This window comes from Tubulanus polymorphus, chromosome 10 (genome assembly GCF_964204645.1).
Source record: "Tubulanus polymorphus chromosome 10, tnTubPoly1.2, whole genome shotgun sequence".
Lineage (NCBI taxonomy): Eukaryota > Metazoa > Nemertea > Palaeonemertea > Tubulaniformes > Tubulanidae > Tubulanus > Tubulanus polymorphus.
Genome location: NC_134034.1, coordinates 7,924,741 through 8,068,919, shown reverse-complemented (window position 1 = coordinate 8,068,919; position 144,179 = coordinate 7,924,741). Strand labels below are relative to the sequence as shown.

General features: G+C 35.6%; 3 protein-coding genes across 6 annotated transcripts in view; 2 read left to right on the top strand and 1 right to left on the bottom strand.

Annotated features, from left to right (window-relative positions):
• Positions 1 to 44,502: 44,502 nt before the first annotated feature.
• LOC141911550 (uncharacterized) lies at positions 44,503 to 106,511 on the bottom strand (the record flags this gene model as incomplete). The annotated part of the gene is made up of 11 exons (XM_074802539.1): positions 44,503 to 45,380; positions 71,616 to 71,774; positions 79,961 to 80,041; positions 81,868 to 81,945; positions 82,309 to 82,418; positions 84,568 to 84,597; positions 88,545 to 88,608; positions 88,833 to 88,890; positions 90,057 to 90,148; positions 90,236 to 90,340; positions 106,473 to 106,511. Coding segments are annotated over 11 exons (1,281 nt in total), but the record flags the coding sequence as incomplete, so codon positions are not given.
• A 17,419-nt stretch (positions 106,512 to 123,930) lies between these two features.
• Positions 123,931 to 124,635, top strand: LOC141911549 (uncharacterized). Its single transcript, XM_074802538.1, has 2 exons — positions 123,931 to 124,433; positions 124,518 to 124,635. Exons 1-2 carry the CDS (start codon positions 123,931 to 123,933, stop codon positions 124,624 to 124,626), a joined length of 612 nt encoding a protein of 203 aa, XP_074658639.1. The 3' UTR covers positions 124,627 to 124,635.
• A 4,205-nt stretch (positions 124,636 to 128,840) lies between these two features.
• Positions 128,841 to 144,179, top strand: part of LOC141912271 (growth/differentiation factor 8-like) — a 16,817-nt gene continuing 1,478 nt past the window's right edge. The window contains exons 1-3 of one of the 4 annotated variants that reach the window (XM_074803510.1): positions 129,130 to 129,550; positions 129,651 to 129,806; positions 130,015 to 130,677. In XM_074803510.1, coding sequence (XP_074659611.1) covers positions 129,770 to 129,806; positions 130,015 to 130,677 — 700 coding nt within the window. In that variant the 5' untranslated portion in view covers positions 129,130 to 129,550; positions 129,651 to 129,769. The other 3 variants (XM_074803509.1, XM_074803511.1, XM_074803508.1) reach the window with 3 other exon arrangements.

Below are 144,179 nucleotides of genomic sequence, written 5' to 3'. Positions count from 1 at the left end.
TGAAAAGTTTGTTGTTGATGACATGGTTTTGAATAATCCACTAGATATAGCAAACGGATTTAATACTTTTTTTCACAGAAATTGGACCCAAATTAGCTGCAGATATTCCTCAATCTCAAAACCACTTTACGACTACCTAAAAACCGTACAGAGTATAACCTATTTCTACGGTTCCTGAACTTCGCTGAAACACTGAAAAGCTGAAACGCTGAAATAAAAACGCTGAAATTTCAGGGAATTTCCGAAAAACGCCGAAATTTCAGGGAATACCCGAAAAACGCTGAAATCGTGCTAGGTACCGACAATACACGTTTTGAAAATCATTCTGGGCCGGTGTCCGCTGACGAGTCCTGAACCGTGTTTTATGCTCTACCTTCGATTACAGAGACATGCCTTAAGGTCGTCGTCATGATCGACTTGATCGATTGCGGATTGCGTGGATTGTTAGATGTGTTTTTTGCCATAGTTTTATGTGCATATACCGGTACGATCTAACAATGAAGTTATCACTTCATTTGAATAAATTCTTAATTACAGTAATATTAATTCACAATATTTTTTCTTATGTTTGGTGATTTCTTGCAACTTATCATTGCCAAGTCTCATACAAGTAGTAGCTGAATGAAAGTACAGTTAGGCTGAACCTGATAACCCAAATTAAGTGCTAGCATGGAACTAATGATTATTTTGATTCTATTTTCGGTGTCATTGAAATTCGTTAATAAAGGTTCAACCGTCATAATATAGTGTACTTAGCATTGCTACGATTGGGTGCCATATTTCAACAATTTCTACCAGGAGGAAGGAGTCTTTAAGTGTCTTTGTTCCCCGGTAGGGTACGGGGTAAAACCTGGTTTACTTTCTCTTTCGACTTGCCGGAGACTATTATCCGCAATGTATTGCATGCTTTGATTTGTCTGGCCTATAGGAGTCGAACGATATTTTCCCATACACAGGCTTGGCTTTAGTGTAGATGAAGGCTAGGCACTGCACATTGTGGATTGAGTGGAACTCTTAACTCACAAAATTAAACGAGTCAACAAGAAAGATCCAATAATTGGACGTTTGTCTAACTATATTATTTAACAGCTTGAAATAATACATATTCTGCAAGAGTACACAAAGGAAATCAATTCTTACATTAGGCTATATCAGAATCAATAGTTCGCTTAACTCTGGCTAGAATTCTGTTTCCATTGCTTCATATTCTAATGAAATCCACTAGCATACCAGTAATTGTAAGAGTGGGGTTTCAGATCAGAGGTCGAGAGGTCGAGACACCACTCATCACCACAAATAATTTTTTTCCTTATAAATGGAAGAGAATAAGACAGAACAAATTGATGTTAATGAAAATCAATATCATTATCCATATTGTAAAAAATACATTGATAAATCAAATAAACCTTACATGGAAAATGTTAGAAATTATATTGATTCACTAGAAATAAAAGATACAATTGAAATTTTAGAAATATTACGCAGTAAAATTGTGACACACATAAACAGTGAGTGCGCGTAACAACAGCTGCGCGTGTGTTAACTGTACCTGGATAAATAGATGCTGTGAGGCTTGGGTGAGAACGGTTAATAGCGTGTTTGTTATATACAGGGGAAGTAATCCCCACTCATCACCACAAGTAATTTGTTTTCCTTATAAATGGGAGATAGAAAAGCATTCTTAGCAACAATAAATAACAGAATAAAACCAGCAAAAAAACAATTTGAAATAAAAAAGTTAGTTGATGTTACAAAAGAAATTGAACATAAAATATTGAAATTAGAAAAGATAAAAACTAAATATGGAGAGAAAGTATCAGCTAATTTAAGCTACTGTAATGTTAGTACATCACGAGAATTTAAAGTGTTTTTACCCGATAAATGGGTTTCATTGAGTACAGAGGAATTGAAAGATTTAGTAGGATTTAAAATAATATATCATGGGAAAAATGAAGATGGTCATCATGATTTAGAAATTGTTGATTAAATAAAAAATAAAAATAATGAATATCTAGAATCCAAAATGACCTTCGTCGTTTTATAAACAACTACAATCGTACAGTCAAACATCTGTTACATGTTATTATAAGAGAGTGCTTCATTTAAATATTGATCAATCAAACAGGTGTTGCACAACGTTGTTGTTATATTGGATAGCTAGCAGTTATATATTAAGCACGCAGTACATACAACACACACAAGCCAGTTAGCCGGCATTGAACCACCACGTTTTCATTGGTTGCTGAAAGCGAGGTTTATTTAAATTAGCTCGGCCGTGACGACAGGAGGATAGTCATCATTCTCTCGTGATTAAAAGGAATATTTCAATGTTTTTACGGTAAGTTTTAGCAAAACCACCCGACTTGACTCACAGAGTTTTTAGGGGATAAGCATCCCGTTATTGAGAGGCGCCACGAGATACCTATCCCCAAGCATTTCTAATTACACCCCTGTGACCCACACCTCACCAATTCTCCTTCAATGGTTGACAGGAAACACATTATATTAAAGGCGCCTAATGCATTTCCTATCAACCCCTTACCCCCGAAAGGAGGATCGAAAGTCGAAACTGAAGGAGAACCACGGAGGGTGGACAAAGGTGCATTTTCGAAATGCCCCTGCAAGCCAAGCCCGGCGGCACTCCAGTGGTTGAATGAATTGCCTTATATACTTAGCTAAAACACCTAAGTAAATGTTGCTGGTGTTAAAAAAATATATGAAATTTGAAATTATAAATTATTCCGAATGAAAAGAATATAAGAATGAAAACTGATAAATGAATTATGGATTTTTAACTTAATTATGATATAATTTTTAATCAAATTAGTAATCAATTACTATGTTAATTGATAAACAAATTCAAATTCAAATTCAAATATTCATTTTAGCATCACACCCAGTGCTGCCATCTTTCAATTTAAGAAAAAACTAATAATAAGAAACGACTGTAATACAATATTCAAGTAAAAACAAAATAAATTAATAAAAATAATGAATATCTAGAATCCGAAATGACTTATCTGGACAATTTAATTGCTCCGCATAGATAGACAAAAGTAGTGAGATATTCAATTAATTAAAAAAAATTATTTTTTTTGCTTTTTTTCTAAAATATTAATCCATTTTTTTTATTGTCAATTTTGGAATTTCAGAAGTATTTTCATTTTTGATAGCATTTCAGAATTATTAATATCATGAATTTTATTTGATTTCTTATACCAATTACACCCAATCAAAATGAATACAATTACAAATCCAACTGTAAAATATAAATATTTATCAAATATTCTATTATCAGAAGGAGTAGAAATAACAATATTTTCACTATTTTTATTAACATTTTTATTACTTATTTTTTCTTTTACAGCTTTTTTATATTCTTGTGATTTAATTCCTAATTGCCGAGACCATTCAATTTGTTTCTGAGTTCTCGGTTTTTTCTTCACAGTTAATTCCTTCACTTCTTTCACCTCGCTCATTTATTATAGAAATATTTTTACTTTCAATATTTGAAAATGTTATAACCCCAGTTGATAATAATGTCATAAATCCACCTAATTGAAATGATAAATATCCAATCCATTTATTTAATTCAGTCATAACTAAATAATCATTTTTTGAATCGGAATATAATTACATAATTTACTATAACCTTTTACTACATTTTCTGATATCGCGTCATTAATTCTAGCTGTTCTCGCGGCTTCATAAATCTTAAATAATCTAAAATTTCATCTGATTTCATTGTATCTAATTCATTATAAGTTAAATTTTTACCGACAAAATTTTTACATTTTCCAGATGCTATTAATATTTCTAATTGATGTTTACAGTAAAGATAATATTCATAATTATTATTTGTTGTAACATTATTTAAAGCACCATCATCTGGAATTAATTTGTTTTCTGTTATTCCTAAATCATCTAAAGTTTTTTCAATTGGAACATCACCATTTTTAGATTTTATTTTCTTTTCACCTACCATTTATATAACAAAAAAATTAGTTGTGATGTTGCAACTAGAATTCAACTAGAATGTAACTAGAATTCAACTAGATTAACAAGCTAGTTGAAATATTGTTATTTTTGTTTATTTCTTGTTAAATCTAGTTGATTTTTGTTCCAACTACCAATAACTAGAATTCAACTAGAATGTAACTAGAATTAAACTAGATTAACAAGCTAGTTACAATATTGTTAAAATCTAGTTGATTTTTGTTACAACTACCAATAACTAGAATTCAACTAGATTAACAAACTAATTGAATTTAAATAAATTCATATTTAAATGGGTGTTGTAATCTAAATAGTAATTTTGATCTTTTAATATTTTTCAACTTATCCATATATTCATTATGTAAATCATGTGGAATAATATCATTTTCCTCAAGTGCATTTTTCATTGATTTTCTATCTTTATTGTAGAATAAAACTAGAAATCTTATATTCTCCCTAAAGTCTTTAACAATTGAATTATATTTTTGATTTAAAACCCATGTTGTTATCCCAAAATGTCTCCCAGAGAAAGCTAGATAACATAACTCACTTTCTCTAACTTTTGAATCATGTAAATTTGCGCAATCATCTATGATAAATAATGTATTTGATCCTTTATAAATATCAATTGCTATTTTAATACAATTATTTAAATTTTCTTTTACTGTTTTAGGATCTAATACAATAAATTTATTATTCCTAGTAATATTTCTATCATAAGTTTGATTAAATTCATATGTTGGACAAAATAATACTATATTATCAAAATAGTTTTCATAAACAGTTTCTAATAAATTTAATATAAAATAAGTTTTTCCACAATTTGTTACACCAGACATTAACATATTATGAGGCTCAAATATGAATAATTCCTTATTCATTTATATATTTTTAATTTTACTTGATAATATCCATTCATTGAATTTATCTGGCCATCCAACCCATTTTACTAAAGAATATTTTTTTCTTTTAATAGTTTTTGTTTTTTATACTTTTTCAATTTTATATTCTTGTTCTAGATTTTCAGTAGTTAAACTTAATTCTTCTTCGTAAAAGTAGCCATCAACTTCTTCACCATCTAAATCTTCTAATTTATAGACATATGGTTTTGTTGTTATTACCTTTTTTATTTTATATATTTCTATAGTAAAATTTCGATCGTATCCTTTATCAAATATCTTTTTATACTTAGAAATTCTAACATTTTGACCAACTTTAAATTTAGGTTCACCAAAATCATCTACAAGAAATGCTCCATATAAATTATTCCAAACAATTTCAGCATTTTCAGGTTTTCTAGCATCAATAGGTTTCATTCCAATAGAATAATGATAAGAATTATTATATCCTTCTATCAATTTTGGCAAAACATCAATCCATTTAAAAGTATTATTTGCTGTAAAATATTTCCACATTCTTGTTCTTAATGTTCTATTAAATCGTTCAACAACTGCTGCTTTTTTATCCGATTTTGTTGAAAAATAATTAATATTATGATTATCTAAGAGTTCATGAACAAGTGAATTATCAAACTCTTTTCCATCATCAAATTGTATTTTTTCTGGTTTTAGTTTATCATCCGAAAGAAATTTTCTTAAAACATTTGATGTTTGTACAGCATCTTTTCTATAAAGTGGGAAGCTCCATACATAACGACTAAAAATATCAATTATATTCAATAGCCACCAATAATCATCATTATCTTTCTTAACATTTTTCATATCAATTAAATCTACTTGCCACTGTTGATCTACATAACTTACCATAGTTTTACGAGTTTTATATTTTCTAACAATTTTCTTATGTGTTGTATATGTTGGTTGTTCTAACATAAATTCATTTATATCTTTATATTTAACTAAATTTTGTGGGATTATCTTATCTAATTTATCTTGTTTTACTTGACGCCATATATTTTTGGTAGAAGAATAAGCAACCGAACTCTCAGGGTTGTAATATAAATTTCTTAAATATTGTTCTTTAGTATTAGGAGTTTTTTTACCTCCAATTTATATATTGTTAATTTTAACTTATATTTCTAATATTGAATACTATCTAACTGTGAATTTACAATATTTAATTGTGCGTCAGATATAATATAAATGTGCATTTTGAAATTTTTGTCTCCTTTTTTCTTTTTCATGAATAATTGTATTCCATCTTTAGTGTTTTGTAGTTTTTTTCCAGAACCATGTAATGAATTATCCTCTGTTGTTCTAAAATCTAACCATAATGCATATTTATTACTGGTATAATAATCAATTTGATTAATATTACAATTTTCAAATGATTTTACTTTTTCATTCATAAAATGTTTTCTAATTTCTGGCCACTGATCTATCATTCTCATTCCTTGGCAAAATATTTTATTTGCTATTCCTTCGATAGTTATTTCTACTTTTGTTATTTCAGGATTATAATAATTATCTACCTTTATTGCACCATTAGAATATGTTGCAATGGTAAAAAATATTAATATACCTTTAATAGATCTTCTCGGGAAGTTAATATTCTCATTAATTATTTCATCATTTGCATTAATAGTTACGGTTTTAAATTTATCAATATAATCATATAATAATGAAAATCCTTGATTGTATTGAGTTTGAATTGTGCTAGCAATATTTTCATTAGTTACTGTGTTATATTCTAAACATATATTCGATAATTTATAACCCATATCTTTAACAACGCTAGATAATACAATTTCATTTACAGGAGCAAATGTTATCTCAAATATAATATCTTCTTGAATTGCGTATTTATATAAAGGTGCATTATTATTTATCAATTCAAAATCTAATGGAATTTTATATTTGCTTCCATAAATCTTTTTAATCAAATTATCTGTGACACGAGTTACTATTGCGTCATTAGCTCCTGATCTTAATTTATTATGGTTTTCTGATTGAATACCCTGAAATATAATATTATTTCTATTTTCTTTAGTTAACCATAAATCTTTATAATGCATAAATAAATTATAATCATCTAATGAGAAAACTGTTTCTGGACCAATCTTAATAGTTAATTTTTTAATCAAATATCTTCCAACATTATCAACAACATAATTGTTATCATGGCCAGTTACTTTTATATCGGTTGATAAATAAATACTATTTGGAACATAAAAAGTATTTTGTGTTAATCTAGGAATTCTAACATATAAAGTTTCATCGGGATTAATATTTGAAGGGTTATGAGTAATTATATGATGTGATCTTTCTGCTTTAATAGCATTAGATATTCTAGAAATCTTAGAAGGACTTATATAACTCCCACTCATTTATTAAACAAAAAAATTAATTATTTATTTTTTATTATTTTTTTCTTGATATCTTTTTGATATCATATTTACTAACCCAAAAATAATAGCACTTACAACTGTAATTAAAAATAAAACAATATGTTCAGCAGCAAAGTTAAGAATATTCCCAGCAGATTTCAATATAAAACATACAATTGATGCAATAATTTCTGGTAAAGCTGCAGCAGATTTTTTAGATAGTTCCCATAAATATTTTGCTAATTTCTTTGAACCATCCTTAACTTTATCTTGTATAGAATTATTATCATTCGGGGGTTTATCCGGTTTATTGGGAGTAGGAGTAGATTTCAAAGCATTTGATATTGCTAAACCAATTGTTGTAAATAACATAGTTACAGCTGTTCGAATTGAAAGAATTGTTATTCCTTCTAATTTAAATAATAACTTTATTCTATCTTTTAATGATATTTCAGAATTTGGTTTAATCAACAAATCTTTAAAAATAATTTTTAATCTATTAATATTATAATCATATGATTTTAATAATAATTTAATTTCTTCTTTCTGTACTTCTAAATTATCTTTTAAATTACTAATTTCTTTTTCTAAACGTAATTCTTTTTGCCTATATTCTATTTCATCAATTACTTGATGATCTAAATCAGACTTTATTTGTTCTATTTCTTTATTTGAATTAGTTAAAAATTAGTTAATTCTTTTTCCAAATACATAATTTTTTGATCTCATACTTTTATTATGTGCAATTTTATCAGCTTCATTTCTTATACTAATAATTTCTCTAATTGCTTCATCAGAAAATATATTTAAATCTTCTAATTGTTGATCTGTTGCATCAATTAATCCATTCGGTAAAAGTTTTTCAATTGGAACTTTATTTGATTTAAGTTTACTATTTTTGGAAGTTATATTCTGTTCAGAAGTTGTTTCTGTTTCTGATTGCTTTTTGATTATTTCAAATAATTCATTAATTCTTTGTTTAAATACGTCTATATTATCATCTATTTCTTTTTGTGTAACATCAGTTATTTCATTACTATTACTTATTATTTTAATTCTATCTGGTTTTAATTTTTCTAAAGTTGATTCTGATAATATTTTATTTTTATTATTTTTATAAGTGATATCAATATAATAATCACCTTTCAAACGATAATAACATTTACCATTATCTAAAAATTTTAATTGATCTACTAAAAGTCCAACGTCTTCATCATTTATGTTAAGTTTAGAATTTTCAATTATACGTTCTAATTTAGGTATTTTGTTTAAATTATCTAAATCTTGTTTTACTAAATCTGGGTCTAAATTTTCAGGATTTAATTGTGATTCAGCATTTTTAATATAATCAGGCATATTCAAATTATTATTATATTCTGGCTCATTACCATCATTAAAACTTGTTTCATCAAAATCAGGTGGTTGTTCATCAGTTATGCCAGGTTCATCAAAATTATCCATTCCAATATCTTCTCCACCTTCTACATCCATTTATATAATAAAAAAAATTAAAATTTAAAATATAATATTCCTCCGATTACAATTCCTATACACGTTATAGCTAATTTAGTATTTTCATGGGATTTATTATCATTATCAGTTTTAATTATATCATGTTGAATATTATCAGTTTTAATATTTTCTGTAGTATTATAATCTTTTATTTCAGAATCATTATTTAATTTAATATTCTAAGTTTTAGTTTCTGTTGATTGAATGTGTTTTTTAATTTTTTCACCTTCCATTAATTTTGGAGCAGTGATAATCTTTTTATTTATATCATTCAATCCAAATGAATTATTAATTGTTGCAGTTTTAATTAGATTATTATAACCAATTATATTTCCCATCTTTAATACTAAATCATTAGAAATAATTAATAGATTAGGGCCTATACAATAATTTAATCTAATATGTGATTTATCTAAATAATTTTGATATCTTACAATGTTTTCTGGAATCGATCTATTTTTATCATTATGTATGGAATCTTCAAATAATACTTTGAATTGTTTCTGCGTATCAAATGATGTATTTAAATTTCCAATTATTGGGGATCTTGTTTCAACTTGTGCCCCTAGAATACATATCAAATAAGTTCTAATAGATTGATTTATTCTTTGTATACCTGATTTTGTAAAACCTTCATTATTTTCTAAAATAAATTAAACCCAACTATTATTGTTTTCTTGTTTTAAATTATCATAAAATGTCGGTAATTTATTGAAATTTAATGTTTCTAAATCCTTAGTTTCTATTTTACCATAACCTAATTTATGACTATAGATATTATACAAACTATTAGATGGTATGGGAAGTGCACAATATTCTGCAATCTTTTTAGGGCAAGGAAGTGATCTTATTGTTCCAATTTTTGTTCTAAAATCAGAATTATTTATATCTATATTAAATTCATTACAAATTTTATAAAACTTTGATAAATTAATATTATTATCTAATTCTTTAAAATACCTAGATCCTGGTAAAGCGCACTCTAATTCATTTAATATTATTCTGATTTGAAAGTATGTATGAAATCTAAATAAACTTTGAATTAATTTATATTTACAATTATTCAAATGATCATTCCAACTAATTCCACAACCCGTTGTTGCACAATAAACAGCAAAATTTAATTGGTTCTGCCAATACTTCATATTAGATTTTAATAACCACTGTTTTTCATCTTTCAATTTTTTAAAATCAATTAGATATACATGAAATATATTTTCCATCTTTGCATTAAAATTATTATTTTCAGTAACATAAATTTCTAAATTAGTTAATGAATCTAAAACTTCATTTCTATATGTAATATCTTTATTAAAATCTATTGCTGGAATATTATGTTTAATTGATTTATTATATTGGAAAGCTTTTGGAAAACTATCTACCATTTATTTAATAAAAAAATTAATAATTTATTAATTCTTTTAATAATTTATCTTGTTCTTCAACTGTTATATGACCATTTAAACTTATGATATAATCTAGTGTGTTCTTTAATTTATTAATTTCTTTTATATTAGTTTTAATTTTTTCTTTATTACTTTTTATATTTAATTTTGAACTTATGCCAGTTAAAACACTTGAACTTAATCCTAACACACCAATTGATATAGCTAAAGGTGTTAATGGGCTGAATATTGCTAGAAATGTTATTACAGAACTAATTGTAACCGAACCACTTATAATCAAATAATATATAATTTAACTTTTTAAATATTTTTTCTTTTTTATCTTTAAGTCACTTTCAAATTCTAATATTTGTTTTTCTAAATATATTTTTAATTTAGTTTTATTTATATCATGAGGAATGATATCAATACTATCAACTTTATCTTCATTTTATTTAGCAAAAAAAATTACTAATTATTAAACTTATAAGCAACAAATATAACAATAACTGTTCCACCTAAAATCCAAATTATTTCATATTTCTTCTGTTCATTACTTGGGGTAAAATAATCTGATAATTTAGGTTTGTATAGATGTAATTTTTCTTTATTTGTTACTGCGTTATATAAACTCATTGCATCATCAACTGATTGAAAATCTCTATGTGAAATCTTCTGATCATATAATTCTTTGTTAATATAATCCATATAGTTTTGCCTCTTTTCTCTATATTCTTCTGCTGCTTTATTGTATTTCTCTAATGCTAAGTTATGTCTTCTTTGTTCTCCTAATGAACTATTTTTATCAAAATGTTTAAATAAATATCCACCACCAGTAAATGCCAAAGCGTTAACAATTGCCGATCCTATAATAGTTATAATTGCAGAAGCCATTTATTTAGTAAAAAAATTATGCATTTATATGGGAGGAATATATTTTTGTTTTTCCAAATAATCAATTGTTAAATTAGATAAAGTAACTGCTAATGTTAATTTTAAAATATCATTTATATCAAATCTATCAACATTAACACTTCCCATTTTGAATACTTTTTTTAATACCATTGAATGACCAACAGTTCCAACTGATAGTAATGCTCCATTATATAATCCAGTTATTAACCACTTATTATCACTCATTTATTAATCAAAAAAATTACTATCTTCAAAATATTTAGTTAACTTATTTATGATTAATTCAACATTTATTTCATTACTAGTTTCATTTGTATATATTTCAATTATTATTTTTTAAATATCATCGATGATAAAATCTTCATCTAATTCATAAAATCTTAAAGATTCTCTAATTAATTTAGTAATCTTTTCTACATTTAAAGTTTCTTTATCTATTGTTTTTTCATACTTAAATGTTGTTTCATTAGAAAATACAATATTTTTGATTTGTGTAATTACATCATTAATGTTAAATTTCATTTCTTTCTCACGTTTAAAATCAAACCCAAAACATATACTCGGTCCAACAGTTATATTCATTTATATAGTGAAAAAATTACTCTTTACATCTTATAACTAATTCATATATCACAGGAAAGTTATTCAAATCAATTAAATAACCATTATGATTTCTTATTTCTAATTTAAAATTATTAAATTTAGGAATGCAAGGTTTGAAATCACATTCAGTTAAATTATAATTTATTTGAGTTCCAAATTGTTTGACATTTTTTAATGGTAAAATATTTAATAAACCAGAAATACAAATTGTATCTTTACTTGCTTCAAATGTTTTTGTTGGGTCAATTAAATTACAATAAATATAGAAATGTGTGTAAGGTATTATATTTGAGCTACCTTCTACGTTTCCAGTAACAATACGCGGTTTAATTCCTAACATTTTAGCTATTGGTTTGTTTACCATAAATTTATTTTGTTTATTGGCTAACTTTATTTTAATTTTATCAGAACTATCACTTTTTATAAATCTAATTGAAAATTTATCTTCACTTTCAAGTTTTAATCGTGCTTTCTGATTAATTTCTTGGGCTAATGTTTCTAAATTTTATAATCCTGGTTTTAAAAATAGATGAAACCATTTATTTTTATTTCCAATATGAATTAAAAAGTCTCTATGTTCAAAAGTTTTAGCCGTTATATTATAAAATGAGTTACATAAACTTATATTTATTAATTTTAAATCAACACAATTCTTGAATTCTCTATCTAATTGTACTAGTAAATTATGTGATTTATAATTAGTAAGTCTTCTAGAATCAACAAATATTCTGTATTCTTTTAATTCTACCATTATTTATAACATAAAAAAATTACCATCATCACTAAAAATTAATTTTAATAAAATTTTTCCTAAATAAATGGATGAGAAGATAGCATGCGAAATTTGTGGTGAACTTCTAAGAAAAAGTAATATGGCTCGACATATGAAAAAACATGATGAAAATTATAAACCCCCTAAAATAAACTGCCCAAAATGTAATAAATTATTCTCAAGAAATTATGTTAAAAAACATTCAGAGAAGTGTAGAATTAATGGCGCAACGGCTAATGTTGATAGTAATGAAAGTAATAGTAATTCTGCCGAAGTTGAACCTGAAGTTATTTGGAAAAGACCTTTCTTATTCTATGATAAGGATAATATAAAAGATCATTTCTGTGAGCCTTGTCGAATAAAATATAGCCCTGAAAATATAGAAGATTGGGAGAATCATCAATTTCGTAAAGTACATATAGATAAAATTTCTAATAAATTTGAAACTGAATTTAATGAAAGAAAAAATAATTTATTAGAAAAAATAAAATATGAGAAAACGTTACCAGATAATAATGAAACAGTTGAAAAGTTAGAAAAACAATATAATGAATTAACAAGAAAAACATATTATTGTAAATATTGTAAATTGATTATTACAACAAGTAATTCAAATCTACATAATAGAACAATAAAACATAAAGAAAACGTAAGAAAATACCAAGAGCTTAAAGAAGATCTATTACCAATAAATTATAAACAAAAATGCCCACAATGTATTTATGCGACCTTAAGGCAAGAAGGTACTGTGTTATTTTGTGTTGATTGTGGATGGCAAAAGAATTTATGGGGTGAAGAAAAAACTAGAAATTTTCTCATAGATCCAAAATTAAATTATCTTGATGAAATTTTTAAAATATTTTCTATAGAAGATCATACACCAGAATATATGCAATGGCTTGAAAAAATGAAAATAATAGAAAATAAAAATGGTGAAATAACTAAAAAAGATATTATAAATACAATTATTCCGTCAACATTTAACACAAAACAAAAGAAAATGTATTTATATTCATTATTTAACGATTATTATGAAAAACCTAAATTAACAGAAGAAGATATGGAAAATATAAAAAAAATATTTAAACAAATATTAATGTATCATTTGGAAAATAGAATAACAGATTCAATAAATTATGAATTCTTTTTAAATAAGATTGTAAATTATTTAAACCTAGATATTATAATTCCATTTGACGAATTAACAAACAAAAAGAAACAAAGAGAGCGAGATGAAATGTGGAACAAGATAGAACTTTATTTAAATGAAAAAAAAATGGAATGGAAGAACCTAAACAATTAAATGAAAATGAAGAAGCCAATAGTGATTTCGAGTTTGATGATATAGACCCATTTTAATAACCATAAGGTAATGTTTTTATACCATCATCTAAAATATGCCTTTTATCATCAAATGGATTTAAACTATTTTTTTCAACTTCATTAATATACATCTCATGATCTTCTGATCTTAAACAATTCATTTTGTGTTTCATTACAATTGATTTATATAAACACTTTATATAATCTTGAAATTCTATATGTTTATCAACCACATGTTTTGTTATTCCTTTTAACTTTTTAGCTTCATGATCTTTTGTTCTGTAACTATACATTTTACTTCGTATCCCAACAAATTCAATCATTTCATCACCCCCTAATTCATTTTTAAATTTACCAGGAATCTTTTTATTATCATTGCTAAATAGTTCATGATCTTTGGGATAATTGCTAAAATCAAAATGATGTTTTAATGTTTTTAAGTCTTTTGTTATGTCATTTGTCTTGATTTTTAGTATGTACGCATCAGTATTGACCGCTATTAATGGAAATCCACAGTTAAATGTACCATCCTCAGTTGATAAATCATAAACATAATCTGTTGGGTTATATATTTCAAATAAATCTTTAACTTCTTCTGTTAACTCATTTTCTACATGGCTTAAATTAAAGTAATTTGGTTTAGATTTAATAAATCCAATATTCATATTAAAACCTAATGAATTGCATAATATATTCAATCCTGATATAGCAACTTTTCCTTTTTTGAGCTAAAGATATTGTTTTGCGGTTTTTGAAACTTTTTGAACCATCTGCAGCATAGAACCCAATGAAGAACCATTTTCTTAAATTATTTTTTGCATTTAATACATAATCTGGAACTATCTTTTCTTTTGTTGAAGTATTACTTTTCACTATTGCATGAATATAGAATTCATTATTATATTTTATAGCAAAATCTTTAGGATTATTTACAAGTATTCTATAAACTGCTGATGATTTCATAACATCCATGATTCTAAATGTTTTATGTGAATAAACTTCTTCACAGAATTTCTTAATTCTTTCTAATAATTTTAAGTCTTGATTGCATAAATACCAACAATATTTATTACCCCAAACATAATTATACACACCTGCTGAACCATCGCCCATGAAAAATCCTTTGATAAAATATTCTTTGTCTTCCAATGTTTCGGGTTCTATATTATAAATATTATCAATAATTTCATCAAATGACATATGATTCATTCTTTGGAAAAATCTTTTATGTAATAATTCATCTCCAATTTTTATATCAGTTGGTTTTATTTCATCACCATTTCGTTTAATTAAACTATGATCTTCTGTAACATCTACAAATCCTAATTTAGTTCTAACACTATAGATTTTCTTATTTGTTTTATGCCTAATAATATTCTTTAATTTTTTCCATCCATTTCTTGTCCAAACATCCATTAATCCATTTATTTGTATTAATTCTTTTTCACCATATGAAATATAACATTCATTTTGTTTTGGAATTATTTCTGAAATTCTTCTTACCAATATTTTATTATTACATTTTAATAATATTGGGGTGTCAGCTGTTACAGAATCAAAATATAATATTTCAATATGCTTTTCCCCAAAAAGTGGTTGTAAAACATTATAATAAAAATCATACATTAATAATTTTGATACTTCTAAAACAGTCGAACCAATAAATATAGGTTTATTAAATTTCATTGATGTTCTTTTTAATTTAACTGCTGTTAAATAATCTTCAAATCTTTTATTTCCTAAATGTCTAGGACTTGATTGTAGGTGTCTTAATCTTTCAGAATTATTTACTAATTCAATATCATTTCTATTTCTAATATTTTCACATGTTTTACCATAAAAACTATTGTTCATTAATTTAAAAAAATCTTTTTCGAAATCTGTTTTTGATATGGTTCTCTGTTGAGTATTGAAATCTATATATTTTTCTAACCACTTCGATTGATTATATTCAATATATCTATGTACTTTCTTTAATTTCATTCCTTGTTTTAGATAAAATTTTAACATTCTATAATGAACAATATAATTGTATTTATTATTTTGAGTAAGTATTAATTTTTCTGTAAAAACATGATCTTTCGGTTTTATTTTCTTCTGGTATTCACTTAAATAACTATCATCTACAGTTAAATGTTCTGGGCAATAAGGTAAGTTTCTTGTTTAAAACTTTATATTTTCAGGATATTCTAAATCAACTACAAAGAAATAACCAATTGGTGCTTCATCTTTTAAACTCGCAATTGCGCTTTCCCAATCAGTTTTATCACCATTTTCAACTTCTGTTAATATAAAATTTTTATATGGTTGAGGTTGCATCATTGCCCAACTATATAAATTATTGGCGTCAATATATAATAATTTATATTCATCATTTGCTTTAAAATATCTATCTCCTATAACACCACTAATTCCACCTCTAATTGATTTTTCAAATAATAAAACCATATCTGGTTCTTTTAATAAATCTAATTCTACATTTGTATATTTTAAACCACATTGCCAGGTTAAACCAGGACTAGAGTAGCAATAACAAGGATCAACATTAAAATGATTCAAATTAACTTCTCTAAATTTTTCAAATATGTCAGCCAATATCATAACCTCTGATTTTAAATATAAATCAACTAATTCGCCATGATTTTTCATCTTAAAATGGTTCCAAATATTTAATGTTCTATTAAAAACTTCGTCTTTCACATACTCCTCTTTTAATTGATCATAAAATTGATCTTTTAATAATTCTGTTACATTAAAATCATTGTGTGTTTTATAAAATGAATAAGGAATTGCGCCTTTATATCTCAATAATTTAAAATCTTGGTCATTTGGATAATAATATCGAGTTATTATAAAATCATTATCAACTAAACTTTTTGATAAATTATCTAATGAACTTGCTAGAAATCTATAAGAATCTAAAAATCTAATGCAACCAAATTGAAATGAAATATAATTTTCAGATGTTTTAGCTAATAGTTCAAAATCATATTTTCTTACATTTGCTTCATTCATAGCATTATATTCTTCTATTTCTTGATTAATTGCGCCCAATTTTCCCGATAATTGTTTTATAAATAGATGGGTATCATATCCTGATAAATTATGAAATAATATTGGTACGAAATTTACTTTTTTAGCTTGTAAATTGCAATCTTCATGAGCAGCTCCACGATATTTTGAATTCAAATGATTATGATCTCTAACTTTTTATCAAATGAATAAAAACGTTTTTCACAATAACAACAATGAGTTGCATAATAAAATCAATTTCATCTTCTTTTGACGTAACTATTCTTTTATTTTTGTTTAATAATTTTGCAAAATCACTTTCTAATTCAATCATTTTATCACAAAAATCATTAACTACATTTTCACCTCTAAAAGAAATATATTGACTTTCATATAATTCAGGATAATTTGATTTTATATAAATTCCATAAGCAGCAGCTCTTTGATGAACTTTTTTAATTGTATTTATAATTGGTGGGTCTTGTATTGTGTCTTCATTTAATTCATTTCCTTTATCCATTGATTTTAATAATTGCTTTTTGTTATATATTTCTTTTCTATCTTGATTAGTTAATTCTTTATTCAACGATTCAAAATCCCCATAAATTACAAATGGAACAATATTCTTAAATTTATGATTAGTAAATTTCAATTTATAATCTTTTTCTGTTGGTATTATTAATTTACAAAAATCTTTATTATCACATAATTCTTTATGTTTTAGTAACGCATTCTCAGTCATAAATTTAGATAAACATTTTCTACATAGATAAATTTTACGATGATGATCACTTTCTGTTGTTCTAAAGAATAAATCAATTTGTTTTAACCACATATAATGTTCATTTTCATCTTTTTTATAATATAACAAATCTATAGCATTTTCATCATCATAATATTCTGTTAAATATAAAGCTTCCAGTGTATAATCTTTAATATTTTCACCTTTTGTCTTTGGTAATTGCATTAATTCGAATACATTTATTTTTAAATTATTAACTTTTTCTATTTTAGGAATCATTTTTATAGTTACTGGATATTGATCAATTTTATATAATGTTTCATATTTCCGATAATCTGTTATTCTACAAACATTTTCCTGTGATGGATGTAAGCAACTAATAATTGACCATAGAAAACATTTATTATCTTCATTTTGAATATTTATTACTGCTTTTGTTATAAATGGTAATTTAATATAAGATGATGCTTTAATATCCTTTTCTGTTGTAAAGTTTGAATCATTTTTAAACATTTTATTACTTTTTGATGTTTTATTTCTTTTTGTATTATAAACATTTAAATCTAAATATATTATTTCATTCAATGTTAAGCCAGAACCCTCAAAATATCTTTCTTCAATATGACGTTTAAATTCATTTAATATTTTTTCTAACTTCTCTTTTATTTGTGTTTTTGAAATTATTTCTTCAGAGAGTGTTTGAATATTATAATTCATCTTTTCTTCTGACTTTATAAAACTTACTTTCCCAGAGATACTAATTTTTGGATATTCAACATCTGTTATCAAATCCAGTATTTTTTCTATTATTTCATTAAATTTACTATAATCTTCTATTGTTGTACCTTTAAAAAATCTAAATATAATAGCTGCAGGACCAATTTTACTATGTAATGTTTCTAAAATTTCAATTGTATCTTTTATTTCTAGTGAATCAATATAATTTCTAACATTTTCCATGTAAGGTTTATTTGAAATGGATTTAGTTTTTGAAGTTGATTTTTTTACTTGTTGAGGTTTATTATCAAAATATTCTGATCCTAAAACATTTTTATTTAAATTTTTATAATGTTTTTGTGATTTGAGATGTCTATTATAATTCCTTTTTATTATAAATTCATTACAAACTTCACATTTTATTTCATCCACATTCATATTTTCTAATCGTTCTTTTCTTTCATTGGAATTTTCTGGAGTTTCAAAATCTATTACATTTTTTATATGATTTGCAGATTTTTCATGTCGTGATTTTTGGGATTTATCGATGTATTTTTTACAATATGGACAATGATATTGATTTTCATTAACATTATTATTTTCTGGTTGGTGTTCATTCTCCCCCATTTATAAGGAAAAAAAATTACTTGTGGTGATGAGTGGTGTCTCGACCTCCCGACCTCTGATCTGAAACCCCACTCTTACAATTACTCATACCTTAGAATATCGCTAAGCTTAAGACTAAAAATTAGGTACCAGGAAACAGGGAAGAAAAGTGCGTGTACTGTACATCCACAATTGACTTATTTCTCTCTGGTTGAATCAAGTTATTATTGAAATAGCATTCGAATAGCCATTTTATTTTTAAAAATTGTGTCGTTCAGCTATCCTGCTGCAAATTTCGGAGTTGAAGTTTACTGGTGCCATCTGATTTCTCAGTATCTCAAAGAATTTGCACATTCTAAGCCTGAATCTAAAAATAGAAAAAGGTGCGCTCATTTTAGTAGGATATAAAAGAATAGTGGCTAATACACCCTGGACTACATAGCCTATGGGGTGGGCCTAGTTTGAAAGCACTGCGGTCCGATGGAACAGCACTTAATAAATAAATACTGAAATTAAACTTACAAAACACCCAGTACTTGAGATGATGTACTTGACAAGAAGTGTCTCCAGCTAAGCAAATGAACTTTGTCTATGACTCCTCCTTTTATAGATTCAGTAGTAGTCTAAAAATAAGAATCGGTACATTTTCCTAACAGTTGGTATGTCATTTCTTTAAAAAAAAACTAATTATCATCACGCCACAGCAAATAAATTATTCACAGTTGTTGAATGGTTCGCCCGATTTAGATTAATTGGTTGACGCTAATCAGTATGACCCATACGTAGGGGCCTACTGCATGCCATTGGGGTCAATCCATTCCATTCCACAGTGTCAGTGCATTAAAAAGAAATTTAGTTAGATCCCTTTTGTCCAAAAGCTGCATCATTTATATAACTAGCTGTCAAATTTAATTTACCTCCTTCAGAGAATACCATAGTCCGTCGCCCATCAACGTGTTGACAAAAGAAAAGTTGCTCCATGTTTTATACATGAACGTTCAAATAAGATATTTTGCGTCTTGCAGGGAATATTGAGCATAGTGTTTAAGTTGGCTTGCACGGTTTGTGAATAGGTTTTCCTCATTATGCTGCCTGTATGCATTAAAAATCCGGATTTCAAGCGAATTTATGGAATACCTCAAGGGCCATACGACTTACGAGTTACGTTTTACGAGTTACGTTTTACGAGTTACGATTTACGTTTTACGAGTTACTTATTCATTTCCTACAATACGTTACGATTTACGACTTACGATTTACGACTTACGTTTTACGACTTACGTTTTACGAATTACACGTTTTTCACTAATTGGCTTCGGATATACGAAGCGCGTAATTCAAAGAATGGGTTTCAAAATGAAGTCGAATTGTCATTTCAAACAGCATAATAAGAGTAATTTATTGTACATAGTGAATCAATCTCGACTGCAGTGGTCTATTACAGGGCAGAAAATCTGCGCGTTGGCCATCTGCTGTGCGAACCTTCTCAAAATCTATTAAATGCTGAAAATACATTTCACACTGACTGATGACTGCCCCGTTACGTGCACGATGATTTTAATAAACGATATTTCATTAGATCTTAGCTGGAAATGATTTTAAAAATTAGAACAAGATTCATCAATTTAGAAAAAAAAATTTATTTATTTATTGAAAACACTGGGCTGCATACAGCCATCCATCATCGTTACAGTTATTCATCTAATAATACACCCGCACAGTGAAATGCCTACCACGTGGCCACTGTCCTTGAACTCTTGCGAACCGAAACTCCAACACTTAACTCGTAAATCGTAACTCGTAAAACGTAACTCGTAAGTCGTAAAACGTAACTCGTAAGTCGTATGGCCCTTGAGGTATTCCATACGAATTAATTTGTCCAACAAGTGGCCCTCTAGAAGTATACTCCACACATACTGTCCATGCATGTCTCTGTAACCGAAGGTAGAGACTAAAACACGGTTCAGGACTCAGCAGCGGACACCGGCAGTAATAGGGAATATTTTTCCCTATTACTTATTTTTCAATTTATAGTATAAAACAGTTGTTAGAATTCTATGATTGCTGTAAAATTAGATACACTGAATTAATAGAAAATATAAATTATATTTCAGATAGATTGAATAATATTAAATGCTGTGAAATATGCAATAAAAGATATAAAAATTTAAAGAGTTTAAAAACTCATAAATATATTCATGAACTTGATGAAAAATTATATGATTCAAAATAAGAAATCAACTGTTAGATTAGCTGAAAATATAAAATATATTAGTTGAAATGTATGAAAATAAAAGTTAATAAAAAGGGGGGTTGAGGTATCAATGTATTAGATACCCTATTAGATACCCTAATACCATGTATTAAATACGTATCAAATACGTATTAATGGTATTAAATACGTATTAATGGTATTAAATACATATTATGCTTTATTTCTGAAAATGAAGTAACAGAAGTAATTTATGTTTTAATCCATTCAAGTATGATATTGTAAATTCTTTACATTTGACTAGGATAATACAAGAGTGATATTAGTTAGTTGGCTTATTCAATAAGAGAAACAATGAAATAATACAAGAGTGATACTAACAGTTAAAGTTATTGAATTTCTTGTTAAATCTATTTGAATTCTAGTCAATTCTTGTTAACCAATAGCGCGAATAGAAGTCAAAAAGATTTAAATAAAAAAAACAATAAGTTAAATAAGTTAGGATTAGATAAAGTAACTTATTGTTTTTCTATTTAAATCTTTTTGATTTCTATTCGCGCTATTGGTTATTTGCGCATTTGGAATGTCAGGGATGAATCTCTTTTCTTGTAATCTGAAAAACATAACATAGCATTCTCTGAATGGGCAATAACGTAAGTGTAAAAATAATTTTTTATGATTTAATAATGTACTTTCATCATTAAAAAGTGATTGCATTTCATCTGTAATTATTAGATGTTTATCTATTCCATCAAATGTTGTGAATTTTGGAATTATTGTATTGAATAAGATTTTATCTTTATCATTCGATAACTCTATCATTAGATAATGATTTTTAAACACTAATTCAGTAATATTTTTCACTTGAAAACGAAGACGCGCAGTTTTAATCAAATCTTTAATAGGAATGAAATTTTTAATTGTAAAATATTTTTCTAATTCATTTAAATCAATATCTTTGAAATGTAGTATCTGTTCATTCATATTTATAAGTAATTTTGTTATTAAAATTGATATTTTCATCAACTCGTTAATTACTCGTTACTTTTAAACATAAAATAAGAATTTAACGCATATAAATATAAATATTCACTGTTTTAAATATGAATTATTTCACTCGTTAATTACTCGTTACTTTTTATATTGAAAATAAGAATTTAACGCATATAAATATAAATATTTAATGATTTATATATTAATTATTTTAATCACACTTTACTAACACTTTTAATGTTTAAAAATCTAACTCATACCAAATATAAATATTGAAATATGTTTAAAATATATCTATATATCTATTTATAAGAGCTCGTTAATTACTCGTTACTTTTTTACTAACACTTTGCTCACACTTTTATATTGAATAATCTATCAATTTATATGTTATTCATATATATTTTATCCATATATATGAATGTTTTAAGAGTAATAGGGAATATGTTGTTTCAGGTTAAAGGTTGAATGGTCGAGTTCATTAATAACAAATATTAAAAGTAATTTAAAACTATAATATATTTCCATAACCGTGTGTATTTCAGTTGAATAATAGAATTATTATTATTATTTGAATATATTTGATTATATGAATGTGCGTATTGTAAATAAATCAATTGGTCGCGGAGCGGAGCGGTAGCGAAGTGGAGCGACCAATTGATTTAATACAATATGCTTTTTAAATTATTGATATCTTAGAATAAATATTTAGTTTTAATATAAAATGCACACAGTTATGAAAATATATTATAGTTTTAAATTACTTTTAATGTTTTGTTTTTAATGAACTCGACCGTTCGACCTTTGGCCTGAAACAACATATTCCCTATTACTACCGGCTCGGAAAATATTTCAAAACGTGTATTGTTGGTACCTAGCACGATTTCAGCGTTTTTCGGGAATTCCCTGAAATTTCGGCGTTTTTCAGAAATTCCCTGAAATTTCAGCGTTTTTATTTCAGCGTTTCAGCGTTTCAGTGATTCAGCTTTTTCAGCGAAGTTCAGGAACCGCTATTTCTAGCACCTGTCATTGCAGAAGAAATAGAAAATATTGTAAAAATCTTCAAACCTAAGGGCAGTTGCGCTGTTGATGAAATAAGTTTTAAACTGGTTAAATCTGTAATTGATATTATCTCGAAGCCCTTAGCCTATATATTTAACGTTAGTTTTTCCTCGGGTAAAGTACCAGTTGCTCTTAAAAAAGCGTTGATATCAGCAATATTTAAAAGTGGTGACAATGAAATATTTTCCAATTATCGTTCAATTTCTGTATTACCCTCATTTGCAAAGATTTTAGAAAAATTAGTATATAACCGTACTGTTAGCTTAATGGACCACTACAATGTAATTTCAAATATATTACACGTGGGATACCTCAAGGATCAATTTTGGGTCATCTGCTTTTTATTTTGTACATCAATGACTGTGTAAATGCATTTGAAAATTTTCAGTATTTAATGTTTGCAGATGATACCAATACTTTTTAGCCATATTAATCCAATTCTATTGCAGGTGATTGTTAACAATGAAAGATTACCCAGATTCTCTCAGATTTCTTTGTATGTAATAGATTATCACTAAACCTACCAAAGACGCATTATATAGTCTTTAGTAGGGCTTGAAAAAGACCTAATTTTAGAATATTTATTGATAATAGCGAAATCCTACAAGTAAAATCGTCCAAATTGGGGGTTCAGGTTGATGAGGATCTAAACTGGAAAGCCCATATACAATCAATTGCCAAAAAAATTGCCAAAAGTGTTGGTATCATCCGCAGATTATCATTCTTTTTGCCAAAACATGTATTGATTAAATTGTATTACTCAATGGTTTTTCCTTATTTACAATATTGTAACGTGGATGGGGAATTACCCTACAAATCTTAATAGTCTATCGTTACTGTAGAAAAAGGCCATTAGGGCTCTTACCAAGAGTGATTATCTAGAAAACACTTCTCCCCTTTTTCGAGAAAATAAGATACTAAAGTTAAAAGACATCACCAATTTCCAAATCGGCGAACTCATGTACCTATATAACAAAAAATGCTCTTCCAAAATCTTTTGACAACTTATTTACTAATAATTCGGCTATTCATCAGTATAACACCCGGCAGCGATATGACCTACACACCCCTTACTCTAGACTTGATATTGGAATGTTTTCTCTCAAATCAAAGGGACCCAAGTTGTGGAATAGTTTTAGTAAAAATCTTAAATCCCTTAGCACATTATCTGCATTTAAATTGTCTTACAAAAAACAATTATTGTCCAAATATTGATCTAAAAGTAAGTAATATTGTCAAACACATATATAGATACATTCAGAGTCTTATTTGTCTCTTTTTGTTTTCAACTTGCATGGAAAACCTTAGTACTGTGTTATGCTTGCTATGGTGTGTGTAAGATGGTGATTGTGTGTGAGAGTTATGCATGAATCCGAGGGTGGGTTATACCACAAGCTTTGCCTTTCTAGCCTTTCACTGCTGTATCATTACAACATCTTATGTTAGAAATATCATTATTGTTCCATCTATGTAGCAATACATTATAACTTTTTGCAATTCTATCAGAAAATAGATAATAATAATGATAATTCTACTTTGATCCAGCGGTTAGGCCTATTAGAACCAGTGCAAAAATCGCGTCGAAAGACCATATATCGTCAGTTGTATTTCAATACAACTGCACACCACACGATACTACAGGATTTTCACCTTACCACCTTATGTTCGGTCGAGAACCTATTTTGCCAGTTGACGAGGTATTCCAACTACGCCAACCACAAAAGCAATATACTGCTACCCTCCAAGAGGAGTTTAATCTGCTATGGGCTCAAGCTAAGGTGAAATTACAAAAATCCGTTAAAGCATTCGCACGAAATTACAATTCAAAGGTTCGCAGTGTTTCAATATCAGAAGGGGACATAGTATTAGTGAGATGTGTTAGGGTAGAAACAAATTAGGAGATCGCTGGGGGAGAATCCTCATCTTGTTGTGTCACAAACTAACGCTGGTATTCCCGTATATGTAGTCGAAGATACGGTTACAGGCAAACGGAGAACACTCTATAGAAATCTGCTTTTGAGCTTGTCTGTTCCGTTACGAAAACCGGCTAACGACTCCGCTCGTATAATACTTCCCGAAATAAACCTGTATTTCAAGGGATAAAAACAAAGAATGACCAATAAGGGTCTCACTCTGAGAATGTAGACGAAGACGAAATCGATGGTTTTCTCTTGGTGGAGTCGTTCAAAGAGGCGAGAGCAGATTCTGAGAATAAAGAATTCTCTGTAACGCCTCAAGATTTGTCCGTAGACACACCCCAAGTAACGTCTGTACCTCGTCCGGTGACAGTTCCCAGTGAGGCTGTTGTGAACGGGAAAAATGTTAACACTGTACCGTTGAATAATGGTTCTGACTTAGGAGAAGGTGAGGCTATTGTTAACGAGGAATTGTTCAGGATGAACGTTCTGACTCCGAGGAGCAAGCGCGGTCGGTAATTCGACCTCAGAGAATAAAACGCCTGCCCGTCTATCTAAAGGATTATCAAGTTGGTGCGATATCTGCTGGTCCTTCGTGGCAACAAAAAAAGATACCTTATTACTTGCCAGCAAGGATCCCAGCATATGTGAACATTCCACGCTCCTATCAGCTCTATTGAAATAATGCGAATAACGCGTGAATGCGAATAACTGTTTTTTTACACTTGGTTTTTAGATTGTAGGTATTACTTAATCGTACTGGGTCAGTCCGATTTAGAAAAGGGGAGGAGAGTAATAATTAAAGGTGCAGTATTAAATCCTCGAGTTGCGCTTATGTTTTGAGTTCTGATTTTAGTATTTTAGGTTTCATTATAGTGTATAGTATAAAAAAGGAAAAATGTCTATGAAATGTATGTAATATGTGACCGGCTATATTTCTTCTATCGAATGACAGCGACCGATCGATTTCGGGGTTCTGGAGATCCACTTCCACAGTTGTATTTCGCCGACTCCTCACGGTCCGAGACCAACAACCGCCAAGACAACGATCGACAAACCTGCGGCAACAGGAATAAACAATATATCAGTTTATTACACACATAGGTGTTGTCGGTAAGGACAACAAACAATGAATCATTCCTATACAACATATCTTATATAAACAATTTAACATTACTTCATATTGATCGGAATGAAACTTTTCACAGAACCTTCACCTAACTCACCTATAACTGACACTACATGAATTCGATTACTCCCGGAATTTACAATTTGTATTATATAAGATACTTATAAATTTATGGATTTGAACAATATTTTACCTGCGGCAACAGGAATAAACAATATATCAGTTTATTACACACATAGGTGTTGTCGGTAAGGACAACGAACAATGAATAATTGCCGCGAAAAGCCAGAACGCCACCTACTTAGAAAAAGGATGACAGCACTGTACAGAACAATTTTCCATACAAGTTCACCCGGTTACATCCACCTCTTGGCAGGAAGAATATCGTCCCAGATATCAGGAAGATAGAAAGATAGATATCAAATATATATATTTCGAATAAAATACGCTATCAATTTAAAAGATATCTTTTTTAAGATTTTTTATTTTGATTATGTGCTATCCTTTTAAAAGTTTACTCATACTATAGTTATATTTGTACTTATAATTTATACTATTAAACCAACCAGAGAATAAAAATTTGACGCATAACTTGTATCTATAGACCATATTGCTACGCCAATCTTACTACGTTCGATTTCATTTCACTAGTCAATCACGTCCCATTACAGTTACACAATTTCAAAATAGCCGCCATAATAGCTTCATTAGAACTGATGGCAGGATCTTTTCCTGCAGCAAAGAGAATATCAATTTTCTTTGTACATGATGGGTTTAACTGTGTTTGACCCACCACATAATCATCAAATCTAGTAGGCAATTTGCGTACTCGCTGAGGTCGAGGAGACCTGATTTCATTGTCATTTTCATTGTTCCCCGCCATCCCACTTTCAGAATTATTCCTACGTTCTACTCCATCCTCTGTTTCAGAATGAAACGCTACTGGAGTGTGACTTGCAGACAACTCCGTGACAGGGTTCGACTGCTCAATAGTTAACGGAGGTTGACTAGAAGCGTTACTCACAATTTGAGTAGTAGAATATACCGCACTGTCAGCTCTGGTGTTATCAATCAAATCCCCAGATTGGCGATCCGACTCCACCATCACCCTCTCCGGTGCAGCACCATCTAATTCGTCGACTACATGACCCTTTTCTCTATGATTACAAAATCATCTAACGACTCAGTTTCGTCAACCGACTCGATTCCGACTACCTCAAAATCCAAGCGTGGAATAAGTTTCGCCACAACCGCTTTCTCTTTAAGAGACGCCTTGGGCATTCGCAGAGGTACTGACAAGACCAACAATAGATTCCTATGCAAGGTTTTACGTTTGTTGGTTATAGTATTCTCCACCACGTAAACTGGTATTCCAGGACTAGGCTGACCAACCACAAGATAGGGATTTTCTTCCCACCGGTCGCCTAATTTATTCCTTCCTTTCACCCAAACGTTCCTCATTAAAACCATGTCGCCAACTGCCACTGACACACCACGAACTTTCGAATTGTAATATCGGGCAAATTTCCCCGCTAAAGTAACCAAATTCTCTCTAGCCTGAGCCCACAAGGAATTAAATTTTTCCTGAAGCGTGGCAGAAAATGTTTTTGAGGTTTATCTAGCTGTTAAACTTCATCAACTGGCAACAAAGGCTCCCGTCCGAACAGTAATTGATACGGTGGAAATCCTGTAGTATCGTGGGGAGTACAATTATATTGAAATACAACCGACGAAATGTGGTCTTTCCACGATATTTTTTTGGCGGGTTCTAGTAAACCCAAACGCTGAATCAGAGGGAGGGTGGTACGGAGTGGTGCGTGATTTTTCAATGCCGAATATACTACACAACTCTTTAATTAACTGACTTTCGAGGTTGGCACCTTGATCGAAGTGTATGCGCTTCGGTACACCAAACCTCGTGATTAACTGTTCAAAGAGGACACGGGCGGTTGTTCTGGCCGATTGATTTCTTGTAAGGATAGCTAAAGCATATTTTGTGAAATGATCAGTTATCACCAACACATTTTCGTACCCGCCCTTACTTTTATCTAAAGTGAGGTAATCAATGCAGACTACCTCCAACGGCTCAGACGTAACGATCGGCACTAATTCGGCCTGTTGTTTCGGCGTCGAAGCTTTATGAGTAACGCAACGAGTGCAAGATTTGAGATAGAGATCTATCTCCGAGTGCATCCATGGCCAAAAGAATCGACTTCGTACCAGAGCTAAAGTTTTTTCACGGCTGGGATGACCCATTTGGTCATCTATTAACCACAACACGTGTGATTTTTCTGACTCTGGAATTACCACGCGGATTTTCTCATGACCATTGTCATACATACGATGGCATAAAAGACCGTCTTGTTAACAAAACTTGTCTGCATCTTTCTGCCAATTGCGGTCAGCACGGGATGAGGGTCGGTACCTCTTAAATTGCCGAATTTGCTCAATAATCCGAGAAACACTAGGATCGGATTCCTGTGTGGAAAGCAAACGAAAACCAACGAACAACGAACGATGCCGTCGAACGAACCAAACCCAACGAACGAAAGATGACGTCATCGCAATCATCAGCATGCGACAGCACTGACTCCGACAAGCCAGCACAACACATCGCACTAACTATGCTAGAATCTACATGTACCTGACGACTGAGCGCGTCGGCATCAACATTACTCTTGCCTGATAGATACTCTAACGACAAATAGCAGATGGCTAGACTCTATAGCCAACGATGACCGGCAGCATCCAACTTTGCCGATGAAAGTACATAGGTAAGAGGATTACTGTCCGTTTTTACCGTACAATCATGACCATAAAGATAGTCATAAAAAACTTCCGACACGGCCCATTTCAACGCTAGAAATTCCAACTTGTGTGTTGGGTAATTCCACTCAGATAGTTTCAAACCCCTGCTGGCATAAGCAACTGGTCTGAGTTTCCCCTGCTGCGTCTGATACAAACCAGCACCAAGACCATTTAATGACGCATTGGTGTGCAGTTCAAACGGGAGTTCATAATCTGTATACGCGAGAACTGGGGGTTCTGATAAAGCTTTCTTTAACTCGTCGAACGGCCGCTGTTCTGAGTCTTCCCATTCTACATTTTCGTTCGCTTAACTCAGCTTTCCCTTTTGAATACCCTTCAATAGGTCGTTAAGAGGCTTCGCAATTTTTGCGAAATTTTTAATGAACCGCCTGTAATACGAGACGAATCCCATGAAGCTACGTACTTCACTAACCGTCGACGGTGCCTTCCAACCTAAAATCGCTTCGGTTTTCTTGGGATCTGGCTCGATACCAGCTTCAGAAACGATGTGGACAAGATACAAAATTTTGAGTTGGAAGAAGGCACACTTCGAAGGTTTTAACTTCAATCCGGCCTCTTCCAATTTCTGAAACACATCGGTAAGGCGGAAAATATGTTGGTCAATAGAATCAGAGAAGACAATTATGTCGTCTATATAAACTAAACATTCTTTCAAGTTCAGGTCGCCTAGACAATTCTCCATGAGTCTTTGAAAGGTAGCAGGGGCCCCCGTCAAACCAAACGGCATCACTTCACATTCGTAGAAGCCGAAGCCTGGGCCCACTGTAAAGGCTGAACGGCCCGGGTGTTCGGGTGCCATGGCCACCTGCCAGTAGCCGCTTTTCAAATCCAACTAAGAGAAATACCGCGATCCGGCTAATGCATTTAATTGATCATCGATTCGGGGCAAACAATACTGATCAGGGATTGTACGCTTGTTTATCTCCCGGTATTCTATACAGAAACGTAACTCGCCGGATTTCTTTCTAACAAGAACCACGGGAGAAGCAAATGCACTAGAAGACGGTTTTGCCACCCCTGCTTCAAGCATCATTTTGATGTGTTCCCGAACTTCGTCGACCATCGCAGGGGGAATACGTCTATAACGTTGATGAATCGGCGCGTTTCATCAGTTAAGTTGATATGATGCTGAATTAAATGGGTCCTGCCCATATCCAAATCAGACGTAGCGAATATTGATCGCCAAGACCACAACAGATTTTTCAGTTTATCCATTGCCTCAGAGATTACTTTTTCAAGATTAAACATACCAAGAAACTCTTGATAATTTATTTCCTTATCCTGACTATTTACATTATCTGAAGCCCCATCCTGACTATTTACATCAACCTGATCACGACCCCTAGCATCGGATTCATCGCACGTATCTACGTCGGCTTCATCACTATAATTTTATCACTCTCACTACTTACAACTAATTCATTCTGATCCTTCACATCCGAAAGATCGACGAGCCTCCGTCCAGCTACCAAATCGACAGACGACAATGAACAAATTGCGGCCCTTGCTGGAATTGTCAAATCTTTCCGGGATGTGTTACGAATTCGAACCGATATCCGATCGGTCGAGGCTTGACCTATTTCCTGGGCCGAAGGAATAACTAGAAGGCCTGATGACAATTGATTTCCCGAAGAAGTCGCCATCACCAAACTATTCGGCAACAAACCCTTGCGCCGAACAAGTCCATGGACGGTTGTTTCAGTCCCACCAGGGATCAATGTGGGCCTGGTTGACCTAACCATGTCAAGAGGTTCATCATCTTTGAACTTATGAGCGAGAGTCCATTGATGAGGCAACTTGCTAAAGTCATCCACCCGATTCAAGACATTCGTGCCGATCAGTATCGGGACACGGTTATGGAATTCTGTCGATTCCACAACCAAAATTGGCGCCTCTATTTCAAAATCGTTACACTGAGGGGTCACCATGACATAACCTCCGTAAGGTAATTTTGACCCATCAACTGTCGTAATTTCGACAAAATCGGTAAATGGATACACCCTGTGTTCCGGTAAATAAACGTCTACAAATTTCCGCGAGACCGTCATGACCTGAGAACCACTGTCGATTAGTGCCTGACAGGGAACTTGGTCACACTTAATCTGAACAACTTTCGCTGGGCCAACCACACGACAAGACATCTCGAGATTAGGGCCTGAATTCATTTTGGCAACACATGACTGCCCTATGGCATGTGTGCCTTCACTTTTGGGTCGGTCGAATTAACGGTTTGTCGACCTTTAGGCTGGGCTTCAGACCCGTCTTTGTTATCAGCGGAGGCTTGCACGTTATGCTCGCTAGGGCATACTCGCCTTACGTGCCCGTAGCCACCGCAAGTATGGCATATTCCCTGAAAAGGTCTTACTGGTCGCGGTCTGAAAGAATTTTGTCGGAATAACTGCGTCACTGGGGCCACGGGACGTGGAACCCAGTTCCTATACTGATGATTCTCTCGGCGAACTGATTGAATCTACGACCTAAAGCTGCAACCTCAGCAGCAAGCTTATTCACAGTTTCCTCTAATGGAGGTCTAGACGCCGTGGGATCACCCTGTACCTTAGCACCATACGATTTGTTACTCGTGGCAGCTGGATCCACAGCTACCTGAGATGCAGCAGCTGAAGTTTTTTTTCTACATTCCCCGACCTGCAGCACTCTTGCTCTCTTTCGATCTACCGCGATTCGGTTACTATTTCGAAATAAGAAGCTTGTACCTGGTAAAGGTAATGAGTACCCATCTTGACCATGGGGTCTTTCAGTCCCCTCCAGAATTGGGATCGCAAAGTCTCGTTACTAATACAATTCGCTCCACCAGGTAACCTACGTATTGTGAACATCAAATCGTCTAACCGACAAGACCATTGGCTCACCGATTCGTCTGACCTTTGTTGTGACACATAAAACAGCTGAAGGCTCTCTTCTAATGAGTGAACCTCGCCAAACACCAAGGTCATTTTATCTAAAATGGTATTGATACTGGCTTCTTCTCCAGCATTAAACAATAAACTGACAGCCGATCCTCTTAGAGATCTCCGCATAGACATTAAAATTTGGGGTTCGGAATAAGCGGGATCGCGTTGCAAAGCACGAACTTCGGCTTGCCACTACTGGAAGGCTAACTCATTCTTATTTCCGAACGGATCACCAGAAAAATTTCCTAACGACGGATTGCGCACAGCTACTGTTGTTTTACCACCTATAAGTACTCTGCGTAAATCGTTGAAAGCAGAAATTGATATTCTTTATTCTACAGAACGTGTTGTTAATATTTCTCTTATTAGTTCCAGATCTGTACCCACGGCGTCGGCTTTCATCGCTTCAGCTCAGAACAAAAGGCGTAAGGACAGGTCATGTGTATTCTGTGGAAATACTAGTCACGTGCCGTCAAACTGTTCGATTGTAGTCAACCAAAATGATAGGTTTGAATGTATAAAGAAGAAGGGTTTGTGTTTCAATTGTTTTGGCCGTCATATTTCGAGTAAATATACATCACAGTTTCGTTGTAAGCACTGTCAGAAAAAACATCATTCAAGTTTATGTCTTACCGATACTTCGAAGTCAAATTCTAATGGCAGCTACGCCGACGGTACTAAATTATGCAAACCTACTTCTTCATTAGTTAACAACAACCAAACGCCAGTTTTAGAGTATGGTAAACATGATCAAACTCCATCAGTTTCTATATCTGCAAAGCCTGACATCTGCGGACCTTCTGGAAATTCTGCACATGATTATCATTGTAATTCGTCTTCTATATCTAATGTTCTGTTGCAAACTGCTGTAGCTCCAGTCTCTAGTACCACCAACAGTACTCTACAGGTTGAGGCCAATATACTTTTTGACGAGGGCGCAACTAAATCTTTTGTTACTGAGGAACTTGTAACGACTTTGAATTTGAAGTCTGTCAGGACAGAAGAAATGACAGTGTCAGGTTTTGGAGGTAAGAAAATCTGTAGAAATATGGAAGTGGTTAAATTATTTGTTCAATCGCTAGATGGCGATTAGATCGCTACAGAATCTTTAGTGTGCCCTGAAATTGCATCGCCCTTGGTAAACAATGTCAATCGAAGTGTTTTTTCATATCCATATTTGAAGAAACTAAAATTAGCTGCACCTGTTAATTCAGATTCATTTAATGTATCTCTGCTTATTGGAGCAGATTCCTTTTGCAAGTTTGTTAGTGAACAAGTAATCAAAGGCGATGGGCCAACTGCTGTTAGTTCGAAACTTGGATATTTATTATCGGGGCCGGTTGGCGACAGTACTTCCGGTATATCCAATGTAGATGTTGAAAACTATTGGAAGCTTGAAAAAATAGCTATTTTCCCTAAGGAATGCGATGAGGACAACATGTTCGATTTGTATTGTAAAAATTCCATCTCATATGAGGATGGTAGGTACGTTGCTAAACTGCCTTGGAAACCTTGTCATGAAACATTGGCTGATAACTTTAAATTGTGTTATGCCAGGACTAGGTCTACACTTAGAAGACTCTCACCTGAAATGCTTAAAGTTTATGGTGACATAATGCAGACACAGCTAGAAAAAGGCTATATAGAAAAGGTAATCGATGTGGATTCAAGAAACTGTCATTACATCCCGCACCACTCAGTATTCAGGGATTCTTCTACTACTCCTATACGGATCGTATATAATTGTAGTGCAGGAGAAGTAAGTTTGAATGATTGTTTGTTAAAAGGTCCTATTCTTTTGAATGATTTGGTTGCTATCCTACTACGTTTCAGGTTGCATCGATATGCCTTTTCTTCAGACATCGAGAAGGCGTTCCTTCAGATAGTCAGGTTCCTGTGGCTCAAAGATCCTTCCGATGCAGAGGGTCCGTTGGAAGCCTATCGTTTTAGAGTGGTGTTGTTCGATGCAAAGAGTGCGCCGTTCATGCTCAATGCAACCTTGAAATTTCATTTGAATCAATTTCAGGATAATGTCGCTAAAGATTTATCCGAAAATATTTACGTTGATAATGTGTTCAGTGGGTGTGATGATATTGATGGTTTGCTGAATTACTACATTTGCTCCCGATCATTACTTTCTAGAGCAGGTTTTAACCTGCGGGAGTGGTCATCAAATTCGCCAGAATTAAATCGAAAATGTAAGACCGAAAATGTTTGCAGTGAAAAGCAAGAAGTCAAAGCATTAGGTCTGAAATGGAATTGTTATGACGATTCCCTCAAGTTAGCGGATTTCGTGAGTAGTTCTGATATCTGTTTAATTACTAAACGTGAAGTTGTGAAGGATACCGCTAAAGTATTTGATCCGTTAGGTATCATTTCCCCTGTGTCTATCAAAGCTAAAATACTCATACAAAAACTTTGGATTGGAAAATATGATTGAGATGAACCGTTACCCGCTGATTTGAGAGATGAATGGTTTTCAATCTTATCCAATTTACAAGAATCTGTAAATGAGATTTATTTACACCGCCACTATTTTGATGTCGATTGCATTGTTAATAATGTTAGTCAGCTTTGTGTGTTCGCAAATACGAGCGACAAGGCTTACGGGTCTGTAGCATATCTCCGTTGTGGAGAAAACACGTCCTTTGTAATGGCTAAAAGTCGAGTGAGTCCAATCAAAAAACGGTCTATACTTGAAATGGAATTACATGCAGCATTGTTGGCCTCACGACTTGCTGTTTATGTGAAAAAATTTCTCAATCTAGAGTTAGTTGAAATTTGTCTTTGGTCAGACAGCCAGGTTGTGTTGAATTGGATTAAATCAGCTAAATCATCTCCGATTTTTGTCGGAAATCGCATTTCTGAAATTCTGAAACTGTCTGATGCATCTATGTGGCGTTATGTTAAATCAGAACACAATCCGGCTGACTTACTTACTCGTGGTTTGAGTTCTAGACAATTGGTATTATCTCAACTTTGGTGGTATGGCCCACGGTGGTTGGCCACACCCGCTTGGCCAGAAACCCCTATTTGTAATTTTTCTGTTGCTAGTACTGAGAGTACTGATATGAGCAGTGATTCATCTTCGTCTGTATATACGTTATCTTGTAATTTACCTGGCGTTCATAACATAATTGATGTAAATCATTATAGTTCTCTTACAAAGTTGCTGAGAGTGACAGCACTCGTTAAGCGATGTGTTGACAAGTGTAAAGGCCGTGACGTCGTGAACGACTCTATCACAGTATCTGAGCTGGAGGAAGCTGAGCGCCTATGGGTAAGTTCGATTCAGAAAGAGTATTATCGCGATGTGTTCAGTGCTTTGTTGTTGAAAAAGCGAGAGCCTAGTATAATTCAACATCTCCGTCTATTTGTTGGTTCGGATGGCATGTTACGCTGTCGTGGGAGGCTGGATAATGCAGACATCCCAGAAAGCGCGAAGTTCCCTATCCTTTTGCCGAAGTTTCATCGTTATACTAAGCTTTTCATCCTGTATGTGCACTGTAGCAAAGTCATGCATCAGGGAGTTACTGTTACTGTAACGTACATCAGGCAGAGATACTGGATACCGGCAATATGTCAAAGAGTTCTGTCTGCGTTGCGACCCTGTATTACGTGTAAATTACTGTCGGGTTTACCGTTTAAGTTACCGAGTTCAGCACCATTACAGTCGGTTAGAGTGAAAGAAGCACCGCCCTTTTCTGCCTGTGGTATCGACTATCCCTGTGCTTTATATCTTAAAAGTGGACGCGGTGACTCGAAAGTTTACATTCTATTAATTACGTGTGCGATTACCAGAGCTGTGCATTTAGAACTCGTTAATGATATGAAAACTGATACTTTTCTCCTAGCTTTCAGACGTTTTATTGCTAGACGCTCTATACCGCGAGTGGTTATTTCCGATAATGTGGCAACCTTTGTATGTGCGTCAGAAATGCTGAGAGATTTGTTTGCGTCGGCACAAGTGAGAAATTTCATGACTTCCAAAGGTATAGAATGGAGGTTTATCCCTAAAAAAGCTCCATGGTTTGGAGGGTTTTATGAGCGTTTGGTCGGTGTCGTCAAATCGTGTCTCAAAAAATCTCTCGGCAAATCTAAATTAACATTTGCCACACTCTGCCCAAACCTAGCTATTGGACGGCTCTCGGCTCCTCCAAGTCAAGAGACTCGAAGCAGGTAGCGCTGGCTAGAGATAGGCCTATTAAGCCAAGCGCACATCGACACTGCGCTTGGAGACAACTAGTTGCAAGGCAGTTTTCGGTGCATGAGAGGAACTGGCTGGATACGATCAGTTGCTTGAATGTGTCGATGTGAGCGAGCTTACGATTGGTAAGCGTCGATCTATCTCCAGTTCCAGCCAGTTGCCCATGTTCTACTTTTGAGCAACTGGTTGTACTCAATCGCAGTCATATCCGTCGATGTGCGCGCTCTGAATCTCGACGATCGACACGCGCCATGAAGTTGCTGCAACTGACCGGTTGTAACTAGATTTCGATGTTCGCGGGGTAATCGTTCGGTAGCAACTAGTTGTCTCCAATCGCAGTGTCGACGTGCGCTAGGCTATATACGCCAACTACTGAGGTCAACAGAACGGACACGGCTCTGGCGTTCACAGATGGCTCCTGTCTACCAAATCCCGGCCCTTGCGGGGCTGGAGCAATCATCTATACTGATTGGAAAAAATTGAGCTTAAAAAGTCAGTAGCCGCTAGAGGTTCCATTCTGCTATTCTGCTTGTGGTCAACTGTATGGTAGACCTGGTAAGAGAGTCCTCAGCTCACAGCCTAACAAACTTCTGCAATAGTCAGTCTGCTGTGGGAATCCTCACCCTCAACTAGAACGACCACCGTTACTCTAATACTTTTGGTGAAGTCAAAGCGTGCCTGGACCACCTTGGACTGTTAGGGGTCCATACAGAAATCCTCTGTACCCCAGGCCATGCCGACATCGAAGGAAACGAGATTGCTGACCTAGCTAAAGAAGCAGCAGTTGAAGCTTTGAACGTCCCTGTTGCAAGTGCCATTATCACTCAGTCAGATGTAAATATCGCGTCCAAAAAGCTTCTTGACAAGAAATGGCAGTTATGCTGGGACTATTCAGACCATGGTAGAAGCTTCTACCAATTTAAACCTGATGTATCGCTGAGTTGTTTGATTGACACACCCGCTAGAAAGTCCTATTGAGTCGTAACCCAGCTACGTACATGGTACTGCAACCTAAGGGCCTATAAGTTCAAACTAGGGCAGGCTACGTCTCCTCTGTGTGAATCTTGTGGAGACCCAGAAACAGTTTCCCATTTTCTGTACAGCTGTCCAGCATTTGAAACTGCTTCGCACTTCTTCTCAACAGACTTATAGCTTCAATCCTGCGTTTCGACAAAATAACCGATTCAGTAAATGAAAGACTCCAGCTGGTTTCCAAGCTGGGAACTTTATCAAGCTGAACATCAAGACCCATCGTCTACAAAACTTCCTAAATTGACTAGATTCCGTCCACAGACGAACAGGATGAACGAACAGACGACAGGCGAGAAGTGAATGCGATAGCCCACATGGAAAGTCCCAAGTGGACTAAAAAGCATTTGATTATGCACTTCTTCCATCCTCTTCGCTCTTCGCTCCTCCCATCTTCCCCATCCTGTGTCCAAGTGCCGGACATATCATTCCTTGTCATAGGGTGTAGGTCAGAGACACTAATGGACACCTAAACAACAGAGTGAGTTATCCCATCGTAGCAATCACCTCCCTTCTTTTCTCACTTCCCGTTCCACCACATCCACTCAAAGCTTTACCCATTCCCTCCTTCGCACTTCAAATCACCTCCATTGCCATTCCTGCGCCTTTACTCTCAACTCATCTCCACCATCACTAGCCCTTATTGAACGCGTTCGCGCCTGTGATAAAACTGAAATACGTACAGTCAATCCCCGATCGCCCACATCGGTGCAGAACGAGTTTAGCGGTATAGAGAATTTGGCGGTATGTCGGGAGTGTTTTAATATGTATTTGTATAGAGATGTACATTGAGAATACCTGGCCGTAGATGGCCGGGGTGACGGAATATGGGAGGGCATCGGGTATATCGGGTGACTTAATATGTATTTGTAAGCGGTGGGGGTTGACTGTATGCAAGAAAAAAGGACATTGAATTTTAAAAAAAAGAAAACCAAAGGGCACGGAATGGTGTATAACAAAAAGGTTTATCGAGTAGTATCACATATAAATCGATATCAATATAATTCAAGCAAGAGGCAGCTGTTTGATTCAACTTTAAATAGCTAGAAAATGAGAATGAATAAACATATTCGTTGTTAAAAGTATCGAGCTTTTGCCTCTATAAAAAACTATGCGTTGAAATACAGTAAATCACTACCATCACCGACATATACGTTATGTATTTATCGGGGTTTAGCGTATCAGATTTATGCCATTTTTTCGGCCTTAAACACTCGGCTCCATACGCTTTTATCTCATTTTTTCGGCCTGAAACACTCGGCGCCATAAGCTTCTCTTGGTATGCGTATAATTTTACTTGTCAGACTTGGTCTTACTGGGATTGCGCCCAACATCCCCAGACCTGCCAACATTGAATTTTTCAAGATAGTAACATTTTTCAAATTTGCCAGTATTTTTTAGATTTTGCCAGTGACCCACTAGACTTGATGTGACCTTTGCCAGTAACATTTTCAATATGGCCAGTAACGAATTTTCGGATTAAAATCAGAATATAGAATATTAAAACTACTAAAGAAATTAATTTTAAAAAATGCATTTATTATGAAATTAAACTTGAAACTGCAGTTTCCATAAAATATAAACAATTTTGAGACATCAGACACACCCCATCACCTACTCGCACTATCACAGGTAAACTTAATCTACCATCAATTAAAGATTAATTAAAAGAATTTTCCAGATTTGACAAAACGTCGTGAACTTCGTCCGCCATTTGCAACATTCATGACAATTTGAGCGATGAAAATTACTCGTTGTAACCGAAAATTCGCTAGACTGGTTCCCGGTATTACTCGTTGTAACCGAAAATTCGCTAGACTGGTTCCCGGCTGTATGGAAACTTCGTGACAATTACTCAAATAAAAACCAAATTTCCCCGTAATAAATGTTAATAAACCATTAAAATACCGATTATGTACTGCAAAATTACCTTTATTGACATAATATAAGGAGATTTTTATTGAGGCCGTATTTATTTGCTCATTCGCGTAACATCGGAAAAAAGCGTATTCCATTGCCTGTGCCAGTAACGCCGTATTACCGCGGGTAGCACCGGAACGGAATACGGCAAAAACGTAACGGTTGGCAGGTGTGCATCCCCTCAACGTTATGCCAATATTTCTGGTATTCAGCTTATATCACGAAACTGCGAAACTTCAGAGTCAATTGTTTGATCCAGTAAAACTTAGATTTGCATATCCGGTCAAATAAAAAGTGACTGAAGAATTCTGTGAAAATTTAAATTATTTTATTCATTTTTCTATGAATTGAAGCAATTTTACATTATATTTAGAGCAATGAGTACCGTATGATTGGTTTTCTACATAAACTGGCTCTACAGTATCACTTTCGTAAACATTTCAGGGATCAGTTGCTCAAAGGAGATGATTTAAATCAACAAGCAGCGGATAACTAGATAGTGAACATCAAAACTGCATTGCTACTGCATGCAGTATCGATCCGATGATCAACAAAAAGGCCTGTGTCGAGCTTTTTCGAGGGGCAGTTCTTCGAAAAGGGCACATTTTCACCACATTTCCTGTTGAAAAGGAGACGATTTTAAATACTAAGTGCCCAAGTGCCAGAATGAATCATTTGAGAATGGATTGATTTTTATCATTTAAAAAAAAAACAACACAAAAAAATAATCTTATGAACAATTATGTTTTTGAGTGCATGTTTTAACCAACTAATGAGCAACTGACAACTCCTAGGATTGACAAATAATTACATAAATTTAATTACATGTACACTACAGTGTTAGTCGGATCGGTCCTGTTCTTTTCTTCCAATTATAAATCATTGTGCCAGATTTTTGCAAGTTAGAAACTTGCAGGTATAGTTTTTCGATTGGCCAAATAAGCTGCAAGTTGAATACACCTTAACGGAGCGTTCAAAAAGTAAGTACCTCTGTTGAGGTGAGCCGAGGTGAATTTTGGTACAAACATGGTACACAGGAGGAAGTGGCAGAAAAAAGTAATGAACCAGGTACATGCAGATGTATTGATCTATCTTTCAGAAAATCGGAGATTTTGAGATATACTTTTTGATCACTCCCTGAATAGATGAAAAGAGGTCTGGGGTTCCTTGGGATCGAAGAAAGGATTCTAGGGGCAGAGGCTAATGATATGAAAACGCTATCATTTACAAATCATACACAATATATGGCGTATCAAAGCTTGGTCAAGTCAAAATGGTGGTGAATAATTCAATTTCGTGAATAGATTTTTAATTCATTTTGCAAAGGATTCTAGCTGTCAGAAGTGTGTAAATATCTAGCGCGAACAAAATACATCTTATAGCAGATGGGCGCATAAATCAAACATTACAACAAAGTAGTTCAACTTAATTCAAATTTCTATAGATATTTCATAGATAGCGCGAGCCAATACAATATACTGATGATGGCTAACAGTTGTAAGCCGAAACGTCGCTACTCAAATACATGTATAATCATTCTGATATAGAATTTTTCAATCTTGGCTTCGTTATTGTGGCATTTCTTTCGTCCTGTGCTTTTGTTGCTACATATAAAATGACCCCTGAAACTATGTGCCAATACAGGATTGCGACTCTTCGACCCAAAAAACCCCTTATGAGTATCCATAAGGAGAGTGAACATGTGTGTCTCTAACCCGACATCATAGATACCTCTCACTGATCGAACTTTTATGGCACAGTTTTATGATAGCGTACGATACATGGTTCTAAAACTGAGTTCTTTTTCTTTACTAACCTCCCCAGCTTTTGAATTTCTACAAGAAACATCCTCAAAGTGTCACAATCATTTTGGAGCTGCCTTTTTAAACGCCAGCCAGCTTTCTAATACTCTCATGTAGATTATAAAATAAACGATATTAACGACAATTATCTAGGAAAACAAAGAATGCATTGATTTCAATGCACCGTACAAAATGGGATAAAAATTACGATCATAAACTGAAAATACTCATGAGACAGCCGATTTGCTATATCGAAGAGAATTACATTGTGTATATATATACATACTTGATTTATCCTAACAAAACGATAACGATTATTATTCGCTAATTATACATTAATCATTTTTACATAAACATAATAATTCAAATATTGATTTTTGATATGAAATTGAGATCTGTACACCAAAGTTAAGTGCAAGAGGTAAAAACACACACAAACAAAGGCTTTCCAGCATTAACTCAAAATTATGTTTCATCGATTATTTTGACTTATGGCTGGACATGAAAGGCAAATATTGATCTGGTATAGCACTTCAATTTCTGCCTTGCAATAAACACAGAATTCATTTGAAATAAAAATAATTTTCAAGCAGACGTAATGATGAGATTCACAAAATTTTCATTTCTAATAATGAATAGAGAAATAGATTACCTGAGCTGAAGCAATACAATGTAAGATCAAATTGGTATTGGATCATTTAGTTATTACGTACGCGTTAGGGGAGGGGTAAGTGCAATTGCGTACTGTAATGCTTGTTGTATATGAAAAAATGGCCGATTTTGCGTACAGGGGAGGGAGTTGAAAAAGTCAAATTCCATGCGTACGTAATAAATGAATGATCCCCATCTGTACAACCCGAATCAATAAGATAAAGCTTACAAGTCGAGATCATGACCAATTTTGGCCTAAATTGGTGCCATAGTTTTGACAGTACATCGAGTAGACAATCTTTTCAGTACAAACAATAATCATACGGGTAATAATGATTTTCCTTCCAAAAAATAATTCCATTTTACTTCATTATACGTAGTAAGGTAAAAAGAAAATGTACTTTTGTTTCCGACCGATCCCGCTGTTAAGTGCTGTAACCACTTCTTTTCAGACACAAACTAAGTACGAATGTTTCTTGAAAATCTGGGGAAATTTTCTTTACTTCCCATTTGAATCGATGCTTTTAAAAATTGTGTAATGTCTTTACTTGGATGCAGCATAGTACATTTGTATTGTGTGCTACTAGACTAACAGCATTCACTGCCATATTGATTATAAACACTGGTAACCAGCAGTAAATACCTCTGCCGTTTATTCTTTTTCAAATAGTGGTGCACCTTTTTGGAAAAAAATTTGGAAGCGTAAAATTTTCCCCCAGGATAAAATTTGTTTCACTTACTACGCAAATTCACTGGCAAATCTTGAATAAATCACCCGAAATGAACATATATTCAGTTTTTGCCCAATGAATATAAAATTCCCCTTATGGTGTAGAAATAGGAATGCAGATGTACAGCAAGGGAAGGATTTCATAAAAGTGCCATTGCATAGAAGGCAGGGATTTTTTGGTGCATTAAATCTGAATTTTTCAATCATACATCACTTCATTACTAATACGCCATATTGGTACCTGGTACTTTGTTCACCAAAGAGACCTTTACCGAAGTATTTTGGCGATTTACAAACCCAATTTTTCCTTGTAAAAACGGCCCCAACAACTTAAGGCCATGTAAAAATATGGTACATGCTCGAAAATTTTTGTTTTTGGACAAATATCAAACAATATAATGACATATAAGTTCCATTAATATTATGCTATTCTACTGATGAGACAAGTAATGCTAATGATTAGCTTTTAAAAGGACTAGACAAAAATGCAAATTCTTACTATGCACATACTGTGCTTGAATTTCTATGTGGACGCTCTTTCACTATAAATATTTAAAAAAACATAACAAAAAAAGAAAAACATAATCAAAATAATACTGCAAAAATAAAGAGGGACTGATTAGATACATTTCTGTGAGACCCATCCACGGTAGACTCAGCTCAAGAAGAATGTCTGGATTTTAACCATAATTGTGGTCAATTTAGATAACCATTTCAATGGACAAAAACCTATTCCAAAAAGATCTAACTTGAGGAGAATATGCTGTGGCAAAGTAGCTAGCGCAGGCACACACGCATAAAAAAAATCAAAAAACTAATACGACAAAATACTGTTAGTAAAACAACAATATAATACAAGAAACAGATAGAGTAGAATCAGATTCTGTGTTTGGTCAAAATAATCTTTTTAAGTCGTTGGGTGGAGATAATATTGGAAAACTGATCTATGAAAATTATGACATATCTAGATATTTTCAGACGCATTCAAATCAAAGATGATTATGAACTATTTCGGTAATTAAAGCAATTGGTTATGTGGCTTATATATGAGCATATCTAGCAGAGCTATCTGAAATATCTAACACTGTGTAATGTATCAGCATACATACTCAATTTTCAAAATTTGAATCTCTGTTTCCATTCAATCTTTGCTTCAGTTCCATTAGCCGCCTTAGACCCCGATAGTGCCCAAGAACCAATTATATGGCGGTCATTTTTGTTAGTACAGTAATTATGAAAATTTAAATCAGAAAAAATATTAACTAACGTATTTACATAGACAAGGTTGCAGCTAAAAACTACATAATGTATATTACAAACCCACATACCTTTCAATACAGAGCACAGAGAATAACACATTACTATACATCCAAATACCAAAAAAATAACCTCATTCTTGAGAAATAAAATAACTTTCTCAAAATTCACTTTTTATCTGAACGTTTTATCAATGGTAGTACAATGCCTAAAACAAATATCAATTATTCTGGGATTCGTTTAGAATAGTTTGAATGCAATGCTTAAAAGGTGACACATGATTTCCCATAACAATTCATGAGTATAGTATGAGTAAACTGCAACTTCAATGTATTATGTGTAACAAAGACAATTATGAATTTTTTCCAATAGTAATTGGAGAAAATAACAGGAGAAAATTCAACATTTTATCAAATCAGCGTGCTTGACATAACAATTTAATGTCCCTAAGATATCATGAACATACAAGAAAAAACTTGATCAGAAATGAAAGAAAAAAAAAAAGAAGAGAATTTTGTGGTAATTCATCGGAATACGTACGTACATGTATGTTGAAAAACACTTCAGTCTGACTTTCTTTGATCTCATATTTTAAAAGTAAAGCAACAAACCTTGCATAAACTCATTACATTCTAAAAAACAACATTTCTAGAAGAAATTGTTATGTTTAAGCCGTAGATAATAATAATAACGTATACATATATACATATACTTGTATATCAACATAGAAAACACAGTAGAAAAACTATATGACTATACCGTCTACATAGTCAGTAAGAGGCTTCCCAAAACTATATTGTTTGGACTGCAAAACCAGCTCAAGTACAACATTTAAATTCAATTGGTTACTTTCATCTCGATAATATTTGATCAACAATTTTCACTATGATGAAAGAGCTTGGTGACACGCAATAACTAATTATGGTGTTTCTTGAAAATCTAAAAACATAACAAATGAAACTATTAATTATAACCAAGATACAGCTTAAGTTTCTAAATGAAATTACCAATTACAGCCAATTACTGGGACCAAAAGCCAGATAACAAAGTTATCAAACAGAAAGTCCAGCATTTTCAAAAGTGTCAAATGATCATTGAATAAAACACCATAATTGTGCAATAGATAGCTTAATCTTTAAAGTATTTTATCAAAAACTATGATGAGGTGTCTATAGTACGGTACAACTGGTGCCAGAAATACAGGTCGCTTTTTAGTTTCTGAATGTTGTACCAGCATCAAGATATCAAATACATAACGGTAGATGTGCATGAAATGAAAACTTAAGGTTCATACATATTTATCAAGCTGTTTCAGTATTTTTCATATAAATTCAATCAATAACAACAATCCATCAAGCAAACGTTATGTGGAAGAAGCATCAAAATAGAAAAATTCATTACATAGGAGTCGGGGGTGGAGTAAGGGGACCTTGTTGTACGAGATGATGATCATGATATTCAGCTGTGGGTATTTCTGTCAATTCCTGGACGACATTGATTGGTGTTCCATTGATCATTTTAGTAACACTGCGTACAGGTTTGCGTTGCATAGTTACCGGAGTACTGTATGGTTTCCTTGGAGATACATGGAGTTTACTGCTGTAGTAAGCTTTATTCGTGTGTTGCTGATTCTGATATGGTAGATATGTTGCAACAGCTGCAGGAACAATAGGTGGCGTTGCAGATATTGTTGCCGCACTGATGATATCTGCAGATGACGGAACAGGTTGATGCTGTGACTGACTAGCAGCTGCAGAAGCGGAGATAAGTTGAGTCGCAGGATGAGCTGTTGTGACGGCCGGCGCCACTTCAGTAACATAAGTGCGTTGAGTGCTGGATGCCAATATTGGTTCCATACTGCCCTGAAAAAGACGATACCCCTAAAGCTTAAGAGATATATTCTGCATGCAAAAGCTACGCATAAATCTCTTGATTTATAGGTTATGCTTGATTGAAATTCAAAATATAAGACGGTAACTCAGTATCAATATTGGGTGAATAGGTTGAGCATTGTGATAGTTACTACAAATAGTCATTCTAAAATGGCTAAAACTATTCCTAACATAATAATCATAATAATGATTATTAGATGGCTGAATTTTATACACCAGATTTAAAAAAGGTTATTATTGGTTAATCCAGGCTTTGATGAAGATTTGTCATGAAAATCTGCAAATGACCAAATTGCAAATGACAAACATTGATAAATCTGCACCAAATACCGGTACTACAAAAGAATTGGAACAGAAAAAAAAACACCATCCAGAATCCTGAAAATATCTTTAGTATTTTATCAATATAATTCAGCTTGATGGACCACATATCTCCAGGGCCCGGTTTTATAGACTAGTATTACCTTAAACCTGGGAGTTAACTCAATTGAAAATAAACTAGGTTAGGCCTCGGGTTAAAGTTAATACCAGTCTATAAAACCGGCCCCTGGTTTATAACATATGGTATACAGCTTAGAAGTAACTTATCATCATTAAAGTTAAAGGGGAACTGCAGTCAAAAAATTATAATTGGCCGTTCATTTCTACTCATGTTGTTGTTTAGCATAATGCTAGTTGAAATTTCCAATTCTTCCTAATTAACTTGTATACAACGATTTTGATACTGTTACCAGCAGAATTTACGGCAGATGAGAGCCACCATATTTAAATTCCAAAGAGAGGCATGCAAACATTGATGACGTATCCTGGCCCATCACACACTCCAGTGTGTACACAAATAGATACACTCATTGAAGATCTCAGTTGAAAATTGTGATTAAAATACTCCTGCTGGGCTGCCAGTGGGGTCTTAACTTTTATTTATTCACTCACTGTGTGAAACATACCGGTATCCAAATAATTGCCGATGTGGCATCATGCTGCAGTTTAGAACTGTTATTGGACTTAAAGTGATGAAAACACTATGAATAGCAGCAGTAACACGTATCGAAGTGGGCCGAACTACGTCACAGCCGAGAGAAAAGTGTCTGCTACGTGGAGAAAATGGCGGCGGCCAGTCACTCTACAAAACCCTCTTTTTTGGATAAAGTATTAGATGAAATGTTTTTCTGCTGTTTTGAAAATGTATTTATAAAGGTTTCTAACACATATAGATACAACAATTTTTTCACTACAGTTCCCCTTAAATTGTATTTTGTTTCATTAACGTTATTATGGAAACCATTGATGGCCCGATGCCACAAAGGGTTGGATTATAATGTGGAATCCTTTTTCACTACATAACTTCCCCAGGCCGGGGTTTTTAATGAAAAATTCAAATTTTCTATATCCAACTTTTATAAACAAATTATGAACAAATTATCCGTTTTCAGCTGCTATCATGAGTTCAATGATGTTTAGATGATTTTACCCATCTGTCTCGGCCCATATCAGGCATTTTCAGCGCACTGAAACTCCTATAATAGCAATTAGCCAATTGGTAGATGCTACTGTTGTGTGAAACTAGCATAACTCCAATGCCTTCAACTGCTAGAGGTCAGTATGTCAGGTCTGGCCGAGTATGTCATATGATGCCGGCAGCCCTAACTGATGGTAACAGCCCACGAGTCCGACGGTTCACCAGTCCGACAGTTCACGAGTCCCAAAATCTTATGTAATTTCAAGCAAAGAAAAATTACAATTTTTGGAACTAAAATTTGTATTTCCGAGTAGTACTTACCCTTTCCTATGGTTTTTGCCAATATTCTCTAAATTTGGATTTATCGCCAATGGTTTTTCTATACGACCCGGCCTCCGGTATTGCATTTAGCCACCGGCGAAATCCGCCATCTTTTTACGTCATAGCAGACCAAAAAAAAAAAACAGCTATGCGGGGCAGGTGGCAGGATTCCCACCATAGGAAAGGGTAAGTACTACTCGGAAATACAAATTTTAGTTCCAAAAATTGTAATTTTTCCGCCGAGTACTGTACCCTTTCCTATGGTTTTTGCTAGACTAGCCTAGCACAAGGATGGTGGGAAAGGTAGATAGAAAAACCACCGCTCAAACGCAAGGTAAGAGGGAAAAAGAGAGCACTTACCCAAGCACGGAATGGAGCACTGTAGCACAGGGAAGACCAGTTGGCCACAGTGAGTCCATCCAGCTCAGGGCCCCCCCCCCAGAATTTTGCGAAATTAATACTTGCAGATATGAGCCTGTACTATGCAAACTATGTACAAGGATACACCCCCTGTGATCCTGATAATGCAACATAAATATTCTACACTAAAGGGTCCGATCGGAAAAAACGGACACCTTGAGCCATGACAACAGGACCAAGTGAAGCTAATGAGCCTAACTGGCCTGAAACATCCTGTAAATAAAATGACGTGAATGTCGACGGTGAATTCCAAAAGGCGGCCCGACAGACTTCCTCCAACGGAGCACCCGAAAAGGCTGCGCAGGAAGTAGCCATAGACCTCACTTGATGAGAAACCACTCCCTCCGAGGAAAGATTCTCCTTCAATAAAATGTCCTTGATCAGTGAAGAGACCCATCGGGCCACTGTGTCCCGCGAAATATCCCCCTTTAGGTGATCCAGCAGCGGAATAAATAACCGCTCCCGTGAACCCCTCCGTGAAGCAGAGCGATCTAAATAGAAACACAACGCCCGCACAGGACATAAAGTCCTGTCCGGGATGCCCGATTCCACTCGATGTTTTAGGGCTTCAATTCGCCATTGACGCCCAACCGAGCCTGGTCGTTGGTTCTTTGCCAAAAATTCCAAAGCAGGCCGCAGCGAAACAAATTCATACGCTGGCCCAAAGACAATATGACCTTGTCGGACTGAAAGTGCATGAATCTCAGAGCGACGGGCCGAGCAAGCCAAGAACAGCAAAAATACAGTCTTTTTTGACAAATTTGCAAATGACGCTGCCGAAAGAGGTTCAAATGGAGCCTCCATTAACTTCTTCAAAATTACAGACAGATCCCATGGTGGAACTGTCCTTGTTACCCGAGGCCGGGAAATAGAAAACCCTGCAACCAGCTGGGATATCCGATGATCCCCTGCTACATTTGGCCATCCAGAAGCACGCAATGTATGAGAAATCGCGGAGCGGTAACCTTTAATAATTATGACTTGCAAACCTTTTACTACAAATAGGTGCAGTAAAAAATCTGCCAATTGAGCTACAGAGGGTGAGCATGGATCAATTTCCCCTGCAGCACACCAATCCGCAAAATGACTCCATTTGGCATCGTAAATGGTACTTGTTGATGGCCGCTTAGATCCTGCGATAAAGGAGGCAGCCTGTTCTGAAAAGCCTGAAGCTGACAAGGATCGCTGGACAATGGCCAGGCGAGCAGATTTAACCACTGGCTGTTTGGATGATGCCGAAAGTTCCCCTGAGACAGAAGCGATGGGAAATTCGGAAGAATCCTGGGGTTGTCGCAGTAGGTTGAGAAGTGGTAGGAACCATTTCTGAGCTGGCCAACATGGTGAACTGGAGCCTCTAACGGGGCTAGTGACACCCCGAGCCGAAGATTCGTAGTTGCCGCCCACCACTGAAGATCCGGACTTAGATCGGTTGGAGGTACGGGAATCAAGGCCTCCCAGTTGCCCTTCGACTGAGACCAGAAGACCTTCCAATATTGTTGCAAGCGCCTGCTTCTGAGGCGGCCTAAGGGCACCACCAGACCCATGGAGCTGATGGAGCCTAGAAGCCGTGACCAGTAACGAGCTGTTCTCGGGGTTGTGGACACTCCCACTACAGCTTCTTGAAGTTTGGCTACTCGAACCATAGACGGAAAGACTTTGCCGATTCGGAGATCGAAGTCCATGCCGAGATAAGTGAACTGTTGGGCCGGCGTCAACTGAGATTTTTCCCTGTTTACGCGGAACCCTAGCTGATGGACTAAGTCCAAGACTGAGGTCATTGCCTCCCGACATTCCTGAGCCGAATTCGCGACTATTAACCAGTCGTCGAGGTAAACGAACAGTCGAACACCCCTTGACTGAAGTACCTTCTGAACTGACTTGACCAACTTGGTGAAAACCCACGGGGCCGTACTGAGGACAAATGGAAGAGACCTGAATTGGAACTGGCGGCCTTTCCACTTTATCCTGAGAAATCGCCAAGATTTTGGGTGAATTGGAACCTGAAAGTAAGCATCTTTCAGGTCCAATGAAGCCGCCCATTGACCCGGACGGAGCCCTTGAATCACGTCCTTGGGCTTGGTCATCCGGAACCTTGGAATGTCTAGGTGCCGATTGAGGGATGACAGATCTATCACTGTCCGTTGACCCCCTGTGGCCTTTGGTACCATGAATATTCGAGAAAACCAGCCGGGAGAAGTTTCGTCGCAAACTGGTTCGATCGCTCCCTTCTCAGCCAATTCCTTGGGAGCCGGAGAGATCAAGGCCTCCTGACCTGGTTTTGGCCGCATGTCGGGAGGTGACCTCATCAGGCGCGGTCGCCTTAGGAAACGGAGACGGTAACCACGAGAGACGACCCGGGAGGGCCAACCGTCTCAAAAGAGGTCGACCCAGTGGGTTGCTGCCTGCTGCAGACAACCTCCCACTGGTCCCAAGAATTCATTTCGAGTTTTTCCGAAACGAAGAGCCTTCCCCTTGCCTCGATACGAACCGGAACTGTTACGACCGGACGAGGCTTGACACGATTGTTGAAGTTGCGCGCTAGTTCTCCAACCGGCATCCGAAGCCGCCTGAGAAAGCGCTGAAGTTTGAGATGGTCCTGTTTGCGTCCGTGCCGAACCTTGCGCCGCCGGCGTCGGACCAGAACGCTTTTTCCACGGAGTTCGGGGGTTGGACTTGGCCTGAACCTCCCGAATCTTCCTCAGCTCTGCGGAAACCGGAGCGCACCAACCGGAGAAGAGACATGAAGACGTCCCCAATGGGGCTCTCAGCAAAGCATTGGACACCATATCCGGTAGACGAGTTTTGGAACTGGAGTCCATCACTGACTGACGGGAGGCTAACACCAGATTAGCCTGACCCCGAACCGACAACGGAATTACATGCGAAACAGACCGAGCCAAAGATTGGATAATCCGGTCCATTCCCTCCAGTTTTAGGGCAACTGACTCTGGGTCGGAGCCTGCATGAACGGCGGCGTGAGTCTCGCGAAGCTCACCCGTCAACACCTTAAGTGCCATATCTTGAAACGAACCAACCCTGGTAAGATTGTCCAGGATTGACGTCATGGCCACCAAACCGGACTTAGGCAAACGAATACCTGACTGTGCTGTAACAGTATCCGGGCTGATCAAAGTATAATCAGCATCCAGGCAGTTATGACTGTGATCCACAGCACCTGGAGTTGCGTAATACGCCGAGCGAAATGCGCCTATAGGTGGATCGGTTGAACTAAAATATTTCCCAGATTTCATACCCCGTTCTGGAGGGGGAAATGAAAATGTTCCAGGCCGACATTCACCCCATAATTGCGTATCCAATCGAGCCCATTCTCTCGAAGCCGCTGACGATTCCCGTAAAACGTTAAGATCGGAGTCCGGAGGGCGATAAGCTTCCATTGACTCACCGACCAGAGGAGCTGCTGTGGGCTTAGCGTGAGTTGCCCCGTGCTTGACAAAGAACTCACTTATCATCGCTCTAAATGGCATGTCCCCCGCTGGTTCGGATAAAACTGAATGGGACGGAGATACATTGCGAGCCAGGGAAGCCCCCATCGTCTGGGGCAACCCACAATTGCTCGCGACAGGAACGACCCCAGAAGGAATTGCCGCTTCTGGGACCGGATCCTCATTGAAATCAGACCCTACCGCAGCATCCAGGAATTCAGTCAGAATTCCGAAAAACTGAGTGGGCTGGCGAACTTCTAACCGGACAATCAGGAATAGGCTTACCTGTTGTAGAGTAGCAGCGACTTGTTGCGACGAAGATAACAAGTTTAAAATTTTCTCCTCAAATACATGGAAATCCTTCTGAGTCAGGTATTTTCCAGTATCCCGACGATCATGCCGACTTCGGTGACAGTCCCTCGAACGGGATCGCGACCTACTAGAAGAATCGCTTTCATCGCTAACCGACGTCGACGAACGACGAGAAGACCGACGGCGAAACTTCCGACAATAACGATCGTAGTCCCTCTTGCGATCAAACCTTGATCTGCGAGAAGGAGATCTTGCTCGTTTATTACGCTCACGGCGTCTAAATCTAGTGGGAGAGCGAGCTCTATCCCCGGAGCGACGATCAGAATCAGACGATGAACGTACCGGATGTTTTGAACCGGACGACGTCTGGACTGGACCGGTGCCCGACCCGGACCGGTACCGACCGAACCGGTGCGGGCCGTTTGCGACTACCGCCGCGCGCGCTCGGTTCCGAACATGTAGTCTGAACCGGCCGAACCGGTGAACGACCAGAGACCGGTGAATGACCGGAGACCGGTGCCGGTGAACCAGCGTTCCTTCCCGGTGAACGGAGTTGGGAAGCCGATCGTACCTGAACGACCGGAGACCGCTCCGCTTTACGATAAGAAACAGGATTAGAAACGTCGGTTGGCACATCGGCTGAAACCGACGAATCCCTGCTAACTCGACGACGATCTCTTAGTTTAAGAGCCTTATCGGCCCGAAGCCATAGGTCCTCGGACCACACGACGCAAATCTTGCAAGGATTGCTCCTTGCACATATTTGACCGGATTTGCACCTGCACGACGCACATGAATCGTGGTTGTCCCAGGCGCCAAACAAATGCCCGCATCCCTCCCCGCCACGATGCTGACCCTTAGGAGGGGGTGGCATAATTATCCTGTTACAAATCAAAACAATTCAATTCAATCAAATTATATTTGTAAATAAAATTCTTACGGAAAAAAGAAACCAGGGATAACCCCCAAACCGAACGGACTCACCGTTATGAGAGTGAAAACTCCCTAATATCCTAATTCCCAGATTTCTACGGCGAAAAAATCCAACGCGTTCTATTGCGAGAACGCCAAGAAAAAAGATGGCGGATTTCGTCGGTGGCTAAATGCAATACCGCAGGGCCGGGTCGTATAGAAAAACCATTGGCGATAAATCCAAATTTAGAAAATATTGGCAAAAACCATAGGAAAGGGTACAGTACTTGATGGAAATATAACCTTACATGTAATGAAATATCAGCTCATGTTGGGGGCCGTGCATAAAGTGATTTCCGTATTTTTCAATATTTTTTGACGCCTTATAAAAGGCTACCATTATGAAACCTGAACAATGTTAACCATTCAGCGTCATTTTACAAACGACAACCGTAAATCGTATGCAAAACGTCATAGGTCTATGTGTACACATACAAGCTATTTGGCAAAATATCATTGACAAAGATGTAGAATGGCTTCCTGTGATTGTATGAGCTATATTTGAACGTCGAAATATTGCATTGAATATCATTAGAAGACGTATTGTAATAGTAAAGGATGTATGATTATATCAGAAGCGGCAGGCATGAATAGAAATGATAAGTAAATCGGATTATTCGGTTAAATAGCGGATGTATACACTATTTGGAAGTCTGATATAAAAGTCAGACCCCGTCGTGGGGATGTTGGTGGAATGACGAAGCTATCTATGATGTGTGTAGGGCCAGCGTGAATTTCATCAGCGGCTACAAGCGGTCAAATGTGTAAACATATTATTTCAATATTCAAATCTTTTAGAATATATGTTTGATATTAGGGGTATGCAGGTTTCATGAGATTAGCAATTTATAATAGCATAGCTGTTATATACGGCTCTGCGTCCTCTGATGCATGTATGTAGGTGAAAATTCAATTCAATTCTTTATTGATTCTCATTACATTGAAATTCTGGGATAAAATTCCCAAATTCAATAAATACAAATTTAAAAACAAGAATATAGCTGCAAAGCAGCAATAACGGGTTTTTTGGATGCATGTGATCGAAAGGAAAAATTAATTACCGGGTATTCGATGGAAAAAATAAAATGAGATGATTTGGATATTATCGGAGCAATCCTCTTTTTGGTTGAATGGTCTAACCCAAGTATAGTCCCCCGTGATTTGGAAATTCTTTGAGCCCTCCTTTATCTACTTACTAAATGACGTCACAAACTGTTATTTCGCCGGTGCTTGTTGTCTAACAATTCAATTCAATTCTTTATTTACAGTAACCTAATAAGTAATTTTAAGTTTCAAATAGGATGGAAAGTACATTCAGACAATCTGTTGGTTCAGAGAGACCGTTATTACAGTATCAATTTATACATTTCGTTTCGAAACTGTCAGTTGCCGAATCTGAATGAAGATGAATTTTATTGGACGAAATCGGCGGAAAATATATAATAACAATAATCAACAGAATTTCAAGAGGGTTTTCGACGAAAGTCAGAAAACCCTAAAAATACAATACAAGACACACGGGTAATTCATACAGAATAACATAAACAAGTTATTTTAAATGACAATGTCTACTTCAATCCAGACTCAAGACTAGGATACCGAGTGGCAGCCAAACCCGTGGCTCGGGGACCGGGCCGGCTGGCTAGGCCACACGATATGCTCGAAGTCATGAGGAAGCAGACATCAGAACGCTCTTTCCTCAACCATAGAGGCAATGAAGTAGCACACCAGCTTACAGGCTAAAGTGAATGAAGTTGGTCGCAAGTTATCAATTATTGACAAAAAAGATTAAACCACTACTAGAGTCGAAGACCTGTATTATCTACCCAATCGCCAAATCTCATAATTCCCCAAATTTCTTAAAACTTCGAATTTGAAATTTGCAATTCCACATTAGCTTATCCAAGAAATTCTACATTTTTTTGCGCAGGCATCAAAAATTGATTAAAATTAATTTTCTTGTTAACACCTCACCGCAAGCTTGGTTGCGGTATCGGACCACGGTTCTCCACCAGTGTTGGGTGGGTTGATGTGTATTTTCACCAGTGTTGCGTTGGTGTCTTTTTGCCAGTGTCGGTTTTGGTGCATATTTCTGTATACCTCACCAGTGTTGTTGCGATATGTATCTTCACCCGCAGGTAAAAACAACTCGAGTTGTGTCGAACAAAAACTTATGAGTCTATAGATCCAGATGATATATGTCTATAGATAGATGGGAAAATCACCCCCTTACAAGAGAAAATATCAAATTCGTTAACTCTCAGACTCGTGAACCGTCGGACTCGTGACGTGTAAACCTTACTGATGAACTTTGTATGGATGTCGTTTGATATCAGCAGCCCAAGGGTTAAAATAACAGATACAATGAAAAAAGCCTTTGATCTGGAAACTATGTCATTTCAATTTGCTCCATTTGTATAGTAATAGGCTCAGCCTATGGCTGGCCTAAAAATTGCAGGTCTACAACTACACCATAACAAACGGTTGTACCAAGTTCCATCAAAATACAACCAAAGGCGTAAGAGTTTGATCTGCATATAATTCGTGGTGGTCTCCATGCGGAAAGTGTATGTTGAATATATTGTTTTTATCAAGATCACTCGTAAACGATAAATTGATCCTAAATTAACAGCACTAAGCAGGGTCTACTGTTATTACTACTGACAGTAATGACACTGTTAGCAGTTATGTGCATTAAAATATATATATAGGTGTCTACAGACGAGTTAGATCCCGTTATATGAAGTTGAACAGAGCCGAGTTGAGAATTCGTACGGTTTCTATGGAGTCACTAAATATGTATTAACCCAGATCTAAGTGCTTGTCCAATTGCCAATTGGGACAAGTGCACCGGGCTAGTCCATTTCTATGTCCCATACAATTTTTTTCCAATCGATGCAACATACATTCATGTGAATATGAAAAAGACTAAGACCTACATGTATGGAAAAGTTATGTAAATGACATATTTCCGCACAAACGATTTTTTGAAATGTTTTCCCATTTGATTGTTTTCATTATTTCAGAATCTATCATTGAAAATAAAGTTTCTGATTCTAACACTTTTGATAATTTCTTTTAGCCCAAAATATATAAGGAAGATTTTTGAGGGGGCAAGTGAAATCCTGATTGTCAATGTGCTTGCCCCTGGGCAAGTAAGGCCATTAGAAATTGAGACAGTGTTCTTATCACACTAGTTTCTGGGGCGAGGGACGAGGGAGGTATCGTTACTTGGAATAAAATATTTAAGGGAGGATTGAAGATGAGCATGAGCTTTTATTTTCATATAGGTGGAAAATGCAGTAAAGAAGGCATAAGGGAGCCAAGTTCTTACTGTTAGATTGTTGTTACCACGATTGTCCAACTCACTGCATGCCAGAGCAAATGCACTATGGCAGTTTCGAACCCCAATCTACACACATGATTCATTGCCAACATAAAACATCAATTTCTTTCAAAAATCATCACACTAGACGCAGGAGCGCATTCTCACCCGATTCTTAAGCCAAGCGGGCTATAAAACTGTTTTAGTTATACTTGCTGAAGTCGTCATAGCTGGGATGATCGTTATATTGCACACTTACCCAAGTGAAGTTTACTTGACCAGATTCGAACAGGAACTACAGAAATTGGGTCTCAAAAATAGTGACTACTTAGCTAATGTGAAGACAAACTTCATGAATGTAGGAGTAAAGCAATGTCTAGCATTTGCCTGATGCCAACACACATCACTTTACCCCCAACCTTTCTCAACAGATCTAGACGATTCACATGAACTGACCTTATGCTTGAACAAAACTTGAAATATGAAAAAACAAATCTCTCACATACCCAATTGCATGGTCCCGATTTCTAGATAAACATTCAATAAGAGGCCAGCCAGGATCATGGCGTGCTCTAATTTTTTTTTGGAGGAGGGTGATCATTTCCAATGAGTGGAATTTTCAGTGCTGACGAATTACATGGAATACACTTAAGTGCTGGTGATTATTTGAATTAAAAATAAGTCCACCCCAATGCATTAAATAACATTCAGGCATACCGCTATAGTGCGTTTACACTGCTCTGTGGTGTATTGTTAGTTACTAATATTTGAATTGTGTTTGAAGATAAAAATCTAATTACTAGTTACATCAATACACCAGTGCAGTGTACTTGCAAAGTCTATCACAGATGTACTCATCAGCACTGCAGTGTAGAAACGCTGAAAGGGTTTAAATATGGCAAATAGTTGCAGTGCAAGGACTGGAGGCGCAAATCCCCTATGTAAGATTTAGTAAGATAATTTTTTGAATCTACACACTCAGAAATACATTCTCAGGCTTCTGGAAGCCTATTGTGTGACAAAGTAACATGTTAGGTTTGTTCAAAATGTATAATCTTTACCTAAGGCCTTTTTTTTAAATTAGTTGGAGCACAGATTTTTTAAGGAAAATTTTGGAAGGGTGAAGAAAAAAAAAAAAAATTGGTATTTCATATAACTAAAATGTGGAAGGGTGAATGGGAAAAAAATAAAATCAAAAAATCATTTTTTATTCCTATTTTATATACTAATGTGGAAGGGTGAAGGAGAAACCAAAAAATTAAAAAAAATTATTAGCGGCGAGGTTGTTGACAGAGAGGTGTCCCGCCAATCTCACTACTCGGCTGTCGATCTCGCGATGCAACTTTCTCACGATTACTTGGAAACAGAAAGTTTCCTCAACTTCCCAGCAGTGATTCGAACCTGATGGCATCGAGTTTGTCACGGTACAAAACCGTGCCACAGTGGACCGAGTGCGCAGTTACATACGCAGCTTAGATGATGTCATTATTAGCCAATCAGAAATCCGGATTTATTTTAGCCCAGGTTTGCAATAAGGTATTAACAACCGATAAGATGAAATCGTGGTGCACTGTAAAGTAAGCATGTTCAACTTAGATGAAATACATGGTAATAGGTTTGCCCTATGACTTACCAGCACATGGCTGAACAATCAATACTATTTTCTTGATAATGATGTCACTGGAAAAGCCCTACTAAAGTGCTTTCAAAGTAAGTGTTTTTTCTGAAGGGCTTTCCCTGTGATGTCATATCAAAAAATATTTTTCACGATATGAAATAAATTGTCCATGGGCAAAGTATGGTTTACCTTGAAAGCTAGAGGTTGTTTGGAGTAAGGACATTGCTTGAAAAATCTTTTTAATTCGTGACTTCAAAGTTCCACAAGTTTATATTGTATTTTATCTTTCTTAGAGAATTATTTTGTAGTCAAATAAGACCAAAGATATACATTTGTTTACGGTCTACGTCCAAAATTTTGTAGGGTACAGGTAGGCGCGGCAGGGAAACTATTTTATATTTTCAAAAAAATATTTTTAACAATATGAAAAAATATTCAAATAAAATACATATGAAGTCACATGTCAGAGGGTGGCTGAATATTGAGTAATACACCGGGGCGTAGCATTAGATCGTTTTAAATCCTGGAATTTACCACTACACAATATTCAGACCTCGACCTATGCCTATAGTTTGCTGCTTAGTATTTTCAGGTCACAAGAAATTACAAATTCTATCGAACAGAAAACACAGCGCTCATCCTACGACGATTATTCAGCCTGTTATCATACCAAACGTGCACGCGCCAAGCAGCGTTACAGCATCACCATATAGAAGTCTGTGAGCGTGTGTTTGTGTGCACTAGCACTCCCACGTGGAGGCCTTGTGCAGTGAACGTTCCCTTCACTTCAATCTCAATCAACACAATCACCGGGTATAAAAATGAAACAATACCTATGGCGATATGTGAAATAATCATATTCTCACCAGCAATGAGCATTTAAAATTTGCACATATACGGCACCTTGTCCAATGAAACGTTCACCATTAACGCTTTCCCATAATTATCTTAGTAGTGCCGGAATTCCCCGTATATCCCAAAAACAGCCAATCACATTCGCTCGTAGAGACGACGCCCCCCAATCGAGGTCATTGCAATTTTATACGCAAGAGCTAAGAATTTTCCCGCCAAAAACAGTTTTTCGTCGAATTTAAACTAAGTTGACCATGTCATCGACGGAGGTTCATCATGTCTTCAATCGCATCGATTATACGTTGTTTAACTCGAGAACTAATGAAAAAAATGCTCACATAAAAAAACGAACCGCGATTTTACATGAATTGGCTCAATGCCAACCTCATACTGCTGACAAAGGTAAACCAACAAGGTCAAGCTAGTAAAATGGGTAAAAATTCATTGAAATTTCGCACATTTCCTCCCATCACTTCAAAACGGCTTAGAGCTGATGGATGAAACTCTCCATATTAATTCCAACACCTAATCTTCTCATGAAAAAATCTCAGGACCATTCTATAAGAAGGATCAACACAGTTGATGCTAAAAAAGCTGAACAAGTTTGAAAATGTTTTTTCCTTCAGTCAAAACCATTCTGTAGGCACTGTGTATTTCATCCAGCTTGTAAAAGGAGTTTTCTTCACTTTAAACACCTAGTCTAGTTATCAGTATGGACAAATCGGCATAATGTCTTACAAATTTGTAAATGGCAGTGCGAGTACCGTAAATTTTGTAGTTAACTTTTTATTTCACTATTCCGGGAACTCGATGCTGTGATGGGGAAGCACTGCACGTCGCAACCCCAGCCTACGGGCCTGCTAATACTTATAAATTTATGAACCTTTACATTCACCATGACATAACAATGTAAAAATATTCTCGAAGACATAATGCATTTTTTTTTCGTATGGATTCCAAAATGAATATTCATTTTTTTATATGAAACTGATCCCTGAATTAGTGTTGTTGAACAAAGAAACTTATCCTGACCAAATCAAGGGCAGATCTAGGATCCTTTGAAAGGGGTGGAATTAGAATGGGCACTTAATTTGAAAGGGCAGATTTGGCAATGCAAGGCTGCAAGCGAAACGTTGGTAGGGGTTCTGGTGGCCCCCACAGAACATTTAGGACAATCAGAAGCTTTTTTTGTCCTTATCAGGACCCATTTGGATTTATTTTCTTTCACCTTTCTTAAATTTCCTTTGCAAAAAGTTTTTTCAGCCTTTTTGTAGGGAACATTCGAATTTTCAAGGGGTGGACTGGTCCGCCCCCTTCAAAAACTTTTGTGGACTGGTCCACCACTTCAAGATTCCCTAAATCCGCCTCCGCAAATATTTCCTGACCAAAATCAACATAACTGATAATTAAACACCAAGATTTAGCAGTTGACTAGCGAACAATCTTGAATCAATGCAGATAAAATTTCAACTGGTTAAATTTATAATATCTGCATATTAATTGGATTGAAGGGATCATTACTGATATTGTCTTATATATCGATATATGCATAGATCCACATCTCTACTGGCCAAAAGCTGATGGAATCTGACAGAATTAGAAGCCGATAGCTGGAATAAGGGAGCGTTCAAATAGTGCCTACCGTTAATTTGCCGTTTTTAAGAACCCCTCCCCTTGTATGATCTCGGTACTTATTCTATCAAACCCGCACCTGTAGTTACATTTTGAAAGACCCCCTCAACCAACGAATAGCAATATGCCATGCTTAACCAGTTGACCTACCTTTAATTGAAAAATGCCGCTGAGATAGTCACTAGAATTTAATGGCGACGATGTGTCTATTATATAAAATTGTGTAAATCTAGGGATATTTAGAGTGGGATGATATTGGGATATCTCTTGTCCACTAAGTACGTACATTTTCCCAAGAGACCTCCAATCAGAAAAGTATATTTGAATGCTCCCTAACATTGATATGAATTTTTAAGAAATACTGGCTGAGTACACTGTATCCATACATTCTAAGCCCCCCATGTTTAACCGTTCACTACACACCATTGACCACGACATGTAGGCCCTTTGCTCCTCTTGAATATCATTCGTTTTCGGAAACCGAGGGACCATATTAACCAAGACATTGATCACAAAGAGAATGATCGACCATGCGGCAAACACACAACATGCAAACGACAACAACAATAAACAAATACTCAACATTAAACTCATAAACAACACAAACACAATGTGCTTATAACTTGATCGATTCATTCAACCAGTTGCTCCAGGAAACAAGAGGCCCATGGGCCATGAAGCATTGGCAAATTATACTGTGGTATGGAATCAAGAAGCAAATGTTCAGATCGCTGTTGGTAGTACTACAGACAGGTCAATAAGTCTTTAATGTCCCTCTTTCATGTTGTCAGTGAATTTCATTTTCTACTGAACGACTTAGCCTGGGGCTAATTGTATTATATTATGTGCACACCTTTCACTTCAAGATTAAACCCTTTGAACCCTGAGTGGAGACTTCCCTCTCTGGTTGGCTTTTTGAAAAATATATTTTTGCAGTAAGATTTTTGCTAAAACCCCTCTGTAAATTCAAACAAGGCCCTTTTTCAAAATTTGGCTTCCTAGGAATTGGACAATGGATTATGCTTATATGCAAGATTTGTATGAATACATGCTCAGTTGCACAGTGAAAGTCTTTCATCTGCATACCGCAGGATTTAGATTCACTCCTTTTTGTGTTGCGCCTATATTTATACTGCTTACAGCTGGCCTAATGACACTGTAGGCCTATCCAAAATCCAGCAACATGTCATTAAATAAGCCTAAAACCTATTTGAAGAGCTCCCATTTGAAGATGTCAATAGCTTTCTCAATTCTTAACTGCTTCACTTCAAGTAAACTTTAATACAAACAACTTTCTGCTTCCAACGAGCCTATGCTATAATTATAATTCTACAATTACAGCAGAAGGATTGAATTAAGGAACATAAACATGATGTTTTTAATGGAGTCAAACTAGAAAGTGGGGTAGTCCTCCAATTTTTGGAAGCTGGACACAATTTTGATTCAAGAGCTAACAAAATTTCTCCTAATAGCAATTTCGCAAAAATAAATGTAAATATAATAATATAGTTGAATCCATTTTGATTTTTTTATTCATTCCGATCGCTCTGTCAACCTCAACAAAGGTTTCAGTCCTTATAATAAACTTATTTCAAAATACGTCAGCACTCTAGTCCATATAGGCCTAAGATAATGTGCAGTGATTTGTGCCTGTTCTATTGTGCTTTTATTTGACATATCAATACATGCCAACATTGGGATTACCACATTCAGTATTTTTGGTTGAAAGTTCCGTTTTTTTCAGTATTTTATACCCCTTTTCAGTAACATTTTCTTAAGCAACATTTTAGTATTCTAATATCTCAGTCAGTATTTTCTTATTTTTACCTTAAGAATCATCAGTACTCAGTTCATTAGATCAGTAGCATTTCGTAAAAAGAGTAGAATGGTCTGGACAGCTAGGGTTAGGGTTGGCATCCTTTTTTGAAAATGAATAAACATGCGGAAATAGCTGGCTGTAATCGCCTTTATGACTCTTAACACACAGATCTTTAGTGGAACTGCATGTCTGAATCCCCACCCTTGTGGTTTCTTGACATATTTAAGTTAAATTCACATAATTTTTACTTTCACAATCTTAAAAAGCGCCATCAAAGCTGCATGGAACTAATGGATTGGACATGTTCAAATAGGGACTACGAACATGACTTCACCAACAGTAAATTTTGATTTGAACGCAATGCAATTTTTCTCAAACCTCGGCCGATATTAGTCAAATGCAACCAAAATATCATCAATAAATCTAGCTATCGTATTCATGAATAAAAAATCGTACACGTAGTTTTTAAATTTCCAGAGATTCTTTGGTGAAAAATATGTATTTTGCTGATTTAATGAGACAAGGTGCCCATGGGCACTGTTAGATTCAGCGCAGAAGTTAGTGAATCGAAGGAGTTTATCATATCCACCATACTAGACCATATATTGGTTTAGTAAGGTGCTCTATCAGCTTATACTTGACATACAATTGCATGTTATAACAGTATAAGGTAATTAGATTTTAAATGACAAACAGTTGTTTATACAAGGAAGAGAAGGAACGTAACACATTTTAAGTAGGCCTTATAGATCTTGAAATGAAATACATATAATCATTATAAATTATAAGCCTCCTAATAAATTATAAGGTTTCGTTAAATCAAAAGCATCTCAGATGTCATAGGCCTATTTATATTTATGTTGCTGAAGCTGAAATCAAATCTAGCTGTAGGTCTATCGGGAGATGAGAAAGTACTAAGTTCCATACGAACTGTCCGCTTTTCAGGATTCAAAGCCAAGACCTAAGGCTAAAAAATTGATACCTTGTCTCTTCAATTATTGCTGACCTTAAAAGTTGACACAGCTGGCCACCTATCTACCCTGTACGTTCCTTTCTTAAACCATCAGATCAATGATATTTTACTATATCAGAGTTTTAGAAATGGACCGATAGAGTTAATAACATTTTACAACTAAAAAGATTCTTTCTGTGTGGTCGGGTTAGCAACAAGTTCAACATTCTAATGAATTCTCTATCTATTCTCTAACTATAGATCAGTTCGACATGAACAATATGTACGTGAGAGCGATTTTAATTCTTCGAACAAAAGCAACAATTCACATTCTCTCGTAGTATCGTTCAAACGGCTATGCAGTTTTAAATAACGCCGCATGAGAACGCGCACGGATCGCGGCGACACTTCCACATAACCATCTCATTATAGACCTTGGTATCAAATGCAGTAGCGCAAAAGAGAAGCAGAGGTCAACAAGACGTATCCCACGCATCGGCAGGACCATAGCGAGTGAGCTGTGGTTAGTAGGGCTCGAATTCAACTACATACTACACAATATTGGCTGCCTGTATGGTGTTTTTTGAAATGAAATGAAAATTAGAATTGTTTAAAGTTCATCTGCATATCGATACAAACATTTTTTTTCTGTCGAGATAAAACTGGGCGTATGCATAATCAATTTTAGTTTGAGTATTTACAAACAAATTTTTATTAAGAGAATATTGTTTATCTAAAGATTAACGGCTTCGTTGATTTTGGTAAGCGTCACGTGTTACTAAAATGAGGGCGCTATCATCACAGCTCCGCAGTAAATACTCCAAACTACGCCGTGCATTGACATGCAATTTTCAGCACAGTAAATGAAAAATCCTCGTCAATTTTATCTTATTCATTTGTAGTTTTCTTATTGAAGAATTTTATAAGTTGTATCAGTAATATATAAAAAGCCTACTTGTAAATTCGACAGCAAATGTTGTACAATTCTGCTCGTCGTGTTTACGTTAGTAGATCAAGATGATGTCACACTACATCGTTAAAAACCCCCAAAAACGGTATCAAATTGCCAATTTACCCAATTTAGGCTTCATCAATAGCCTTCAAAAGCAGTCGCCACTTAGCTGCCATTATAACAGCCAACTTAATGCAAACCTTAGCCCGTGAATCATTTCACACTCGGAGGAGATAGCGGTCAACACAAATTCAACACTCCGTTTAATACTACTAGATTCAGCGGCGCTGAATCTAAAAAACGTACTTTATCATCATTGACCGTATTGCTGTACCGACAATCATTTTTAATGAAAAAAAAACAAATAATAAAAACGAATACGGACTAATCGTACGGGTTGGCATGTATGCATATCACTTAAGACGGAAGAAGGTTGACCTAGCCACCACCATAAATATCTCTATTTTATAAGATAATGTATGAACTGATTCATGTTACTTAACCGTAATCAATTCTACATGTGTCAACAGGAACAAGAGATTCAAAATGTCCGTACATTGTGGCCATATTGGCTGAATGGGAATTTTTGACAGTTTTCATCCATGGACCTACCACATTACTCATACCAATTTTAAAAGACCGCACACATTATTTGACGTGTGTAGAGCATTAACAAAAAATTCAAGATGTCCGCCATAGCGGCCATATTGGAAGAGCGAGAAAGCTCATTATCGATAAGTTTCATCCATGGACCGACTTCATTACACATAGCGAGCTTAAAAGAAATCGCACATTATTTGGCGTATGTAGAGTGCTTACAAGTGATTCAAGATGTCCGCCGTAGTGGCCATATTCACCATTGGAAGAGCAAGAAAGCTAATTTCAAAAGGTTTCATCCATAGACTGACTTCATTACACATACCAAGTTTAAAAGAAATCACATGTAATTTGAAGTGTGTAGAGCACCAATGAGAGAAAAGCGCATCGCACATGCTGAGAAAAATAGAATGTCACCACGCCTGACTTAGCTATCCTCCCTTGGCAGGGATTTTAACCCGACGGTATCGCTACACTCAGCCACGGCACCAACCCCAGCCACACTAGACTGGGTGCGCAGGTACATGTGCAGGTTTACCACATGAAAACTTGCGGCACCAACAAATAGCTGGTAGTATTTCAAGGGAACTATAAATGGGAAAAACCAGGCTAAAATAAAACAGGATATCTGATAATAACATAATATTATGTTATTATAATAACATAATATTATGTTATTATAATAACATTAAAACGGCCCATATTGAAAAAGTCGGAAAATGTCTTTAAAAAAAAGAATCTTTAGTGGGAATAAAAATCAGTAATATTTAGCCAAAAAACTCACTTTCTTTTGGTCAAAATGTTAATAGGGCCTGAATTAAGAGTCACTTTTTGAATGAGACCATGATGGTCTCATATAAACCATATTGGTTTCTCCGACTCCACAGTTGTGCTAACTACCTCCAAAAACCGTCTTAAGGAGCACTCCTAACTACAGAGGGCTCCAATGTGACAGGCGCGATTGAGGCGATTTGAACTGATCTCAGGAATAAAGAAAATTTTAGAAAAGGTTGGCAATCCGTCTATGGTCGGAAGATTTTCATCCCTGTAATAATGACATCATCTAAGCCGCCCGTGCAGTTGCACACATGGTCTAGTGTGGCAGGGTTTCGTACCGTGGCAAGTCTCGATGCTATCAGGTTTGAATCCCTGCCGGGGGAGGATGTTCTTGGGTGGAATAAAGGGATTCTTTCTTGATCTGGAATAGGCTGGTCTATTAATTTCATTCCTTCTGCTTACAGGGATGAAAACGGAGTAGTTTGAAAAACGGAAATCAAAAAAGAAACTGAAGGTGCGACGCCCCGGGCCCTCCCCCATGAAAATTTCAAAATTTCAAGGGGTTTTTGCGTATCTGAGGCCCATTTTCCAGCATTGACTAATGACAACAAATAAGACTGCTGCCACACGCGGTCGATCATTTGTTTTTTATGTCAATGAAAAAGATGGCTCCGACAATATCCAAATCTTAGATATATATAGTGATACCAGTTAGGTTTGAATCCGAAGTTGCATGTTTTGGATATTATTATAGTAATTCCCTCAAAGTGCATGGATTGAAACAATAACTAATTTTATTGATCACATGTATTCTGTGTTGAACCCAACCGTAAATTCTAATTATAAATTTGCTGCCAGCACTATTATATACAATTATTGATTTCTTGCAACTCGCACTGACAGGTGGCTTTATATATGAGAGATTTAGTGATCTTAGCACCTACGACGATCGTAGGTGTGCTATGATCTCAACTAACAACTTTTCCTCAAAACTCCACACCCAGGTACCCCACATTTTCTCAACGGATTTACACGAATCACAAGAATGATAAAAATAGATTTCCAACCGCGGATTTCCGTGTAAGATTTTCATCCCTGCTAATGTAAGTGGGTATGTATCACTACGGGATTGCTGAGCCCTTTCTCATCGACCACATAACTAATGAGCAAAAGTACAATGAAATAACTTTTTGGACCATTATATCAATAGTCCATTAGCAATTAGAAATGTCTCATACTTTTACAGTAAATCTTAATCAAGTTGGTAGATTTAACTGAAAAATAGTGTCATGTTAATACAGGATCAAAATCAACCAAAATCATTACAACTATCTACTTGAGGCCTGAACGATCATGAAAACTTTCTCTGTATCAGGGCCAAATGAAATAATTGTGTTCTAGACCTATGACAAAACTATGCAATTATGGGCATGATAATGGTGTAACTATTTGCTATCGTTATTAGGTTAAGGGGGGAATGGAATCAAAACCTATAAACATCAGAAAAAGACCTACAAACAAGAGCCCCAAGGCGTCAGCTTTTCATAAATGGCAAGTGATGCAATCAGAAGGTTATATTTGTCAAAATACTCTCCCCCCTCAATATAATTTACATAATCATGTTTCATAAGTGTGACAGGGTGTATAAAAGCGTCCTTACTAGCTCAGCTAGCGGGAATATTTCCTTTGGCTCAGCGGTAGAGCGTCTGCCTTGGACGCCAGGCATCAAGAGTTCGAATCTCGGGAAGGACAGATGTTTCTTCCTGTTACATTTGGGGGCTCGTCCGTCTCTGTGATATCCCTGGGTCCAAGTTCATGTCGTCCCACAGTCGTCATGAGTGGTAATGTCAATCACCTAAGTGAATCACAACACGACGACGTGTCTTTCCAAGAAGGGGGTGAGTGTGACAGGGTGTATAAAAGCGCTTCTACTAGCTCAGCTAGCGGGAATATTCCTTCTGGCTCAGCGGTAGAGCATCTGCCTTGGACGCCAGGCATCGAGAGTCTCGGGAAGGACAGATGTTTCTTCCTGTTACATAAGTAGCACAGATAGAGATGGCAGGGACAAATTCCTGAAATCTATCTTTTCCCATGGACTTATCGATTTAAATGCGGAATAGAATTAAATTTGATTTGATGTTTGTTAAATAAAATAATATTGCATTGGATTTGGTTTTTTAAGAATAAAATTTGGGAGTACATGGCTAATCAAGGTTATCCATCGAATTTGAGAAAAAGCTATTTTTTCCGACATAAAAATATCCCTCCCAAAACCCAAATCAACTTACGATTTCACAGAAATTGATCTTTGAAATACAATATTAATCTTAATATAAAACCCAGAAGTAAAACAGTAGATGAAACCGTTGGTTCACGTGAACACCTGCTGATTTCTGCGGCTAAGCCAATCATAGAGGAGAAATTGCTTACTGATTGCCTTTTTAAAACTGATATTTTTGCGTTCAGATTTTCGCGAAAAAACTCATGTAAATTTTTCAAAATGAATGATTTGTATATAAATATATGATCAGTTGCAGAGTGAAAGGACCTTTCCTCTGGAAACAATGTCATTTAAATTTGCTCCATTTGAATAGTAATAAGCTCGGCCTAGGGAATTTTGCAGCATTTTGTAATTTAGCTGCCCAAGATAACCAGAAATCTATCTCAAACAAAATACTAATGTTACTAAAAACCTGAACAAGGTTGGAATTGAGAGGTATCCTGTCATTTATGAATTTTCTATGTTAAGTAATAATAAGTCCAGAACCATTCTAAAAATGATCACCTAACACTGCTAGCTCATTCGCTGATAAACGTTAAGTGTAAACAAGAGAACTATACATTTGTGGTGCACAAGCGAGTCTGACGATCAAACTTACACTAACAGATCCATATTTTGCAAATTTGTATCTAGGAATGAATCAGGAATGAACTAAAATCAGCCACAGGAGGCCAATGATTCCCATGCCTGCATTTTCGAGGAAGGTTCTTCCACATATTCCCGCTCTCGAGTAATACTCTATCATTAAAGCTATATATACTAAGACTATCAATACAGATGGCATGAAAATAGCAACTATTCAAGGACATACTTTTATCTTGCTTAAAATCCAAAAAATTCATATGATACTAACTGGTGGTGTCTGCGTGCATTGTTTGTGATATAACATTAATCATATTACAATTAAATTGAAAAATTGCAACTCTAAAATAATTTTAATTCATAAATCAAATCTATGGTTAATTGTATTATACAAAAATCATTCATAAAAATAGTAACACACTGTTTCCTCTACTTTGTCAGACAGAAATGTGTATAACAAGAACAGCATGCATTTTATTACGGAAAAGGAGAAATATTGGTCATAAACGTAAAAGAAAACAAAACACTTTTGAATTTAACAGTGACTGACTGACTGACTGTAGAGTATTTACCCGCCACAGATTTCGGGTGAGGAAGTGGTGATTGTTTTATGTTCTATGTTTCCAATTACAACAACAGAGGCCAACAATGCTACCTGCCTCTGTTACCTGCGTTGTTTATAGCACTGAAATTCACAAAGGTATACAATGTTTCAGAAAGTCTCGCACCAGTGTTGATCTTAAGAGAATGATATCTGGAAGAATGCAAGCAAAGATTTACTTAAATATCTTTCAATTTATAAATCTTCACAATTGAACACCCCTCGGTCTCTAACTGAGGAAAGAAGAGCATGTTTTGACCGCCAAATAAAACTTAACTTTTATCTATTGTTCTTTATTTCAATAAGTAAATTCAATATCATAAGTATCATGAGTATAGCCAAATTCATGGAGAACAATTTGTGATTATTACAAAATGCAGATTTAAAAAAAACATACACTAACCTTGTGCATTTCAAATCAGTGGAATTAAGAGGATAGTGTTGGGCACTGTAAATTCTAGCTTTGATTATCAAATGAATTTAATGAGTAAGTGTTCTAAAGTTCCAAAAATTATTCCTATTTTCAAGGTCTGAATATTTGGAAAGAACCACATCAAAATCACTTGCACTTATTGGCATAGATGTTTTGGGATTTGATTCAATTTTCATCCATTCTTACTACCATTTTTACACGTTGAAACATACCATGCTGAACATTTTGTGGCAACCCTATTACCTCCATGTTTAGTGTGAGACAAACCCTCTTGTTCAAATTATCCAAACATCAATTCATGTTTTCCCAAAATATTGGAATTTTCTAAATCATGGTTGAATCCTGTGTATATGATTAGTGACTGGTGGTGCTTTTTCAGTAGTGGAACAGACCTCCACATCGATAAAAACATACAATAGTAGGTGCAGCTCTCGAAGGACCGCTTGCCCAGGTAGAGACCGTGTATGGGTTATTCGCGGTGAAAATCAGTTCATTTTTAATGAAGTTTGAACTTGATTTCTTTGGCTTCAAAATCCGATAATTATCAAATGAGTCATCGAATAGATATAAGATTCCCTTGCTCATTCAGTGTATGGTATTGATTTCACTGAAAATTGATTTAGTAATTGGAATTCAATTGAAATGTACAAGAAATTGAAGCAAAGTAACCAAGTGCCACTAGCGATCCTAACGGATAATCACTGAATCCTCGCTTCCCTCAGTAGCCTAGCCGGTATTCCATTGGAGACAGTAGTTAGTCACCAAGTGTCTTTAATTGAAGACGATTCCAAATCATTTGTAGTGGCGTTCACACAAGATTCTGAGCTAAAGTAGCGGTCATTACAACTAGGGGTCCAGGGACACCATGCCCACTTGGGAAGTGGTTTCAAATGCTCAACAATCTAACAATTTCAATACATAACGCCCCCAAGTGACCATATACAAAACCAATGACCTTGAAACCCACCAAAATCATAGAATATGTCAGCAGCTATAGTTTTGTAATTGATTGTGATAACAAAATATGCCTCGTTACCAATTAAATATGGAAATACTAAGTTATTCCACTATTCAACGCCCCCTGGTGACCATATGCAAAACCCAATGCCCTTAAAACTCACCACAATCGTAGTACATGTCATGAAATACAACTTTGCAATTGATCATGGTAACAAAATATGCCTAGGTACCAACCTAATAAGGAAATAGTAAGCTATTCTACTATTCAACTCCCCCTGGTGACTATATGGAACAACTAATGTTATTAAAAACTCACCACAATCAAAGACGATGTCATGAACTACAACTTTGCAATTGATCATGGTAACAAAATATGCCTAGGTACCAATCTAATAAGGAAATACAAAGTTATTCTACTATTCAATGCCCCCTGGTGACCAAATAGAATAACTAATGTCCTTAAAACTCACCAAAATCATGGAAGATGTCATGAGCTTCAACTTTGCAATTGATTGTGGTAACAAAATATGCATAGGTACAAATATAATATAGAAATACTAGGTTATTGTATTATTCAACGCCCCTTGGTGGCCACATACAAAAACCAATGGCCTTGAAACTCACCAAAATTATAGAACACGTTATGGGCTACAACTTTGTAATCGAATTTAGTAACACAATATGCTAAGGTATCAATTTAATGTGGAAAAACTTTTTCCCACCTACGAATGAGTACTGATGTCACTAAGATGGCCGCCAATTGCGTCATTATTGGCTGATCAAAAATACCTGTCTCAGGTATAAAACATCCCTTTCCAAAGAATACCCATCACAAATTGCAATGAGAAATGGCAAACCAGTAGGAAGCTACAGGACCTAGAAATCTGGCAAAAATCGACATTTTTGGGCACTAAAAGGTCATAGGACGGCCATCTTGAGTCAGATCGACCCAATTTTTCTTATGCTGATGGGCCCTTGGTAGATTCAAATATAAACGAAAGATCAAGGTAATTGATCAAAGCGTCTTCAAAATTTCCCTCGAAAACTTTGAAAATGTGTAAAAAGTGTTGATTTTGGCGAACAATAATGGCTGCCAGTCAGCCATCTTGAATCTGACAGGGCCAGTTTTTGGGCTGAAGATGTGTCTAGTGTAGATACATTTATAAACCAAATATCAAGACATTAACTTGAAGCGTCTTCAAAACTTCCCAAAATAACTGGATTCCGTCTATGGACGGACGAACGGACGGACGACGGACGAAAAGTGAACGCAATAGCCCGCTGGGACTAAAGTCCCAAGTGGGCTAAAAATATATCAATGGCTATTTACAATACATCGTTGTCTGCACATTAGTCATTTTATATATGAATATGGGATTTCCATGCTATGCAAATTTCTGCTATCTTGCTCTACTGTCGAGTTTGAAATGTCAATTTTGTGTACACTTAGCTATACTATCTATTGATTTGAGTATCAAATCAAGTGGCCAAAAGTTCATCTTCATTGTTTTGTACAAGGCCATAACAAGTGCCATATCAAGTTATCAGCACAGAATCCCTTTCCACACTTGCCAATACTATTTTGGCACCATCCTGAAGTCACAAATAAGCCTTGAATAATCTAATTATGTGAACACTTAGTACTGTACTGAAATACTTGTGTGAACGCCGTTTTTATCTATTACCCTATTTAGAATATAGACAACTTTTTTCTTTAATTCTGTGTCATACGATTATCTGCATCAGATTTCATGGCCACTTTAGAATCTCAGTACCATGTTATATACGGGGGTAAATGTTGAATTGTTTAAAAGTCATTTAAAATTGAAATATCAAACTGTTAAGATTGTTACCTTCAGTTAGTCAGTAGGGTGTGAGATTAAATGTAGGATCGTACCTCAGTATCCATGAGAGCTGCTTCGCTGAGGTCTGATGGCTGGTAGGCTTGGGGTGGTGGTTGGGCATACATTAACTGCTCTGGAGATAAACCAGGCTGTATGGACTGATGGTATAAGTAACTGCTCGCAGGAGTTGTCGCAATGGTTGGCGTTGGACCCTGTAATAAATACACAATAAATTGTATGAAAATTGATAAAAGATGATAAAGAAATGATCGGATTTGATAATACTAAATGGAAATAATGTTTGCCTTAGCTATGACCTCGAAATTGTACACACAGCTGCAACTAGGCAATATTTCAATTGACTGTTGCAATTTGTTTTTATAGACTTGCTTATTATCCTTATCCTACCTTAACACCGCCTCTCCCATATGAATGCAAAATCAATATGTTTGTATAACAATTTGACTCATTTATCGCTAAAATGTTTTAAATTCGATTTCAGCAGATAGACGGCGTCTATGGTAATGGGTATCAGGGATGAAAACCAGGGATTATGAAAAAAAGCGGGACTTTTGATGAAAAGTTATATTAGTGAATTTTTTGAAGTTAGTGAATTGAAGGAGTTAATCATATCCACCATACTAGACCATACATTGGTAGTAAGGTGCTCTATCAGCTTATACTTGACATAAAAGGAATTGCATGTCATAAAAGTATAAGGTAATTACATTTTAAATAACAAACAGATGTTTATACAAGGAAGAGAAGGAACGTAACACATTTTAAGTAGGCCTAAAAGATTTTGAAATCAAATACATACAATCATTATAAATTATAAGCCACCTACTAAATTATAAGGTTTCATTAAATCAAAAGCATCTCAGATGTCATATTTATATTTTTGTTGCTGAAGCTAAAATCAAATCTAGCTGTATCGGGAGATGAGAAAGTATTCTAAGTTCCATACAAACTCTGTCCGGATTTTCAGGATTAAAAGCTAAGATCTAAGGCTAAAAAATTGATACCTTGTCTCTCCACTCATTGCTGAGCTTAAAAGTTGTAGCCGGCCACCTATCTACCCTGTACATTACTTTTTTCAACCATGAACAAAGACATTTTACTATATCAGACCCGACAGTTTTAGAAATGAACAGATATAGATAACATTTTACAACTAAAAAGATTCTTTCTGCGTGGCGGTAAGCAATAAGTTTGACATTTCAATGAATTCTCTATCTTTTCTCAATCTACAGAAGGTCACTTCGACATGACAATATGTGCGTGTGAGCAATATTCATTCGCCGGACAGACGCGACAGTCCGCGTTCCCTTGTAGTATTATTCTAACCGCACTGTAGAAGGCTTTACTTGGCCTACACAGAAAGCTTGTCTCTTTTTTTAATTGTGCTTTTTTAAAAATTCTAAATTTTATTGTTTGTTTTTTCTCTCTACCTGTGTAAATAGCCTGTCATGCTTTCCGTGAAATAAATTTGAACATGAACATGAACCACACTGTATGAGAAAGCCTGCGGCGTATTGCTACCCTACTATGTAACCATCTCATCATTAACCTTAGCGTCAAGCAGTAGCGCTAAAAAGGTGCAGAGGTCAACAAGAAGTGTCCCACGTACAAGCAGGATCGTAGCAAGTAAGCCGCAGCTAATGAAGTGTTTGAATTCAACTATATACTACGCAATATTAATCGACCTGTATGGTGTTTTTAATGCGAATTAGAATTGTTCAAAATTTATGTGCATAACGATACAAACGTTTTTTTTCGTCAAGATAATCCCGGGCGTATGTATGATTAGTTTTAGTTCAAATATTTTCAAACAAATCTTTTTTTATTAAGAGAATATCCTTCATCTAAAGATTAACAGTTTCGTTGATTTTGGTGAGCTTCATGTGTTACTAAAACGAGGGCGCTATCATCACAGCTCCGAACTATGCCGCACATCGACTTACAATTTTCAGCACAGTAAATGAAAATCCTCCTCAATTTTATTTCTTCTTTTGCAGTTTTCACGTATGAAAACAAAATTAGTAAGACTTTGGTTAAAACAATCAATCTAAACCTTTGGACTGCGGAGTTTACAAAATTCCTTGTTTTGGCTGTGATAAAATTTACTTTGGCGAAACTGGTCGTGATTTAAAAACTCGAATTTCGGATATAATAAATCAAAAACCGGCTAGTGGCGTAGCCAATTACGTTTGGAACACTGGTCATCGTTTTAATTTTGATAAAGCCGAAATTATTTATACTTCCAGCAAAACTAAACGCCACATAGTTGAGTCTGCCCTAATTACTCGTCACTCAGATATTAGTACCAATTTAAATAATGGCTTTTCTCCGCATAATTCCCTTCTTTCTAAGTATATTACTTCATGCCTTGCCAAACACTAATTATTTACTCAATTAACTTGTCCTCCTCTGTATGTATATATACCCCTGTTTTTAGTCTATTTCTCACACCTGACGATGATCTCTAGGGTGAGATCGAAACGTCGTGTCTTTTATATATTTTAGATTTAATAAATAAATTCTGGTTTTTAAATTCTTTTAATCTGTAAATAGTGGGATTTTATCTTATTATCCATTCACCACGTTTGAGTGTGGTCATCGTTCTCCTATGTTTGTTGTCTATTATCAACAAATTCTGCGATAGAGAAAATCCCTGAAACAGTGAGTGGGCTGAAATATTGATAAGAATAATAATGCAAAATGATGAGCAAATTTTCTTTACGTGATACCAGTAAAACATGGATGGTAACTCTTCTTCCACTTTCAGGTTAGGTTGTTATACTGGCACAGGTATTACTCCAGTGTAATATGAGCAATAAAAACATTGATGCTGATAACAAGTTGTATCTTAAGATAACCATAAGCATCAAAACCAGATATGATCATCTATACGAAATTCCAGATACAATTCCATTGTCCTGGCTGAACCTAAGGTTGTATAGATGTCGTTCATGCATCTAATTGAACTCTTAATTATCAATCAGCCTCGTCAGTTTAGACATTTAGTGTTAAGTATTAACCAATGCAGTTATTTCACCTATCAATGGATGAATGTAGTCAGGGTTCATAGTCAGGCCTTGGTTAAAATCAAGACTTATCATAACCTTTGAAAGGTGAAAATCAAGACTTTTTTAATGAATCAAATGCCAAACCAACAACAACTGTCGCGCCGAAATTTGAGTCCCATATAAAGTTCATTTTTATTAAGCTTCGCCCAATAAGCCGAGGCCCTTCATCAGGAGATTTTAATTCACTGACTTGTCAGTTAGTTTGTCTTAATTGACGATGTATGAGGATAATCCACCCATCCACAAAATGTAAAAAAAATACAAAAATATACTGACTTTTTGTTTATTTCATAGACATCAAAAGTAATACTTGCTATTTCTTATTTAATATAAAAATAAATACCGACTTGGGAGACCTGCTAGGAACCCTGGTAGTGAATACTTGGGTTATTGGTAAAAATCCCCTTGGCAAAAACCCCCAATTTTTCGAAGTAGGCAAAAGTCCCCAATTCTTCAAAGTATGTAAAAATCACCCTCCTTATGAATGGGGTCTAAGTAGATAAAATCTTAGGGTCCATCAATTCATATCATTGATACATCATTATTTACTGTGGACAACATAAGGATATCATGAGCATACAAACTATAGTACAGTAAAACTTGTTAACCTCGGATCTCGAGGCCATAAAATGTTTTCCGAGGTAGGCGAATTCCGAGGTAGGAGCAGAAACAGAAATGAATATTTTCAAAGACATAATTTCCTCTATGCTTCAATGTAAGTATGTCTCGTTGCAATAAACTCCGATGTCATCAGGCATATTAAAACAAATGACCAATGAAAACTTTTTTGTCTTTTCTTGACGTTAATCCAGCCAAGTTCCTTTTAAACGCACATGATTTGATTTCCTGGTTATACATACTTTCTTTTTCTCCAATAGATGGCGCCATTTGTCACGATAATCATTTGGGAACTCATTTCAGAGGTAACACTCTTCAAAATCAATAAACTGCCGGGATATATATATTGCATAGATCGTCAGTCAAATGTCTCAATGGATAAAAAACACGGAAGGTCTCTAAAGTTTTCCGAGGTGAGCAAAGAAAAATGACCCACGGTAGTCAGTCCGAGGTAAACAAGTTTTTGAGGAGGGCAATTCCGAGCAAGACACATATTTTTCATTGAAAAACAGTTACAAATGAAAAATGATTTTTTTTTTCCGATGCAAGCAAAATTCCGAGATGATCAATTCCGAGGTGAGTGAGTTCTACTGTGTACACTATTTGAATTAAAACATACTACAAATTAACAGTTCATTAATACTCAATTAGAACTTCGTGAAGCTTAATGAAACAGTTCATTTCCCATTTCGGAAATATTACGCATGAATCTAAAATGTTTCAAATTAAAAGTTCTCTATTTCTAATATAATTCATGGCATTGCACAGTGAAATATACCAGCTTATACCACCAAATATATAAGTTAAAAAGAGTACACAGTTCAAAAATAATCCAGTTCGATTGTTAGATGATTGAAAAATTCATCATTCTTATAAATTCTGCAAATTCCTTCAATTCGAACAATTTACTACAGAATTTATTACAATGAAAAAATCCATTGCATAGTTCAATTACAATGCCGTCTCATTGCAAATGAATGTAGAAACATATTGCTTTGAAATGTTTTTTAAAAAGATAACTAGGCGGGGATTTTTACCTACTATGAAGATTTGGGGATTCTTACCAATAATGGGATTTTTACCTACATTCGAATACTTGACACTTAAACTTTAAGTGAGCAGTTCATATCTCATAAATGACTAACACTTAATTTAGAACAAATATTGCACAGCCTAATCCATTTGAATTTATTAAATCAATTTTTCATTTAGAACTTCAATGAACAGGACCAGGGCGTTGATATATTTTTCCTGTATAATTGAATAACAATTGTGTAACTTACTTGAAAAATTACTCTTTTAGAAAAGTTTATGACTGCAATTAATCTTAGTCACCTGTAAATTTTACCTTAATATTTATTCTCCAAGCGTTTTAAATTATAATCTTACCAGCTCATATTTTTTATACTGATGGCTATAAGAAGAAAAATTATTATTATTATTGTACAGGGATGAAAACAGAGGCGTTTGAAAAATGCGGAAAAATTTGAAATAAAAGTATTAGGCTAAGTACTGCTGGCTAGCCAGCGAGCACCGAAGGGGGATTTGGGTGACCTCCCCAAGAAAATTTCAAGGAGTTTTTGGCGCATCTGACGCCCATTTTCCAATGACAAAATAAGACTGCTACCACGAGGTTGATCGTTCGTTGTTTATATCTAGAGTTCATAAAAGGATGGCTCTGATGATATACAAATCACTAGAACATGTTCATACTTAAATGAACTTGTCAATAAATAATGTGACTGATTGTGAGAACATCGAATGCCTTTTATATCCATGTTGGCAGTTGACATTATATTCCTTGGAACACAAACACTGACTTAAAGTCTTATTGTGATAGTATGCCTGTCTGACCAGTAAGCCCTGTCTGTGAATCTGCGTATGCCTGTCGTATTGAAAATAGAAATAATCGAATGCCTCATCCGGGGGGTTCAGGTCATTCATTGACACCTGCATTTTGAGACGGTCTGTTCTTTAAGTATGCTACAATCTAACTCTCCACTTTTCCCTCCCCCGAGACCCTACCTTCCCCATCATTTTCTCAACGGATCTACATCAATCTCAAGAATGACTAGGGGTCCAGGGACACCATGCCCACTTGGGAAGTGGTTTCAAATGCTCAACAATCTAACAATAACAATATTCAACGTCCCCTGGTGACCATTTACAAAAACCAATGACCTTACAAATCACCACAATCATAGAACATGTCAGCAGCTACGATTTTGTAATTGATTGTGATAACAAAATATGCCTCGTTACCAATTTAATATGGAAATACTAAGTCATTCTACTATTCAACGCCCCCTGGTGACCATATTCAAAACCCAATGACCTCGAAACTCACCACAATCATAGAACATGTCATGAACTACAACTTTGCAATTGATCATGGTAACAAAATATGCCTAGGTACCAATATAATAATAAGGAAATACTAAGTCATTCTACTATTCAACGCCCCCTGGTGACCATATTCAAAACCCAATGACCTTGAGACTCACCACAATCATAGAACATGTCATGAACTACAACTTTGCAATTGATCATGGTAACAAAATATGCCTAGGTACCAATATAATAAGGAAATACTAAGTTATTCTACTATTCAACGCCCCCTGGTGACCATATAAAAAAACTTATGTCCTTAAAACTCGCAACAATCATAGATGATGTCATGAGCTACAACTTTCCAATTGATTGTGGTTACAAAATATTCATAGGTACGAATATAATAAAGAAATGCTAAGCTATTGTATTATTCAACGCCCCCTGGTGGCCATATACGAAATCCAATTACCTTGAAACTCACCACAATCATAGAACACGTTATGAGCTACAACTTTCTAATTGATTGTGGTAGCAAAATATGCTTAGGTATCAATATAATGTGGAAAAACTTTTTCCCACTTACGAATGAGTACTGGTTACACCAAGATGGCCACCAATTGCGTCATAATTGGCTGATGAAAAATACCTGTCTCAGGTATAAAACATCCCTTTCCAAAGAACACCCATCACAAATCGTAATGAGAAATGGCAAACCAGTAGGAAGCTACAGGACTCAGAATTCGGGCCAAAATTAACATTTTTGGGCACTAAAAAGGTCATAGGACGGCCATCTTGAGTCCGACCGACCCAATTTTTGTTATGTTGATGGGCCCTGGGGGGATTCACATATATCCGAAAGATCAAGGTAATTGATCAAAGCGTCTTCAAAATTTCCCTAAAAAAGTTCAAAAATGTGTAAAAAGTGCTGATTTTGGCGAACAACAATGGCTGCCAGTCGGCCATCTTGATTCTGACAGGGCCAGTTTTTGGGTTTAAGATGTGTCTAGGGTAGATACATGTGTAACCCAAATATCAAGACGTTACCTTGAAGCGTCTTCAAAACTTCCCAAAATAACTGGATTCCGTCTACGGACGGACGGACGAAAAGTGAACGCAATAGCCCGCTGGGACTAAAGTCCCAAGTGGGCTAATAAAAATGGACCTCCAACTGCGGAAATCTGCGTTTCCCCGGAAGATTTTCATCCCTGATTGTAATGTTTGTCACAAAATCGAAAGTTCCAGTGGCTGTTGTCTTAAACTAACAAAGTACTGCACTGTGCTGCCACCTTGCAAAATTAATTTCAGCACAATTCACGGTTCTGCGCTTTTCTTTCAAACTAAAAACAAGACTTTCAACGCCAGTTGCCACCAATTGCCCTGGTTACTATGCAGATTTTTAGATATATATTAAAATAGTCCAAGGTGGTGCCTGGAAAATACTGTGTTTGTTTCTTCTGAAACTATGTTAATTAAATACAGTCATGAGTTTATTGAATAATTAAAAAAAATAAACCAACTATTTCACCAACGTTAATGTCATGCAAAATAATTTCCAACTAGATATGTTTGCAATTATAATCAGAGTTCATATAATGTATAGCACTGCCAATCAGTTAGGGAGACTTCAGAGCAAAAGAAGGTAATCTAATTCTTGACGATAAAAGTAGAATTCCAATCTTAATACAGTACGACTACACAGTATCTACCTACCATATGCAAGATAATCATAACATTATCAGCATTGTAACAGTGAGCGAGGAAACAGCGGTATCTGGCTGCATACATCTCTAGAAAAATAAAGTTACTGGGTAGGCCTCACTCATGGGAATAGGATGAACGGTTAATCTTTCATGGAGAAATTTGCCGGGCTACCCCTTTTTGCCATTGTACAAGCACCTTGTTGATTCAATAGCCTAATGCACATGAGCGCCAGGAAAAAAGGTCTATGCACCATGAATCTTATTTCACATTTCCATGTTGTTGAATTGGTTTTCAACAGGGCCATTTTCTTAAAACTGAGCATTCATGAATTTCACTAGGTTAGTGTCTATTACTCAGAAAATTCAAGCCCTGAAGGTACATAGCCCCACAGAGGGGGGGAGGGTGCTAGGGCCTATATACAAAAAATTATTTTGTATCAGATTGAAAACTTGTTACCTTGCTGCTGCCATTAAAGTTAGAACTGAGTGAATGATTGCATCAGCCAGTCAATCAGTGTCATAGTACTTCAACTCTACTGTCTATCATACTTGGGTTCTGGGATTTTCTAACAATTCAGTCAGTTCATGACTGACTGACTACCCATTGCCAGGCTTGTGATGTGGACTGTAAAAAACTTGTCAACCACGTTAAATTCTCACCTGAGGAGTCCATCTCCACTGATTAGCTGCTGCAGCTGCTGCCGCTGCTGCTGTTGTCCAATTCTGTTGCACAGCTGTTGCCTAAAATATCAAAATGTATTTATAAAGAGAATTAGCCTTTTGATGCTATAGTTGTACACATTACCACCACAGGGGCCTGACACCATTTTGATTTACTCCCAGTATCCAAGGTACCATCCAGGAAAATCTGTTAGTAAATATCTCAACATAAACTTGCATCATTTCCGCATCATTAAACAAAAAAGAATTTTCTATATGGTCGTGTTAGCAACAAGCGCGATAAAATTGATCAATGAAATCTTATCAAATTCGATTTGCAGCTAACTACCTAATTCTACCAGTTCAAAAAATAAATAAGAATTAAGCAATCATAGAATTTAAAATCTAACCTAAGAATTTAATACAGAGTGACTATATGAGAAAACATAGACAGTGATATTTGCTCTGAATTGGTAGACTTCAACTTTTGCGCCTTAAAATAACATTTCTATATAAGATTGGACAGGCAATAGACTTACTAATCATTATTGTACATGAACGGGCCGGTCAACCTTCATAAAAAGTCTACTGAAGAGCAACCTCGCACAGCATGATAAATATGCCGTCGATACAATCCACAAGCTCCCTTACGGATTATCATTCATTATATCATAATCTGAATTCAATTAGATCCTACAAATATTGCTCCACCTGGAGTTTTGTAGGCTAATGCAAATTAGTATTGGCTAAAATTCGTCCGCATATTGATAGAAATGGTTTTTTTTTTCATCAAGATCACCGTGGCCCAGAAATTAAGAAAGCCAAATATTTTCAAGAAAATCGTTTTAACAATAGATTTTCCTTTATGTACAGGATTAACTGCTTCGGTCAATTGGTGAACTACACGTGTTACTTAATGGGGGGCCTGATCTCTGCTCTGCAATAAGGGAGCATCTCAAAATTCCGATAGTTACTTCAATAAGAATAACTCGTGGAAGGGGGTGGGGGGTGGAGGCCTCCCACGGATTCATCACGACTGCTGAACTATCGATTTATTGCGGTGCAATAAAGATAACATTGAATTGAATTGCAGTTTCAAATTCATATATTAACCGTCTTAGTTGCTGTTGGTTTTTTTTAGATATATTTGTTTTTGTTCGTTAAGTCTATTAGAGTTTAATAGGTTTTCCACTTGTAATTTGCCAATTTATTTTTCAATTAAAAGTTGTGTTCGAAATACACTCGTGAGAATGTCTTATCTTTGTCTGTGGTCTCTCTTTAGAAAATCAATAGTTTCAACTTTGGCATGTGTCTTATCAAAGGGGGGGGGGGGATTAAAACCAATTAGACAGTTATTCTAATTGATAGAACTATTGAAATTTTGAGATACTCCCCAGGTAAAGCTCCAAGGATCATCTCATCTTGAAACTAGAATGTGGCAAAGCCACGTATGTCTCCCAGGGGTAAGCAGTTTGAAACCCATCCACTAAATTTCATGAAAATCAATGTATAGAATTATAGGCTGTATAGCACTAACAAATAGTTCAACATGGCGGCCATAATTAATGACCAAAAATTGTCTATTTTCATCAAAACCTATCAAGAACTGTACAATTAGAGTTGATAAGTATGATTCTGAGAGATTTGAGAGAGAACAATGCAATTTGCCATAAAAATTATCAACTTTTTCTGTAATGTATCAAATTTTTTCAGTATTCTCTGGTGAACAAAAATAGGTAACAATTTTCCAACTAAAAAGGTACTTTTTGGACGATGGAGACATAGAAAACTCAGGGTGAAGACAAGTTAGGTTGTTTGATAAGGTTGTTTGTTCAAAACTTGATTCCTTTTACAGGCCCATAACGGGGTTCGCCGAAACTTTCTCAGTTCGAAGAAAGAATACTTACCGCTTGTGTCTGATAAGTTGAATATTGAGGTTGAGTTACATACATAGGCTGTGGAACCATCACAGCTGGATACTGAGGCTGAAATAGAACAAAAGTGCATTAGGCCTGGCGATGCATAATTTTTACAGCTTGGACTCATTGAGCAGTGTTTACATAATAGCAGGGTGTCCGGTCCATTTTTTCAACGCGACATCGTTCCTATGATGTCCCTAGACCTCAAGTATTTACTTGGGGTCTAAGGACATCAGGGGTCTTTGAATTTATGTCAAAATCTTTGTCAGTGCTGCCCTCCATTAGCACGATACTTCAATCATTTTGAAGAAAAACTCAATATTAGGCAGCACATCGATATTCCAGATCCAAACATCAACGGCTGACTTGCAAAGAATTATTAGGATATGTCCTAATAAAACTTATAAATGTCTCAATCACCATACTTACAGTGGGTTGAGCAACTGGAAACTGGCTGCCATCTTGTCCTTGGAATATTGCTAAGCCATTATGATATGAATATTGAATTCCATTTGTGAATAACACCGGTGAAAAAGACGCTTCTGAAATCAACCATAATTGAAAAATGAGCTATAGTCCTAAATATCAATGCTCTAATGCCAAAAACTTTACCGCATTTCCTAGTGTGGAAGTCAAGGTTTGAGACCAAAAATCATTTCTAATAGGTCGATTTACGTAATACACTAGCTACGCTTTCAATATCGTTTAAAACTTACAATGTTTAGAGTTCAAGGTCGTCATGATGAAATGGAATATTAACTTATGTTAGGCTACACTCAAATATCAATATCATTATAAATCAATTAGAATTTAGGATGTTGATAAAATAGTTTCTTAGTTTGGAAATGTTTCAAATCAAAAGCAAAGAAAGCCATGTGTATTCATTGTACAGTATTCATATAAGCCACACTGCTGTGGCAGCGTGCCGATAATCAAGGCAGTAAAATACTAGCCAATACAGGTGCATGGCATTCAATGTATACACAATATTTTCAACACGTGGATAAAACTATGATCACTTATCCAGTAATTTTATGTTAGAAACAATAAATACCAATGATTAATTGCAAGTGGTTAGGACTCTCAACTTCTATAGCCACCATCACACAGAGACGATTTGGTCCAGGCCAAATTTTGCCCATGCCTAATTAGAGCGTGCAACACGAAAACCACTCATTCGATACTAAACGATGCTTAAACAAAGCGATGTAGGTCATTTCCGGTACCAATTGCAATTCACAAGCAATCATTTGTCTTGTGCTAAAATTTGGCGCGGGCCTGGTTTTCTGGCCAAACAGGCTCGGGCCTAATTGGCACCCATGTGAACAGTTGTTCCGGGCCAAATTTACAGGTCATTTGAAGTCAATCGAATCGTAATCCAATTTATCATTAAAACAAATGGCCTAGCACTCTTTTCGAAGTGACTTATTGTAAACACATGGAGAAGCGACTTGACTGATACACCAACTACAGCATCAGCACAATTTTTACACTGAAAATTTGACAACGACTTGAGCTGAGCTCAGGTTGACTTATAATCCGATCATCTCATCGTAAGAACAGGGGTTTTTAACACGTGGCCACTGGTTGCCAATCGATTTGTCGCATCATCGTAAGAGCGCTCAGGTCGACAACACTAAGTAGTCTTCCTCTATCAATCATGTGACCATCTCATTGCTGTTTGGCTACAACCATTTGATCGGGTAGTAGAAATAGAACTCGTTCTAACGGGTCTGCAATCAATTCGTCATGGTCGAAAGCACACTTAGGTTGAACATTTCCCGATGAAAATATCGCAGATCCTTACGACGAGATGATCGGGTCATGAGCACACTCAGGTCAAAATAGTTCCCGGATGAAAATATTGCAGATATTTACGACGAGATGAATGGGTCATACGTCGACCTGAGCTTAGCTTTATACACTGGGTCGACTTGTACGCCCGAAAAAAATGTAGGCTATTTTTTGCTGTGACTGAAAAAATATAGCATATCTCACCTGGTCTAGCGAATGCAGGCTGCAAAGATAAGAATTAAGTTAAAATCATGATGATGGATTTGGCAATGAACCTATGTTTACAATTATTCAGAGCTATTGCTAGCCTTTGATCTCAACTGAACTTAGTAATAAATGGCAGGATTTAAACTTGGGGAACAAAAATTCATAAACAAATGGTGAAACTTTAAGTATACAAACAGTGATTAAGTGCTCTAATGAAGGTCGAAAGGAAACCTGTGTTTGAAGTAAAATGATGATATTTAACTTGTGCATTACTGTTTCAGACAAATATATATCAAAAGCATTGAATCATTAAAAAAACATTTAAAATGTAAAGAGCTCTTCATTGCGATAGGTATTAGGAACATGGCATGGAAGTAAAAGCTTCAACGATATATTGACACAGGAACGACATTCTAAAATAATAGTTTGCCAACAAACATTAAGTTTCTTCATTAATGAAGGACTAATTACAATTTGAAGATATGTAAACTCCACCCCAAGGGGCACCCCCTGGTGGACGAATCCAAAAAATGGCTCAGTACCTCGTAGGCTGTGGTCCATAGAACATTCATACCAAATTTGGAATTGATTATAAGTGTAGGACTAGTAGCAATTTGAAGAAAAAGTTGACAGACGAACGAACGAACGAACGAACGAACGAACGAACGAACGAACGAACGAACGAACGAACGAACGAACGAACGAACGAACGAACGACTCACCCCCTAACCCATCAGCTCTGCTGACCTTCGGTCACAGTGAGCTAAAAAAAATGAAAATACATATGTAAAACTTTTTTGTAAACTCCAAAAAGCCATAAAATTGCTATGAGCAGGAGTTCTGGCATAAAATCATTGAAAAAAAAATACAAAACGAACATTTTTTTTACCACGGCAATTTATTTTTCAAGGGGCAGTTTTCACGCACGACAATATCATGGCAAATCAAAAGAAAAAGTGGAAAGGGACAATCTATTTGGTTAGGGGGGGGGGGGGGGGGGCGATTTAGGTCCCAGTTAGTACTGAAATAAGCATAGAAAATTATAGGCATAGAAATTTATAACAATATACTCTGGATTGGTTCTATACTTTTTGACTGGTCAAATCTGAGATAAACTGTCAATATGATATCTGCCGCTGGGATTTAATCGCATTGATTTTGATAGGACAAATAACAATGATATTCAAACCAAAATGATATTCATATACCGGGGTACATATTTATTTTTTCTATCCTGAGGCCATCCTTCACTCGTTTCTGCCAATGTCAATGCGGACATATCACTACGCGATTGCCTAACCCCCTCTCATCTACCACATAACTAACAAGCAAAAATGGGATAGAATAACTTTGTGGACCATCTAAAATCTAGTGACTCCATATTGTAGGGATTAATTGACAGATTATTATAGTCATCTTCAGCTACTCTAATCTTTAACGTGAATGAGTTTCAATTTGAATTTACCATGAAAATGAGAAATGTTGGTGCTACTTTTTTCGACTACGACTTTCGATCTATTTTAGTAAACATCAAATAGATTTTTCACAAGGAAAAAACTTTTTTTTCTTTGCCGTGTGCGCTTTGCTAATATCAGAATTTAACCTGCGAGTTGTTGCAAAATAACTCTATAATTATTTTAAGTACAGCGAATAAGTATGATTCACGTACTTTACTAATGACAAAGAAACCAGAACAAAAATGTCTGCCATTCGTCCATATCCATTTCAGGGCTTCGCTTCTTAATTTGAACTTAAACAATAGTAACAGTGTGTGCAAATAATAGAATCTTTCGGATGGAATAAATCTTCGAGAAAAAATACCTACTACTAACTTAAAATGTTAGTTAACTCGAACATATCCAGAATACTCTTTTCATCTTTGATTTGTTAAGTTTTAAATGGCACTAATTGCACAATCAACTGAGCTACAAAAGACGAGTACCAGAATGCACAGAATGTGAGCAAGTTATTTATTTCTGAACAGGTCTCCGGAGCCATAATGAAATGCGACAAAGTTGAGCAGCCTTGGTAGCTCAGTAAGATAAGACGTGATGCTGTTGCATCCACTATTAGTGCTGAGTGACAAGTGGGCTCCAGTCCTGCTGACTGCTTACAGTGTGCAGACAACACTTAAAAAAGGCAGTCCCGTCGCGAGGTTAAATGAATAATCCAGTAGGGTTAGTCATGGGAAACCAAGATCCAAGTGACGTAAAGCCAAAAAAAACAAACAAACAAAAATGCCAGGCCTCGGAATTAAGACCATAAAAAAGGTCACAGGATGGCAATCTTAAGTCCAATCAACCAAATTTTTCTTCTTCTGATGGGCCTTAAGTTGTGTAAAAATTGCTGCGCCGAAAGTGGCCCACAGTCAGAGAACTGATAAATAATCAGCGAGCTTTTCGGCTACAGATAGGCCTGGGGTAGATACATTCATAAACCAAGTATTAAGATATCACAATCCATCGAAGCTTCTTGATAACTCCCAAAAATTACTTAGTCTCATCTACAGCCGGATGATGGACAATATTTAAGTGAATGCAATAGCCCGCTCGGTCTTTGCTCCAAGGGGGCCATAAAAAGTGCAGCGGAACCAACTAAGAGTTCGATTAAGGTTCAGAGCGATGTGAGCTTCCAGGGCTTTTAATATTCCACATAGTACTCATTTTCCCAAAGGTGTCTTCTCACATAGCAAAAGTGCAGCTGCAAAGATTTCATTCTCAAGGAGAAGCAGCAAGAGGTATACTGCATGTATACCCCACGCATCAGCTACCTGGTATATATATACACATATACATATATATAAAGGCCTACCAGGTACATACTTATGTGTAGTACTGGGAATGTGTATACCTCAGTTACTCAGCAGCATCACTTAACAAATTACATAATAGTATTGCGCACTGCATTTCCTACTTGCCAGAGTGGATAATGCAACTTCAACTTTTAAGATTACATGCATCTGCTTAGCAGGTTACAACAGGTCAAACATGCAAAGCTCTAACATCAGTACAAACTACAGGTGAAGGCTGAACTATTTTCCAGTCAGCATCCAACACCAGTAATATATCTTCTAAGCAATTGATATTTCTGGTCAGGGGTTTATTGTGTTCATACAGACCAAAATCCTTGCACATACCCAAAGAAAATTATTGCCGGATACTTTGAAGGGGATGGGTTAGAAAATATTTTTCTTTTGGGGTCATCCCCTATCGATGCAGTTCAAAACTTATTTGTATGGCGTATTAGACATCACTAGCAAAGACAAGAGGCTCATGGGCTTTGAAGCATTGTAGATTATACTGTGGTATATATCCAAGTGGTTAATGTTTTACATCTGCCGGCAAATGTTTAACGACAATGTTGTTTTGGAGGACCACAGCCTTAAGGTCAATTTGTCTTATCGTACGATTTTCAAAAAATGAATTTCATTTTTCTGCTGAACGATTTCGCCGACTATAATCATATTGCTAAACCTCATTTGATTCTTTTGAAGACCAAATTTGTCTGTCCGATGTTCACCAGCATGTCCGAGCAAAGATGTTTATACGAATCAAGATTTGGATATAATACGAAAACCCATTTATTACAACAATTTTGGCACTATCACCTAAAAAATTAAGTATGAACGACGTACAACTATAAGGGTCATCTCGACTGACTGCGGTTTTTCATGCATGAATTCATACCATTGATTAGGCCATATTGCTGATTAATTAAATCAAATATAGAACGATTTTTGTGAATGCAAAACCCTTACTGATGCATAATAGGTAGATCAACCGATCATTAACAATAGCCTATGCATCAAACGTTGCATAGAGTGCATGCCTAATAGTTTTGTTTCATTTCTTAGAATAACCTTCCTTTTTTAGACTGTATCATTGTTATTGTTTCTTGATAGCCCTCCCCAATCCCCAGAAAAAAGTGTACATCCTGTAAAAGTAATCATTCCCATTGCATTTTTTTCCATGTATTCATTTCAGGTATGGGTATCATTGTCATAATTTGAATGATTATTTAGCATGAACATTGTTATTCATTTGTTTTTTTCCAGATATCACCAAAAATAATGCCATTTCAAACCATGACAGTGGACCCTTGTTAGCGAAATTCCCGGTACCAGAAAATCTGTTCGTTATAACGACAGTTTGTTATATCCTTGTGAAATTAATTGAATTTACTAACTTGGGACGAAATTCTATTTGTTATCTGATGAATCGTTGTACCCGAGAACTTCGTTCACAAGGTTCCTTTGTATGAACCTAGTTCTATTGGGGAACCCTAACACCATTTTCTTTGGATGGAAAACGGACGGCAGAACCATTGAGAAAAGAAACAGCAGTTTATGACTTCCTCAATGCTGGAAGTCCGGTACACATGTGTTACTGAACGTTGCTCCGAAGACAAGGTTAAGAACAACAATGACTGATGAGACTAAAATGGCCCCCAATTGTTTAACAATGAAAAAACCTCTGATAGGGACACACCCACTTCAGATTTTTATGTCGACAAACCACTAAGGTCCCAGACCCCAAAATCATGTGCTTTACTAAATCTGGCTAGTAGATGATCCTAGTTAAGCTTGTATCATGGATCTTTATTGTAGCTTGACTAATCACTGAAGCGTATCACAGCCCTGTCTTAGATAATCATGAGAAAAAAACAGACCTGTTTCCGAATGGCTTTCCCAATGTTCAATTTTCTATCTTTGAATACAAGATTATTTGCCTGGAAGAAAGAAGACAAGACATTTTGAATTTAGCATTAATACGAACTACAATCGATTTCACCGAAGTTAGTAGGTACATAATATTTCGCAAAGTGTACATTACTTAGAACTATTCAAACCTTTCTAACTCAAGGAAATTAATTTATGATCAAAAACATGAAAGTAAAAAGTGACCAATCTTTGATTCAATAGTATCGATTAAAATGGTTCAATCAAACTTTACCTCTTTTTCTATAATTTTTTCTGCATCTTCAGGTGTCTCAAATGTAATAAATCCGTAACTAAAATATGAATACACCTCTTTATTAGCCTAGGGATATCTGGTGGGTGTTAAATGATTGAGGTTTACATTTTTTCATAGGTCTATATCGCCATCATCAAGACTTTTTGACCCGTGCCAAATTATGCCCGGAAAAACCATTCACAGTGCGACATAAAAGTAATTGAGTCACATTGTATAAAAATCTATTATTGACACACACACTGTCCAAGTAAGGTACAGAGAGCTGAGTCTAGGGAACTACAGTTAACTATTTTCTGGATGGAACAGATTTTCACGAAAAATATACCAAACATTCATTGTTAATTGATTACATAACTGGAGCGCTTTAGAGAATTCTCTTCTCATCGAATTCCCTTTTTTGGTAAAGCTTTAAATGGCACTAATCACACATCGAAAGTGTACGGGACAAAAGACGAGTATTGATACACAGCATTTTGTGCGGTGGTTTCTGGGCAGTTCCCCACCCATCAGAAAGACTTTGCCATAATACGACAATGTCAAAAAACAGGCTTTACAACTCATTTGTTTTAATAATGCGATACCCAGATAACACTTGCAAATATCCACAGGTCATCTTGGACAATTTCAAAATACAGAATTGAGCACCCATCCCAAAAACTTAACACGATGGGTCAAGTTCCACAGTTCCGAATTAAGATTTAACTCTGAGTTAACTCATTGAAAATGAACTAACTCTAACTTTAACTCTTACTCACGTTCTATGGAACTGGGTCAATATAGGCTAAGGCAGGACCGGAAAGGAAGTGCTATTGTTAGGGGGAAATTCAGGATTCAAACTAGCAGACCAGTAGTTGGGACCATCATCTTTTCTACCAAATATAAAGGCAGTTACCAACGGAAGAAGTCCTTAGACTTGACATTGTTTTTACGTTTCTTTAATTCCGGAGCACTATCCTCAGTTTTGGTTCACTCATGGCTATGGCCATTAAGGTCGAGTATGCGCAATAATAGTAACAGGGCCTAATATGAAACACCAACATTGATAGTTAATTGCAAAATACAGTAGGCCTAGTAGGTGAAGGGCCATTACGAACTACCAGTTTAGGCACAGAGCATGGATGGAAATCATGTCAACATTTGTTACTGGTCGTTGATACTTAACTCTAACCCCACCTTCAAGAATCAAAGTCATTAAAACCTTACCCTTTTGATACACCAGCTCTGTCTGATATAATCTTTGAATCTTTCACTTTTCCATAGGAAGCAAAAAAGTTTTTTAGTTCAGTCTCATTCGTCTGAAAATAATGATGATACATTTCGCTGAAATTTCAATACAAATTTGATGGTCCAATTCAACCAGAATTCTTATGTTGACTACTCACATTAGCAGCAATTCCTCCCACAAATATTCTGTTTGGAATCAATGTACCAAATTTTGGTGCATTTTGTGCTGGCGTACTGGACGGTGATACTTCGCCTGAGGAAGACTGTTGGAATGAAAAAACAAGAAAGAAATTCTCATTAGATAGGTCCCAGTTATCATTGGATCAGCCTGATTTCATCGGTTCAAAGTGCCATGTACGATGATGACAGTACAAATTTTTGAGTTAGTATTTTTTCATGAGTAATGCGACCCGAAAAAAGCTACCAGTTCTGGTCAACAAAAGAATTTCTAACCAAATAAATGACTAAAACATTGTAAGAATCAATGCTATCGTATTGGAACTAAATAATTATCAATGTTAATGCATAATAATACTAAATTTCTAAAAATAAATATAATAATTTTACATCTGTATTTATGTGAAAAGTATAATTCTTAAGCAATTTTGTCAATTCAAAATGTGTTACCGAATTAAAACTAACAATTGAAGATGCTGAATAAACTCTTCAATAGATAGCGAACTTTTTAATTCTAAATCTAATAACCTCTTTACAATTTATTAACAAAGATATCATACTAATAATATAATTTCAAGATTCTGTTATACTAGAATTAAATTAAACTATGCGCGTGTCAGGCCATCTTGTGGTGTTACAATACAGCAAGCGTCTCTATTGATCCCTAGTACAGAGGGATTTCCTGCTGTAGTAGTATAGCGTAGTTGGTCCCAGATATCAATTATTGTTACTATACGATTAGTATTAATTTCAAGTAATGTTATACGATTATTATTAATTTCAAATAATATTATACGATTATTATTAATTTCAAAATTATCATCTTTTTCATGTATCTTCACGCATTTATGATTTAAACATATAAAATATTCTTGTTCGTTCTTGTCATAAACTGGAGACAGTGTGCCTTTGCTTGACTGAGCATCCAAATTGATAGTGTTTGTCACTGTTTTGACAATAATTTGACACCTGTTGCTGAGTTGGCAAACTGACTGCCACCTCTCTGTTTTCACGGGAATTTTTAATTAGCGCGTTTCTATGTGGACCTTCTAACCCCTGACTTTTGCTAGGACTTGACATGTATCAATCAGGACAAGGGATTTCTGGATGGGTCCAAGTCTGGAATGACCAGGGGACATAAACCGTTTCAGTCCTACTGGTCATTCTCGACTTGGTCGGCAAATAAAGCAATTCGTCATCCAGAAATCATCTTGTGCCTTATAGGCCTACTTGTGTTATTATTTTAGGTAAGTCAGATATTTTGTATTTTCTCACCTCAAGGCCTAAAGTTACGTACTGGATTTGTAAATAGTATGTAGATGTATGATTTAATGATATTATGATATGAAGATACGATTAATAGTTGTAATGTTGTTGCGCTGATGCAACACGTATAACTACGTTTAAGGTGTACGATTTAATAGTATTATGATATTGTATTTTATGAAAGATTCTCGACTTGGTCGCAAAATAAAGCAGTTCGTCATCCAGAAATCATATTGTGCCCATATACTTGTGTTATTATTTTAGATCGTTCTACCTGACTAGTTCCCGGCTACCACCCCATACAAATTCAACGTGACATAGGGCCTAGCTTACTGTGTGTAGACTATTCACAGCAATTACAAATTATTGAGTGCTCAGTGCTGTGTAAAATAATAGAATAAGCCGCGTTCACACTAGATTCGGCACTTTTGACGTACCATACTTCGCTGGTGCCGAATTCATCAAAATAGTCTGCAATTTGGCACTCACTATGAAGATGCTCGTATAGTAGTCAGTCACCCGGTGTGCAGACAGAGAGGAGGGCCGAGTCTGCGTTCACTACAGAAAATATGCGGCCAGCTAAGTTTCGTACCAAGATCGGGTTTTCGGCGCCGAATCACATTCCGCGCTTAAGCCGCGTATCAGTACAGGACTGAATAAGCCCCAAATAGGCCTCGAAAAATTTCCAAGTATGAACGCTTAGTACTGTACTGAAATCCTTGTGTGAGTACACAGTACTGAAATCCTTGAGTGAACTCAGAAAAGAGGTGTTGAAAGACAAAACTATGACAAAATAATGAACACAATGCTGTTGATAAAAACTGTTGATAAGATGAATAGCAGCAATGGCATTCCACTGCTGTAGGCCCACTATTGAGTCAAATACTTTATTGTGGCTCAGAATTCTATTCAAGACTTTACTAAATAGAGAGTTACCATAATGCCGCACACGAAAGCCAATGTCACACCCATATGAAAAAACCAGATAGGTTGGCAGGTTTGAGAGTGTATTAAAAATTTAAGATGTCCGATGAGCCAGAAAGCTAATTGTTGATAGGTTTCATCCCTGGACCTATACCCAATTATAGCTATGCATGTTATTTGCAGAGCGCTGAGGCAAAAGAGCTGGCGCACGATTTTGCTTAAAATCAAAGTGAATGCCAGCCTGCTCTACCAGGGTGAGAAAATCCGTTAGTCTGTGAATACAGTGAACACCCAATGTTTATATCATCGATTTTACATCTAGGCTAATGCATAGGGCGCTAAAGTGCCTGTCTTTGATTGTCATAGGCCTACATAACATCATAAACAGCACTGCTATGTGAACTATACGCACAGTGAAGGTTAAACAAATGACTAATTCACCGCTTATTAGAGATATTTTTTTCGAGCAGACAGATATCAGGTCGTTAGTTACCTTCTTCTGGTTAAGAAATCGCGGAGAGTACAATTTTCATAGCATTTTGCCCTTTAATGAATACCAGATGAGCCGTTCACTGGGATAAACCTAATAATGAATCAAGAAGGGAATAACAAAAGGGCTTTTAAATACTAATAAATTGCCCATGGGCAATGTGCGGTTTACCTTGAAAGCTAGAGGTTGTTTGGAGTAAGGGCATTGCTTGATAAATCTTTTCAATTCGTGACTTCAAAGTTCTAGAAGTTTATATTGTATCTTATTATTTTGTAGTCAAATTAGACCAAAGATAAACATTTGTTTATGGTCTACGTCCAAAATTTTGTAGGGTACAGATAGGCGAGGCATTGGAAACTATTTTATATTTTCAAAGAAATATTTTTCACAATATGAAAAAATATTCAAATAAAATTCATATGATGTCACAGAGGGTGGCTGGATATTGAGTCTTGGAAACGAAACCTTTTCAAATGTATGGCCGCGGAAGCTAAAACCGGGGCGTAGTATTAGATCGTTTTAAATCCTGGAATTTACCACTACAATATTCAGACCTCGGCCTATACCTATAGTTTGCTGCTTAGTATTTTCAGGTCACAAGAAATTGGAATTTATTACAAATTCTATCAAACAGAAAACACAGCGCTCATCTGCTACGACAATTATTCAGCCTGTTATCATACCAAACATGCACGTGCCAAGCAGCGCTACAGCATCACCATATAGAAGTTACCATATAGAAGTTAGTCTGTATGAGCGTGTGTTTGTGTGCGCAACAATCTAATGTTATTACTTATGCGCACGTGGAGGCCTTGACGTAAAGTGAACTTCCGCTTCACTTCAATCTCAATCAACACATTCACCAGGTATTAAAATAAAACAATACCTATGGCGATATGTGAAATGATTATATTCTCACCAGCAATGAGCACTTGAAATTCGCACATATAAGGCACCTAGTCCAATGAAACGTTCGCCATCAATGGCTTTCCCATAATTATTTTAGTAGCGCCGGAATTCCCCGTATATCCCAAAAACAGCCAATCACATTCGCTCGTAGAGACGACGCCTCCCAATCGAGGTCATTGCAATTTTATACGCAAGAGCTAAGAATTTTCCCGCCAAAAACAGTTTTTCGTCGAATTTAAACAAAGTTGACCATGTCATCGACGGAGGTTCGTCATGTCTTCAATCGCATCGATTATACGTCGCTTAACCCGAGAACCAATGAAAAAAATGCTCACATAAAAAAAACGTACAGCGATTTTACATGAATTGGCTCAATGCCAACCTCATACTGCTGACAAAGGTAAACCAAAAACTGTCATAACATCCTAGATTAAGAAGCATAAGAAGTAATCTACTCAACTCATTTGAATCAGAGATTTAAAGAGACTCCATTATGGACGAAATCAATTTCAACAATATGTTTTCATGCCTACCATTTAAAATTTTTTTCAAATCAGTTTGAAACAACACAGTCACAGGAAACAAAATGCTTTAAAGTTTAAAAAAAGGCTGATCTTTTCACTTTTCATCTTGGGAAAATAAGGAGTTTTTGGAATGCTGCTATTGAAATTGAAATTTATTTTCATTATGATGTTACATTATTGAACGTTATAATAAGTATGATTAGACAAAGAAAAATGTAACAGGATAATGGGGCTACACGGAGAGACTGAAACAGTCTATCTAAGCCGTATCACCCAGAAGCATCCACACCACATTCATCACACTCACACATCATGCACACAAGTAATTAACAGGCGAAAAGAAAAAAAAAGTTTTACATATTACACATTAACATAGGTTTGTATAGAATGAAAATTTACAAAGTGTTGAATAATGATTTAATGTAGGTACACTTAAAGGCAGGTTCGCTTTGAATAGTTTGAATTGATTCAGATAGAGTATTTCATAATAGGGGACCGGATATTTTGACAGAAGATTTTCTAGTTACAGTTCTAAAATAAGGCAATCTAATTCTAAATCTATTACGCGTAGGTTTACTATGAATTTGATAATTGAAGTTCCAATAGTTGTGAAAGGTCCTAGGCAATTTTGAATTGACGAATTTATGTACAAAAATAGCTTGTTGGAGTTTGTTAATATTCTTAATTTTAAGAATATTTAACCGAGCAATAATTGGATCAGTGTGGTCTAAATAATGGGATTTGCTGACCAAACGGACAGCACGTTTTTGTAGAATTGTTAATGGATGCAGTTTATAATCAGAAGTTCTTCCCCAAACAATGTTACAATATTGAAGATATGGGTCTATTAAGGATAAATACAAGGTACGTAAAGAATTGGAAGACAACATCTGTTTAACACGATGAAGAACGCCAACACAACGTGACACTTTTTTACATACAGATTTTATGTGATCATCCCATGACAGTTTTTCATCTATTAAAACCCCCAAAAAATTGGTAGTGTGGACACGTTCAATTTCACGATCATCGATATAAATCTTTGTATTACCAACAAAAGTTTTACTAAATATAATATAGTAAGTTTTACTAATATTAATTGATAACTTGTTGGCACAAAACCAAACAACTAGTTTCGAAAGTTCAGTATTGATCGTTTTTATCAGGCGGTCAACGAGATGATTACTATAGAAAGCATTCGTATCATCAGCAAATAAAATTAACTTTAGGATATCAGATGCACGAGTACAGTCGTTTATATATAGTATAAATAGTAATGGACCTAAAATGGAGCCCTGTGGTACTCCAAAATCAATATCTAAAGCGGTAGAATTGGTATCTTTAATCTGGACTATTTGTTTGCGACCTTCTAAGTAATTTTGAAACCAATTAAGCGCTGTGCCTTTAATACCCTAATGATTAAGTTTATGCAAAAGAATATGGTTATTTACTGTGTCGAAAGCTTTAGACAAATCCAAAAATATTCCAATCGTTGTTTTTCTTTCGTCAATATTGGCTGCTATTTCATCAGATATACGAGTTAATGCCATTGATGTTGAGTAATTTTTCCTAAATCCAAATTGGTTATGATCAATAATTTCAAATTTATCACAAAAAGCGACTAAACGTTTATGAACGAGTTTTTCTAGTATCTTAGAAAAACATGGTAAAACAGATAAGGGTCGATAATTGTCAAAGGAATCGCATTCACCTTTTTTATACAGAGGGCACACCCGAGCAATTTTGAGTTCAGCAGGGACCACTCCAGAATGAAGGCTATTGTTGAATATATGAGTAAGTGGATATTTAATAACATCAATAATTCTTTTAACTATTTTCATAGAGATCCCGTCAATGCCAATACCTTTATTTCCAGAGAATTTATGTACTATTTCATCAATTTCTAGCGAGTTTGTTGGGAAGAAAAAGAAGTTCTCATTATTAGGACGATTTAAATAACAAGGAGCCTATCGGCTTATATAGCTCCGCTGTGTGATTTGAAGAAATGGAACCTGCATACCTAGGGGTGCCCGCTTTTGGCCAAATCCAAAAAGGGCTCTGTACTTAGTAGGTATTGGTCCATAGAACATTCATACCAAATTTCGACTTGATCTGATTAAAACTGTAGGACTAATAGCAATTTGAAGAAATAGAAACTCCACCCCCAGGGGCGCCCCCTGGAGGAAGAATAAAACTAGTGTAGGCTTAATACGCTCTCAGGACAACTTCAGAAACTTACTTCAAATAATGGCAATGCTGAATGGTCCAACTTGCAGTCCATCTTGTATCCTTACTTACGATAAAAGGCATTTGAATTTAATTATACCGATATTATAGCACAAAAGTTTTAGAAATTGAAAAACTATTGCAAATGAAGTAGGCTATAGTATATGGCTCTCCCATCCATTGTTCATTTATACCAAGTTCGGTTTGAAAACCAAAGAAGCAGTCATTTAACAAGATAAATCTATAAATAGAACTAATTTGCAAAACATCCTCTATACTTATGTAGGCATCATCCCATAGATCATTCATAAAAAGTTTAATTCAAATTTGATAAAAACTGAAGAAGGTGTAGCGATTTAAGTGAAAATCTAAAAAAATTATCCCTAATTTGCAAGATTTATGCATAATCTAGAATATGGCTCTATACTGGTTTAGACAATCCCCTATAAAAACATTCATACTAAGTTTGAAATCCGCTGAAAATTGGAGGAGTAGCGATTGAAAGGAAAATCTAAAAAAGGCCTAATTTGCATAATTTATGCAAAATCAAAAATATGGCTCTATACTTTTGTAGGCACTCCCCAATAGATCATTCATATGAAGTTTGGTTGAAATCTACTGAAAACTGGAGTAGAAGTAGCAATTTAAGTGAAAATCTAAAAATAGCCCTAATTTGCATAATTTATGCAAAATCAAAAGTATGGCTCTATACTTTTGTAGGCACTCCCCCATACATCATTCGTACCAAGTTTGGTTGATATCTACTGAAAACTGAAGTAGAAGTAGCGATTTAAGTGAAAATCTAAAAATAGCCCTAATTTGCATAATTTATGCAAAATCAAAAATATGGCTCTGTACTTTTGTAGGCACTCCCCCATAGATCATTCATACTAAGTTTGATTGAAATCCGCTGAAAATCGATGGAGGAGTAGCGATTTTAGTGAAAATCTAAAAATAGCCCTAATTTGCATAATTTATGCAAAATCAAAATTATGGCTCTGTACTTTTGTAGGCACTCCCCCATAGATCATTCATACCAAGTTTCATCAAGATCCCATCAGAACTGTAGGACTAGTAGGGATATAAAGAAAAAGTTGACGCCGGACACCGAACACCGGACGGACGGACGGACGGACGGACGGACGGACGACGACGAACCCCCTAACCCATCAGCTCCGCTGACCTTCGGTCACAGCCGAGCTAAAAACTGAAATGTTTTTCAGACTCGGGGATCATATTTTCTAAACGATGTCCGATGTTAACAAAAAAAGTATTAAACTCATTTGCAATGTTTAAACTACCACTGACAGTTACGTTGTTTAGCTTAAAGGAAGCTAATTGTTGTTCTTTGACGGAGTTACTTCCAATAACTGTCGTTAAGATTTTCCACGTAGCTTTCATATCATTCTTTACACCAAATAACTGAGTATCATAGTAACCTTTTTCAACAGTTTTTAATAAACGTGATAATAATCGCTTATATTCTAAATAACGGGATTTAAAAGCAATATCTGAATTATAAAGTGTTTTCCTATATAAGTGATTTTTATATTTAATAGAGTTTAACAAGCCCGTAGTTAACCAGGGTTAAGACTTATTGGTTTTTGCGTTCATGCGTTTGATAAATGGAAAGCATGTATCATATAAATGAGTAAATTTAGAAATAAATACAGTATAAGACCTTTGTGGGTCATTTTCATTATAAATAGCCGACCAATCACACGCTATTAGGCTCCTATAGAATCTATCAATATTATGATCACTAAAGTTTCTAGTTGAGTAAGTACAATTATTGCAGACACGTATACGTTGATCAAACATTGTGAAAATTGGAAAATGATCAGAAATATCTGTACATAATATGCCCGAGTTAAATACATTTTCAACATTATTACAAAAAATATTGTCAATTAGACTGGATGAATTATTGGTCACCCTGGTTGGTTTATCAATAAGTGGGTAAAAGGATGAAGCTATCAGATTATCTAGAAATGATTCAGTAGGTTTATGAACTTCTGATTGAAGTAAATCAATGTTAAAATCACCAATCAAATAACAATCTTTTCTTTCCCTATTTAGCTTGTCTAATAGTAAATTAAATTCAACTAAAAAAGTAGATTTAGCCCCGGAGGTCTGTATATAATACCAATAATCTTATTCTTTTTACTCTTACAAATAATTTCAAAAAAGAGAGATTCAAATACCTCATTCTTACCAGCAAGATCTGGGCGTATTATAGATTGGTAATCATCTTTGAAATAAAGGGCAACGCCACCACCCTTTACATCATTCGAGCGGCTTTTAAAAATACTATTGTAGCCAGGTAGTTTATAAAGATTATTGTTATGGGCATTATCATTACTCCAAGTCTCAGTAAGTCCTATGATAGAAAAATCGGATTTTATACAATTGATGTAGTCAGTGAAAGAATCAAAATTTTTGTTGCATCTTCGGATATTAAAAGTGCAAATTGAAAATTGACTTTTATCGAATTCAAAGTTATTTTCATCAAAATACTGACAATTATTAGATGGATTGTTAGTCATAGACTGATAGATAAGAATAGACCTCAAACTGCAGTAACAGGTGAGTCACCAGAAATAATCCTGTCCTTTTTAGTCAGTTGGCTACAACTGGGACTGATGATAGCAGGTGACGTCTGACTATGAGATCTTTTCTTGTTTCTACCCGACAGTAAAGCAAATGCATTCAGAAATGTGGCTGTCAGTTCTTTGGCTCCGTCTATTCCTAAATGAACTCCACTCTTATCCATGGAATCGAAGAGGGCTCGTGTAACACCAGCTTGGTTAGGGCGGAACTTTTCATCATTGTCGATATAAAATAGTCTTTCGTCGCTATTACACAGTTTTTTTAAATAGTTATTGATGGCCGTGGCAGATTCATTAAGTGCCATTATTGTCTTGCTCCGTCCTCTACGGGGGAGGATACTGGATACATGAATTTCAGAATTTGGAAATCTAGTAAGTAGTGTATTTGTAGCTTTGGATAAGTCGAGAATAGTTTGATCATTATCGTCCTTGTTTAAAAAAATGTCATTTGTTCCTAAATGACAAATAACACGTTTTACAAGGCTACTGTCTAATTTCGGGTTAAGCTTGAGTAATTGTTGATCAATACCATGAGCGGTTGCGCCTGGCAAACTGTCAACATGAATAATACTGGGCAGGTCAGTGAATATAAGGCGCCTGCAGTTAGAGTCTCCTATGATCAGGTAATCCACGGTCGGATTGTCAACAAGAGGCGTTGTTGTAAATTCAACTTGCGCTGAGTTTTGAATTGTGTCTGACTGGTGATCACTGATACTATTTTCGTCTATATCGTAATTCAATCGTTATTGAATTTTTCGAATTTTTCGGCATTCAGATTTTTTTTTACCATCTTCACGACAATGGTAACAAATTATGCCATACAGACAATCATTAGCCATATGATCAGCTGATTAACACTTGAAACAAAGTTTTCTAGTTTTCAGTAAACGTCTGAAATATGGGTGATCAGTGTCACCGCAATGTTTGCACTGTGTTTTGTTATTGTCGCAAAAAAGTCTTACTTCAAATCTTCCAAACTTAGTCTCCACGGGTATAATGTTTTTTTACGTTTGACAGTTTCGCATAGATAGATCCGTTAAAATTTCCGTGTCTTTAATTTTGCCTCTTCGCAGTGAACCGGTTACTACGTTGCCATACTTTTGTAGCTGATTAATAATGAACATATCCGAAAGCTCAACCGGTGCGTCTTTAATAGTTATGTTCGTTATATCAATCAATTCGTCAACTTTGCACGCTTTAATTTGACGATCTCTGATCTTTATACCACTTGTAATGAAGTTTTTCATAGCTTCCAAATTATACTAAAAATGGTCCGAGTTTGTAGAGCGACCCGACAAACAATCTATCAGTGCCGCCATTTTGAATTAAATTCTATCACAGGGGCATCAGAGTTGATGGTAGCGTAAAAACGATACTCTGTTAATCCAGTGTCTATTATATATTTGAAATAACTGTTTTGGTCTATAGTCCTAATAAATGTAATTTCATGTAGAACTCGCTTACCTCAGATCTCATGGGACCAAAACAATTTTTCTGAGGTAGGACCGGACACAGAAGTTATGACAAATATGACAGAAGTTATGACAAAAATTCCTCCATTACTCAATGTCTATGGGTCTTCTTGCAATACAGTGTGTATAGGCCCCTACTTCGATTTTAAAATGCACATGGGGGACGAATCAAAAAAATGGCTCTGTAACTTTATAGGCCTTGGTCCATAGAACATTCATACCAAATTTGGAATTGATCCGATTATAACTGTAGGACTAGTAGCGATTTGAAGGAAAAGTTGACAGACGCATGAACGAACCAACGGATGGACGGACGGACGAACGACGTTTTTCACCCCCTAACCCATTAGCTCCGCTGACCTTGTCACAGCGGAGCTAAAAATAAACTTAAAAAAGTATTTTGAAATTTTGAAAAGGTTTTTTTAGGGGTGCCTTGAAATTGTGAGGGGAGTGCTCCCCTGCTCCCCTTGAATCCGCCCCTGTGGCTTCTATACATTTTAAAATGGATATCAAAACAATGGTTTATTTATTAAGAAGCAGTTTCACTGGTTGGTCAACCAAATGGTGCAAATGGTTCAAAAGATTAAGAGAAATGTCCAATAAATGGAGACATTACTTAGGTGATCGCGAGTGTCTGTATGAGAATGATTGACATTGTCACTTAGGCTACTATGAGGAAAGGATCTCAGACAGTTTGGCGCCATGCAGAGACAACCAGGTGAGAAGAATTTGTCAAACACTTCAACAGTAGGTTAGTAGCAGAAGCTAAGCCTCTAATCAAAGTAGAGTTAATTTTAGGCAGGTGATATTTTGCCAATGCGCGTAATTCCTGTTAATGCCATTTTGCCAATGGCGCGTTCTGATTGGCTCATTGACGCCACGCATCAAGGAAAGTGTGGATAATCGAGTTAGAGAAAATATAAGCATAAAGCGGGATTCGAAAAACCCTGTCCCTCAATCCTAACCACTTTATATAATGGTAATCCACGCACACCCAGCCCCTCGATCCCAGCCACTTTGTTTAAGGGTAATCCACGCACATACCCAGCCCCCTCGATACCAGCCACTTTGTATAAGGGTAATCCACGCACAGCCCCTCGATCTCAGCCACTGTGTATACTTGGGTAATCCATGCACCAGTCAGCCCCTCAATCCCAGCCACTTTATACAAGGGTATCCCACGTACATACCCAGTCCCTTGATTCCGGCCATGGCCTCTACACTTTTTTGGCCAATCAAGATAATTTCTGAAGGTAGATTTCGTGTTTTTTGTTCATGAAAAATGGACCATAATAAGGGATTTGACCAAAAAAATTCTGCTCAAGTGCCGAGACATGATAACCGAGAAAATCGAGAGAGTACCGGTATTGATGTACAATAAGCTAACATAAGTTTACTATTCATCAATGAATGGTCAAGGGCAGATCTAGCCTACCACTTGTATTGAGGGGTAATCATGTTTGCACTTCTATTTTTCTAGTTCATGATTTTGACAGGCTCTTGTACTAACATGAATGTTTTATTCCGGGCAAGTATTCTGGAAGTAGTATAGAAAATGGTCTAAATGAATTTAAACGATAATATTTAACTTCAAGGGGGATAGACTTTATGCCCCAAATATGCTTAATGATTGCATCTCAGAGCCTTGAAAAATCAAAATTTTCTGGGGGAATGCCCCCAGGTCCACCGTTTTGTGCTATGATATAGTTGCCCTTCCAGTTCAGCAGGACTCAGAAACCACTCTGGGATGGTGAAACATCTGGATGCGTCCCTAGACCAAAGATAACCTTAGAGGCATTATATTATCTACAGAAAAATTAACCAAATATGAGCTCTAATAGCCATCTGAACGCATCTCAGGTGTTTTAATGTTCCAAACCCCCCTTCTAGACACCGCCCGCGCCTTTGGCGCTCCGGACTGTCGCACCATTGAATTTTAGGTGGCTACGCCCCTGGATAACTAAAGGTAATCAGACTCTGAAGAGTTTATAGTGTAAAAATTCAATCAGATTGAATTTGCCACATGACAGGATTATTCCCAAAATGAACTAAAAATTCTTCTATGGTGCGCACTTGTACATATCATATCATACCTATATGAAGAATATTAGGCTAGGCCTACATGTGATATGCAAACAAAAAGTTAGATTATAATTTAGCTTTTCTTATTAAAAGGCATCTATCTGGTCCAATGGCCGCTACACTATTTTACTGCTCGCAACGGGCTTGGTATGTACTACCAAAAATGAGCCGAGCTAGGCCACCCGGAATGCTCTCTAGTCAAGTTGAAATAGACATTAGGCCTAAAGCAAATGTGAATGAAATAAATTGCCCAAAATCATAGAATGCAATCTAAGGCAATTTTTTCTTACTCAAAAGGCACTATTCTAAAAGAGATATTATTGTTGCTCTATAAATTTAATAAAAAAGGGCAAATTTCGCCAAAAATCTAAAAGAGCACAAGCAAATTGAATGTGAAGGCAAATTTAGTGGCATGTCGATGAATGGCACTCTAACTCAAACTCGCTCGCCCTTTTCAAAGTTGATGCCCTTTTTGGCCCAAGTCCGATATAAGTCGAAATAGTGCAGCTGGCGCATGTTTATGGCGGTAATTCGGTCATCCTCTTTACCGAATGGTAGACAGGCTGACAATAGTTTTACAGTAAACACATAAATAGCATGTGTCTACCTGTCGTTTAGTCACAATACTTTTTCATTGTTAATAATGAAATTCGGTTCAAATCCCATATGAGATCGGAATTATCAATTTACGGAATTAACAAATATAAATATATTTTGTTCGAATCCCAGAGTGTACGGAATATAAAACACAAATTGCATGTGTCTACCGTATAGTCACAATACTTGTTCATTGTTAATAATGAAACAAAAATATTTCGGATTCGAATCCCAAAATTTACGGAATTAACTAATATAAATATAAGCTATTGGTCCCGAGATCCCATTTCATATAATGGGACCTGGGTTAGGGTTAGGGTAATGTACTCGAGGTACCAGAGGCCATCCGACTGGTACTAAAAGCCATCATGGGCACCACAGGCCAACACTCAAAGGTACCAATGGCCTTTAGCTGTGGCCTTTGGTACCTATAGCCTCTAGTACCATTGTGTGGCCTCTAGTACCAAGTTTAAAACATGATTATTAAGATTATCATTAATGACGTTGCAAGTGTTATTAGGCACTTTTATGGGGCGAGTCTTCCTCTATCCTTTCCAAGTATCAGAACTTGTTTAGTCCTTGAAACAGAGCCACATTGCAAGCCCAAAGTCTTGGCCTAGGTCCCAAAATCGACTAACCCGCCCCCTAGTGACCCCCTTATCCGGGGCGAAGTGCCCAGAACCCTTGAGAGGTTGTTTTCATCTCAGGGGAATGTATTGAGATGGTCAAAACTGTGGTAGACTTAGTTTAAGGATAACCGATTTTAGCGAAATTGACCAAGTCAAGAATCCGTGAAAAGTCCAGACCTCTTTGGAACCATTTTCAGGGGTCCGCCCGACCCTTAACAGTATATCTGGAGCTCTGAAACTCCTTGGGTTTATAGACGGGGCCTTATAGATTCGAGATTGAACTATTGAAACCCTAAACACGGTGTTCCAGTGGACAGCAGCGCCCTCTGTCCAAATCGAAAAAATGAGCGTGAAATAGGCCTATACGAAAAAGTTCAGAAGTCGCGATTTAAAAACAGTAGTTAATTATAATGTCGAACAAGAGGACTTCAAAGTCCTGGGGTTTGAAGAAGCAAAGTCTGATGTACAAATTATAAATCACATAAAAGAAAGGCAAATTATGAAAAGAAATTGATATTCCATTAGAGAAGTTTGTTAAAAAAAATTCAATTTGTTATCCATTTGCATTGCGCACGTGGTAATGTTATTGTTTACATCTGACGATATCGATAAAGTGAGGCGCGCAGCTGAGCCTGCCTGTCAATCAACATAATTGGTTTACACTAAAAATGCGCTTACTTGAAAAATTATGTTGTGTATCAATCTAGAATTTTTGGCACAATATCCGATGCTAAATACCTTACTTTAAAGGTTTATTTGGTGTAAATCGGATCACAAATATTTCTAATATTTTGTTCTTTTGAAGTGGAACCCGGTGTCGGCATCAACGTGTGTATGGCTGTACGTACGAGTACTGGCGCTCAGCATTGATGGTGTATTTATGCGCGAGTAGATGTAATGATTTGTTTTAACCACCCGCTAAATCGGCATTCATTATGCATGATTTTAGAAAATGATATTATTCAGAGTATTTGAATATATCTATCATGATAATTATGATATTCTTAAGACAAGCGAATTACGTATGTGGACCTATTTCATTGAGGCGTATCACTCAACCTGAAAAAAAAATCTTCCGATCCTGTCTCGTGACTTCATGACTGCAACTTGACGATAGCTTAGGTTCTCATTCTTCGAACCAAAAATGTATTACATCGTAGAAAAAAGGGCCCTAGACCCTTGGTCGCGGAGGCTAGCGAGAATAATTACCACGCGGCCATACCACTTTTCGAGGGGGATCGGAGGACCCTTTAGAGAGGGCCTAAGGCTCTGAAACTTCTCGTGTATTTAGAAGGGGTCCTATAGTACGTGTAGCACCATTAAAGCTCTGGGCGTTCAGTGTGGCATAACACCGGGGGGCCTGTTAGGTCTGGGCGGGCCTTGCCCAGACCGTGAAAATGAGCATCTAATATACGCGAAAATGCACTTAAGTCGAGACCTGAAAAGTGACCCACTTCTTACGCCTACTTCTCGTGCGACCTTAATAGTGGCCCTAGGGCTCTGAAATTTCTTGGGGAGGGTCTAGTCTGGTGTACAAAGCTTAAAAAGGGCCCTAGACCCTTGGTTGTGGAGCGAGAAACTTTGTCGCGCAACAAACTTTCGGGGTTCGGAGGACCCTTTAGTGAGGGCCTAGGATTCTGAAACTTGTCGGGTATTTAGAAGCGACCCTATAGTAAGTGTAAAGCCATTAAAACCCTGCGCGCGGGTGTCCGGTGGGTCTGGACGGGTCCTGCCCAGACCGCCAAAGTGAGTGTCAAATATACGCGAAAATACACCTGAAAAGCGACCTCCTGAAAACTTGTCGGGCGACCCTTAATAGTCCTTAGGGCTCTGAACCTTCTCAAGGGTAGGGCCTTATCTAAGTGTACGGTACTTAAAAATGGACCATAGACCCATGTTTGCAGAACCCGACTGTTTGTCGCGCGGCCATTCCAGGGGTCCGGGGCCTCCGCGCAACCACATTTCGGGGACCCGCTCGACCTTTTATAGAGCGCCTAAACCATAAAAACCGTTGGTGTGGGGGCCGCGATATATCTATCATTCTACCTGTCTACCTTGTCAACTTAAATATAACTGATCTGATCACATACAGATATACAGTCAACTGTCTACCTGTACACCCTATTTACCTGTCTGTGGCTGTCGCCTTCCCTCTCTCCCTCCCTCCACAACTGTCTGCCTGTTTACCTGTCTGTGTCTGTCTCGCCACATAGCTCTCCCTCTCTCTCTCCCTCAACTGTCTGCCTGTTTACCTGTCTCCTACATCTCTCTATCTCTCTCCTTCTCTTATAGGCCTACTATATATTAGTTAGATACCTAATCGTTGGTGGTAAGCTTTTTATTATCGGATGAGCTTATACCAACGTTAGGGATGACAAGGGCCAAAACACGGTTGAAAAAAGTAACACTTCAAAAATATACTCTAAAATTTCTATTCACTTCAGTCCACAATTAATGGCTTAGGCCTAAATCACAAACTAACACAGGTACCTTTTGAAATAATCCAATTTTATGTATGTTTCGAGCGATTAATCAACATTATTTTTGAGAAATTAATTAATTCCTCCACAAATTTCGCCATTTCTCTGTATTGCATACATGTGGCATGATTGACTAGGTGACCTACAAGGATTTATATAAAACTCTCAAAACGAAACGACAATTTTTATTTTTGATAGTTTTCCAACTTATATTTCAAATCTTCGTGTTTTCCACAATAAATGACGAAAAAATAAATTCTGGTTGAAGAAAATGTGAATAAGTGTTGATTTCTAAATTTTTTCAATTTCGTTGTTTCGTTTCGTTAGTTTGTGTTGTGGTCCTGTCCTCAGTCCACAGGTGCCAGCACCCTCCACACGTTTTAAAAATGGCCGCCGTCTAATCGACAGAAATTTACTCTCACTTTACGGCCGATTTGAACATGGATTAAGATCGTCAGGTGAGGTTTTATGGGGATCAAACAAACTGCGAATCTGTTGTGCGTTGATTACAACAACAAAATTAGACAGATATCTTAAGAGACAATGAAATGACAGGCAAATTACTCGTGAGTCAATTTGACTCACGAAAATTTCATTGAAAAATGACCTTCCCATTCCTGACTGTGGTTTGTGAAAATATCCGATCGTGAAACTAAACCACAGTCAGGTTACTGACTAACTATATATATTACTTTACCATTGGGCACTAATTTCGACTTATGACGGACTTGGGCCACCTTTTTTCACTGTGCTGTAGTCACTGTGACTTAGTCTGAATACCAGTCGTTGTTACGGTTCCGTACAACGTCTGATGCTAAAGTATCATATAGCCTAGCGGTTAACTCCTGTTAATTGCAATGCAACAAATGATTTTAGTGTCAAATCAAACCTTTGTACTAAAATAAATAAATTAGTTACCTTGTTGACTTTGAAAACGTGTTTTATAATAAAATATTTAATGATTTAAATCACGAATCGGAGAATTTATTGATTTGATTTGAATTGATTGCCACTATCGGGATTTCCAATACGGACTAAATAATAAAATGTGAAAATTCAATATGTCTCTCTAAAATTACTCTAAATGTTACCTTTTGTTAATAAAACGCATAAATTTTGGTCAATTTTAACCTTAAAAATTTGAAACAAAAATAATATCTGCATTGGTATCAATGTCAATCAAGTTTAAGTTCAAATCCGTAATTTACACTCCCATCATGCACCACGAAAAGCCGCCATATTTGTTATGTTGCTTCACTTCAACTATTTTTTGAGGCGACTAGTCAAAATTTTTGAGCTACTATGATCGTCAAAAGCTTCTTAGGATTACAAATTTATGCACAAACAATAGTTAACTTCCGTCTGATTACAGAACAGTCAGTTTGAGGTAAGTTGATGGTGTTTAAAGGGGTGAAATAGACGCTTAAAGCCTCGTCCCTCAAAATGAGGGACGAAAATTAACCTTATATGAGCACTTTCGCCCTAGACGTTGTTTCAGGAACAACGGCTAAGTACTAATGTCTATTTCAACCTGACTTGAGAGCACATCAGGTGGCCTAGCTCAATCAGTTTTGGTAGTACATACCTGATAAAGGTCTTAGTAGGACCAGAAAGGACAGGCAGTTGACCTCAAGCATCGTATTTTAATCCACTTAAAACTGAATTGAAGGATATCCAAAAAGTCTTCATTGAAAGGGGTTCATGGGAGAAAAGAGACTCCATGATTTGAAAGTTTAACAATATGTCTCCATGCCTACCAACTGAAGTTTGGTATGTAGGCATGGAAATATATTGTTAAACTTTCAAATCATGGAATCACTTCTCTTCATTTAACCCCTTTCAGTGAAGACTTATTGCATATCCTTCAATACACAGGGGTTTGGCGATGGGCTTGGATTTTCCGAGTTGTTGATAATCTCGCGAGAATGGCGCTAAATATGAACTGTGAATAAATTCAAAATATCACGGAAATACCTTGTGTTTATATTGTTTATTTATCCGCTATAAAGTTTCGATAAACAATCGGTCGTTAAGAATCATTATCAGACGGTCGTCACGCTTTACTATATAAAATCACAAGGGATGAAACGCCAGGCCTCCGCTGTACTTAAATTTTCAGCCAGAAAGTTGGGACAGTCACGTGACATTCTGATGACGTCATCGCATTTAAAACTTCAACACGAAAAGTTAACATATTCACAGACCAATATCAATTGTCAGATTATGATTCATATGAAATAACTAACTTATAAAGAATAAATTATGATGAAATATATAATTCATAGTCAAAAAATGCATTTGAATGTAAGTTATTCTCAAATATTTTTCATATCATAGTTTCCATCTTATATGCTTCAGGTTCGCGTTCAGTCAAATAAGAAGCGTTAAGTCACGTGACTGTCCCAACTTTCTGGCTGGCACAACTCTGAAGGCGTTTCATCCCTTGTTATTTTATATAGTAGCGTGACGACCGTCTGATAATGATCCTTAACGACCAATTGTTTATCGGAACTTTATAGCGGATAAATAAACAATATAAACACAAGGTATTTCCGTGATATTTTGAATTTATTCGCAGTTCATATTTAGCGCCATTCTCGCGAGATTATCAACAACCTGGAAATAAAATCCAAGCCCATCGCCAAACCCCTGTGCTTCAATATAGTTTCAAATGGATTAAAAAATGATGATTTAGGTCGACTGCATCGCATGTCCTTTCTGGTCCTACTAAGACCTTTACTAGGGATTTCAGGTCACGTGATCAAAATGTGTCATATTCGCGTTTTTCATCGCTTCAAATTTTTATTCATTCATTCAAAGCTCGTTTTACACCCGATTGAAGCCAAACTTGCACAGTAGGCTATTCTTAATTTATGAATAAATTGTTGTGGTAGAAATTTCATGAGTTTATCTTACGTATTTACGGAGGTATACTACTACCAAAAATGAGCGAGCTAGGCCACCCGGAATGCTCTCAAGTCAGGTTGAAATAGACATTAGACTAACTGTGACTGATGGTCCTTTTGTGGGATCCGCGCCTGACACATCCCGAGTATCATAACTGGAGTGGAGATCGACCAGAGATAATTTGTTTCATAGCCATGCCAGAGGTTTATCTTTTCGTAGGAACTATTAACTAATTTAATGGGACGAACGAAACAAATAAAAACTAAACGGGCGTAACACTTAATAGATCGCCCTACCAGCCTACGGCCTAAGTCCTGGCCCCGCGCGCGGTGGCGGCCTGTTAAGAGAATTCATGATCGTTTGAAAATCTCTGCAGTAATAACCCATCCCTTATCAAGGCCTATATACCGTCCCGCGAAATACACAAGCACTCACCATCGTTCTATAGGTGAATATCCTGCTACAAATGTTAATCCGTTAATACACTGTTTCTAGCTTTGTTCCCAACTGCAGACGCTCGATTTAAACACACGCAGAACCGCTTTTCCCAACCACGCGCACTAGACTCGTCCAAAAATACCACGGGGAAAGTAGGTAAGAAACTTTTAGTATGTCAACCGATCCCTAGGTAGCGCTAGCTACCGGTAGCTATGCCCCGCCTGCAACGTTTTAGGAGACGAAGTACATTTTATTTTCGATTGTTATTTGCTAACCGAACTCCGTGAAAACCACTTAGATATAAATACCTTTCGGAACTTAGATGTATTTAAAAAATCCAACTTTAAATATGGCTCAATTCATCAAAATAGGTCTAGATTTATATAAATCCCTCCGGTAGTATATGTATTGTAAATAGATGTATTGTAAATAATAAATAGTATATTATGTACATAAGTGTGAAACCAGTTAATTAAGTTTTGTAGTTTTTATTACTGTTTATGTAATTATTGTAAATACTGTTTTTCCTCCATATACCATGGAAATGGTTGGAGTGTAAATAAATATTCGTATTCGTATATTCGTATTCGTATTCGTAAAGAAAACCTTTGATGACTGTGGTTTGTCCTGCATTTGGACGCAGCAATTCATGACTAACAATAAATCTTTTCCAAAACGAATAAAACAGATACTCCGTGACCAGCACCTTCAAGAAATCGTATCTGCTTTAAATACTAATCCGATATCCCGGTATACACTAACTTAAAGCAATATAAAAAGGCTCCTACTAAATACCGACTGGAGCCGACTGAAACCGACCGGCGCCGACTGGAAACCAACTGGAGCTCCAATCGTGAATAAATAAAGACAATAATGTTCATCAATAACATAGTCATTTTATTAGTATTATTTCTATACACTACGATGAAACTTTTAATTTTTTTTCAAGCTAATAGACAATATCAATTATTTTCTTATCAATAATATTATTCCCATCATTATTAATATTATTTCTATACATTCTCATCAATAACGAAAATTGTTTTCTTATCATTATAACATTCACATCATGATTGTTTTTTCATTTCTATCATTTTCTATCATTATATATTTACTTCAAGGATATTTCATACATCTCTCATATTCTACCATTATATATTTATTTCATTACTACATGTATTTCAGGGATATTTCATTTTATTACAATACATTCTCATCAATAACAATTATTTTCTTATCATCATAATATTCATATTATTATCTATACATTTCTATCATATTCTATCATATTTATTTTATTACTATATATGTATCCAACGCTATAATAAAAAATGTTTGTAACTGTCTTTGTATTGTATTTCTAAATTTCTCTACGCTCATGTACTTTGATTAAACAATATTCACTAGTGTCTTGTTAAGATCCCCTAGTTGGCCATGCCTTAATTCGTTTAGTTTGTAACTGTCTTCATATTATTATCTATACATTTCTATCATATTCTATCATATTTATTTTATTACTATATATGTATCCAACACTATAATAAAAAATGTTTGTAACTGTCTTTGTATTGTATTTCTAAATTTCTCTACGCTCTTGTCCTTTGATTAAACTTTAATATTCACTATTGTCTTGTTAAGCTCATTATCTTTTGATTAAACTTTATATTCGTTATTGTCTTAACTTACGATCCCCCAGTTTGACTTAATTCGTTTAGTTTGTGTGTTGTGTTGCATTTCTAAATTTCGCAATTTGGTTAAGCTCTCATTGTCCTTTAATCAATTCCCGCTACTTCTCCTTGATCATAGCTGAAAGATAACCAGTAGTATCTTAATTGGACGAATAAAAAAATTCAACTCTGGTCATCTTTGACTCTGGACATTGACAACTAGGGGCCTGAACATCGGAAAAGGTTTTAACAAATCATCGTATCCTTTATTGAAACGTACAGCGAACTGAAAATATCATATACATTCATTCTATTTTTTTTTAATGCGAGTCACGTCGCTAAATATATTAGATCTAGAGCTAAGTATATTAGATCTAGAGCTCCAGTGAGTTCCAGTCGGTTCCCCAGTCGACTCCGGTCGGTTTCCAGTCGGTTTCCAGTCGGTTCCGGTCGGCTCCAGTCGGTATTTAGTAGGGGCGATATAAGAATGACATTAGGTTAGAGAAGTATATAATAGAACTTGGTGATGACTTAGGAACTAGTCCTATAGGCCTATTTTACCTGTGAACAAATTTTTAAACCTTCATTTAGACAGGGCCGATATAATATGCCCCACTTGTAATACTTTAGGTGACGAATCCCATTTTCTGTTTGACTGTACCTTACTTAACGAACCCCGCAAAAACTATTTGAATTTGAATACCTTTAATACCCTTGATATTCTGAAAAACCCAACGGTCAAATTAGCTAAATTCATTAAGACCGGCTTAGATGTATATAGATCCCTCCAATAGTATATATAGTATTGTAAATAGTTGATGTATATATATTTTGTTACGTTTTCATTCTCTAAATTTTAATCACTTCAGTGTTGTTTTGTAAATATTTGTATATACATGTGTAATAGTTTTCCTCCATATACACTACTGTACAGAACTGTACATAAACATGGCGGACAGCGCAGACAGCGTTGAACGACGCTCCGATATATAGTTGCTAAATTCATCGGAACTCGGAAAGATAGCGAAACTGTAAGTGGATGGCGATTCTATGAATTTGTTCCGCTCAAGACGTCATTATTCTGGTCTTAAAACTTTGACGCTGAAACTGTATGTTTAAAATTCTGTATCTCGGTCAATATAGATAATTTATTTCTGTTCTCGCATATACGTCGCATATACGTCCAAACACACACGGACGCACGTCTCGGTTGAATGACTTTCGTGGGAACCGCTACCAGTAGCTGTACGTATGGTCAATGGTAATGTAATCTGATATTGAGCGTGGGACTACTACAATAAGTCAACCATGGGCGGCAAAACAAACTTTGAAGACTTTATGGGCAAGGCAATTGGCGATTTAAAAATTTCCATTAACGAGCTAAAAGAAGGCCAACAACAAGACTCCTCAAAATTAAGAGAGCTCTGTGAAAAGGTTTTGACAAATAAAACCGAGATATCAGCGCTGAAGTCAACAGTTAAGTTAAACGAGGAAAAAATTGGTGATTTGATTACCACGGTTGAATTCAACGAGAAGTCAGTCACACACGTAAAAAGCGACAGTGGAAAACATTTCACAGAACTGAAAACATGTGGGAAAAAATAATGGAACTAGAGAAACAACTGAAAGAATCGCAGGCCTCTGTAAAACAACTGGAAGACCTATGCATCAACTTACAATGTAAATTCAACGCTGATAACCCAAGAGATCCACTTGAAAATCATGAAAACTGTCTGATCATCTACATCCTACCACATACCCCCGACGAAAACCTAAATGAATTGTGCTCTAAAATGATATCCAGGCTCCAATTAAATCCCAAACCAGAAGTCATCAAATGTATTAGGCTTAAAGCAAGAAAGATAGGAAAGCCACCGTTGGTGAAACTGGCCGTCAAAGACAGAGACATCAAGGTCAATATTCTAAGAGCCAAAACAAAACTGAAGGGTGACCAAGACTTTGGTGAGGTTTGGATTCGTGGAAGCAAGTTCCACATTGAGAGGCTACATGAATTAACTACACACAAGTTACTTTCTATGGTCCCAGGAGGTGACAATCTCAGAATATCCAGCAATGGTCGGCTAATAGAAAAGACGAAGAGTGATCCCAAACAAGGATCAGAACAGATCCATCGAGAATCTGACACGCGGGAGAGTGTAAACGGAAAACGGGCCAGGGTACCATCGGATAACTCTGTCACTGACGACTCCCCTGAGCAAAAAACTCCAAAGCAAAACCACAGAAAAAGAAAAAACCAACTACTGAGGGTATCCCAGAAATCAGAAACATCCTGGACATGGACACAGGTGTTTTAAACCATATTGACCCTGGAGAATAGGAAATAAGCCAGTCTTATGCTAAGCTTACGTTTGGTCAATGGAATGTAAATAGATGGGCTGACAGAAATAAAAATGACGCCAGTACACTACGTGAAAACGCTGTTTTGAAAATTAACTGTGATGTTACTGTCATCTGTGAATCACATCTATTGCATGGAAATGGTTTATCAGTTCCCGGTTACCAGTGGCTAGGCTTCAATAGAAAAGACATTCATAAACGTGCGGTGCGTGGCTCTGGGGGTGTAGGAATCCTTATAAAAAACAAAGTGCTACAAAATTACCGCGCTGAAATAATCGAACGCTCATATGACGGAATATTGTGGGTAAGACTAACATCGATTCTGGATGAAACGCTAACAATTCTTATTTGCACTGTATATCTGCCGCCAGAAAGATCATCCCGTGGAAATTCAGCCCAAGAGTTTTACGATAATTTATTATCACAGTTATACATGCACTGGAATAATGAACCAGTTGTCATAGGTGGCGATTTTAACGGTCGAATTGGTAATAAAATCGACACTCCCGATAAATACATTCCTCCTCGTTTATCTATCGATGAATGTGCAAATAAGTTCGGTGGATACTTGATCGATTCCGTTCAGGATGCAAATAAGTGCATACTTAATGGGAGAAATACGAATGACGATAATTTTACTTGTATATCTAGCAAAGGTCGCTCGGTAGTTGACTACTTTCTGGTGCCAAGCGCTGATTTCGAAAAAACAAGTGATTTTGCGGTATTAACTGTAAATGAATTAATCGACGTTGCTCGGTATGATCCGGAGTGTCGTAAACCGGATCACTCGTTTATAAAATTCACATTAACTGTCTCCGATTACGCTATTATGTATAAAACGAACCCGCCCAGTAAAGCTGCGAAAAACTCGTTTGTCGATGATGTAATTGTCGACAGAAGATATCTCGTAAATGGAGTTCCAATAGACTTCCTCGCAAACGAACGCAGGCGATCAGCACTAATCCGTATATGCGATCGATTAACGGACACAATGGCCACTCATGAGGAAATTGACAATACTTACACAAAGTTCACAAACTACTGCCTTGACGAAATGAACGAGATCCTACCGCATAGAGATGTTAAGATATCGTTCAACAAAAAAGACACATTTCGAAGTAAAAAGCCGTGGTGGAACGACGAACTCTCTCAAATTCGAAAATCATGTGTACAGGCAGATCAGAAAAACGATTCATTAAATGTAAAGGCAATTCGAGTGAAAAATCAAAACTTCGAAATGAGTTTAAAACTATTCAAAAGCAATTTGACAAGCATTATCGAAATTCCAAACGTCAATTTATGCTTCAAAAATTGAATGAAATAGACCACTTGCAGACCAGTAACCCAAACGAATTTTGGAACCATATTTAAAAGCTAGGGCCGGGGAATAGAGATAACGCTATAAGAGCAGTAAGAACGGAAAACGGCACAATTTCAGAAAACAAAAACGATATCATGAAAAAATGGAAATATGATTTTGAAAAATTATACAATCCAGTTGCTAATGATAAGCCCTTTAATTCGGATGAACAAGAAATAAACTCCTTTTGGGATCATATTGATAATATGCAAGAAATTTATGATAGAAATTATACTCTGAATAATCCAATAACACAAGCCGAAGTTATTCAAGCCACGAACAAATTAAAAACCAATAAAGCAACTGGGCTGGATAAGATTCCAAATGAAGTGTTAAAAAGCCCTAATCTTTGTAAAATTCTGTGCATCCTGTTCAATAAGATTCTCAGTGCCGGTAAAGTCCCATCAATATGGAACCAGAGTATTTTGCATCCTATTCATAAACAAGGTAAAGACGAACTTACACCACTTGGAGATAGAGGTATTAGTCTTAACTCAAACGTGGGAAAGCTTTTCAGTTCAATTTTGAATAATCGTCTGACGCTTTATGTAAATTTGAACGGTAAATTGAGCGACGAACAAAATGGATTTCGGAAAGGGCGATCATGCCTTGATCATATCTATAGCCTTATATCCATTGTAAAAAACAGGCGTTTGGAAAATCGTCCTACGTTTGTTTGTTATGTCGATTTTGCTAAAGCATTCGATTGTGTGGATCGCTCGTACCTTCTGTATAAACTTTATGAAATCGGTATGAATAGAAATTTTCTTAGAATTATTAAAACTATGTATATGAATAATGATGTACGGGTCAGAATAAATGGCCACCTGTCAGATAGTTTTCCGAGTACATCAGGTGTAAGACAGGGGACTGCCTATCACCAACACTTTTTTCGTTGTACCTAGATGAGTTAGCCTTAAAAATTAAATCTCTCGGACTTGGCGTGTAGGTCAATGGTATTAGGTTGTCAATCCTTCTTTTTGCCGATGATATTGTCCTAATAGCAGAAGATGAACACTCATTACAAGTACTTATAAATGAACTAATGGAATGGTGCAAAAAATGGAAACTGACTGTAAATCTTGAAAAGTCCAAAATAATGCACTTTAGAAAGAAATCTGCTCCACTTACCAACTTTCAATTCAAACTGGAGGACAAAACTATTGAAATTGTAAATGTATATAGATACTTAGGTGTAGAATTCAATGAATATTTAGATTTTCGTTATACGGCTGATGCCCTTGCTAAAGCTTCTAGCAAAGCACTAGGTAGCCTCCTATGTAAACATTTTAATTCAAGTGGACTTTCACATAAAACCTACAGTAAAATATATAATGCAACTACGGTCCCAATTATGGATTATGGAAGTGCTGTATGGGGACTCAAGAACTATGAGTGCTGTAAAAAAGTTCAATTTAGAGCCATGCGCTCATTCCTGGGAACAGGAAAACACTCGTCGTTATTGAGTATCGAAGGTGATATGGGCTGGACTCCTGTATTTATTAGGCATCGAGTAGAAACGTTAAGATTATGGTTTCGTCTATGTAACATGCTTGATGATAGGATAACCAAAAAAATATTTTTACATGACTATCAAAACTCGATAAGTGGTTATGAAAACTGGTGTAATCATGTTAAGTTGATTTTCACGGAATGTCAGATAGAATATTTTTATTTACATCCCGAATTAGGCTCTTTAAACGACATGGCTATAAAAAGGTTCTTTTAGATGCAAAGAAAATTATGTTCAGAAATTATTCCATTGCCTGGTCGAGAAACATAGGTTCCCAGGAGAAACTAAGAACTTATAGATTACTTAAAAACACGTTTGGTACTGAAGACTATGTCAAATTCAACCTGAGTAGACGCTCTTTAATCGCTAGAATGAGAAAAGGTACTTACCCTCTTAATATAGAATTAGGAAGGTATAGAAGTTTGCCCCTAGTATTGCGTGTCTGTAGTATGTGTAATAAAAATGAAATATAATCCGAACTACATTTTCTTTGTGAGTGTAACGCATATCATGATTTAAGAAATGACCTATACCAAAAAATTGAAGATGTACTAACTCTTGATATAACTTCCCTTTCAAGTACCGAGGTATTAATTCAAATTCTATCGAATTGCAAAATAATTGAATATGTTTGTAACTATATTGAAAGGGCGTCCTTACGACGTAACGGTAACATTCCATGAATATGTTATAATTGTATGAAAATTTGTGTCTTGTAAGCCTTTTATAGGCTGGCTTTACTTGTAAAGATGACACTTTAATAAACTATATATATACCATGGAAATGGTTGGAGTGTAATTAAAATCGTAATCGTAATCGTATGATAATTTATATAGCTGCATAGCAGCGATAACAGGTTCTGCCTAACTGGAATATATCGCACTGGGAAGCGTCATCGAAATAATTCTACAGTTCATAACATATGACTTATTTCCAAGAAGCGCAACCTGGGTCAACAATATGCTGGATATATGGATCCAGCTTACTACGTAAAAAGTATCGATGTACCAAAATGGCTTAACCGAAGATTTGGTTCTTTCAAAGTCTCCTGGTGACAGTTGCATGAACTAGTTTGTCGCGCATGCTCTCCTTGCGCGTTTTCATCCATAATTTAAAAATGGTTTATTCACTTAACCAAATAACTTCGACCGTGAATAGCTACTTAAAGAGACTGTATTCTGACGAAGTAAACCTTAACTTTATTTTTAAGAAAATACATTCCTCCAAAACAAAGTTTATGGACGCCTGATGAATCGTCTGAAGCTGTAAACAAATTCATTAGCTGCTGTAAAGCCAAAGTTGACAGCATACAATGTGAATCGACCAACAGAAAGAACATATCCAGAGACGAGATTGAAGCGCTACGTTCACTTCAAAAAAGAACTGACATTGTCATCAAACCAGCCGACAAGGGAGGAGCGATTGTGGTATGGCAAAATGACCTTTATCTCAATGAAGCTAACCAACAGCTCTCTAATGAACTATATTATGAACGTCTAAACGGAGATACAACTGTGTCTAATAATAAACATGTTGATAAGGTAGTATCTGATGAAATAAAAAAAGGCAACCTCCCTGAATCCGCAGTATCTCTAATTAATAAAAAACCTAGAACTAGTGTATTTTATCTATTACCTAAAATCCATAAAATAGACAACCCCGGACGACCAATTGTATCAGCATATAATTGCCCCACTGAACATATTTCAGAATTTTTAGATGACATCTGCAAACCCATCGTACGCACATTACCCTCATATATAAAAGACAGCACCAATTTTTTGAATCAAATCGAAGATCTACCTGTTTACCATGAGAGCCTATTGTTCACTATGGATGTCAAATCATTGTACACCGTAATACCACATAACGATGCCCTTGTCGCCTTAAAGTATTATATTGAGAAAAATACTAATATACCATACCCCCCCCCCAACCACCTTATTAAGACTTGCTGAACTAGTCCTAAAACCCAACTGCTTTGAATTCAATGGCTCATTTTACCGCCAAACATCAGGTATTTGTATGGGAACCAAATTTGGTCCTTCCATAGCCTGCCTTTTCATGGGACACTTAGAAGAAAGATTCTTAAACAATTATGTAGGGAGCGTCCCTTATATCTACAAACGTTTTATTGACGAAATTTTTGGCATAACAAACATGCCCATTAACGAACTAGAAAGTTTTGATTCTTTTCACCCTGCCATCAAAGTCACCTCCGCTATAAGCAATCCATCCAACTTTCTAGACATTACGGTATCTATTGTGTCTTCACACATTATAACAACCGTACATTATAAGGATACGGATTCTCATTCATACCTAAACTATCAATCGAATCACACCCACAAAATCAAGGACAATATTCCTTTCGGGCAATTTCTTAGGTTAAAACGAGTATGCTCAAATCATCACGACTTTCTAGCTAAAGCCGAAGAAATGAAATCGTTTTTTGAACAACACAATTATCCACGACGAATAATCAATTCAGCATTAAAAAAATGCGAGAATATTTCACGAGAAGACGCCCTTAGACCCAAAATTAAAGATATCGACAAAGCCTGTATACCCCTTATTCTCACATATAATGAATATAATGTGAAGGTAGCTAAATTCATCCGCGATAACTTAAAAACATACTAACGAATGATGAACATATAGGTCAACTATTTGATAACAACATAATAACCACTTTCAAAAACGATCAGAATATATGAAACAAATTAGTTCGCGCGAAAATAAACCAATCTGACGATTAAGTACCTGGTACTTTTACCTGTCAAAGAACTAGATGTTTTACATGCCCTTATGTATGCAATTCAAGTCACATTATGGTAACAATTTTGAATTTCAAATTCGTCGTTCATTCACATGCACTAGTGATAATTTAATTTACTGCATTCTTTGCCTTCGATGTAACATGAAATACATCGGTGAAACATCCCGTCGACTATGTGATCGTTTCAGAGAACATTTGCGTCTTATTCGGAAAAAATTTCCTCTAAACCCATTAGTAAACATTTCAACTCCAACGGTCATGATATTAATGATATAACAGTAATGGCTCTAATAACAATTGATAACACACATAAACGAAGAATTAAAGAATCCCAGCTCATTGAAAACCTAGGAACCCTACAACCATATGGTTTAAATCAGAAAGACGATACATATAAACGGTCATAAATGTATTTATCTAAATGTGAAAATTGAATGTATTAAATTTGTTCTGATTTATCATATCTCGTTACTATGGACATGTGTTTCCATGGAAGTCTATGTAACTGATAACTGTAGCAGTTTGTTGTTGTATAACCGAAGAAGGCTAAATGGCCGAAATATCTACAACTAAAGATAATATAACAAGATGCACCTAACTATTACTTCTCTGTTACTTATTATACTTAACTTTATCGATAATGATGCTATTTTCCGACCAAATCTCACTGTTACCCGTGCGCTATATGACAATGACGATAAAACCGGTGTGCATATCGGAGTTGAGGGTGCTTCCCTCCTGACGCGCACATTCCTGAATGCGCTTGGATTACTCGAACAATCCAAGAAACGATCGCGCAGCGAGACATCATCGACTGATATCAGCCCCAGTGATCTACAAACAGCCAAAAAAGATACAATTTTGGCGTGTATGGATTCGCCTATTACAACTGTGTAATTTATGTCCATTACAAATAACTGTCAATATTATGATGAGATGTCATTTATTCGCCAAGAAAACAAATTTTTGTTATGTACTTTTAACATTACGGAGTTGTAGCAAAGATTTCGATAATTTCGACGCCTATATAAATAATTGTATTAAGACTAACTTTTCTGTCATAGGTCTCACTGAAACGTGGACCAGGGACAATGTTGATAATAACAGATTATATAATTTATCTGGATACAATAATATATTCAAGAACCGCGAAAATGTCGGTCGGGATCCCGGTAGTGGAGTAGCTATTTACTATAAAAGTACATTGAAAGCCAAAGTTAGAACCGATCTTTCGGGAAATATATCTCTATTTGAATCGCTTTTTCTTGAAATTGACTTTGGAAAACAGAAAAACAAAATCATCGGTATAGTCTATAGACCCCAGATCTTAGTGTAAATGATTTTACTAATGAATTTAGATTAATTTTAGATAAAATCAACAATGAAAACAAGATAGTTTATATTACGGGAGATTTCAATATCGATTTACTTAAACTTGGTACCCATAAGCAAACTGAAACTTTCTTCGACAGTATCACGACCTATTCATTATTCCCATTGATAAATAAACCCACAAGAATAAATAACACTTCAGCTACTGTCATTGATAATATTTTTTGTAATGATGTAGATAGTATATTTACTAGTGGCATTCTCTGCACATATATTTCCGACCATTTCCCGGTTTTTACTGAGAGTGATCAGTATGTAACTAAGAAAAGCAATTTAGCAGCAAAATTTCGGAATTTTAACTGCCGTAATAAGGCAAAATTTGAAAGACGGTTACTAGCTTGTGACTGGTCAGCACTTTACAACAACTATGATCCTCAAATTGCTTATAATTCATTTATGTCTGATTTTTCAGCGTTGTGTAACGAATGTTTCCCTTATATCACTTGTAATTCTACTAGTAAAAATAATCTTACGTCTGAGTGTGGTATGAATGTAAGGGGCCTTGCACACATAAGTCTATGCGCCCATGATGACACTTACATATAACATACCTTGTATTCTTTTATATAACTTTGTATGTATATAATCGTGTTAATGTATATAATTCGAGGGAAAATAAAGTAATATTATTATATTATTATTATTATTATTATTATTATTATTATTATTATTATTATTATTATTATTATTATTATTTCGTTAATACTACCGGTAGGTTGGTCTACTTTTATGCATCAATTTGTTAAGTGAGGAATTTGCATTCAGAAATGAACAACGATTTTTAGAAAAAGATTTTTTTGTTTTCATTTATTAGTTACAGTTTACACATTGTACATATGTTTGAACTATGACAACTTTGAAAACGACCTTAACAACGTATATTCAATGAACGTTAATTTACTTTAATCACAAAGAGGGAATTATAGGTAACAAAATTATTGCATTGTCGGGATTCGAACTTGATGTGGCATCGACGTCTTTGAAGAGCTCAAGTAATTGTAAAAGTGGGGTTTCATACCAGAGGTCGAGAGGTCGACACACCACAGCTAGGCACTAACGAGAACGGTCAAGTTCAAAGTTCAAATTTAAGTTTAATTAATTTCACAGAAAGCATGACAGGCTTTGTACACAGGTTGAGAGAAAACAAACAATAAAATTTACAATTTTTTTAAACAAAGCACAATTATAAAAAGAGAGAGAGAACAGTAGCTTTCAGTGTGGGCCAAGCAAAGCCTTTAGGCCGCTGTCGCAAGCACCCAGGGAAAAAAAGAAAAGGAAATGAAGAAACAAAGTTGATGATTTTTGATAATTTCAGGAGAGTTTATATGAGTAAGCTAGAGGGTTCAGGAGAGTGAGCAATGGAGAGTGGTCAACAGCGTTGTGCTATACGTATACAGTGAGTGAGCGTAACAACAGCTGCGCTTGGATAGATCGATGCAGCAAGGCGCTAACGACGAGAACGGTTATTAGCGCGTTTGCTATTACTGTAGTACAGTGATTGTGCAACCAGCCATGCTCGGTTAGATAGATGCAGCGAGGCTTGGACGAGAACGGTTAATAGCGTGTTTGCTATATACAGGGGGGACAGTAACCGCGCCCCACTCATCATCACCACAAGAAATATTTTTTCTTATAAAATGGGAGATAGAGAGTTCCAGACAGATAGAAATGATGTTAATAAAAATCAATATTATTGTTCAGATTGTAAAAAATTCATCGATAAATCTCAAAAACCGCGTCATGAAAAAACTGCAAATCATATAAAAAATGTTATAGATTTTGAAACTCCAGAAAATTCCAATGAAAGAAAAGAACGATTAGAAATATGAATGTGGATGAAATAAAATGTGAAGTTTGTAATGAATTTATAGCAAAAAGGAATTATAAAAGACATCCCGAATCGCATAAACACAAACAAAATTTAAGTAATAACGTTTTAGGAGCAGATTATTTTGATGATAAAACTCAACAAGTAAAAAAACCAGTTTCGAACACTAAATCTATTTCAAATAAACCTTACATGGAAAATGTTAGAAATTATATCGATTCACTAGAAATAAAAGATATAATTGAAATTTTAGAAACATTACGTAGTAAAAATTGGTCCGGCAGCTATTATATTTAGATTTTTTAAAGGTACAACAATAGAAGATTATAGTAAATTTATTGAAATCATGGAAAAAATACTAGATTTGGTAACAGATGTTGAATATCCAAAAATTAGTATCTCTGGGAAAGTAAGTTTCATAAAGTTAGAAGAAAAAATGGATCATAAAATTCAAACACACTCTGAAGAAATAATTTCAAAAACACAAATAAAAGAGAAATTAGAAAAAATATTTTATGAATTTAAACGTCATATTGAGGAAATATATTTTGAAGGTTCTGGCTTATCATTAAATGAAATTATATTTTTAGATTTAAATGTTTATAATACAAAAAGAAATGAAACATCAAAAAGTAATAAAATGTTTAAAAATGATTCAGACTTTACAACAGAAAAGGATATTAAAGCATCATCTTATATTAGATTACCATTTACAACAAAAGCAGTAATAAATGTTAATTTTAAACTATTAGCTAAGACATCTGAAAATTATATTTCATTTCAATTTGGTTGCATTAGATTTTTAGATTCTTATAGATTGCTCGCAAGTTCATTAGATAATTTAGCAAAAAGTTTAGTTGATAATGATTTTATAATAACTCAACATTATTATCCAAATGAACAAGATTTTAAATTATTGAGATATAAAGGCGCAAGTCCTTATTCATTTTATAAAACACATGATGATTTTAATGTAACAGAATTATCAAAGGGGAACTCCACCTTGAGATTTTTTGTTCGTTTATTGAAAGTTAAACAAATCATAAATTAAATAATGAGTAAATAATAATTTGTAATCTCGCGTGGGTGCCGCCATCTTTCCGCGCATAGCGATAGAGCTGTGACGTCACGGTGCGGCGTCTCAGCGCAGTTTGCGCAGTTTCAATCTGGGTTAAGAAGACACCACACGATTTGCGCGATCTATCAGTTGCTGTGGTTCACAATAATGGCGGCCAATGACAAAAGATTATCTTCATCTAAAAGCAACAATTATGACAGTTTTTCGGACAGCAGTAGTGATGAGAGCTCAGCTGGGCCCAATGAAATAATACGTGCGAATGATGCAGCAGCAGCTATTCAGCCATTCATGTATGAACCGCGAGTCAGTCGCTCTTCAGGCAGCAGTACTGACGACGATGATGAAAACCAGTTCATCCCGGATCCGGGTCAGGATATTGCCCAGCCCCAGGGAGCAGACCGCAGCGGTGATATGTTTTGGTGTCTCTGTGGAAATTGCCAATTAATGCCTACTGAGAGGGAGAGTTTTTGTTGCCGTGAACAATGGGACCATTTGCGTGAAAAACTTAATCTAAGCGAGGAACAGAACTGTGTCACTGAATGTGGAAATTTTGAAAATGTTTGTGTCAATGATGTTGTGGTATGCCTGGCATTGCTGATGATTTGTCAGTTTTATCACAATCCAGTACCCGATAATCCAGCTCCAAACAAGTGAGTAAAAAAGAAACAGTCAAGAGATTCTTAAGTTATCTAGATCAAGAAATATGGTGTTATAAAATGAATGAAACTTTTCAGATCAATGAGACTAGCAGCATACAGACAATTCATTCTCTGGATATATGATCGTTTGGGCAAACACAACAGACAAGTGATACCAGCATGTGTTGTAGCAAAAATACGTTAACGTCGGCTTTAAGTTATTTGATGAATAATTCTTATAATCCTTATACATTCTTTGTGTATGAAATAAATCCATAAGTAAGTCAACAAGAGTTGTTATTGGATATTCAATGTCAATGGTTTATTATTTCTTATATCTACAAGCGGGTGTCGAATTTGACTTTAAAAAATACACATCCAAGTTTAATTTCATTAATAAAAAGCTTCTATAGGATATTACTCCTTCTTAAAACGAGAAATTCTGTTTTTTACCAACTCTTCTGTATTTGGTCTTGGTACAGGCGCTTTTGACAAATGTGCTTTTTCGGGTTTAAAACTTCAACAAGAACTAATCTACCACAATTATTTTTTTTTGATGTAAATATTCCAACAAAATATTGTGAACGTATTGATATGATTTTTTTTCCATAATGGGACGACAAATCCAATCCTTTTTTCTTTTCGTACATTCAAACCTGAACCGTTTTTTGCCTTTATCAGGCCCTGTATGACAGAATTCACTTAATTTAGCGATATGCTTCAAAATTCTTGTATTTAATACGATAGATTTCAAAGATTCAAAGGACTGACTATTTTTCGTCATCCACTCTGTTTCTTTTACTTGTTTACGAATAAGGCGTCTATGGGCACACTCATGGTACACTGAACCAATTTTCCATCTATGTTTATTTACTACATGATGCAGTAAAGACACCCATTTTTCCTTAAGGATTTGGACATCTCCATCACAACTTGATGCGCACCACCACAAATGATTTATAACCGACTGTTTCCATTTTTCCAACAACTCATTTCCCTTTTGGTTCAATCTCTTGTTAATCATTTTAAGTATTGACTTAGCAAAATGCCACATATCGAATTGATGACTTATGTGAGAAAACGTATTATTCATCACACTTTCTATTTGGATATGCCTGTCAGTGAAAATAGAACTAGGATTTATCCCTGCATCTCCAAGGGCTTTCATCCCCCTCAAAAATCCTTCCTTCTCCATACCCTGGGAATTCTTTACTTCACTTACTTGCACCAACTGAATGTCCAGTACCTTACTATCTTCCGACATGAATGAATAAACACAGTATTTAGCGCAATGCCCTGGACTGTCGCATTGTCCATCCCCACTTAGAACAATTTTCGGCAAATTTTTAACAGCTTGAATAACAGACAAACGGTTTTCCAGCCAAAATGCATTGATAAGGGGTGATAAATAAACATCTTGAGCATGAAAGTATTTTGTTGAACCAATGATAGATAAATTCATAAAAGACGCAAAATCTGAAATATTCTGATAAGTGTTACCACTTAATACAATAGCAGCAGGGAAAATAGTATTTCCAAGAGGTTCTTTGTTTATTAATGGTTGTGAATCCCAGGAAAACTGATGGCCCCTGATGCATTCAAATTTCAGACGAATCATAGATCCGATATTAATTCTTTTTTCAAGCATCAATCGATTGTATGTAGAACAGGAGAGATGATAAGAATCAGTACCGTTATAGAAGAATCATTAAGGTGTTAATCGCGCGGTTGGAATCTGAGGTCCAGTGTGTTAAACGTGACGAATTTGGGACCGACTACGGTGTATACATTTGTATGTATTAGTCAGGCGATTTTAAGGTCATGATTTTAATCCAAAAGCTAAATCAGTTTGCAGTGCATCGTCTACCCTATACTTTGCAACCATGTAGTCTCCAGCAACTTGAGAAAGTAAACCAAGTTTTGACCTCTACCCGGGGACGACTCTTTAAGGCCTCCTTGTAGAAAATGTAGAAATATGAAACCCAATCGAAGCTATGCTAAGTACAATGACAGTTGATTCTTTATTTACGAATTTCAATGACACCAAAAATAAAATCGAAATAATCAAATTTCGATGCTAGCACTTATTATGTGTTGTCAGGTTCAGCCTAACTATACTTTCATTCAACTACTTCTTGTATAAATCGCTTCAATTTGTTTCGTCAAGCTCCATGCTTTTTTGATGCCGTAAAAAACGTTACAATTATTGTAACGGTTTTTGCTTTCATCTACATTAGATAAAACATATTATACGAGCCTATCGCACACGGGCGACGTTTTCGAGCAATTCTCGAGCAATCGGCCGATTTGCTAATCGTCGAAAGAAAAAAATCGCTCGTCTGCGGCAACGGGAGACAGCGATTGCTCGTTGTCGAAAGGATTTGCTCCTCGTCGCCCAATAGCAAACATGTTTGATAGAGATTTGCTTGTCGCCGACAAATTGCTCACCGATCGCTCGGGAGTTGCCCGTGTACGGTAGCTGGATACACCTAGCGACAAGCGACTCATCAACTAGCCAATGAGAGAGCGAATAATTATCATGTGATACTTCCAAATACGGTGACTCCGAGGCAAAGGCGCGGTCATCTTGACAAATCACATGATACAGATGTTTGGCAGGAAAGATAATAGCTTGTCTGTCGCCAGTGGTAGGAGACGGGTGACACCAAGCGATCGATTGCTGAACGGTTGCTTAAAAATAGGTTGTAGCAACCGGCGACTAAAAAATGGGTCGTGTGCGCCGGCAAAGACACCGTCGAAAGATAAAACGGAGACGTCGACGAGAGAGATCGTCACACTGTATAAAATCGTTTCACTTTGGTGGAGAGATATCGTAGCAATATCGTTTCACTAAAAAATCGTTTCAGATTAGATCCATATTCTCAGATCAAAAACATTCCCAACGTTATTTAGGACAAAAGAATCGTCACATCAACATAAAAGACCCATCCAATAACCGCGATGTGTTCTCCAAATTACGTCCAACCAATTTATATAGTTATCTAGATAATTTACATTTGAATGGTCATCAAGTTGCCTCCTCTACTCATAGTTTACTCTAGCTGTTGACCGTCGGCGGCCAACTGCTATTAACACAGGCCGAAGAACGCAGCGTATAACTCTAGACTCACACTAGAATGCAGTATGCTGGACTAGCGGCGAATATTCTTATTAAACATGACATATATTTCTCGATAAAAGATATAAAGTAAAAGTAAAAATGATGATTGGCGACTCAAAGTTGATTTCTAATTTCTTATCATAACATATTTCTATATGTTATAGAGCCGTCGAATTTATTAAAAAAAAATTGAATACAACGGTTGATATAAAACACATCCCTTTTTTTCAGGAGAAGAGGTAGGATGATTGTAATTTCTATCGACAAAATCGTAAAGGATATTCACCCTAGGCCTTTGAATTTGGCCACCGATAACACTTAACGACCTACGTCCAGCAAAACAATTTGAAAAGACAACTGCAAAACGTTGGTGCGTGATGCAGGCGTGCGGATTTAAATTTCTATAAAAAAAGAGACGAGGTGCTAATTTTCGATGCCAGAGTGCGCATATTTTTTTCTTTGCATGAGACACGATACAACTGACGTGTGTGGTTTTCAGAATTTTATAAGAATTTAGGAATCATGTACGAGTTGCCTTTTTGACCTCCCGCCCTCCACCGTTACCTGATTTTCGAATAATGTTCGCCTGTTCCGAAGTCCCAATCATGGTTAATTAGTGTACAATGCTGAAACGTATCACACCTACAGCTATTTTCCAATAGTATAAAAAAACTCTGGTAATGTTATTCTGGATACATGCAGTAATTTAGCTGTCGAGTCAGGTAGAGGATCAGCATTTAGTCACAAAATTAATTTCATTTCGCGTTATCATGACCCGGATATGCGATCTCTCGAGCCTTCCTCCATGTCCCAAGTTCAGGATAGTGACGCCCGGGTAGCTGGAGCAATACACAATTTCCTAAATTACGCATTTTCGTTGAAAAAATGACGCGAATGAGAGGCACATTGTGTGGCAAATGATTGATGATATGTGTACTAATTAGCTATATATGATTATTTAAACGGTTTCTTTTGTTTGTACAGTAAACTGATGTTAATTGTGTGTTTCCCCTCTTTTTCCTTAAGAATATAAACGTGTTTGCGGTATTACAGCATGATACCATACATCAATGTGTTCATTCTTATTGGAGCGACTGTAAGATTATTGGGGTTGGAAAAGCCGGGCAATTTTAGACCAGGAGGCTATGTTCCACGATAGCTTGGATAGGAATAGATGGGGATTTGATTTTTAATTAATTCGAAATATCCAGACTATGTGTGTTATCACAAAAAATCGATATCTTATCAATTTATTGAACAAGTGGTGTGTAACATTGAATAGCCTATACATTGAAATAAACACGACATCGCGGGAGAACATTGTAGTTTAATCATGCAGCATATATTTCTTCTTCGGGTTCATTCATCGTTGTTTTATAGTAACGTAGTCTGTGGCATATCATATGGTAGACCTTGGCAAAATTTGGTTTGCTGCGTTAAATCCACTGAGCGTTACGAGGGAGAGTGGATGTCCTTGCTGTATATGAGAGCGATTTAACTATTGAACACAGGAACTGCAGCTTCTAGATGCAGACATCGACTGCGAAGCTAAAATGCAATATATTTAGTCGGCAAACTTGTAAGTTCAGAGGTTTAAAACGATAAGATATATAAATCAATTTGTAAATATATCAAGATGATTGCTACGGTTGGCAGAAGTATTCGAAATGGCTTTCAAAAGCTGCGATTTTGATCTAGCGCGCTCATTCGTTTGGCAATGTTTTTATTTACGACCTTAGTTTATATTTTTTTCTTCATGAATGTTCGCGAGATTCACGTCAACCGCATATAATGCGGAAATCGTTGGAATAGATCGTGGTTACGTAACTGAGTCAGCGTTAAACTTTCCAGGCAACAAATATTCCACTAATAAAGGACTATTCATAGAACCAAATTCATACAGCGATTCGGAAAGTTAACACAAACGTAGGTCATCAGTTTCTCGCCGTTTACTCGAATAAAATACTACTTCAGATGATCACAGTGACAGGGAAACTTCGCGATAACGGTAGGATCTCACTACTTTTAATGGATATTTGTCATACAAAAACTGTAAAAAGTTATTGAAAAGATTTTAGAGTAGCACAAATCTACGTACGTATTTTCAGGGCTCTAAGAGTAATATTGATAGTCTATTTAACTGTAAGAACTTGATTTGAAGACAAAAGAATGGTCAATAAATAAATGATGATAACAGCCAATACAACAGGGATAAAGGATAAATCCAATGACCGAAAAAAATCTACTTCGTGCAACTTTATATGGTGATTAATCATTAAAAAATTCAGGTGTCATTGAGAGGTTCGATATACATGGACTTCCAACCATTCTGTACACATATCAATGATTTATATCTAGGCTACCTTTAATGCGGAACTATGCTTATATTATGTTATAGTCGGTGGTAGATGGAAGCTCGTGACTGCAGCCAATATTTCGCCTTTTATTCTTTCTGGAAGTCATCTATTTCAGTGATGCAGAACCACGTGTGTACTGTAATCATCCATCTTACATTGATCGTTTCTGTTGGATACTGCCAAGTGATTACATCCAATATGTCTGGAAGTCGAAACGATGAAAACAATGCGGAAAACACTGCAACGAATCAGCGGGTAAGAAATGTGGAAATTAAACTTACGATTGACGATTACGATGTCAATTACTACGACAAACAAAACGAGGTACAATATTCTCTCGGTGATTACGAATATAACTACTACGGCGAGTTCAGCAGAAATTCATCGTCTATTCCACGGAGTGAAAGAAACCGACAACCCACTGCTGAGGAGAGAGAACGATTTATTAATATATCAAAAGTTATAAACTATCATTTAGCAAAGCAGGGGGAAGCTCCGATTAAAGATAACTGTTCAAGTTGTGTGCTAAGAGAACAAGCTCGGCTCCTAAGGATAGAATCAATCAAAAACAATATCCTAAAGGGGCTCGGAATGACCAAACCGCCAAATATTACTGGTAGAGTCCTACCAAAAGTTCCAAGCCTTTTAAACGCTATCAATACGTATGCAAGATCCGACAAGGCCCCCTACCTGGATGCCATCCCCTTGAGACGGGATGCGTCTTGGAACAAAGAAAACGAGGCGACGCTGTCACGCGTATTCAATGTTGCTGTCAAAGGTAGGTTACCTCATTGCGTGCATATTTGTAACAGTAAACGTATTCGTGATTTATAACTCTACTGCTGTAGGCAAAAAAACAATTAAACACCTCAATGATGTGTCTGAAGAAATAACCGTAGAGAAAATTCCACTTTCAAGTTAATTTCTAAGCTAAAAATTTGTAGTCACTGAAGCTCCGAAAATCGGGTCGCCCAGAAATCAATAAAAAAGAAGCGCGCTCCTTAACTATGAACGTACAATTAAAATCCGTTACAATTTTGTCATGTGTTCTTTAAGGCACCAATTTATTTCATGACGTTTTATTTTCATTAGTTTCTCAAAATCCTTTTATATGTAAATGCATATGTGTATGTGTGTGTATGAAATGGTAAATGTATGAATCTGCGGAGATATAGGCTTTCCTTCATTCAAATATGTGCGTAGTACATAATGAACACGCTAGATTACATATGCTACTACAGTAAACCTCACAAAAGTCGAATCGGTTAGGACAAAGTCAGATGAATCGGATTTCCAGCCCTTTGACGAAAACTACGAATTAATGTCTATAAATGGAAAATAATAAAATCAACATACAAGAAATGATTTTGAAACACTTAGATATTTCGGGTTTATTTTTCCAATCGTATGCGCTAACCACAACTAAACGACTGTTGACACGAACGTATCATCGAATTCGTGCTACGAAAAGTCGGAACAGGGAAGAAATCAAACTGCAATGGGTTGGAAATTGCCCAGTGCGAAAGTAAGGTAGTATGTACGGAAGCTAATTTGGGACTCGTAAAAAACCGTCAGAGCGTCGAAAAGATATTGGTTGAGATCTTGTCACTCTGTGCATTTATTACTATTATTATTATTTTTCTTTATTTATGAATTAAATTACAATAGAAAATTACATATGATAATATGGTCATGTAATGTAAGTCGATATTTTTTTGTTTGTTAGTATAACTGAAACATGAAGATGAATTGGTAAAATTTTTATGTGGACAAATATATAATCTCAGTTACACCTGACCACTTACATCCACCACGAGTAGGATATGCTTATTACCATCAGGGGTCTCCGGAAGATTGCAAAGAAAGTCAATGTGTCATCTGGAGAATGAGCCTTCAATTGGTAATGGTTGTAGGGGTGTTGGATGACTATGATAATTCCGTTTGACCTGTTGGCAATTCTGACAAGTAGAAACATATTTCCCGCAATCTTCATACATGGAATCCCAATGATATTTATTGCGTAAAACACCATAAAGACGATCTCGACCCTGGTGGCCACCTCCCACTAATGAATCGTGGTCAGATTTCAATATTTCCGACCGTAAGGATCTAGGAACTTCAAGAACTGGGATGACCTTCTCGGCTTTTGGAATACCAATAACTCTAGGCGTATACAAATAATATAACATGCCATCGATAATGCCATATTGATCGGCTATCCAACTTAGCTTACGAAACAGTTTTTCATCGTTGACAGCATATGATGGATCTAACTTATGTTCCAACATGTGACGTACTTCAGGGCAATTCCTCTGTGAGTGACTTATATAATCAGTTCAATCTCCTTATAAGTATCAGGAGTTAACTCAGCCACCATGGGGCTAGTATAATCAAACACGACTTCATAAGACTGAGTTCCATTTTTCATCGCTGTGAAAACAGTCTCTTGTGAAGGATCATCAGTTCTAGGAGGAGGAGGTTTATCATGATCTCGTCTACTTAAAACGTCGCATTTGCCATTTTTCTTACCCGGTCGGTGTTTAACAGAAAAATTATACGCTTGAAGAGCCAATTCCCAACGTCCTATACGTTTATTTAGTTGGTTTTCATGAATATACGTTAAACTTGTGTTATCAGTATACACGGTGAATTCATTTCCAATAAGGTAGGGACGAAAATTCTAAATTCCTTCAATCAAAGCTAGGTCCTTCCTTATCACTAATATGCCATTTCTTTTCGTTTACACGTAACGCGCGGCCACCATATCCAATAACATGTTCTAAATTATTCTTTTTCTGGGACAAAACGTAACCGATAGCATAGTCTGAAGAGTCAACTGAGAAATAGAAACGAGAATTGAAATCAGGGAATATCAAAATTGGACCTCTAGTTAATTTCTGTTTAAGCGTATCAATAGCTTTCTGGCAATCAGGGGTCCATTTGAATTTCACATCCTTAGAGTTCAAAGCATTCAAGGGAGAAACTATTGATGCATAATTTTGAATCAATTTCCTGTAAAAATTTGTTAATCCTAGATAACTTCGTAATTGTTTGACATTAGAAGGAACTGGAAAGCTGTTGACCTTTTCGATGTTCTTTTTGCAAGTACGCAGACCCTCAGCTGATAACATATAACCCAGATATTCAATGTCTGGGACTGCAAATTCACGCTTAGTCGGTTTCGCAGTTAGACCTGCTTGTTTGAAAAGCTGTTTTATGACGCGATTCTTCATGTAACGGTATCTGGTGAAATCCTGAATAAAGATCTTATTCACTAAATATCATGGGTTTAGCATCGGCTATAGTGTCAAATACATCATCAAAATGAGATAGTGGAAATGATTGTGTTACGGAATTCAGTCTTCTAAAATCAATAGTAATCCTATACGTATTGTCTGGTTTTCTGACCAAAACCACAGGATTATTGAAAACAGAATCAGTTGGATCAATAAGATCAATCTAACAGTTCGTTAACCAAGTCGTTCTCTACCTGTCTCAAGTGTGGACTTTTGCGATAAGGTCTTTGAATTATAGGGTTGTCATCAGTTGTTTCTATCTTATGCGTAACTAATGAAGTTTTGCCGATTTCTTGTAAGTTACAAGCAAATATTGACCTATTACATCCAATAAACCATTTTACAGTTGCTAGCCGCCATTTTGTTAGGGTACTTTTGTCCCGTATTGTTGGGTCATTTTTTTCTCTTTTTTAAAAACTATCCGTGATGTGTATTGTATCATATTTCATCTGTCCATGGATGGATTTTGACAACTTCAGCAACATTCAAACCGCGTGAATCTCTAGTTTTCAGTTATGTTAAAATCATTTCTCAAATTTACAACAATGCGACATGAGAGCGATATAAAAATCGGTGGTCAGTTTTTGCCGTGCGCATAGAAATCCAGGGTACTGAACTTTGAAGTTCGTTTTTTTCAGAAATAATTTTCTAAAAAATCCAAACATTTCAAGCACTGTGCGCATAAACGCCCCCTTTCAGGTGAACTTTGAAATTTTAAGATATCTTGCCTAGTTTTTTTCCTATGGCTCTTTAACTGCAGCGCGTGTATTGTCATTCCGAGATTTGGCGCTGTTTTCTTTGCGTGTATTTCAGTATATGGGTGTTATTTCTTCATTTTCACTACACTTGTCTCTACGGAAAATGGTTTTAATTGTTGGTACGAGTATCAGGTTTAAATATTACGGCATTAATACTGTATTCCGTTCTCCGGCGCTAGTTCGTAATGGCTGTAATGGTAACCGCTTTTACGGCAGGCAGAGGCTTACGAAAATGCACCCAAGAAAACCCAAAATATCACTCTTTTGTTGTAAATGCAATCCACACACTTCTTGCGTTTTTGGTGATGGTAGATGTCACTTTTTACTTTTTATCACCTGCGTCTGACATTCGAAAAAAAGAAAACGTTTTCCTATATTTTTTTCCCAATCTAATCAATCTTGAGTGTACTTAATAGAAAGTATTCATAGAAAGTAGCTGAATATTTGCCCCACCCCATTTGTCCAGCTTTTTGACCACTTCTCCATCCATCTAATTTCAGTAGATTTTTATGTAAATTTATTGATAGACTACTGATTTAAATGGTCATCATACTCGATTTTGAGTGCTATATTTCTTTTCTTCTTCCATCTCGATATAGGCCCATATATTCTCTTCCCGCGCGCAACTTCGAATGCGTGATCAAAATGCCGCTCAGTCTCGCTGCTAAAACTGGTCAGAAAAATCCCTTAAACCCCAACATCTCTAATGTCTCCGATCTATTATATTGCATAAACGACGTGATATTTAAACCTGATACTCGTACCAACAATTAAAACCATTTTCCGTAGAGACAAGTGTAGTGAAAATGAAGAAATAACACCCATATACTGAAATACACGCAAAGAAAACAGCGCCGAATCTCGGAATGACAATACACGCGCTGCAGTTAAAGAGCCATAGGAAAAAAACTAGGCAAGATATCTTAAAATTTCAAAGTTCACCTAAAAGGGGGCATTTATGCGCACAGTGCTTGAAATGTTTGGATTTTTTAGAAAATTATTTCTGAAAATAACGAACTTCAAATTCAGTACCCTGGATTTCTATGCGCACGGCAAAAACTGAGCACCAATTTTTATATCGCTCTCATGTCGCATTGTTGTAAATTTGAGGAATGATTTTAACATAACTGAAAACTAGAGATTCACGCGGTTTGAATGTTGCTGAAGTTGTCAAAATCCATCCATCGACAGATGAAATATGATACAATACACATCACGGATAGTTTTTAAAAAAGAGAAAAAAATGACCCAACAATACGGGACAAAAGTACCCTAACAAAATGGCGGCTAGCAACTGTAAAATGGTTTATTAGATACATTAATCTCTCCTTTTGTTCAAGGGACAATCCTCCAAGGGAGTTTGCTGGAAGTTTTATGCCTAAAATCTCCGCTATTTTAATTTTTTCATCATAATCACGTGGCGTTTCAGTATCAACGGAGAAAATGTTTGCACTAGTACTGTCATCTGCAAAATCAAAACAATCGTCGTCAGTTACATTGTATGCAAATCCAAGCACATAATCTTTTGAAATTTCAATCGGTTCATTAGTAGGATTCACATTAGTAGCGAAAATTTTTACCGTCTGCGATTTTGCATAATGTTTTACTTCCACCTAAAAATTTATTAAATAACTTGTGGTTGTATGGTTCAAAAACAACCAATGAACCTTCCGCCAACGTATCGGCACTTATCTGAACTATTTCTTTAGTATTTGGTGAGATAATCCTGTTAACCGTTTTAGCTTTATTTCTGTACAGCTCTTGTTATTCCTAAGAATCTTTAAATTCAATTGTGCCTGATGCAAGGTTAATGTTTACATTGCTTTCTTCCAAAAAATCCAGTCCTAGAATAACATCTGTGTATAGCCTATCGAATACATAAAACTTGTGCGTTATTATATGAGATTGAGTGCAAATGGGTACATCAATTCTACCAATCACTGAATGTGCTTCCCCACACTCCTCTGATAATGTTTATATCCGAATGAATATATATGGGATTTTTGATACAACTTTCGAACGTTGACCTAGCAATACAAGAAATCGATGCGCCTGTATCGACTAATGCTCGTTGGGTGAGTTTATCAATATTAATGTTTATAATATTCCGATTCAATCCTGAAACTAAGCTTATATCAACCGCGTTGATACACGTAATCGAGATGCTTCTTTGTGGCAAACATCTTTACTACTATGTAGGCGCTTCATCTTTATACTATAGTTATATACGTCAACGTAAAAAATGGAAAGCTATCTATATTGAATGTTAAAGATAGAGGTTTTGTAAAAATATAGATCGCCGCGACAAAATTAGATATCCCACTAGACGAACTAAGATAATTTATATGAGTTATATTCCCTAATAATTGTATGAAACTGATGTTGATTGTCGTAGGGAGTGGATAACTAGGAAATATCTTGAATTAAACAATCGAAAACTGAGATATATACACATTAAGCCGCTCAATTACACGGTAGCGCATCTAAATTCAAACGCCTATAACTTTCTATACTCATAATTTGACCATGAATTTGAGATGAAGATGCAATTATATTACCAATGGTTGACAAGTTAACCGCAATGCGTAGTATCCACCATCCGATCAGCACTGTGTTGTCGTCACGGGTGTAGTTGACTACGATCTTCTCTTTGTGGTAGACGTTCTAGTCATTATCCATATATCAGCAGCTTCATCGATACTTGCATAAGTCACTAGGACTTAAATCTGGGTTCTCCGCCATCTGTAACCGGCTGGTTGTTGTATCGGCAGGCTGGCTGCGGAACTAGCATTTACACCAGCGGTACAGGATTCCATCCATCAGGAACAAGGCATTTAAACCTTATATGTACAATCTTTATTGCATCCCGGAATGAGAATGATTATCATAACTTAGTTTGATGTGGGAACTAGGTGTCAGAGAAGTTGTAGACATCAGGACTCACAAACTAAAACCTAGTGACATATTTGAGAGACATTAATTAATTATTGATGAGCGCTGACTAGAACTAATTACTATGAAAACATATTGAGTAATGTCACATGTTGATTACGACTTTTAGGCACATTGATACTATAGTCCTATGTTATATTATACTATTGATAACGTTATCATTATTAAGCATTTCATGTAGTAAGAGATATGAAATATTATGAACCGTTCGATATGAAATTGTAGATACGTATGATTATAAAATATGTGACTTATATCAGGGTGACAGATACTAGGAGAAGTTAAAAACTTGCCCATTGCACCCATGGAAATCACACACACACACACACAGATTAATTCAGATCAATATAATAAGATAAAATCCCACTATTTACAGATTAAAAGAATTTAAAAACCAGAATTTATTTATTCAATCAAAAATATATAAAAGACACGACGTTTCGATCTCACCCTAGAGATAAAAGGGTGTTAGACACTTCTTTAAAGTTGGATCGAGTGAATTCCAAAGTAGTAGACCAGGGGCCGGTTCCGTAGACAGGGCTTCGACTTAAGACCGGTCTAAGACAAACTTAGTTCTATAGCCAATCTAACAACTTAAGACCAGTCTTAATGTTTAAGACCACTTTTGGTCTTAAGTCTTGACTATGGAACCGACCCCTGAAGTCTTTACTGAAAAATAACTTCTTTGAGTTTGATTTCTAGGGATTTCCATGGCTACGAGTTTGATGATTATGAATTTCATATCGAAATTGAAAATAATAATTAAGAATCAGGTAGCATGGATTTGTTATAATTAAACATAAAGCAACCTAACTTTAATTTGTTAATTCCTTTGATTCTTGATATTTTCAGTCTTTTAAAAAGTGGCTCAGCGTGTTCTAAATAATTTGAATTTGTTATAATTCGAACCGCACGTTTCTGAAGTATCAATAATGAATTTAAATAAACATTAAAATTTTGAGCCCAAACCATATATATTGCAATAACTGAGATACGGTTCTACTAAACTGAAATATAATTGACTAAGATTTTTTTCTCCGCTAAAATCGTTTTAATCTATACAACATACTGATACTCCTAGATACTTTACGTTGAACATCATTGATGTGATTAATCCATGATCATTTATCGTCTATATTTATACCCATGATTATCAACCCCGTTTTCTGGTTAAGTAGTTTTTACCCCTTGATTCTGAAAATGTGACCTTTTAACGTATACAAATCGGAAGTTTTTCATGAAATCTAAGAACTTCCATCATTTCTGGTTCAGTACAATTGTAAACAAAACATTTCATTGTGAAATGAAATAGAAGTAAAAAAGAAAAGAAAAATTTGTCATGATTTGTCTGAGCTTGTCCATCGCTGCCGATGTATTTGGGTGCATTAAGGTACAATTAGAACTCATATAGGCCAGCCTCAATTTGAGCTAAGAACCAGCACGAGGAAGATTAAAGAGCAGTATGAAACGAATGTACGATTCACAATCAGCAGAAAGTTGTAGGCCAACATTCTCGCTGCTTCGTACATTTTCAAAAAACGTTCAGATGAGTATGGTGGCTGATTCGGGGTATAAAATTTTTTTTTATACGGCTCGGGGAATAATGAAAATATGTTCGAGAAAACAAAACAATTGGTTTTCTCGCGCGAGAATTCAGAACTTTTGGTTTTCTCGCGCGAAACCGAACGCGTTCGAGAAAACCAAAAGTTTTGAATTCTCGCGCGAGAAAACCAAAAAGGGCCAATGTCAAAATCTTTTTACCGTTGCTCTAGCCGTACAGAAATTTTTCAAAAAGGCCCGAATCAACCACGACCATAGATGTATGACTATTCATTCTCGAAATATATGCCCCTGGGTAAAAAAATCCCCAATTCTTTAGATATATTACACTAGTTTGAATTTAAGATATTCGAAATAATGAACTTTTAGCATGAAATAATTCATCGCACCGCACAGCGAAATATACGACAGGTCTATACACATTTTATAACTAATCAAGTTCGAATTGAGGAATATTACAAATAAAACGTTCATTGATTGATTCGATCAATTCTAAGAATTGATTGTAGAATTGACTGCAACGAAAAAGATTCAACATCGTATTGATAAAGTATTGCAGCTTTATTGCAGATGAATAGAATTTGAGAAACATCTTGCCGTGAAGTTATCTTGAACCAATGCCGAGTGGGAATTTTTACCTAGTTTGAAGGTTTTGGGATTTTTTCGTAGGAAATGGGGGATTTTTTACCGAGGGAATTCAGTTCATTTCCATTTAACTGCAACGATGATCTTCGAACAATATACTGAAACTAACATTATACTTTGTTTCGCTCAATTAACTACTTTTAAACTACAGAAACTTTTAAACTTAGGTTTATTTGAATATGGCCTGTAAATTCAAACTTTGATGGGGACAAATTCTAACAAATTATATTACTAATAGGTTCCTTATTTTTGTCCTTCAGGCATAAACCCATTAGATCTAGGGCCTGGAGGTATTTTGGAAACATATGAGGGTATTCTGGGCGGAGGGATTCTGGGTGTGGGATATTTGGGTGGAGGTATTTTGGGCGGAGGTATTATGACCCGGATACATAGGAAGGAGATTTTTACAGTGCATATGAGTAGAGAGGTGAGTACCGAGACATGATCCTAACTATGCAAAGCCAATTTAACTTTAAACTATCCAAACTATGCAATTATCTAGTTACAAAGCTGTTAGCACTATGTCTATGACAAACAACCTACGTAATACTCAGTTTCTGTGTCAGTGTCGTTTATCTACTCCACAAGTTATGATAACACTGCACAGAGCACAAAAATAACGTAGAAATTACAGCATAATTCAAAAATATAATGATAGTATTAATAATAACAATTATGATAATAATAAGAATAATAATGATAAAAGTGATAGTAAAATAATAAATTCATTTTTTTTATTATCATTGTTATTGTTTTTGTTATTATTTTGAAATTATTATGCAAATGAAGATGAAGATTAAGCGGAATTGTTGTATCGAAATCCGATAATTATACACAATATTAAGTAAATGATTCGATACCTTTTTTGATGAATATCGCCAGATTGAGCAAAGTTTTATAAAGTGTTCATTGGGATGTCGCCAATAGTAACTAGGTATATATATATATATATATATATATATATATATATATATATATATATATATATATATATATATATATATATATATATATATATATATATATATATATATATATATATCTTTATTTACGTGTCATCTCGATAGACAAGCCAGCCTATAATAAGGCTTACAAGACACATTGACATTTACAAGTACAACAAACATGTGACAAACTGGTACAACTAATTCAGATTGGATATAATTGGATTAAAATGAATTAGGAATTGCGAAGTTTCATTGCGGCTGATATGAATCTGCAAACACTAGTTACAATACGACTATTACTTAATAGAATTCTAACCTTATCGATATTTGACAAAAGATATATGTCTAGGCCCAAGATAGCATTAATCTTAGAAAAAAGGTCATTACGTAGATCAACGTATTTGAGACAAGTGCACAAGAAATGTTCCTCTGTTTCAACTTCATTCGATGTACATGCAACACATATTCTTTGTTCAATTGGCAGATTACGGTAGCGACCTAGTTCTATGTTTAAGGGGAAAGTACCATTTCTTAATCTTGCTATTGTGGAGCGGTTTGAACGTGATGTGTGTAATTTGACATAATCTTCTGTTCCAAATTTTGGCTTAAGTGAGGTATAAGTACGGAGTTTTGGTTGCAGAGGAACATTTCTTGACCACGTTAAAGCATAGTTCCTATATAAAATTTTTCTAATATCATTCAAAACCTTTTTAATTTGATAGGTATTTAGAGTAGAAAACTGCAAGTTCTCATAAAAATATTCCATATTGCATTCAGTTAGTATTGTCTTGACAAATGAACACCAATTAGCTTTGCCAATAACGGCCAGTTCATAATCATAAAGAAACAAGTGTTTGGTAAGTCTCGTATCTGGCATATTACAAAGTCGAAACCATAGACGTAAAACCTCAATACGATGCCTAATAGAAACCGGTAGCCATCCCATATCACCTTCAATCGATAACAACGATGAATTTTTCCCCGTACCGAGAAAAGAGCGCATAGCTCGATAATGGATTTTACTACAACTTTGATATATTTTTACACCCCAAACAGCACTGCCATAGTCCATTATAGGTACTATTGTATAAGTTTGAGGTTTGATTCGTTGACCTTGGAGTGCAAGGATTGTGCCTACTGATTCGCGAGTCTCTGTTTAATACTTTAAAGATAATTAGCACTGGGTACAGTTTGAGTTTCCCAAACGTGGCCGAGACCATTTGTTACAAGAATATTTTTGACGTTAAGAATCCAAGCGTTACTGCGACCACCGTGGTGCGTTTGATAAATATGTTCGTGCATAAAAAAAGAAAAATTTTCAGTCTGGGAGATTAATTTTGTCCAAAATTTAACGATTCTCAGTTTAACATAAATCTCTAAAGGATAGCGCCCAAGCTCATCGTAAATAAATACACGAGACGTGGACCTTTTCAATCTGAGTAGATATTTATACAATTGTAGCTGAACACGCTCGAGTACGTGTGTTCTCATATCCCCAAATTTCACAGCCAAACAGCAATATTGGTAATACCATGCTCTCATAAATTTTCAAGGTCAGATGTAGGTCTAATGAATGTTCACTTGACTTTTATAATACAAAATATACCGATTTCAGTACTTGTTCCGAGTTTCACGACACTGTGTGAACGATGCAGTGTATGAAAAGAGAACGCCCAGGTACTTGAACGTATCAACTATTTCTAATTTGTGACCATTGATGTAAAATTCTGGTAGGATTCTTAATCTTCTTTTCGAGAAGATAATGACCTTTGTCCTGTCATTATTAATTGAAAGTGTCCATTCTTGGCAGAGATTATCTATTAGTTTTGGGGGTCCCTCGGGCGATTCACTTAATAAAACCGTGTCATCTGCATACATGAGAATTAAAAGTTTGAACCAAGGTACATTGTTAGGTCCGAAAACTAGTTGATACATATCTCAGTCAAGGTTTTACATAACTTGTATGACATAAAAAAGGTATAAGTAGACTTAACACTGATATGGCGGTTACATAATAATTTGCATATTTAGAGTTTCTGCTTCTTCGCAGAAACCGTATTGTAATTCTTGTTATTATTACCTTTTACACTTTCCAGACAAATGTTTTTCAAAAAATGTCTCCTCTCAGATTCGACTACTAACCGCTCATAAACTTGATTTTCAATTCTGACAGCATTATGTTATATGTTTATAATCAATCCATTTGTACTTTGTAAACTAGGCCACTTCACGCCTGCATGATATTCTCTGTAATTAGTAACAGTATACTATGCATAGTTTGTATCTTTTCATGTCATTTCTTGAAAAGGACTCGAAGAGATGAGTCGAAATCGATCGTAACGTTTGAACATGTAAATAATCTCATTATCATCACGAAGATTGTTATAGTTGCGTTTTTATTATTATTTAACTATCTGGATACTCTTCCAAAATTATATCATCAGAATAAGATAGATCAGATCAGAATTGATTCGTTCTTGATAGAACAAATCAAGATCTTTAATGATGTGATATTAGCAAAATGCTTCACGAATGTATGTTGAAATCAATTAGCATTTATTGAGTACAGGTGGTTTAATTCAGTTTCAAAGCTGGATTACATCAACAAACATGGTATAAGTACATATACACACAAGTACCATATGCCAACGGGTACGATTAGTTCATGCAACTCCCAACGGAACTATGAAAGCGCCAAACAATTAAGGTACATCAGTACTTTTTACGTGGTAAGCCCTTGTGGATCCACATATCCCGGATATGTTTCGCGCTCCTTCAAAATAGTCGCATATTATAAACTGATAAGAATTATTTTGGTGAAATCTTTGTGCGCTTTCCAGTGCGAAATCTAAAACAGCAAGGCAGAAACCCGTTGTCGCTGCTTTGCAGCAATATTCCGTATTATAATTTGACTTTTATTCTTACTATTCTATTACTAATATTTTACATTTTACAAATATTCTATGTGTACAATTAAGGAGCAGCATTCGATGTGCAAATGCATTTAGTTAGAGAAGTTGCCACACGTTTTGTTATAGCACCCGAGTTGATAGATTTATGCATTGATGGATACACGGTGCAATACTTCTGGGTCCGGTTCCATAGACAGGGCTTAACTTTAATAAAGAACATGATTTTCAGACGTAGATTGTTCTTGCAAAGGAGGTTCTTTCTGTGGCTATCCCTTCGTGTAATGTCCCCTGTCAGATATTCATAACGGCAATATTTTGCGAAGTCACCTCTAAGCACCTTTCATGGCAGATACTTAGTATGTTTGATATTCAAAGGTCCATGTCCCAGAAGCTTGTCTGACCAACCTCCAGATTTTTCATATATTTTAGAAAATTTCTCATTCATGTAATCCGGACAAATATTGCCGGTCCATCAGGATTAAGCCGATTTGACGGTAATTCGAGTCTCTACGGCCTATCTTCGTCCAACAACTTGATGGCAATCAAAACTGTTGAGCGTTTTCAAAAATAAAGAGAAGCAGATCGATTTTGGTTTTATCACATGTGTTTCATTCAACCTATATTCACTTCAAATCCAGAAAAAAGAGAACATATTTTTTCGGTATGACGATATAATTAATTCTACAAGTTAGTTTAAATGTCAAAGCTTATCAATATTCTGCCAGTAACCATTAAAATCTAATAGCAACGACAGTTTTGTTGATTTTTGTTACCCTTACACAATTAAATTCAAAAGTAACAAATTGCCGAAATATTTCATGTGGTTATATTGATAACTATGTTTGTGGTGATAAACAATATGTCATTAGAATTACGCCTTTCTGTAATTTCCATTTTTCATTGAAAGATTTTATATTGAAATTTTCTCAGAAATATTTCCAATAAAGTTCGAATAAGTTGTACAACCATTAAGCGTTTTTTCACCTTCTAAGAAAATGTTTTGCTGTTGTTGTTATTCGTCTCCTCCTATATAGGTATTTAGTGATGTGCAGCTTAAAACTGGAGTGGTTGGATAGAGCACCAAACATAAACCTCCAAAATAATTGATAGCGAATAGCTTAGCTTTAGCTGATTTTGGAGAAATTAAACCCAGAACCATTACCACGCATATGACGTCATCATGACGCTTCGTGTGGTGTGGTTTGTTTGT

Bases quoted from the DNA above. Each gene is read 5' to 3' on its own strand.
- LOC141911549 (XM_074802538.1), top strand. From the start codon at position 123,931: ATGGCGGCCAATGACAAAAGATTATCTTCATCTAAAAGCAACAATTAT. The intron at 124,434-124,517 runs GTGAGTAAAAAA...GAAACTTTTCAG, and splicing joins GATAATCCAGCTCCAAACAA to ATCAATGAGACTAGCAGCAT.